General features: G+C 36.1%; 1 protein-coding gene across 1 annotated transcript; it reads left to right on the top strand.

Moving 5' to 3' along the window:
• Positions 1–43,071: 43,071 nt before the first annotated feature.
• On the top strand, positions 43,072–115,161 carry MARCHF1 (membrane associated ring-CH-type finger 1). Its single transcript, XM_054383203.1, has 6 exons — positions 43,072–43,173; positions 77,670–77,720; positions 86,490–86,569; positions 99,805–99,985; positions 111,713–111,860; positions 114,860–115,161. The coding sequence occupies exons 1-6, from the start codon at positions 43,072–43,074 to the stop codon at positions 115,159–115,161; spliced, it is 864 nt and encodes a 287-aa protein (XP_054239178.1).
• Positions 115,162–122,747: the final 7,586 nt, after the last annotated feature.

Below are 122,747 nucleotides of genomic sequence, written 5' to 3' on the forward strand. Positions count from 1 at the left end.
ATATATATACCTACTTACTAAACCTGATATTTTTGTGCATAGAAGAAGCAGGTTTTCCACACATTAGCTGGAGTTTGTGTAATATGATCTGGTAACTGCTCATAGTGTATGCTTCCAGATGGATACCACCGCTATGTTTTTGCCACACTGAGTGCCTTAATGTGGATAGTAAATCATATTTTAATCCTGAGAATAAAAACAGATCCTAAATTCAAACAGGAGATTGGCAAACCCAAACCTGGTTATTTAGGCTTTAAAAAAAAAAAAATGTATCTGAAAATATTTTTGGGAAGGATAACTTCAGAAAGTGTACTGGGGAGCTGCCTCAGATTTTTGGTGAAATTATAAACTTAATCTCTTTTTTTTTGGTCTGGTAGTTCAATAAGACTTCAAAATTCTCTTTAGCTGGAAAACATAAAGAGGGATGAAGAAGAAAAGGCTGGTGCAGGAGAATGCTGTATCACACAGTTCTAAACTTAATTATCTTTATTTAATCAGAAATGTATTCCATGTTTATTAAAGAAACAGCCTTTTCTGATTTTTATTAAGCTTCTCAGGCATGTAGAATTTGAGCCAGGGAATGTGCTTTGTTTTGAACTCAGTCAGCAACCCGTATAAAAATGTTTAATTAACTTTTTGCCAGTGCCAATATAGTTCCATTATACTCAGAAGGTGGGATGAGCTCCCTCTGGTGGCTCATTTACATTGAAGAGCTGTTCTTGAGTATCTGTTTACTCAAGTGAACAAAGATGCTGATCCCAGGTATCAGCCAGCCATCAGTTCCTTGTGGATTTGCGTTTTAATTGAAAAACATCAATAATTTTCTTACGGAGTGAAACATCAGCATTTAAATTCACAGCAGTTTCAACTGGTTAGCAAAATAAGGAAAGAGTTGCTGGGCGATAAATTAAGCAAATAAAACTGAATTACTTCCTTCTAAGTCTAAATTGCACAATAGCTGGGTGGTAGTAATTTAGATGAGGCACCCATTTACAATAGTGCTTACTCTTAAACTTAGGAAATATTTGGATATTAAAGAAAATTATTCCAGAATATGAAGTCTGTGGTTTTAAAATAATTTAATTCTGTAGCTAAACTACAGATTGAGTTTTAAGGAATCTTAGTATCAAAATTGATTTAAGCTATTCTGTAGCATTAAAGAGAAGCATAATACGTTTCACTTATAAATAGTCAGCTTAAAGCTATGAAGCCAGGAGACTTTGTGGGGCAAAACCACCATCAAGTTTAAAGTGAATTTGCTACCTCTGTACTGTTAGTTTCCACAGATCCTTTCAAACCCCATTGTAATTTAATGGGATTCTTATCATACTGGCAGTAAAGCATCTCTGAAGCAGTGAGAGAATTTTCAAAGCCGAACAACATGCAGACTGGACATAAAGGTAAAAAACTTGATTCAAAATAGAAGAGTTATTTTATTTAGCTGTTTTGAATAAAACTGATTACAGAATAGAATATGAAAAAAATTAGATTAATTATAGTTATTTGAATATGAATATTTGTTCAAAGATAGAATTCTGCCCTGTTGTTTCTGAAGGAAAAATCACAGCAGATAAGAATAGGAGGGAACAAGAGGACACAGTCTCAAGCTGGGCCAGGGGAGGTTTAGGCTGGAGGTGAGGAGAAAGTTCTTCACAGAGAGAGTGGTTGGCCATTGGAATGGGCTGCCCAGGGAGGTGGTGGAGTCACCATCCCTGGAGGTGTTCAAGAGGGGATTGGACATGGCACTTGGTACCATGGTTTAGGTAGTCATGAGGTGTAGGGTGACAGGTTGGACTCGATCTTTGAGGTCTCTTCCAACCTTCTTGATTCTATGATTCTATGAAATAGCAGCATTTAACACTTACAGAGATGTAAATAATTGGAGAAATGCAGCATAATCAGCAAGAGATACCTGTAGGACATCAAGAAGAAATACGTTACATAAAGTGTTTTTAATTAATAGCATCTGCATTTTGAATTAATATCTTGCATTTTTCATGTCCCTTAAACATGCTAGCAATTGAGATTCAGAAAGATGATAATGCTTATCAAACACAGCAAATGTCTAGAAGTAGACTTTCACAGATAGACCTGGTTGTATTTTTGGTCACAAACTGTGCATCTGTATTCAAGCATGTATTCACATGATTGGGAGCACAGTTCATAATACAGTCTCTAATATCCTGTGTGCCTGAATACCAGATTTAAACTCAACCAAACTTGGTTTTCCAGTCTAATTATATGTAGCCAATAACAGAAGCAGGTGAGTTAGCAAATAATAATTTCCTGTTGTGCACATTTTTAGAACAGTTTCCCACTGTGTCCAAATTGACCATTTGCTTGATGTTGGTGATCATAACTTTGAGAAGTGACAAGTCTAATTATTGAGGAAATTACTGGTATCGTTTTTTTCAGGAGTAAAAAGAATAGGAAATAACTTGCTCAGTGCACCCTGGGACTGTTTACAGTTTTTCAGCTGATGATAATTAGCATTTTCTAGTCATTCTTTGATTAAGAAACACACTGATCCTTTTAATCATTCTGTGCTTCTGGCTAATACCCAACCTCTTTTTCCTGCTTCACCAGCACTTTAACTGTGTTGGTTGTATGACTGAACTTCATCTTGATAACAATTCTTTCACCTATTTTTAGGTGAAAAATCTTCCAGCATTGTGGCCTGGCCACCCTCTCTGTTAACTGATAACTTTGAATTTTGGGCTAAGAACTTGAGTCTGTTCATATTGAATAATTCTGCAGTTCTTTAAGACTGTTGGATTCAAGTTAACCCCAAACTAAGTAGGTGCATTCCACTGCTGTCTGCATTTTGATATTTCTGTTGTAAATACTGTTTACTGCCTTTTGTTAGAGAACTGTTAAACTTACTTTGACATGTATGCCATTAAGAAATGGGAAATAATGGGGAAAATAGTTGTAAATAATACTTAAAGTAGTAATTTCTTTATTTACCCTCTGTTCTTTAATACTTTCAGTAAATATTTTTTTTTCTGTAGTAAACATTACCAAATAACTCAATAGATGTTTTCTGAATAACTAGATTTGTGTTTGTGCTCTGAAGCGGCCGTTGACAAGTGCATTTTAATTTTGTGTTTGTATGCTGGTGGACACGTGCAACAAGACAGTGTGGCATGCAGATTACTTCCATCAGTACAAATCCAGGGCCATAATTTCATACAGTGTAGTTTTAGGAAATGATACCACTTTTATGTTGCTGGAGGTCAGTAATGTTTGTAAGCAGAGTGTTGGTGGAGTGGTTAGTATTCATCAGGAAGGTACACCCACCTGACCTGGAGAGGTGATAGGATGACTTAGCACTTGTGGGCTTAGACATAAGTAGGGTACTGCAAATGTGGTAGGAACCCTGTCTGTGTAGTGGGCAGCTGAGTGTCACTGCAGGATAAGAAAGTGGTTTCTTGAGTTTGTGCTTTAACTGCTTAATTTAATTTCTTTTGTAATGTAATTTGATTGACTATGTAGTCTGCCCATTCTGCATAAAAGTTTTTTGGCTTTTTCTGTTTGTTTTTATAAAACATAGATACGTTTAAGCAAACATTCCAAATTTTCCCTCTGACTTGTGAGAGAAACTATGGGCCATTTGTAGAACTTGACAAGTCTTCCTTTGCCTGCTATTTCATGGGGACACGGTAGATAAAATTTAGACTTAAATAAAGTAAACTTAGTGCAAACTCTGTGTTGGAGGCACCCATGAAAGTTTTTGTGATAACAGTGGAAATCAGGAATTGCTTTTAATTTTCCTGTCTAGGAGATAATGGAAGTAATTTGTTTTAACAGCCAGGTACCACATTTTATCCAATTTGCCACTTTAACATCATTGCATATCTCAATTTCATCAGATCTAAATTTCAGCTAGGTAAAGTTTTATTTGTTGCACTAGGAATATTTTAATTGAGTCTCAGCTAGTATTTTTTAACTTTTTTTTTTTTTATTCCTATCCTTCCATGACCTTCGATTTTTAGTGTTCTAAAATTGCTTGGGCAGTGTATCTGCACTGACTATGCAAGTGGTGAATAGTATCTTCCATGTTTGCAGTGACTTCTGTTTTACCCTTTCCATGGGGGAAAAATGCTATGCGTAGTAATGCTGTTGATTGAAATATGTGTAGCAGCGTGCAACATCTGATGAATGGTAACACAGAAAAAATATCTGAAGACATTGATTTGAAACTTTTTAGTTGCTTACTTCCTCAATACCTTTAATACACACCTGTATTCATATTAAATCATGTGGTACTTCTCAGCACTCCAGTCAGTTGTGAAGTTCATGGTGGGTAAATGGCAAAGCTACCAAAACCTCCCTGAGGATCCAGTAACACGATAGCTACATTCAAGTCTATATCAACTATGTATAGCATTTTAAGTGACTTCTGATATGACATCTCACAGCCCTGTGTTCAAATTTGTGAAGAAGGCAAATTCTATTAATTCCTTTTAAACAACTTTTTAATTTTGCTTTTGATGAAGACTTACCCAAGAGTTCAGCCTAAAACTCTTTCATTCCTGTCCTCTCTTTGAAGCCATTCCACTTTGCAGAGTAGTACTTAAGATGTATTGATCCAGGTAGCAGAGAACAACAGATTTCCTCATGCAGCAAATCTAAAGGATTTTTTTATTTATCTAACAATTTCTTCTGGTTCTAGTGTCATGTAACTTAAGGATGATATGAAGCACAGGGAACTGGTTTACATCAGTGCTGTATGGCCTGCATTAGACAACTGCTAACTATATTTATAGTTTAAATGTTAGAATCTTCTGCTAGTTGAAGTGACAGTACATTGATTGTTTTGTAGTGCTGGTATCCGCTTCCACAGCTGCTGTAGCAATCACAGTTGCTTCTGTGTGCCTTAGATGCAAATATAAGAGAGGCTGAAAGTCACAACAGGTAGCGTGCATTACATTTCTTTCTGTTATCCTCTCAAAACTTCATGTAAGAGAGTAACTTATTTCAAGGGAAAGAAAAATTCATTAATTGTATGGGAATTAAAGTGAGCTCCTTTCTGACTTTTACTTCTTACTGGATTTTATACTGATTGTGCATGTGGAGAAATATTCTGCAGAAAAGGGAAAACTTCAGTTTAAAGGGCATTATTGGAAGTGTGTGTGTATATATACACACACGTATGTAATTTGTGTATGTGTAAATGAATAAAGGCTTCTGAATGCATGCTGATATGTAACCTTAATTTTTAGCCATATGCTATTAGTTTCAATAGCCTGGCAGCAAACTTAATTTAAAATCGCAAGAAGGATTCCTTTCTTTATGACTTGTAGAAATTATTTTGAAGTTCACTTCAACAATAATTATCTTCTTATTGTTTGCATTTGTTACAATTGCACATTAATTTGAAGTCTCCACATGGCAAAGAAATGTGATTAAGCAGTTAAGCAGATGCAGGCATGGATTTAATGCTAAACTATACCCCTTGTTGTCAAGTAGGGGTTATTTGTATTGTACTTTTTAATAACAGGTTCACTTTGCAGGGAAAAAAGGGCCACAAAACTTCATAATTTTAAAATAACTAAGATCATTACAGCCTTAGAGGTCTTTCTTCTGTCTAAAACTAACATAGATGGGATTAAAGAGATTACTGGTTAACCTAGAAATATCTGACTTGAATCTCGAGTTCAGACAATTTAGGATACAGAATTATTGGCACATTATCAAAAGGCAGGTTGACTTCTTGAAGCTTCACAAATCATGGAAACAGACTCTACAGGAAAGCTCTGTTTTAACATCCTAAGCCCACTAGTTTTCCATTAGTCTTTTTATCAAAGAGATAAGTGTTCATCATGATGAATCAGAACCAGGTTTAGGGATTCTTAATGCAGTTGTTCTCAGAGGAAGGAAAAGAGTTTGTCTATAGCTTTAAAACTTTCTGTTAAACTAAAAAGAAATTCCCTTTACTTTATAATATATCTTAAGATGAACAGTTAAACTTTACTAGTCTGGTGTATGACATCTCTTGTCTTTGAATACTGCCAGAATATTTTTTTGTTATATTACAGCTGGTTTGGTGAGCAGGCTTGGTCCCTTTTTTCTCCGCTGAATTATATTAAGAATTCAGAAAAATTTCCCTGTGTATACTGGAAGCTGTTTAATCTCACATTTGAATTAATATTGAAATATCAGAGACTAAAGGTGGAATAGGCATGTAAAATATAACTAAAAATGTGTAAAGGAGCTGTAGACTTCATTTTATTTTTATAATCTATTTCATGACTATGGGTATATGCATATAATATATATATGCATACACATATGTTTTGTAATGTGCACAAATACACATCTTGCAACATCTATAGGCTCCTAGTTCAGAATATGATTGTAAGCTCTGTTAAGTAAGACTGAGAAATAGTAATTAAAGTAGTGGAGTAGTGAATCAACAGTATTTTAAATCCTCCCTACATGGCTTTGTAAGAAAATCCTGGCTTGATATAATGCTATTATTTCTTGTTAGAATTCCAAGTGCAAGTGCATACATCTAGAAAATTATTTCTTTCAAGGCTTGGGTAATACTTTTAAAAAATATTTTTAATTGATATTAAAACATTTTTGGTATATTCTCTGGTTTTGTTTTCTTCCTGCTTTCAATTATTCTTTATATAGGACTAAGAATGTTATTTCTGATTTAATTACTTCTTTGATATTTTTGTTTAAAATAACCTTTGCATTCATAATATTTATCGAGAACAATACCTTTTTAAAGGTAGTATAACTGTTAAGTTTCCTTTCTTCATATCCATTTTTATAATATAGCATCTGGGACATTCTATGTTTTGCATTTCAGGTAGAGGGGAGACTGTGAAATGTTTTACTCCTGGGCATTTTGCTTCTTATAACTGAAAGAACAGACATGTAAATGACATTTTCAGAATGCATGTGACTACTGTGAAGACACGTGTGTGCCTGCCTTTGCCTTGTTATGCAGAGCTTTCTTCTGGTGATGTCTCATGAAACAATGAGTGCAGCAAAGGGTTAACTTTTTACTATCAACCTAGGAAAAGCAGATTTTCCATCCCTCCCAGTCTTGTCTTCCTTTTTTTACACCTCATTCGCTCACTGCTGCTCTTCACTTCAAGGCAGATCCTTTGACCTAAGCAGATTATTGTAGGCGCATGAAGGACACAGCAAGCTATCTGTGCGTTTAAAGGAGGAGATTTCGACTCCAAAATAGGACACTAAGCTTTTCAGCCTTATGCTGCTTTACCTAGTCAGCACGAGGCAGTGTCTCCAGGTCCTTAGGGGACTCCTGTGGAATCAGATGGGAAACAAAAGGAGAAGTAGCAGCCGCTGCAAATGTGGGAGCCTGTGCCATTAAAGGGAAGCAATTGCTAATAAGGTCCTGCGAGACCTGGGTTTCCTTGGTTTCCATGGAAGTTATTAGGTAACACAGAAACTGTGAATTGTCTCCCACCGTGCTCTTGGGGGATAGGGGGTTAAGGTAGCGCTCCAGGGACACAGCAGAGAGTTATGACTTGCAGCAACTCATCACTCGAAGCATGTGAAACTCTCTGGATTATTGTGCCTTACTTCTTTGTTTGCTGTTTCTTGTTTATGTTTGCAATTTGTTCTGCTTTTTTTGCCTTTAAAAAAAAATAATGGAAGACCCTGCCATATGCTAAATGGTTTCTCAAATAATATTTTCCCCTTTTTATTTAGAGCTGAGCTTGGCAAAGCAAGGATATGAACAATTATAAAGGTGGGCTACTCAGGGGGAGTGAAGATATAAGGCATCCAAACAGGTATTGGCAACCTGCAGCACTGTAAAAATGCCCCTCCAACAGATTTCTGTAGTTCCAGCACGGGAGACTGCCAGCAATGGGAGAAGTTCAATGGGCAGAAACAAAGAGAAGAGCAAGGAAGTCGAGGTAAGAGGAAGATTTCAATTTGCTATGGTAGGATGTCTTCCTTTGGTACCCAGTGGGTTTGGCTGCTCAGCAGCATGTGCTGTGCCATAGCATTGCACAGTACACATGGGTGCAGCATGCTTTGGCACACTGAAGCAAGCTCCTATCATAACACCTCATGATTATAGAATAAAAGGGGCATTACTGCAAAGAAAAAAAAAAAAAGAGGAAATTGCAAATTGAATTATTGAATTGGGGCAGGTTAACTTTTTTTTTTTTTAAATGCATGCAGTCTGGTAGTACTGACAAACAGTAATTCTTGTAAGCTGTGAAGCAGCAGTTTCTTTAGGTTAGATGACAAAGTAGTTTTAATAAGGTTCCTATAATTGTTTAAAAGCAGTAAAAATACATGCTAAAGACTCTTTCTAATGTGTGCTACTCATAGCAAATGTGGGCATGATCCTCTATAACTTAGTCTTTATTATAATTCAAAAGACATCAGTATTTGTTTTCTTTATCCCATGACCAACTTTTTGTGATTCATAAACATATAAAAGTATTGTTCCATCAGGAAATATCATATCCTGTTGTTTTCTAGTAAAACAGAAACTGTAAGTTCTTATTTTATTAATGATTAGAACATAAAATACAGAAAACGGGTGCAATTTTAATAGTATTTTTACCTGAGAAAACTCTTTTGCTATGTTTAGATTAAACATACATCATGCAAGACACTCCCCTTCTCCCTCCCCCAAAGCATCCCTTTCCATCCCCAAAACATGGAAACATAATTAGTCTGTTTATAGATGTAGCAGTAAATGTACATAACATAGAAATCTACATTTTACAGACCTGTTCCTTGTCTTCGTTTCTTTGTTCCCTATTGCTTGGAAAATAAGGAAGCACTGGGAAAACAATCATGATGTCTTTTAAGTATTATCTAAGAGATTATGTGACAAATTGCATTCCTGAAAGAAGTGATGCTTTAACTTTCTTCTTGTGGCTTATGGGAGGTAATTTTCAGAGAACAGTTAAAATGGTGAAGTTCAGCAGACGTTTGATACTCAAGGCATGTCTGTGTGATTCTGAAAAAGTATTGTTAGGCTTGCAGGCCTTTTAATTTTTTTTTTTTAACATACTTTTTTGTGCTTAGTATTTGGCTTTGACAAGTTCACTGAATATGATTATTCTGGTTTTGGTTTGAGCACTTGTGTATAAGCAGTATCTTTTCCTGGAAATAATCTCCGGTTGCTTACTGGTAGCACTGTCATCAGAGTTCATAGAGTCTAGAGGTTAGTGTTCTGAAATGGAAAACTCTTGCTTTGATTTGTTTTTATTTATTCATTAAGTGGTTGAAGACAAAGGTTCGGGTGGGAAGTATTAACCATTGAATGGCTGAGGTTGGAAGAGTTTGTTCTTTCTATTGAGACTCAAGAAGTGAAAATGAGAAATAAACAATGTTACCTATTTTAAAGTTGCTCTCTGGCATTCTTTTAATTTGAGGTTGCTCGGGCCTGTGTAGATGGTCTTCTGTCCCCAAAATTCCTACACAGCATGTTCCTCACTAACAGAAACTTCCTTGCTTGTACTCAGTGTTTCTGTCTGTGTTGGTGAGCAGCTTCTGGGTTCATGGTATCCATTGCAGTGATTATCTACGTATCTAATTTACATTAGCAATCATTTTGAGGTGAAAGCTAAATAAAGTAATTACGTGGGCTTCCTAAAGCAACAAGAGCCTCGAGCTGGTTCAGATTCAGGAAGATGTGAAAAAGTGAAATGTCTGAAATGTATTCCAATTGCTAGGATAGCAATTGTTAGGATTGTATGCCAAATTCTGTTCTTGCTAGAGAACTTTAGATGTAATTGCAACAGCATAAAAACTTATAAAGAGTTCCTCTTCTAACTGCCAAGTTTGTTACAGTAAACTATTTCTGAGTTCACAGTGAATTACATAAATCTGGCTGATTTAGGATCCTCAGTTCCATGTGATTCATGATGCAACTCATTCTGTAATCCATTTCTGTGATTCTAGATCCTCACAGTCATGTTTTACCTAAAGGTTTAATTATGTGTCTATGTGCACATGTTTATGATTGACAAATATTGGTCTGTTTTGAAGAATACTATTAAGTGCAGCGTTAATGATGAGCCACAAGTACCCATAATGGATATCTGACCAATGTTATGAGTAGAGGCACGATAACAATGACTAGAGGGAGCTTTTTAGGGCAGTCTTCCTATGCTGTATCCTGTTGTGTCGGTGTGAGCTGAAATTCCCCCCCCACCAACAATAACCAGGCTAGCTCAGTCTGGAAGCAAATGAAAAGCTGTATTTACAGGCAGAGTCTAAAATCTACAATGAAATGCAATGAATATGTACAAATATACAAAATACACAACATTCACAAATATATACAATCAACAGAAAAAGCACAATCGATCTCCCTTTGCTTCCCCCCAAGGGGACCCTCCCAAAGGGGCCTCTCTCTCCCAGGAGCTTCCCCCCCAGGCCCCCCTGGACAGAGAAGCAGAGTTAGTTAAGCAGAAAGTTGTTAACTTAGCTGCCAAGGTCAGTGTGTTATCTTCAGCCAGAAGAGAAGAAGAAACAGCAGCCAGACAGCCCAGCAACTGCCCCCACTGCCGAACGCAGAATGTGCCGAATGCCTACTTTGTTTTGGGTAATAGTTCTTAAACATTTCTATCTATCCAATGGAAGTGTTTAGAACAATCGTTATTTTGCTTTCTTACACCCAATAGTGACTTATTTACATTCTTTCACTTTCTCTGTTCTGAACTTTGCAAGGAAAAATTAAAAAGACAGTTCCAAACCATCACACCTGTGTGGGAGCAAAAGCTTTAGTGCAACCTGTCCCTGTAATTTTTGAGTGATATAACTCAATAATTAGCAGAAAATGGAGCTAACAATGGATTCTGCATCAAAATTAATTTTAGAACTTAGTTGAGTGTGGTCTTAAAGAGGAGGGTTTTTTTCCATAACAAATCAATGAAATTGATGAAGTGTCATGTAACCTGTTGCAGCAGCTCCGCATTAAATTTCCATATGCGGAGAGAATCTTCTGATAGTTTCACTGCTTTTAGTAAGGCTTAACAGTCATTATTGCTACTTGTTTTGCCAAAAAACATTTACATAAACAAGCTTTCTTTTAGTAATGCTGTTGCTAAAGATTATGGCAGAAATGAAGACCAAAGTACAGAGTGCAAGTCCAACATGATGTGGACTTTTTTGATATTAAGCAGTTAATTCATCTTCCTTCAATATCTGAGAAAAGACATAATTTTACAGTGTAATTGCATTTCTGTGATGGAGAGAAACACTTCGGTGTTTGTTTTCAGATGAGTTTTTTAATATAGCTATTACTCAAAGTGAATTAAGTCAGTAACCTAAAAATTAAGTCATGTCATCAGGACTCCAAAGCTGGTAGATTTTCTTTAATGTGATAAAAAAAGGATTGAAGAAATACATATATGGTTGCTGAAAAATACCTTTGATGAAATACCTCCTCTTGCTGTTAATTTTTTTATTTGTGAGCATAGACTGTGAAGATCTATTTACACTGTTTTGTGGTTGGACATGGATTAATATTCTGAAGTGAGTTATGTGGAGAAAGACATTTTTATACAGTGGAGAAAACTGGGCAAGGCAACTGTGTGAAGTTTAGGAAAATTGCTAACACTAACCATGCTTTTGCAAGGGTCACAGAATAAACTGCTGTGACTACAGTGGAAAAACAGACTAGAATGTTGTTTACTCAGAATGGTAGAAGTAAGTTCATAAATGCCAACAGGAAATATCAGGATATGGCAGAGAAGATAGGCCTTGCTGCCAAACTAACACTCAGCTGCCGAGGCGAGCAACTCCAGTGCCAGCATGATCTGCAGCAAAGCACTCTAGTCCCAAACTGAAGGAAATTCAAGGGGAGCAGAGAGAGCTGCCAGGAGCGCGCGGCTTGTGTGATGGTGAGTCCTGGAGTGCTGCAACAGATTACTATAAACTCTTCAGAAGGGATAGCCAAGGAAGGAGAAGTACTATGGTAGCCTGCTGTTTTAGGGAGTGTTTTGATTGATTGTCTTGAGCTTAATGATGGTGATGATAGGGTTGAGTGTTTGTTGGTAAGAATCAGAGAGAGGGCCAAGCAGGCAGAAATCATGGTGGAAGTATGTTATAGACTATCCAACCAGGATCAAGAGGCAGGCAAAATATTCTATAAGTACCTGGGAGAAGTCTCACAATCACTAGTCCTTGTTCTTGTGGGTGACTTCAACTTGCCAAATGTCTGTTGGAAGTCACAAAATGGTAAGGTTTGGAAGGGATCTCTGGAAGGTCATCTAGTCCAATACTTCTGAAAAAGCAGGTTCATATAGAGCAGTCTGAATATCATGTCCAAGTGGATACTGAATATCTCCAGAGAAGGAGACTGCACAACCTCTCTGGACAGCCTATTCCAGTTCTCTATCACCCTCAAAGTAAACAGTACGATACAGCAGAGAGACGTTCTTGGAGTATGTAAGAGAGAACTTCTTGACACAGATGATTATGATTGAGATAGCTTCCAGAATATGTGGTAGTGCCTAAACCTGGTAGCTGAATGGGGTTGATCTGGAACTGGAAACAATTCAGGAAGATGAAAAACTGAGTGTTTCTTCTAGGTACCTTTCACACTTCCATTAAGACCAGTCCTCTCTGAACCATTCTCTCAGTTGCAGATGCTTTTCTTCCAGAGAGTGACTTGCAAATACAGTTAAAATGAAATTATCTAAGGCAGAATTTTGTCAGCAGCAAAGCCTGTGTTTCTAGACTTGCTTTAGAGCAGTACTCTCAAATCCAGACTGTCATTAAAACAGCTTCCATAGTCACATGTTCCCACCAAGTCTTGGTCTGATTAAAGACACCTCTCAGACATTGAAATCTCATTGATTGCAACTCTTTGATTAGTAGAGGAACAGCATCATAGAGTCTCAATTGCTTGAATGTGTTGCATTAGAGCTGTATTTTACAGCACTGTCATGCTGAAACATTTTAACATCGTTATAATAATTAATTTTAAAGTGTTTGTCTTACTAGAAAGATTTGTTGTTTAGTGTCAGTCCACGTTAGAAAAACCAGACATGTCAACTAGGAAGGTTTCCCCAGTGGATCCCTTGTTCATGAATAGGGAAAGATCTGAGAAATTGCAGGTCTCTCAGTTTCAGCTTGGTGCCATGGAAGTTTATGGAGCAGATCATCTTCTGTGCTGTCATGTGCAGGACAACCAGGTGATAAGCCCCAGTCAGAATGGGTTTATGAGAGACAGGTCCTGCTTGGTGGATGAGGGAAAGAAAGGCTGTGGATGTTATCTGTGCAGACTTCAGTAAAGCCTTTGACACTGATTCCTCGCAACATTCTCCTGAAGAAACTGGCTGCTTATGGCTTAGGTGTACTCTTCCCTGAGTGAAAAACAAAACAAAAAACCACAAAAACCCCAGGACATGTCTGGATGGTAAGGCTTAAGGAGTTGTGGTGAATGGCGTTAAATCCAGTTGGTAGCTGGTCAGAAGCGGTGTTCCTTGGGGCTCAGTATTTGGGCCAGTTCTCTTTAATATCCTTATCATTGATCTGGACAAAAGAATTCAGTGAACCCTCAATAAGCTTGCAGATGGCACCAAGTTACATGGGAATATTGATCTGCTTGAGGGTAGAAAAGCTCTACAGTGGGATCTGGATAGCCTGGATGGATAGGTCAAAGCTAATGGTATGATAGGGCTAAGTGTCAGATTTCACACTTGAGTGACAGCAACCCCGTATCAGTGCTACAGGCTTGGGGAAGAGTGTCTGGAAACTACCCAGTGGAAAACAGTCAGGGGGTGTTGTTTGTCAGATGAGTGATTATGAGCCAGCAGTATGCCCAGGTGGCCAAGAAGGCCAACAGTATCCTTGATTGTATTAGAAATAGTGTGGCCAGCAAGACTAGGGAAGTGATTGTCCACCCATACTCAACACTGATGAGACTTCAGTTTTAGGCTCCTCATTACAAGGACATTGAGGTGCCAGAGCATGTCCAAAGAAAGATATGCTGCAAAGAAAGTAGTGCTTATAAATTTCAGTAAAATGATTTTCATGACACTTGTGCAGTACTTACAGAGATATTTGATACTTTAAACGTGTCTGTAATTAATAAAAAGAAGGTAAAAGGTTTTCTATTTCTGTTTGTTGGTTTATTGTCATACAACCTTACATCAAGCAATGCGTTGGGGTTTACTTTTTGGGTTTTGTTTGGGTTTTTGTTTTTTTGTTGTTGGGTTTTTTTTAGATAAATTTGTTAGTGGCTCTGACCACTTTACCAAAAGGTGAAATTAAAGTAACTTTATGTATGAATATTACTTGTACTACTGCTAATGAAATATTTCTTCTCTGGATGGCTTGAGGCATGTGATGCAGGAATAAAAGTCTTAGAATTTCAGGAAATTGATGAAATAATTCTTCAGCCAGTTAGGTGTTTGTGGTTTTGTTTCTGATTATCTTAAATTCTCATAAAGTTTCTTAGTTATAATTTAACAGATGAAAAAATATGCTTATTTATTACTGAACACACAAGTACTTCTTTTTTTTTTTTTTTTTTTACAAGCAGTGTAAGGATGTTTATTTTCAAGTACAGCTGCCTGAAAGGGTGATGTAATTGCAGTCTTTTTAGGAGATAAATAAAAAATTCTATCAAGATGTGGGAGTAGGAGAATGGTCAGGGGGAGCTCTAGCATATGAATCGGCTTACTCATGTACTTTGACACTGCTTTTCCTTCATACTGTGTCTTACTGTAATGCTCATGTCAGGCATGATGTTACATACAGTATATGACAAAATCTCTAATCCTCTCTATTGCCCATATTACTTGGTATTTCTCAAAGGATATGGGAGGTTATTTTTTCCAAAACATGGTAATGCCAAGAAATTCTGTGGTGTGTTTGCATGGAAATCCACCTCTATCTGCCTTTAGAAGACATTTAGTGCTTCCTTCTGAAGGTTTTCTGTAATTTTGCGGTGATTGATTGCTGTTGTGTTTAATGGTTGATGTGCTTCCAAAGTTTAGTGGTAAGTCAGTCTGTGGTATGCTTAGTTTTCTTACAGATGCTTTAGAAAGTTAAGTTCTTTATCAGTAAGTCTTCTGACTCCTGTTTGGGAGCTGTTATTATTTTAGTCTGCCATGTGATTCTTATGGCAGACTTCATGAGAGTGAGAGAAAGGGGAAGTGTTACCTAATACAGGCTGGGTTTGTTCTAATAACTTTGGCTCCTTGTTCCTTTTTCATATTCCTGTGAATAAAAAGCATTGTTTTGGTACCAGAAGGAAGATGAAGAGACTGCTTGCTGTGCTTTTATGAATATGTTGTGGGGTAATGCCAATTCTGTACAGGCTGCTTTTCCTGCTAAGATTATGTTAAGGTTACTGGCTGCATTGGGCATTTTATGGAAAGAAGACAGTAAAAGCATATCCCACCAATTTGAGTTGTTTTATATTGACTATGTGTCAAATACCAGTATTGGTTTTAAAAAAGACTTTTTGCTGATAAAGGACTTGGAACTTTCATATCTCAGTATCCTTCTTCCTCTATTTCTAGCCAATGCTTACAATCTTCTGGCATGCGTCTTCTAATTCTGCTGAAGTTTGACTACAAGTCTCATGAAGAAAACATTTATAATTCCTTTTATCTCTGGAATTACCAGTTCAATAAATTGATGGTTTGGGCTTGTGTGTGGATTTTACCCTCTCCTACTGTTTCTGATTTTAAAATAATAGTCTCCAGAATTAATTTCATTTTGATTTCGCTCTAATGTTAGTCAGATTTTACAGAGGAGGCATTGCCATATTAAAAATTATTGTTGTTTTTCGCTACTAAATTGTAATTAAAAAAAAAAAATGCACATCCCCAACAAACCCAAACCATACATTTGTTTGTTTTGTCCAGCTATAACCTTCTATGGCTTGCCTTTTTTAATGACTTATTAGGTCCTGAATTTAACTGGAACACTGACTGTAATTGAGATAGCTTCCAGAATATGTGGTAGTGCCTAAACCTGGTAGCTGAATGGGGTTGATCTGGAACTGGAAACAATTCAGGAAGATGAAAAACTGAGTGTTTCTTCTAGGTACCTTTCACACTTCCATTAAGACCAGTCCTCTCTGAACCATTCTTTCAGTTGCAGATGCTTTTCTTCCAGAGAGTGACTTGCAAATACAGTTAAAATGAAATTATCTAAGGCAGAATTTTGTCAGCAGCAAAGCCTGTGTTTCTAGACTTGCTTTAGAGCAGTACTCTCAAATCCAGACTGTCATTAAAACAGCTTCCGTAGTCACATGTTCCCACCAAGTCTTGGTCTGATTAAAGACACCTCTCAGACATTGAAATCTCATTGATTGCAACTCTTTGATTAGTAGAGGAACAGCATCATAGAGTCTCAATTGCTTGAATGTGTTGCATTAGAGCTGTATTTTACAGCACTGTCATGCTGAAACATTTTAACATCGTTATAATAATTAATTTTAAAGTGTTTGTCTTACTAGAAAGATTTGTTGTTTAGTGTCAGTCCACGTTAAAAAAACCAAACATGTTGCCCACTGTAATTTCTCTTAAAATAACCCTCTAGTGGAGGGTTAAAAGAAGATTTTTCTATTCTGTGCTCTACCAGTATCCTGTTGGTTTTGATGGTTTGCAGAGGATAAAGAGGATACAGCTCCTATTCAGCCTCCTATTATCCCTTATGGTTCTGGGCAAGAAGTTGGAAGCCTTCATTTCAGTATAGCATGTAAATGTCAAGTACTCTGGGCAAGACAAAATTAAGTGGGAAAAGGGGACAGACAGCAATACTGTGTCAGCATTTCTGAGTTTAAACTACTTTGAGTATATTACTTCCATTTATTTCAGAGATTCCTTTTCTTTGAGAGAAAAAATATATGCTTGGTAGCACTCCCAATCATTTGATTTCTCTAGTGGTTTGGCAAGACTAACACAATATAAATGGTTAACTGAACAAACCTTGTGAAAATAGTGCATTTTGTTGGTGAAATGCATTCTGTTCATGTCTTTGCCTTTTTGTGGTGAACTCTGTAGTCCTGGTACTCGAGTAGGCACCAAGATATCTGAGTCTATTATATCAGATGCTAGATGTAGTTAAAGACAATTGTGATTAGGCAGTGTACAAAGCCCACAGAATCGCTGGTTTGATAGCTGCAAAGACTGTACCTGGAAGGACACTTTATCTGTGGTGCTGGTTAAGAGAGTTAAAAGTGCTGGAGTTGCATGAGTGAGTGATTTCACAAGTGTTGTTGAAAGCATTACTGCTGCCTCTAAGTTTTCTAACCATTTACAGCATTTTTTTCTCTGAATATAAGAGATCAGACACAGGTGGGGATGTGATTTGGCTTTCCCAAACCCTCTGCCAGGGCTCCATCACTGTTATGTATAGGCAGTAACAAGAAGGCCTGTTAAAATCCTCTAATACTGCTGATGTCTCCTACAGTGAGGAAAAGAGGTCACAGCAGGCATAGGGGTAGTGCAGCTGTGAACTCAGCCTAACTGCATGCCTTGCATGAAATGTGTTTTAAGTCTCATTAATGAGGAATCTTCACTGTAAACTAGTGTCTGCAGGTAGTTGTGTTTGGCTTTCCTGAGCCACAGTGAATGTACTGAGTCATTGCTGGTTCTCTGATGGTCCTCTTTGTAGAACCCATGGGTGACCATTTAATCAAAAACAGTGTTAGTTTTGATGGTGGTTTTTCTGCTGTATTTCTTTCTCATCCCCTCCTCATCTATAATGCTGTTCCTCGAGTCACTATAATAACAAGGACTGAATTTGCTGAACACCTCACAGTGCTCTGATTTTGGTTCTAATTCTAAATGTGTTTTTCTATGCTTTCATTTTCCTGATATGAAATTAGTGTGACACTGCTGCTCTGCTGTCTTAGAACATTCCAAAATCCCCCAGTGAAGTCCATCCTGTAAGGGATATAGATGTGTTGTTTCCTGTGGATGGATCCTGTCGGTAAAAAGTTTCCATGGAAACACTAGACTCTTCAGCCTTTACAGTTGATGAATACAGTGCAGCTTGGCTCAACTTCTCATGTGAAGGCTCCTTGTTTTCTGCCATTTTAAGCTTTAGAATGCCAATGTGAATCAGTTAGCTCATGGGCATTTGTTGAGTGTGGCTGAGAATATGCACTACTGATGTCGTCCATTTCAAATTCTGAATGTTAACATATAAGAACTAAAATAATAAATTAGAAGAGATTTTAATTTTGATGTTATGAATATATATGACCATAGATCATGTTACCTGTCTTCTGTGTATTTAGCAGATATGTAGAAGGCCTGTTTATCATAGCTTAATAAATTATTTTAAGATGCTGCTATTTCAGTCAGGCTCACGGTGTTAATTTCTGATAAAATGAAAAATTTGTAGACTGATCGTGACAGTGCTGTAAATACCAACTGTTCAAGGAGGAACAAAGAATCACCATATGAAAAATGGGTAAGCTCAGAGACTGTTAATCTGGGTTGTTTTCTTCAAAACATTTCGTACCAAAAAAAAAAAAAAAAAAACAAACGAAAACCACACCAACCAACCACAAAGCATTGAGAATGTTTTTTGTATATTTTCAGACTTGTGTTACCACACTTTTGCTCTGCAATCATAATTGCTGGCTTTAAGACGAATTTGGGAAGAATGATCAATGCATTCCTTACATTCAGAGATTTCATACTTTCAGAATCTGCCGCCAGACAGCCTGGATGGAAAAGTTTGAGTTAATTCCAGATCTTAGTATAGAATTTTCTATTCTCCTGAAATGCTGCTGTCTGGGTGTTACAGGGGAAATATGACAGAATCAATTTTGTCTCTGAAGCTAAGGTAACCTTTATTATCAAATAGCTAAACTCAAATAAATGGATTATGACATAACTGGGAATAGCCATCCTGCTGTTGCTATTTGCAGTACAGTTCACAATGCTGCCATATACAAGCTGTGGCTCTGTTTTATAAGACTTGGAGATATCACTCTAGTGCCCCTTCTGAAAATAGTTAACCTACAGCATTTTGCTAAACATTTTTTTTTCTGACTTAAAAAATTAAACATGATGATTGGATCATTGATTCATACAATGCTTTTTGTTAAAATGGTTACCCTAAGTAATATATGTAGCTGTGTATGGTAACAATGTGGAGGTAAGTCAACTGCAGGTTAACTATGTCTGACTGAAGTTCAAATAAACCTTTTCTCTTCAGTGTGACATCATCTTGTTTGATTTTTCCCTTGGCAGACCTACATTAAGACTCAATGCTTTCTAGTATGCACAAGCATATTTTATATGGCATTTACTTTCTGGCAGAATATCATTTGGCACTGTGTAGAATCAGAAGAGTAGAACATTTAAGAAACAAATGCTCTACCTCTACTGGTAGTGAAGTATTACTCTGTTCAAAATAAAAACAAGCAAACCCTGCTGATGCTGTAGCTGTTCTATGAAGTAATTAGTCAAAGTATACTTATCTTTGAAATTGAACATTGTGACTGCAAAATAAATTTTATATCCTTACATTATTTATAATGAATATTTTGGTAACACTGGAAATAACAACATAATATTATCTCATGGAAATACAAGTGGCATTATGTGACATAATAGGATGTCAGAGTCCATGTCTGTACTGCAAATACCTATTCCAGATTTTATGCCACTTCAGCTTAATGAAGGAAAACCTAAACAGTATTTCTTTGGCCTTGCTCTGCCTGAATTGCTACAGTCAAAGATGTTTAATGCTGAACTACTGTTTCAGATGTTATTAATAGAAACAGATTCACATATTGTCTTTTTCATGATGAAGAAGAAATAATAAAAGTAAACTTCCATGGCAATTTTTTTTTTAATTTGCTTTGTGTTTTGGACTGTGTGCTGGGGGCTTCCTAGTTTTCAATTGTGCTGTGTTTTATGATCTATATTGCTGCAGCAATGTGCAATATACTGCCTGAGTAATTTATTTAATTTTATTTTTTAAATATAAGCTTTAAAAAATTAAAATGGTTATTTAATTTTAAAAAAAAGTGGAAAAATATACAATTTAGTATCTGCAGCTGACTAACTTCCTGAAAATTATTTCGCTCTGAATGAGGTTACAATTAACTGCCATCTGTGGGGGAAAAGTAAATTTTCCATTGCTCTGCAGGGGAGTTATGGAACAAAGCTTCTTCTGTTCTATCAGTGATCCTACTAATTTTTTCACCTTCCAAATTTCTGGTTAGGAGTATTGAAAGTCAGAATAAGGAAGAAAGTATCATGGAGAACTGATACTTTGAGGCATTGTAGCTCTGCCTACCAATTCTCAAACTGTGAGAATGTTCACATTCACAGTCTTCATGATTTGAGATTTGTGCTTTAAGACTGTTTATAGTCCATAAGGTTCTGCATGTGTGTCTGGAGGAATTACTGCAAGCCCTTTCATGTCAGACTCTGGGTGGTAGATTCAGGGTCTGCAGAACATCTCTGGCTACAGAACATGTTTAGCTTTTAGGACACTTACATTTACTGTCTGATTCCTGTGGACAGTAGAGCTTGAGCTAGGAAGGGATTGTGGGAACTTTATTTTTTCTAAGTTGATCTAAGTGCAATATAGATTGTCACTGTGAGAGATGAGTTTGTCAATAAACATTTACCAGAAGCAGGTGCTTCTGATGTTTAAAATCATTTTATTATGGAGAGATGGAAGAAGAATACGTAAATGCAAATCTCGGCAGGAAACAACTATGAGAATTCAATTGACTTTTTATTTTGCTAAAAGGTGTATGAGTAAAAATACAAAAATAAGGTATAAAAATTCCTACTTTTAAATTTTGCTGTTTCACAAACTGGCAGAACATTCATTTTTGCTGTCTTTTCTGAGACAAATTTCACTGTGTACTGAGTGCTTAAATGAGGTGCTAGATGCTTCATATGAGGAGATTTAAGAAATTCATGAGACATCAAGCATCTTTTTCTTTGCTAGATTCCAATCCCTACTGATATTTCATCTAAATCATAGACGAAGATTGGCTGATATTGTCTTTGTGACCTGGAAGGTGTTTGCATATGAAATAATAAGTTCTAAGTCTCTTGCATTTCCTAGGGTAATCTTTTGACTTACTGTTATCTAAAGTTAGAAAGGTGTGGTTGCTGTAGGTATTTTTAGGTTTGAGTTCAGTTATTTGGTTTGGTTTCTTTTGGGGTGGGGTGGGTTTTTTTGTTGGTTTGGTTGAGGTTTGTTTTTTCATCCTGATAGGCATTGGCTGTTTTACATCATTGGTATCTTTGCTTCATTTCATGGGACTGATCATTTCTGACTATTGAGTACCTTATGCAGGAACTGCTTTGACTGTAAAATTAGTTCTATAAGAAATGTTAAATCTATTCTTTTCTAGGGATATCTACATATGGCATGTGGATCACGTGTTCACTTTGTGGTAATCCCAAAGGGTGGGTGGGTTGTTTGTTTTTTTTTTTTTTTTTTTAATGCCTCATGCAGATATCTAATGTTAAAACTCCTCTAAAATTGTAACAAATTGAGACTGTTAGAGCTGGAATTAAAGTGGCTCCATAGTCATTGGTCTGTATGATGGTATTTACTTCTGAATGATGGAGAATCAAGTTTTGAAAAAACTTGAACCTTGTATGAAGTCTTGCCCAACTTTACTGCTTGTTTGATGTGAAAAAAAAAACCAGATTTTTGGATAAAATAGAGTAAGGGTGGCTGTTTCAGGGTAAAAAACATATTCTGTTCTATGCAAAAGCAACAAGGAACTTTTACCAGGTGTCCTCATAAATTCAGTTGCATTTAGTGTAATGTTAGGGCCACCAAGAACCAATTATGAAATGCTGTCCTTCACTTCTGCATCTGAAAATAATGTCTGAGTAGCAATTAGCCATCATGCATGTAAAATTGTGGATATAAAAACAACAGACCGTGTCACTATGAAAAACCAATTCTAAACACTTTGTGCACTAAGTATATGCTCCATAAAGTTCATCTTTAGCAAAAGGAAATAAATGCATGGTCCATAAAGAAGTGTGCAGCAGAAATGCCTTCAATTGTTAATTTGTGGGAGTTTTTTCTGTATAAGAACAAAACCTTTAAAGGACAGGGCTATCAAATATCCCCACTTTGGAGAGCTGAGCAGCTGGTAGAAAGTGCCCCTTGACAAAAGCAGCCATACCGAGCATGTTATTACATGAGTTTGTACAACTTTTATGACCACTAGAGAGCAAGAATCTGTAACTTGAGTTGAGTAAAACTTCTGTATGTCTGCAAGTCACCAGAGTGGGATTTTTGTATGCAGAAGTCTATGGTCAGAAAATATGGTTATTCTCTAATATAATTACTTTTTTCCTATTGTCACGGACATCTGGAGATGTGTTGCAGCATGCAGTGTTTGCAGCCTGTGGGCCTGAGTCCCGTTTTGCAGCTGGCTTTTTCGAGTAGCCAGCCGTTTCACCTCAGACTCCGCTTTCTGCGTGTTTTCAGGGCCCCGCAGATGGTTTCCCACTGACAGACACCTTTCTCCACATTTTACTGATTTTTGACTCAGGTGGTCAAGTAAAGCTGGCAGTTGCTTCATTGCTGCATCACCCCCAGCTAATCTTTTTTTCTGATGTATCTGAAGCCAATTAGTGGTGGTTACCTGGGTGATTATGACTGGCCTCACAGATTTTCTACAAGGACATGAAATTGTGTGACTGCTTTATTTTCTTTTCCATGCATGTTTAACACATGGAACGGGATTGATACTCTCATTTGAAAGGGATTTGGGTCAGCCTCCCCCATGCCAATTATCTGTTGTTGGTGACAATTATCTGGTTTTCCAACTTGCTGTGTAATTGGTGGGCAAGTGTAGTTCAGACCTCATTTTATCTAAGTGATGCTTTTAAGTCAATTTCACCTCATGGCATACATGCATACATATGTGTTTGTCTGTGTGTATGTACATATTTATTTTTAAAAAGCTTGCCATAGTTACTGTTGCTTAATACTTTCCATTATGAAGGTGTTTTTTAGTTGCTAACAGTGTTGCTGAATTTGTTTGGCTCAAATGCTTTTTACTGTTGCTCAGTTTAAAAGATTCAGATATGATATACAGATATGATATGCCCCTGAATAAAGTAAAGGAAACTGTGTGTTCTGATAGTGTTAAGGATTTAAAATAAGAATGTGCTTGGAGGCCTTTTGCCAATAGTATTTGCTAATTCAACCTGCTGTAAAACAAACCCATAAAAAAACAACCCCCCCAACATAACCAAAGAACCCCCACCCCAAAACCCCCAAAACAAACAAACCAAAATAAAAACAAACCTGCTTCCCCCACAACATTATGTTATTAAAAACTTCAAATATGTTCTGCTTCCAAAATGCAAAAGACCATGATGCCATTTAAAAGTGAACAATAAAAATGTTATTAGACAGGTAATCCAGCAAAATTTATGGCCATAATAAGCTGAGAAGAACACATTTGAGAGGCTGATGTAGATTTTATTGTATTGTACTAGGACTTTAATATTGTAATTCTTGCAGCAGTTCTTTACAATGAAACAGAATCACAATAAACAAAGACATAATACAGTTTTGGTAGTTTGGTGTGCCTTTAAATATCATTTGTTAAATATGCAACTTATAGTGTCTAGAAAGACAACAGATGCATAATGGTACATTCCTGTTATTAGAAAAAAAAAACAAAACACCATAGGGAGTCTAAAAAAGAGATACTAGAGAAAAAATTTTTGTGGATTAAAAATTAATGGAAGACTTTAAATCTTTAAACTAGATAGTAAAAAACTTTCTGATGGTTTTAAACCTCTACACAAAAAAGTACAGTTAAATCCCTAAGTCCTTCTTCCATGTATCCACTGACAAATATAATAATGTTGATGCTACTGTATTCCTTTATTTGTAATCACTGTACACAGTGACATAAAGATATACAAGCAGCTCTTCCTCAGAAACATAGGGAAAATAAACGGAGAATGAGAAAAAAAGCAATGCAACAATAGCAAAAGGGCAGTTGAGGGAAAGTGAATTATGACAGGCCACACAATTTTACATATCTTTGTTTTAACAGGATCCATTCTTTTTACATGTTAATGTATATTTGTCTGAAGACAAGCCAAAACATTTATACTGAGCATAGGCTTAGTCTTAGTAAATTTGCTGCTTATACCATTTCTTTATAAGGATTTTTCATTAATATCCTGTCTTCAGTAAACACTAATTACAATTAATATGTAGCAAATGCTAACTTGCTGTTAAGGTGAAATACAGCAAGTGTAACAGGTTTTTGTTGGTTGGTTGGTTTGGTTTGTGGTTTTTTTTTTTTTTTTTGTTAACTCTGTTATTGTGCCTTAAGCATTCTTGCTTATGAAGTACACTGTTATCCATGTTCCATCCTTCATGGATCTGTACTTATTTATTGTTGCTTCTAACGTAGCCGTCAAAGCAGCTCAATTTTCTACTCAAAACAAGGTATGTTCCTGTCTATGACTGCATGAACATGAAGTCAGTGGAGAATGAAGTAACAGAGCAGAAAACTGTTTACAGAGTTAATGCAGAATTCATCTTCTGCACCCTACCAAGAGCACCAAAGTTCAAACTTGGAGAGTTTGAAGTGTAGGCCATAGCTGAATTCTGAACTATGACTGCTATTTTGCCACCTTATATTCAGGATGTGATGTGACCCCAAAATCTAGACCCTAATTAAGATAACAGAAAAACAGAACAAGATGGATAAATAGGGCATACAATAGTGAAGATGAAAGAGTGTAATTTCACTTTGCATTGGTAAGTAACTATACCCCACTTTCAAGAACAGATGAGAGAGAGTCTCAGATAAGCCAAGTATTTTGTTGCCCAAATACCTTTAGGTGCTCTAGTAGACACCTAGGTACTTAATTTCTTCAGGAAATAAGAAGTTTGGGCATGGCAATAGTGATTTGGAGATGCTTATGTTTGTATGTAAAGACATACTTTTTTGGTGTTTTCTTTCCCTTTTTTGAAACTAATGAACTGAAGTCAGCAGAGACATTATCCAAGCCTAACAGTATTCTAGAAATACTTCATGTTTACTGGAATTTAAGAACTAGAAAGTGTCAACAGAATAAATAGTTAAGAAAGAGTAATGCTTATCAGGATACTAAGTTCTTAATTTCTAGGTTACTCTGATATATTTCCTTCTTAGTTGAAGCTGTAGTTCAGAATGTAGATTTTATATTAAAGGGGCAGGAAAATGAGTGAGAACCTACTCTAATTGGTCAGTGGTAGCATATTTCCCAGAAACTAGATTAGATATAATTATCTTGGGAGGTTAAGCCAACCCTCTTATCCACATTAGAGTACTTACATAATACACATTTTAATACCATCTCACAGTAAGGCTACAGGTAAATAGGAGATATGAGGATTCCTCATGTTGCCTTTTCTTTCTAGAAGGTTCAGAAGTGATATCCCTATTCTTGGAAATATGATTTTTTTTTTCCTTTTCTTCTTTTTCATGTAACTTATGGTCAGTTGTAATTTTCTCACTAGCTTGGTCTCAGGTGTTTGCTTGTTCTAAAGAAAGGGAAAGAGTGTTATGAACAGTTGAACGTTTTTCTTTCCCTTGGAAAGAAGGTTGTGCAGCTGATATCATCTTGTCAATTTGATGGTAGAAATCAGCAGTTAGAAAAGAAGAATAATTATTCTCCACCACGCCCCCCAGTAATACAGGCAAAATCTGGTACAACTGGGAGAGGTATTGCATGTGTAAAGGTGTTAGACAATTTAAGTAATATTTTTGAATAGTAATAAGATTAACTATTCATTTCTGGTGGACCACATTTTTAAAAGAGGAGAGATAGATATGTGAAAGACTAACAGGATCCAAAGACTTTAAATAACAAACTTGTGTTTTTTGAAGTTTTTGTTGCCACATGTTTTGCTTTGTGTTTGAAGAAAATGTATAGTAATAATGATTTTAATTTTTGTCATCTTTAATTCCCTTCCATTGATGTTCATGACTATGTGAAACCAACATGGAATTATCCTATCTTAAATGTAGAACATACAAAACAACATACAGAAATATCTGAAAATATTATTCCAAATAGTTAAAACCAGTGTAAAGACAGGAGCTCCTTTTCATAGCCTAGGCTGATTTGTCAGCATTTGCATGTGGAAAATGTACATAGTATTCTGCGTTTCATAGCAAACCTGTAAAATAAATGCTGAGTGTGCAGCACCATTTTTATTGTTACTGATCAGAAACAAATTGTAGTATAACTAAAATTTGTACTACTTAACTGTTTATTTAATGGAGCAACTTTGTCATCTGAATGCTTTAAGTAGCAGACTATCTCAAGAGAAGGAAGTAAGAGTTTCTTTTAAAAATGTCACTTTCTCTATGGGACTGGCTTGCTGCTGTCAGCATGCCAAGTTTGAAACCAGATTGCAAGTTGTGGAGTGTGTTACAGATCCTATTTTCAGCAATGTTCCTCTACTGCTTAGAAAGTATTAAATAAACCTTGTATGGAGAGTGATAAAGGAACACCATGGAAAGCATCCACTAAATGTGATTACTATGTGAAAATGCACATACCTCTTTATTTTTAGACTAGTCAGTTTTTCTGTCTTCCCTCCTCAGTTTCATATCTTCTCCGTTCCTTACAAAATGTTGAGTAAAACACATTCACCCAGAACATGCTGTAGATGTTATCAATCTATAAATCACTGAAGTATTAACCTACACTTACAACTGTAGTATTTACAAAAACCTTCCTTACAGAAGTGGATATGCTCTTGCTAGGAAAACAGGTTTCTCCTAAGCTCTGGTTATTGGGTTTCTCACTCCAGACAGTCATCTCACTGTGCACTAACAAAAATGTTGTATCTTTTTTCTCTTTGTCATTGTGCTTTGTCCACCCAGAAGTTTGGGATTCTTTTCTCCAAGGATATAAGTGGACATAGTTATGAGTGTAAGGAAGAACATAATCAGCATGTGTAAGGGAGCAATAGATCCGATCATGTATACTGTTCTTGACCATTCCTATTTCTTTTACAGCTGGGCTTCTTGGCAAAGTATTTGTTTTCCAGGACAGGCTTCAACTTGCTCTTCATTTCAAATCTAAGTTTTTATTCATCAAAGATGTGCTTTCCTGCTGAATCTCACCCTCCCTCTGTTGGCTTTGGATTTGTTCAAAAAATATGTCACAAGAAACTTCAACTTGAGTTAAAGGATTTCAAGAAAATGATGGTCGGAAACTGAGTATCAGCTCAGAAGGGAAATGTTTCAAATAACACTTCCTCAGACACTGAGACGTTTACAATTAAATGTTTTCTAAATTGTAGCTTTAGCTAAATTTTGTTACGATACTGCTGAAATCACCACAGGAGAGATGTTACGTTTTAGTGCATTGAAAGAGGAGTAGCTGGGTAAAATGTTGATTTCAATCGTTCATTTTTCAAAGTCTGTCAAACGATATTGCCACGCATAAGGTTAACATGATGCTTCTAATATTTAGAATGTTGGGTCAGTTCAATGCTTTCTGCTCTGCATTTGTTTCCATTCCTTTTATAATAAGAGAGGTTTATCATACTCAGGCAAACTAGGCTTGCTGAGCCTTGTGGTTCTAGTGGGGAGAATATGGAAGTCCTTGCTCAGAAGTTCACTCAGTCAAGAAATACAGTGTTGTCCTATTGTGATACAAGTTATTCTGAATTCTTCAGTATGAATTACATAAACATATTTTTTAAACTTTGTTAAAAATCTTGATTTTTTTTTTTGGAATGTTAGTCAAATGAGGCAATGAGCTAATGATTTACATTAAAAAAAATTACTTGGCCTCTCTCCTATAATCAGTGTTATCTGTTTTCAATATCTGAAATAAGAAAGGTAGGTCAAATAAGAAGCTATCAAGATGACCTTTCCTAACATGTTAACAGAAATGCTATTTCATACACAAAAAAATGAATATAATTGTTTCATCCTAGAAAATATTTTTGTTTAGAAAATAAGCTTAACATGAGTTGAAATCAAATGTAATGACAGAGGAAGGTACCTTCATAGAAGCATATTGGTCTATTTTGAGATAATTGATCCTCTCCTCATAAGATTGTAATATATGGCGTTATTTGGTCACTACCAAAAAACCCCCTGTGGATGTATTGTTTGAGAAATTAGTGTTTTTTTGATTTTCAGTGGGTTTTGGGACTAGTTTTATTTTTTGTTTGTTTCAGAATAGAACTGTAAACTTCCTTAAAGATTCTCTGATATTAAATGTCTTTAAAAGTTATCAAAGCTAGAGTAAGTTCACATTGGTTGCTGACTTTATTTTTCCTGTGAAGCTGAGAAATTTCTTGAGCAACATTTGGGGGGGGGGAGGTATGTTTCTTGTGTATTCCTTTGTTGAGCAGGTGTGGTTTTTGTTTGGTTTGGGATTTGTTTTGTGGAGTTTGGTGCTTTTTGTTTGGTTTTGGTTTTGTGCTTGGGTTTTTCTGTGTGTTTTTTTTTTTTTTTAATTTCTGGAGCAGATGTTTGTCTTCCATGTGAGACATAAATTGTAGAATATAATAGAGTGGATGAAGTTTACACTTTCTATAGCCTTCAAAAGTTGTAAAATTGCCATCTGTGTTTCCATGGGTTTATCATTCACATGCCCTATTCATATCATCCTTGAAATTCTGGAAATGACAGATTTCATTGTGGCAGTTCTTCAACCAAATAATACAGATTTGCTTAATTAGGTGAAACATAATCTTGAAATATGAGATTTCTATTTTTTCCAAACTCTTAGAAACCCTTCTTAAATGCCTAAGCCCATATGTTCCTCATGCTGTGCAAAACTGTTCAGAGGAAACAAAGCCAGTTAAAAAAATCAAAGACCTAGTGTAAATAAGTATCTGAGGAAGATGCATAATATTAAGGGCTTGCACCAAGAATTCAATCTAGAGTTAAGGATTAATGGGAATTTAAAGCTACAAAGCTTTAAATTTCTGTTAGTGACTGAAAGATTCCTTACGGCTTTGGTCAGATCTCTTCATGACATGCTGCAGTCTGGCAAGGACAAAACTGTTGGTCAAAATGAAATTGCAAGTCTCAGTCTCTGTCTCTTAAGCTTTGTAAATCATGTGCAGGACTGCTTTAGTATCCTGAATATAGTAGTAGCCCAAAGGTATGAATATTATTGTGAAGCAGTTTCTATTCTCCTTCCTTGCAGTATAAAATATGATGTGTTGTAGAGATGAAAAACCAAATAACATCACATATCTATGAAAGACCTCACAAATAAAGTTTATGGATGTCACAAGTTTAGAATGAAGGCTTTAACATTAATGGAAATGTCATTAAAGGGTAAATGTTAATACATTTTTTTCCAATAAAAGAGACAGAGTAAGAGAATACTTGAGGGAGGAAATTTTCCTTCCTAATTCTCACTCAATCCAGTCCCAGTAAAGGTCATCCATTGCATAAATCCTATAGAAGTACTCATTAGAAGCATTTTCCCTTTAAAGGTGTATAGGAGTCGAAGGAGGTAGGCACCTGTGGTTTACAAGAATCAGAAAAATATAAGAAGTCTAATTCTGAGCTGTTACCCAAACAATTTTTGTGAAGTTGTAAAACTAATTTTCATTAACTTTGGCAAGCAGCAGTCAGGGGTTTTGTTGCAGGTTTTTTGACCTGCAGAGAACTAGGAATCTCATTTTAACTCAAACTGAATCGTGTGGCTTTTCACAAATCAGTTTGCATGCAGACTTTCTTTATAACCATTTTACACCCAAACTTCTTCTAGGCCTGTAACTGCAGTTGTGTCATGCATGCATCAGCAAAACTGAGTATTCAGAGCCGGGCTATCTCTATACAAAGACTCTGTGACTGTGTCAGAGGCACAACTAATTTGTAACCTGTATGGTTAATGGCATGTAGATAATGGAGAGTTTTCAGTGTGTTTATTAATAGTATAACAAAACCTATGCAGAAATTAAAAATCATGTTTTGATGAATCTGGACGGCACAGTAAATATGGTTTCATGTTCTGATTGTTTGGTTTGTTTTCTCTCTTTTAAATGATTATTTTCCATTGTGTGTGTGAAGTAAGGAGAAGCAAAGAGAAGCAGTGTGTTACCCTAGGACTAATGAGGTTCTTCTCAAACTTATTGTTTGATTTGTCAGCTTCAGTGACTTCCTTCAAGAAACAATTTATAATTTTCAAAATGGAAAGACCTTAGTGTAAAACCTTGAAGCTGTCCAATTTGCAGAGCAGGAATAGCTCATTTATTCCTGCTTAGGGCTGCTCAAAGACATGTTCTTGTTTCACACAGAACTTTGTCTGCTGCCCATGGTTACTTACGTAAATATCTTTCCTAGGGACCTGTGACCTGAAGTGCTTTGAGAGTCCAGGTAAACTGTAATTTCTATTTGTTCATTACACTGTTTACTTCCCATCAAGAACTGTAAGGGGTCAAAGAAACAGGATTTACCTTACTAGAATTCTGTTCCTTCTTCCCTATTACCTCATAGTTATCTGTTTCATTTTAGATTTAGCTCATTCTTAAGATGTCTAGTTTAATAATGCTGAAGACTATTACTGGTGGTTTTTTCTAAAGATAATCATGGCCTGGGTTGCTTAAGAAGCCTTCAAGTTCTTATGTGAAGGTAAAGAGTCAAGGCCAGTTTTCATCACTGTGTGAGTACTAAGTGATCAAAACCATCCCATGCAATAGTCCAGAATAACTTAAAATTTATTTGCAGGTTTTGGCCATTGTGAATATAGTTATGCTTCACTATTAGTAAACAGTACTGTCAAACAAACCTGTTTCAAATGTTCAAAGCTAATTAAGCTATTTTTCTGTTAATTCAAGATTACCCATTGTAAAACAAACAGTAATCATTAGTTTATGGATATCTTAATTTATGCTTGTTGGAAATTAGATTTTGCAATATAAATATTTAGATATACTGGATCTTCAGAATTAGGCTACGACTATGTCTGAGATTTAGATTTGTGGCAACAGGTAACCCTGAAATGTTTTTTCTCATAATTGTTTTGTTAGCAATGTGTAGTTCATCAGTTCTGATATGAGAGTAGGGAAATGTAGTAGGGAAATTCTGAAATGTAGTAGGGAGGGTTTTGATGATAACTACGGGTTATTTCTGTAAGTAGCAGAAATATTAAAAGATCCTCATAAATTTCCCTCCAAAAGCTACCGTTCTTGACTAAACTGTCACAAGGATGGAGCAAGCAACAAAAAAGTCAGTGAGGTACAGCTTCTATAATTAAGAGTCTACCTATCTTGCTTCTCATCTACCAAGCAGTCTTGATTTGGTTCTGGCTGATGGACACAAATCAGAAGCCTGACCTGCTACTTCATTTTTTAGAAGAATATTTAGCATATTTATCTGCTGCTTGGTGAATGAAGGCAAGAAATGAGAGATTCTATACATATATAGACTGAATAGTGAGTCTAAACTCTTAGCAGGTAGTTTAAATTGATGTAATGCTGGGAATGATACTGATTGTTTCCTGTTAGTTCTTTATCTTGAATGAAAAAGATTTAAATTTTAGAACACAGAACTTCCACTATTGTGTTTGCATTACATTATGAGATAAAATTTATTTTGAGTATCTTTATTCCTAAGAGGAGGGTCAAAAGTCAGAGAGCATGAAATACTTAATATTTTGGACAGTAGTCCATTTAGTAGAACTATTTTGTCCTACTGCCGTATGTTTTACATTGTAAGCCTGTGGTAGTTTTCTACTGACCTGATAAATTTCCTGACCCAACAAGTGGTTGTTGATAAAGTATGTTCCTATAGTGCCATCTTTACATGTAGGAAAATTTGTGTAGTCAACTTCCCTTGACATTATTATAGTAACTGTACTGGGAAAAACACTCATTAGTAAACTCCTATAGTGTTTAAAGAGTGTGCTTGATATATTTTTTTCTGTACATTTTGATAATTTTACCAGTCTCTGAATATGAAAAATGTACATTCTAGTACTTTTTTTTCCCCCTCAGTGTGGGAGCAGTTAGTGACAAGCAAATAAAAATGTGCAATTTTCACACTTTTGATACCATGCCTCCTCTTACTTGAACAGAGCTTACATGAACCAAAGCATATTTTAATTTCAAGTGCTGTTTCTATTTAAGGACTTTGATACTCTTGTAACTTTAAGGACTATATGGTGCCTTCTGTAAAAAGTGCTCCTTCTGTTGGAGAGCTACTACTCCACTGAAAAGCAAATCTGAGCTGGCACCTTCATTCTACACTCATGTGGGCTTTTTACTTGGTGGGAAAAAAACTTTCTGGGATGAAATTTTGCGTATGTGGTACCAGAAAGATTGTAACTTTCTTTTAAATGTCATTTGAAAAAAAAATTAAAACTATGTCTGCTTTGCTTGATGATGTGATCTTAGGTAGAGGTATATTCTTATTTCAAATATATGGAAACGTGCAGGAAACATAACACATATAAAATGCCTAATATCTGTGTTAATAACAACTATTAACGCTCCAAGTGCACTGCAATCCTCTGAGTTGTCTGTCAGCAAAGACTTAAGTAAATGCATATGCAGGGATCAATACATTCTTTCTGAGAATAGTCTCTCCCTTCCTGAGGACTCCATGTCACAGCAGTTTGTTGGCACAGATAAATGGGTTGTCCTTCTAAACCTACCAGCACAACTCCTCTGTCAGCTTGAGGAGGTCCTGGTCCTGAAAAACGTGATACAGCTGCAGCACAGAGCCAAGAGTAACCCTTCACATAACTCAGCTGTGGATTAATGAGCCCTTAACATGCCCATGGAAGTTCAACTATAGGAAAGTGTCCAACACTGTCATGCAGGGCTGTAAGAGTTCTCTTCTTGCTGTTTTGCTTTATTAGATGCTCTGTACACACTTCGTTTCCCCATTTTTTTACATCACAGATGAATGTGTTTGACCTCAATGTTTGAGTATCGTGTTTCTGCTTTTGTATTTGTCTTTCACTTGCTCCTATCTACTTCTACCCCATTATCAAAGGTCAGATGTGGATTTGCTATAGCCCAGGTATTGCAAAAGATGAGGGAAAGACTGGGATCTTCATTTTGTGCTTGGAGTCTTTCAAAATAAGTATTTCAGAAGCCACAAAAAGTTAGCCTGTATGTAATTATTTTCACCAGCTTCTTTCTTTCTCCCCTCAAGACTGCTTGAAATACTCCATAGTTTTGTGGGTGGCTAGCCTGCGGCTAAATAAAACTTTAGTTTCTCTCTGTTTAGTATTCGAAATAAGTGTTAGAGTTGAATATAGGCCAACTACCTACATGTGCTTTTGCATCCATCTGTTTTCCATTATTTTCTGTTTCCTGTAGCAAACTCGTTTTCTGTGGAGCTGTATACAGAGAAAGGGTCCTAAATAAAATCTCACTTCTGAAGCACTCCTACATTCAAGGAATGTGAGTGGCATTGGGAAATAGTGTACTTAATTCAGTTAGCTCATGGAGACTTGTATCATGGCATGTATTTCAAAATTTTGAATAAGTCTTTTGATAATGTAGTGACAACTGGTTTGTGCTTTCAATATTGCTTACTTAATTTTGTAATGTATTGGTTCTAGCAGTTTGTGAGAATTTTCTTGGTGACATTATTATTTATTAACTCTTTCCTCAAACATTTCTAGTTTAATACATTTTCCTGAAGAGTATAAAAGCATTAGTGCTAGAATGGAAGTTTGCCTACTTGCTTCAAATGGGTAAAAGTACAGTGTTTAGAGATGTAGATATATATATCTATAGACAGATAGATAGATATGAATGTAAATGGCATAATAGCGAGCTAGAAATGTCAAAGTACTACAGACCTTAATTAAACCTCACAGAAGTGTAAAATATCTGAATTCAGTGTAAAATGTGAAAATATCTAAATGAATAAAATTTGAAGTTCACAGGACAGCTAAAGAAAGAAGACATAACCTATATAACAGCTCAAGAGAATGCTATTTATAGGAGAAAAGCTATATATTTTGATGGACCATAAAGGATATGTAAGTGATGTAGCTCAGTGCTGAAGGCAGGAGAAGACAGAATTGGTAAATGAAGAGGGAGACATTTTTCTGAAAACAGGAATTAAATAGTGCATTGGGAAGAGAAGGCGGAGAATAGCACATCCATCACACAGATTTTGAGAAAATGAATGTCAAAATGATGAGATGCACAGATATCACAGAGCAGGGACACTCTTAAAACTCAATAAAGGACACTGCAGAGCTGTGTCGTGTTAGCACTGAGCTTATCTGAGAAGCTGTGTGACTGCTTAAGAAGGTCTCACAGCACTGTGCAACAGTTCTCATGTGGGCAAGCTATGTGTCTTAGCCATGAAGCTGTTCCTCAGTACAGGGGACGGTACTTTTGTACAGGTCAGCCCTGTGTTACATAGCTGTGCCATGTCACACAGAGGCATCTTTGTGCCACGCTGTTCTGTGTACTGTTGTCTTGATTTCAGTGCTGGTGGTCAGTATAGACTAAAAGAAAGTAGTACGGATGGTAGCAAAGCAGAGAAAGTTGACAGAAATCAGATCTTCTGGGTGGAGCAGGATGAGACTTGGCTGCCTGAGCTGCTGCATCGTAGGTATGGCAGACTCATAAATCTTTCCGTGTTCGCACATTCACTAAAGAGAGCAAGGCAGCAATGCTGTGCCATCAAGCACTGTGCTTGTCTTCTGCTCTGCAGTTAAGATCTCAGTTTTAGAACGTTACATTTTGTCAGTGTTCTTGCTAATGTCATCTTTCCTTAAGATTATTTGGAAATACTTTCACGAGGGTGAATGCCTATTTTGTACTTTGTGTTATTTTGAAATGGAAAAGAGAAACTGATGCTGTGCCTAGTTTTATGTTTCAATTAGGCAAACACAATGGATACTATGTCTTACATTTATTTATTTTTAATAGTTTGTGAAGAATGACATATTATTTAGTGGTTTATGAAGAATGATATATTATAGATGTGATGTGCCTGTGATCTTCATGAATCTTAGCTTACTGACAGCCATCAGAGTTGTATTTATGATAATTGCATGTCCTGCATTGTTTTCATCTCACCAAGATGCAAACCCCAAAAATCTCTGTGGAAAATATTTATAAATCATTATGGTCTGGTATTATAATTTTTTATTTTTGCTTATCTGTCAGTACCATTAGCCATTTGCCCTCATATTTCATTAGATAATTTTATAAAACATTATTGTTGAATTTGTTTCTGGCTGCATTTAGCTTATTTATTCCAATAAATAGTGTTTGTAAGGAATTATCTCATGATTAGTGATCAATATGGTCATATCCACCAATATGAATTTGTAGGTGTTCTGTGACTGTTGAATAGTTTACCTGACTGCTACTTGACAGAAAATTCAGAGTTACCTCGGGAAAATGAGGTTACATCTATTTTGTTGTTATTAACTACAGACCTGAAATTAGTTAGAAGGTGCTGAAATTTTATATTCTGTTGGAAGGGACTTGTTAAAACACTTCTAAAAGTTGTTGTATGTATTATAACAAAATTTTCCTAAATGTTTTGAAGGCGGCTTATGTTGTCATCAAATATTAACTGGGTTTACTGACTGATGAATTGATATGAGCAGAATTATGCTTGATGAAAAACTTGTAACAGACCTACTGAAGGGAAAAAAAAAAGATACTTTTTAGACAAAGATTTTAAAGGGGTTTGTTAAATCTCTGTTAAAGTAATAGCTACTACTAAATTAAATGAAATATACTATTGCAAGTAATCATTTTCATGCCTCCCTTTCTGACATGTATTATGAAGATCATGTCTTAAAATCTGACCTCTGCTAGGAGGAAATCATGACAGATGGCCTATTCAGGGTTTTTCAGGATAAACGGATTCCAGATATTTAAGTTATAAATAAATTACTGGCCTACTGGCCTAATGCTGCAGTTACTGGTAACAGCTTAACTAACTAGTCCCTTACATAAGTATATGTTAACCTGAAGGCTAATAATTATGTGAATAAAATTTTGAATAATATTACTCCAATAATTTTCAACTGAAATTTTTGGAAAACAGATACAAAGTACACCTTAGAAGTGACTGCATAGCACAAAAGTATAATTCAAAAGAAGCTGAAACAAGTGCTTTATTTAAATGGGTTTCTCATTACACAATGGCAACTATGGTGACATAATTATTGGAAACAGTTATTCTTATCACTCTGGCTGCTGTCAAAAGTTAAATAGGGAGATACTTGGAGAAATTGAGAAGGTGAAAAAAAAATGAATGATTATGCAGCCCTTTAAGTTTTTGTTTGTAGTTAGTAACTTAGTGAAATAAACAGAAATGTTTTGACATCTAGATAATAAATCTGGAGAGGTGCCAGAAGACTGGGTAAATTTCAGCATGGCACTCTCTAAAATTAATAAGATTCTGAAGAGTTCCTGCAAATAGTTTCAAATTAACCCTGAACCTAATTTTAAACTTAAAAAAACAAAACAAAACAAAAAACTAAAAAAAAAAAAAACTTAAATAATATGAAAGAAAGTAAAATTTTAAGTGTTAATATACTACTCACCATTTGATGAGCATTTATTTCTTTGTAATACTTTTATACTATGATTCTTTTGGAAATAAATCAGAGTCAAAACCAATAATGAAATCTTTTACAGAAACCAGTTATTTGAGCACTGTGAATTAAAAAAAAAAAAATCAATGATAATATATAATGACATTCTCATCCTTAAAAGGTCAGAAGAGAACATTCTCATATGCAGAGAATAGGCTGAATCTATGTGACTTAACTATTACTTTAAAGTTTTATTAAAAAAAAAAATATTATTTCATCTTGTTTAAGTGACCATACTAGAAGAGTGAAGAATTTCACAGAAGTGTTTCTATTAATTTAGTTGGCTGTAGTGATTCCATTCCTGTCATTCTGATGTTACTCAACCTAAAAGAGATTCTGAAAGTTGTCTGAAAATAGATAAGACAAATTAGGACGCCGGGAATGATAAAGTAGCAGTGTCCTTCTGATATAGCCTGTCCAGCAACAGAGTTTTAGAGACAGCATCATCATTATTGTCTAAGCAACATTCTTTCCAGCAGTGATGAACAGCATCTAGTGTAGATGCTCTATGACTTACCTGTCACAAGAGCAATATCTGAACTACTCACAAGCACAAAGTTTCTGTGTTTGGAATGGTCAAAGGAGGATGGTTTATGACTTCCCAGGAGATTGTATCTGACAGAAGAACTTCTGTTAAAAATGCTTCTCTGACAGAGGGGAGATAACTTCTTCTGTTGGACCAAGCATGACCTTAACACACTTCGGGCATGCAATTCTGACACTTCAGTGACGTGGTTTAATGTGCTTTTCCCTTTGTTCTTAAAAAGTCATTAATTTCAATATTAATTATCCTTCCTTTAAAATGGGGATATTTAGTGGCTCGTTTACGTCTTTCAGGCATATGACCTTTATTGGATTAAAACAAAAAGAAGCTACTTCTGCCTTCATCTTCATATTTTACTTCAGTAACAAGCTCTGCCTGATTCAAAGTGAGTTTTATCTTAAACCATAAAAATACCCTACTTCTCTAAATAAACCACATGAGGAAAAGCTTTATGAAATAGACTTTTCCCTTCACATGTGCAGAACAAAGTCAGTTAAAGACTTACTTTAGCTTCTTATGCCTTGTGTATTTGGATAACCGCATGTATAATGATGTGAGTTAGTTAATGCTTTTACCTTCTTGTGGGTTTTTTGCCTATTACACTTTCTGCTATTTTTGTGACTTCCCTGAGGATTTGCTATCTGAGAGTTGCTCAGTATGGTTTTAACACATGCATTTACCAGTCATGCCTTGTGGAATAAGGCTTTGGTTTAAGCTGCTTGATAAGCACTTGTGGTTAAATATATGGAAACTCACAAAGTGAAACCATGTATTTTGTTCTTATTCTCAAATCTGTGTTTCAAGACCATTCTCCTTTCTACTTGGGAGTCTTATTCATGCAGAATTTACAAGAAGTCCTGAGGGGAAGAATTAAGCACCCTTTCATCACTTGCCTGTAGGCAGGAGCATGTCAGGGGCACATACTGTTGCATTGTTTTTGAATGTTCTGAGGACAATTCAATAGAGAAATCTAACCTTGCATGAATAAAGTATTCCCAAGAGGTGCAGTTGTGATATCAAGAACAATGTTTTAGAAAACAAAGTCATTTTTTATGGTGATATAGAGGTTGCTTATTAAAATAGTTTTTTTTTTTTGGGGGGGGGGGAAGGCAATTAAATTGTGAGCAGGCAAATACAAATTTAACAGTATCTACATGTGTAAAGATTTTAAAAAAAAATTAATTCAGTAGCCATAAATATACATGTCTCCTTCGAACTGTTCAATATCTTCTTCTTGCAGTCTTCACAAATGCAAAGAGGTAGAATTATATCGCTAAAAATATACTGGAGGAAAAAAAACAACAAAACAACTACCAAAAAAACCCCACAAACACAAAAACAAACAAACAAAAAAACCCAAAGCCCAAACCTTGCCATGATTTCCCAAGAGGGCCCTTAGTGATTTAAAATTGCTTTCTGCTGTACACAACAGACACTTTTCATCATGGGAAAATTAAATTAAAAAAAGAAGTATGATTATAAAGACAAACACACACACAATTTTTAATGTATTTAGTAACCCAAAAGACTATTTTCTTGGAAACTTCTTGTCAGTCTTTGGGTGTAGTGGTTCGCTAAAGCAATGTTAGATGCAGAAAATTTTGCATTAGTCATCTTAAATAGTTTTATTTCCCATGATTAAACTGTTTTAAATAATGAATAAAATTTGAGTCCTTAGTTATGAAAAAAGAGAATCAAATTCTTGGAAGACCTAAGGACAATTTTAAACACATGTTACGAATGTAACATAAAAGAACAAAATATAGGTTGACTTTATTTGGAAATAATGACATGGTTAATTATTGTACAGGAGCATCAAAATAGACACTTTGAAGCGTCTGAAAAAAAAGATTGGATAATATAGATATTAATTTAGCAAGACACTGTAGCTGATATTTTTCAAGCTTAAATAAATTGAAGCAAGTTCTAGAAAATAAGGTTACAATAAAAGTAATAATCCAAAGAGGTGACACATGTTGGTAAACTTAGTTAAATGGCAAATATAGTTCCCCTTTACAACTAGGGAAATAAATTTACTTTTGTATTATTTTATTTACTCTTCAAGTAGTACTGTAGAAGCAGTTCTGAAGTGAGCAATTAAGCAAGAGAACATGTTTGAGTTTGGATTCTTACATCCACTTAGTGCGGAGGAGTTTGATTTTATATATCCACAAGAAAACTACTATCATTAGAGTCTTTACTGATACCATCATTCTGGTTGTCAGTTGAGTAATTTGTGGGCATGTATGCTTGTTTTCTGTTGGGCTCTGCATTTTTTTAAACAAGGCAAATTAGATAAATGTTTTTGCTAATTGCTGCAAGTATCAGTCAGGAAGATGACATTTTAAGATCTTGGTGGCCTTTCAAGCTACTGGTATTGCAACCTATATTGATTAATAGCTGGACTCACAAAATTAATCCTCAGTTTGGAGGATTAATCCTACTTAGCACTTCAGATTAAAAAAAAAAAAGATTTTACAGATAGTTATTAGATTGGTATGTGGAAACTAATTTTTCCCCCCCTTGACTTTAAAGAATGATCCCTGAATCATACTAGACTTCTAACAGCTGTTGGCACAGTCACATACATTCTAATATGACTCCTTTTTTACAAAAAAAGGAAGTAATTTCCAGACTTCAGATTGAACTTCTTATTTTTAAAAATTCAGATTTAAAGCCATTTTGTTGTTATGCTCCAGTTACATTTGTGAAATACAGCTGTCATAGGTTGAGAGGCCTATGGTGCACTTGTGACACAAAAATGGCACAAGGTATCAGAGCTTTCAGTGCATCCAACCCATGAATTTATGTCTGTATTCAAATTAGAATAATTGCCTGGAAGTCACAGCTTGATAAAACTCAGACAGTAGATATACAAAGAACAACAGGAGCTGTATTTCTCTTGCCAGAGCTCAGCAACTGAAGGCTATTTGCATTTCAGTGTTGCTGCAACTCGCTCCTGGTATATTTTGATGATCTGCCAAATTATGCAGTGTGTTTAGTTGCTGGACAAATACCATCACTTTGATTGCTTTTGGGAAACTTGGAACACAGAAAACAAAACTATTTATCTTAGATAAAGATCAGTATGTTTTGTGTTCGGTTTCCTGCTGTTCTGTGGTAGCTGTTACATCCTGGTAAAGGACTGAAAAAGCACAACCATCTCACGTACTTCATCTTAACTCAGCCTTTGTTGAAGCCTTTGTTACCTGAATCTAATCATGTTCCTGAATTAAACTCACTGATTGTTTTCTCTTGCTAGATTAATTAACTTGATTTGGAGACATTATGCTTTTATTTCATGTAACTGGCTAATTTTTAATGCATCATCATTAAATAACCCCCTATTTGTTTAATATTATGCAACATATACTTGAATCTATAATTATGTATGTCCCCTTACTTGCCTAAATTATGTCAGAATTATTTCCCCTGAAAAAGTATGAATAAAGTAATTATTTTTTTTCAACAAATTTATAAGGGTTTACTTAAATTGTGGGCACTTTTTTCAGGCAGTTTGAGGTGGTGGTTCTTCAATTGTATGAGCAAGTATAAAGTACTTTTGAATTGTGATCCGTACAGCAATAGACATTGCTTTAATTCCTAAGAGAAAAAAAGAAAAAAAAAAAAAGAATAAAAAGTATTGCTGGTGTTCCAAAGTGGTTTTGCACCCCAAGAGGAACATACTAGGTCTGTAGCTGTAACCAGATGATTCCCTGTCTCTACAGGTACAGGCAGTACTTACTGAGGGGTGATGGTGGTGTCACTCTTTAGAATGGTTTCCTTGCAGATACTTGAAAGGCTGTTGCTGGAGGTAGATGGCACATACTGCTCTTAGGTATTCACTCCTCACTGTACCTGTGGATCTATGAACTAATGTGTTTTTTAAAGGTTGTAAACCTTTGAGAACCCAGACTTCTTGCCAGCTGACATTACAGATTATCTGCCGTGAATTGCTGAAATGCCATCTTGGCTCTGTAAAAACTTACAATGTAATGACTCCAAAGAGTTACCTTTGTCATACTGAACAACAGATGTTGCCTGAGGTTTGTGATTGTCAATTTTAAGTACCAGGAGTATCCAGCTGTGCAGAGTCCTTTTGTAGAATATTCCCTAGATGAAGTTCTATTTTTCACTCTGATCAAACTCAGATTGTGTACTGTAACTCATATGTGATGTGAAGAGTTATATTCTCAGTTTGAATTAGCTTATATGCACCCCAAATGTAGGGAGTATATGACTCTAGAGAGGGTGGAATTTGGCTCACTTCTATACACTAAGCACATCTTTGGAAGAATTCACTGTACACTGAAACATGCAGCAATATGAGTTCATTTCTGCTAAAAGTTTACTTGAAAAATTAGTAGACAATCATAAACAAAGACAGTAGCCTAATACATGTAGTTTAAAATACAAGCCTAGAATAATGATAAATTAATAATTCATCAGAAGTAAAAGAATATTAGAAAAGGTCCTCAGGTAAGACCTGAAGCTTTCATAATGAGTGATCAAGAGTGTGATGGTTCAAAGGAAGCTTCAGCTAGCTACTCATGTGAGCAGCTGCTCATTAGTGGATGCAGCAGATTTTCATTCTGACCTTTGAGTTTTAGGAATTTGGCAACCATGTGTTTTAATCCTCAGTTATCTTTTTAACAACTTCTCTTAAATATACTGGGTTAATTTTTCTGCCTTTGCAAAACCATGTTTGTGCATTTTATTTTTTTTTCTTACTAGTGGAAAGACTGAGTATTGTTCTTCAATATTGGGAAAATAGTCAGGATGTTTTCCATCTAAACAGCATTCTGGAAAGAAGTGTCTTTTAAATAATAATTGAAATATGTATTCAGAAAAAACCCAAAAAAACAAAGGAAAAAAACCAAAACACCAAAACCAAACAAAAAAACTCCCTACTTTACAAGTACACAATACTCAGTGACATTAAATACATCCTACTTTACCATGTAAGGTCTTTAGCATTGTCATATGCATGTTCCAGAGCTATTCAGTCTAGTGCTAACCTTATTTGGAGAGTTAGACATTTGATCTGGTAGGTTAATCTTTTTTCATCATGTTTCACGATGTTACAGAATAACATGCTTTAAATTAAAAAATGTTACCAATAAAACCCAAAGATTATAAATTGCTTCAGCTGTGGAGATAAAATTGCCAAGGCTATTTTTTCATTAGATAGCAAAGTTTTGCACTGAATACCTGTATTACTTATTTCAAATGGGAAAAGTAGATAGTGAATTTTTAAAAATACTTATGAAGATTGTTTACACTTAAAAACTCCCTTCCTAGTACCCGATTTCCAGAATATGCTGCAGCACTTAAAAAGATATTTTGATACTGTTACAAACTAAAAGTAAGTTTGCATGCAACTTCTAGTTGGCATGTGGCATTTCTTGCTGGTGTGTGTACATTGCGTTTTGCTCTTTACAATACGTGCTAGTGTAACACTTCAGGACAAGCCAGGTATTCTGGTGTGTGGAGACATAATACATATATGTTTGTGTGTTTTCACACTGATTTGTATTTAATATCTGCTACTGCTTTAAGGCTATTTCTAGTTGCTTCAGGGTGTAGGGTACTGCATCCAAAGGTAATAAATGGGTTTAGGAATGGTACTAGTCTCACAATTATTTTGTAATAAAATTCCATTAAAATAACACTTTTTAAATTAAAATGACAACTTGAGAAAGATTTAACATGGAGAGAAGGTATTGACATTTTTGATACTGAATCAGTATTAATGCATGTAAGGTGTGCTGAAAGTGCTTAGTTCTTTTCTAACCTGCATGGTGTAATCATTTGGAGTACTTTCAATAAACCTATTCTTCTAAAATATGTTTATTGTTTAGATATACAGTAAAAAGCTATTTTTGAAGACATGCATCCAGAGACATGCACACAATGCATTCAAAGTGTCACTGTTTCAGGGAATCTAAATTATTTTCAGAATTTCAGAAATTGAGAAGGGATAAGTGGAAGGAGAAAATGTTGGGCTGGTGCCAAGCGATAGCTCGTAACCCTCACAGACTTCCAATCAGCACAAGAACACCCGAGGTCTCAGGTGATACTTCACATAATTCTACTTTGGTGAGTGAAAAAGTTGAATTTCTTGATGGTGGCATGCTCAGATGAACTTCAGAGGTGTTAAATTTATTTTTAAATTATAGTGTTTGCCATTGATTGCATTGCCTCAGTGTGTGAAATTTGACCTTATCTATTTACTTTTCCCATTTGCTATTTTTTCATCTTTTCTGTTTTGCATGGTCCATTTTGACTTGCATGCTATGCCTATAAACCAGTATTGATGTTTGTGAATGGTAAAGATTTTAAGCAGGAAATGTTCAAATATGTATTACTTACGTTCTTTGTGATCCTAATCGATGCAATGGCATTTGATCCCTGATGAATACAGCTGGACATTATCTTAAGGTACTTCGTTTACTCTTTGCTCCTGCCTGTAAGAGGAACAACGTATGATATGTCTGCACTTGTGTTAGCTGGGTTTCAAAATTACCTTGATATTTTTACCATGATGCTGAAAGAGGTAGTTGACTTTCTGCATGCAAAGCCATTGATAGAAGATGTTCAGGCAAAGTAAAATCAATGATATACACAGTGCAGTTATCATGAATGTGAATAAAGTGATTCATTGACAAGAACTTTAATCCTACAGTTTTTGCTCATTGAAATAAATCCATTTAAATCAATAGACCTCAGGTGAGTAAGAACTGATCCTTAACGTACAGGCATCAGACTTCCCTACATGTAGGCACAAAATTTGCCTATGTATTTGTTTTTCTTCAACTATATTGACTTTTTCAGGTCTACAGCAAAATGGATTATTTAAAGCATTCAGTTAAATATGCCTGGTCCAATTTCATTGTGAAGTTTAAAATAATCACAACATTTTCCTATCTTCATAAAAAGGAAAAAAGAGAGAGATCAGAAAGTACTACCCTCTAGTTGTTGAAATATGCACGTGATAACATCGAAGCAGAAACGTGAATAATTGTTTATAACTTCTGATGAAATGTGGTATTGCAAAAATTGTGAAGGGGAGTATAAAAGAAGAGACAGTGTTTGAAAGTTGATGAAGTTCTGGTAGGAAAAGCAGCCCTATTTAATGTGCCAAAATTATATCGTTCAATGGTAGATGATGCAGATTGTACATTTCTGCTAATAATGAGAACACAAAAGGGCAGCACTAAAAGTTGCAAATTTTATAGTTTACTTAATACCCTAGATTATTATTGTAGCTTACTTTAATCCAGAATGCTTTTCTTTCAGAGAAATAAAAGGAAATTAAAAAGCAATGAGCCAGAAAGAAGAAATTTCAATTATGCTATTCCCATATTTAATTACTATAAGTATTAACATTGTATTTTACAATTTTTTAAAATTACTATTAATGTTTAGGTGTTGGTAATAGTAGGTGATAGCTATTAAGGAATTTACGTATGTAGAAATTTGCATGTTTTTGTTTCTGCTTGACTGTCAGCATTAAATTCAGTTTGATATTCCGGAAGTAAGCATTCCACTCAACCAGATGGGATTATAGAGATTATGAACTGGGAGTACAGTTCAGGACATTTGGATCAGTAGAGTTAGCATATTTTAGCCTTATTAATATTAAAATTTGTTCAAAAATGAACTTGCGTGAAACTCTGAGCTGCTGCTTAGTTGATGAAGTGTGTAATAAAGCCAGGCATATAAAGAGCTGGGGAAGGTACTACATGTCCTTTAATGTCATGATTTGCTATAGAATAATAATCTTCAAAACAGGAAATAACATCTCTTGAGGCCTCTTGGGCTTTCCTTTTAATTTTTGTCACTTCCTGCTCTCTGAGCTATTAGCCTTTCTGTCCCTCCTTTCTAAAGTAAAAGACATTCAGTATAAGCTTTTGCTGGCAGTGTCTTCCCAACTTGTGTGCTGTAAACTGGAGATTTTTGTTTTTCTTAACAAACATATTTTAAATGAAATTTTGTTTTGAATCAGTTCTGATTTTGCTTAGTAGTCTTAGCCTTTCAATGTTGAAAAATTGTCCATCTGGTCTTAAGTGAAGATACAGACTAGTATTGGAGAATAAAAAAATAAATGAAACAGCAGAAAGTAAAGAATATAATAAATTATTTATTGCAAGTGTACAAAGCCATTTCCAAGCGCTATTGAAGTCTCTATTTTTTTTCTGACTTAATCTTAATTTTTCAGAGCATTGTAGCTCCTCTGTGGACCTGTTCCCTTAGTAGGATTGGGAAGCAAGCTGAAAGAGCATCCAGTCCACCCCACCTGCCAGAGCAGGATGACCTAGAGTAGGTCACACAGGAATGCATCCAGGCAGGTTTTCAGTGTCTCCGGTGAAGGAGACTGCACAATCTCTCTGGGCAGCCTGTTGCAGTATTTTGTCACCCTCAAAGTGAATAAGTTTTTCCTTATGTTCTTATGGAACCTCCTATGCTCTAGCTTTCGTCCATTGCCCCTTGTCCTGTCACTGAATGTCTTCTGTTTTTCAGAACTTCAGCTAAGGCTTTTCAAAAGAAAAATCACTCCCCTGTGTTTTTGTTTCACAATGCCACTTTCCCACAGGAGGAAAAACCTGAAAATTATGTCTAATTTTAATGAAAACAAGTATTCTTTCTCTCTTACTGAAAGAAAGAAGGAAGGTTGTGGAGTAGGAAGTAGGTTATGATCATTAACAAATTGTTTTCTTTTCATTAAGCAAGTACATGGAAAATTGAATAGCAGTGCAGGAAAAGAAACTCACTCATGAAAACATTGAAATAAATGTAAATATTTTAATAAAATCAGTTCTCAAAAAGTATTACTATTGGAACTTGTTGCATTTTAGGGATTGTATTGATAATTTTAGATTCATAAGGACTAAACTTATTTTTCACACTCAAAACATTTTCATGTAGTCTGTTAACTTGGTGTAGTGGGACATAAAGCTGGAACTGACTTTGCTTCTCTGCTAGCTAAAAATGTCCTGATTGTCAAGCTGAATTTATTATCAATTGACATTGTTTCTAATCTTTCATCAAAAGATTTATTTTTAGAGACCTGTAGAAGGATAATGGATATAATTAAAACCATACAACTTTAAATTCTGTGTTTGAGTCACTTGTCTCTGTACTGACAGTATCTATTTATACTGTGATTCTGTAAGCATATGTATGTGAGATTAGTTCAAATGTTTTTTGATGGGAATACATAAATATGTATTAACATTGATTAAGCAATTTGACTTTGACTAGGAGCAGTTCTGTGTCTGCTTGTCTTTGCTGTATGTTTAATTGTTCTTGGGGTTCTGATTCAGAACTTGAGCATTTTCAGAGTCTATGCTTTTAATAGCTGTGTTCTTGTAGGATATGGACTGATGCTTGATTTGTTATGTCACATTCAACACATGAAGCCAATGGTACATCAGCACATAATTCTGAATTGTAGTCAGTAGTACATACTACTTTCCCCTCTTGTATTACCTGTTAAAATTAAGGGTGATTGTTCGTGGAAATATAGTCACGTGAGTAACTAGATAATTTATGCTTGTATATCCAAATGAACTTGGGAAGTCATGACAAACGATCAAGCATCTAATTTAACTCTAAGAAAGGTACTTTTTTTGTGTGCAAGCAAACGATATGTATGTTTTTAAAAGAGAACATAAAATATAGTTCTGAAATATCTCTTTGACATAGGCAGATCCTAAGTTTCCACATCTGATCTACAGATGTTGATCAAGCAATTTTATATAATTATACAAAACCCAGAAAATGGTTTTGTTGTAGTTGAATGCTAGCAGACCATTCCACACCTCCCAGTCAGTCACCCACTCCCCGTCTGTGAGATGCATGAGAGAAGTGGAAAAATCATGGGTTGAAATAAAGACAGTTTAATAGGGAAAGCAAAAGCTGCTCATGCAAGCAAAAAACCCCAAGGAACTAATTCATCACTTCCCTTTGGCAGACAGGTGTTAAGCCATTTCTGGGAATGCAGGGCTCCATCATGTGTAACAGTGACTTGGAAAGACAAATGGCATCATTCTGCGCATTTCTACTTTATCCCAGCTTTTACTGTTGATCATGACATCATGGTGTGGGATACCCCTTTGGCCAGTTAGGGTCAGCTGTCCCAGCTGTGTCATCTCCTAACTTCTTATACATCCCCAACCCACTCACTGCTGAGGCAGCATGAGAAGCAGAAAGGACCTTGATATACTCTGGCTTAGCAGTAACTGAAATATCCTTTTGTTATCAACATTGTTTTCATCATAAATCCAAAACGTAGCACCACAAAAGGCTTGACAAGGTTTAAGGGGGATGTTCAATGTCTGCTTATTTTTGTAAGAAAATTGTGTAGCTTAATACTCAAAAAAATGGATGTGAAAAAAAAGTAATTTTATAAAAATATGGAGTTGGTTTCATCTTAATTATCTTCTTATTTGCATAACTATTAAGTAGACTATTGATTAGGCTGCAGAACCAGCCAGGAAATCCACAATACTATACCTACAAAATCCTCTGTAGACACTGCTTTTGGAAATTGGGTAACTTCACTATAGTAGCCAAACAATGCTTATATGTGAATCAAACTGTGGGGAAAAAAAAAAAGAGATGGAAGAGAGCTATTTAAACCTTCTCTTAATATATACTTCTAGAAGAAGAAAAGTATAGCTGGGTGCAGCACCTTTGTTTACATCTTGGAAAAAAAGGAACTGTTGAGAAAATAACCTTTTGTGGTTCAGATGTACTGCTCCTGGCTTTTGTAAGAAATTATTTTCTGTAGATCAATTTACTGGGAGAAGACACTGACAATAGTTATTGAAATAGCTGTGTAACTATTTGAATAGATTGTGTTCAGTCCTTTATTCTTTCCCCAAAATACTTCATGTGCTGTTTCTCATACCAGCATGTGTTCGCAAGTTTGTTTCAAATCTATTTCATATATGTTATTAATATTTTAAGTTTTATTATTAATTAGAATGCTACATTTATTTTGCTGATGTGAGAGAGAAGAGATTTTCATCTTATGCAAGTGTCTGGATTTTTTTCGTTCAGACTCATAGAATCATTTAGGTTGGAAAAGTTCTTAAGACCATTGAGTTCAACCATAAACCCAACACTGCCAAAAGAGAAAATTTCCCCAAACAATTAAATTTGCTGTCAGCTTCAGAATTCTTCTCTTCTAATGTTTACTATGATGCTAAAGTACTTAAAGTACTCCTGTTTGGTGTTTTGTTTTTTTTTTTTTTATTTAAGACTAGGATTCAAAAATGTTTGTGGAAAAAAGCACATGAAAAATGTTTTGTTGAAAATGTAGTTTGCTATAGAACATTTGAGCTAAAATTGACTAATAATCACATCATTTTTATAATAACTTTTTTTCTTCCACAGAAATGTATTAGGTATCTTATAGAAATTTTCCTTCCCCTTTCCTCCCATGTTAAAGAAAATAAGGTCAGAAGCAATGAGGGAACAAATACCGAAAATAAATAAATTTAAAAAATGGAGGACATGGAAGATTTTATTAATTCAGTGCAATCAGATTATACTTTTTCTGGGTCTAATTTGGCTCCTCACAGTATTTTGAGTTCTCAGTACTCTATTGTGGGACTGTCCTTACTATCAATCAGTCCATAATTGGCATTTTCAGTATAACCATTGGAAAAAATATATAAGGGAAATGTGTAAATAAGGGGAAAAGGTGTATTGTGGAAGAAAAAGTGATTGTAAAAAAAAAAAAAAAACTCATTTGCAGATTCGGCTATTAATTTAAACTTGTGGCTTCACTAGGCAAGAAACGTTCCAAAACAAACAATCCAAAAAATAATCTCCAAACCTGAAGTAGGTTTAGATTTGCTGCTCCTTGCATGTCACAGAGAAGCTGTTGAGTACAGGCTCTGCCTAGTGTAAGCTTGAGAGCAGGCAGAATAAATCATTGAACCAGGAGGCACGTTGATATTGGCCCATCCAATGGTCTCAAACTCACTGTGGATGAGGAGCACAGAGGCTTCTGAGGGCTCTCAAAGTGCTCTGTTGGTAATCTGATACATCAAAACCATGTACTGACACTTGGTGTTTAGAGGGGAAATACTTCACCTTTTCAGTTCTAGTGTCACTTTCCTTGGTAAGTGACACTAATTTAGACTACAATGTTTCCTGATGCCGAAATAATTGAATTAATTGTTTTTATTATGGGAACTTGAGTTTATTTAATCATGTTTGATGTTTGTTTTCTCTGGGTAATATTATTTTAGAATGTGCTAATTGCTTCTTGTAATCTTTGTAATCTATAAATATTAATGCTCATGAAACATTAATAGCAGCTGATATAAATGAAATGCAGAAAAAATGAGCAATTCAGTCAATCAATTTAAATTGTTTTATAACTGCATAGATAATTACTAAATTGTGAAAACATCAATAATGATGCCTGTTGAACAACAGTAGCATGAGATTGAATATTTTATACAAAATTAGTATGATTTCCTTTTAGTTTCTCTGCTCTTATGAGTCAAGGCCATTTTTTAAAACAACTGAAATTACAAAATCTTGAAGGTCTCCTCTTGTGGACAGCCGGTTCAAGATACGTAATTTTTAAAGGAGTACTAATCTCCCAGTAACTTCAAATGAGTAATGATGCTCCTTGTCTGAAAATCCTATTCTGTAGTTCTAGGATTTCAATAAAAACAGGCTGCCTTTTGGAAAAAAATATTGAAATTATATGCTTAGAGTATCTGAAGTGATGTGTCTCAGAGTCTTGTGATTTACTGAAGTGTGATTTTTTTGTTGTTGTTGTTTGTTTGTTTTAGGTGCAAGGTCTAATTCGGATACCATCAGAAAATTTCCCATTATTGAAATCTTGCAATAATCAAGCTTCTGCACAGTGGTGGGTTGAAAATTCCCCCCAACATAAAATTAGAATCATAGAATCATAGATTTTTGCCAGACCAGCTCAGCTGGAAGCAAATAACACTGTATTTACAAGCACAACTACAATCTAAAATGAAATGCAATGCATATGTACAAAATATACAATATTTACAGGTGTTTACAATTTATAAACAGCACAAGAACCCCCCTGGACAAGCTAGGGGGCTAATAATAGCCTTCCCACTCCCTGCGCCTTCCATACCCCCTGAGCACAATAGAGGAGAAAGAAGAGCAGAGAGTTGTTAGTATTTAGCCACAACAAAGCAATGCAGACGAGGTCAGCAAAAACCATCTGAAGTACCAGCCAGATCAGAGGAAGCAAAAAGAAAGGTAGTTTATAGATCTAAGTTTTATGTCTGTTACCTGTCCAATGGGATTATTTAGAGATTAGCATTATTTTTCTTTTTACACCCAATATTTATTTATTTACATTCTACTACTTTCTGTTCAAGATCTTTGGAACAGCCTGAAACTACCACACACAGGAACTGTTTGAAATAGTGGGAGGGTGAGGGGAGAGAAAATCAAATGAAGTGTATGGAGAAAAAAAATAAGAAAAAAGTGTATCCTGTATATATGCAATGCCAACTTGACTTTTTTTTTTTAGTGTCTTGTATGGCTATGAGTTCACTTATTCTCAAGAAAAAGTTCACTTTCTTCCAAATACTTCTATCACTTCGTATTCACAGCTCACCTTGGCTTATGTATTGAGTAATACTGGTGGGTGATAACATCTGCAAGGCTGAGTATTTACTATGTTGACACCAAATGAACGCATTTAAGTGTTTGGTGCCTAGCCTTTTATCATGCACATATGTTTAAAATGCATTGTAAAAAAAAAATCGAAGGCATGCATCATTATCCTGCTGGTTTTGAAGACTTGTTCTGAGAAAGCTGAGTTTTCACGTGTGCCATTATTGACAGGAATCAAAAACAGATGTCTTGCTGTGGGGGGTTTGGAGGCATAGCCCTAAAACCAGTACACTTGCTTCTGATTTCTGTACTTCAGTCATGGAACCATTCATTTTTCCTGCTTGATCTTGGACGTTGATCATATTTTCTATCAAGAGATAGGGAATATGCAATATAACCTAATTAGTGATGACATAATTAATGTAAATGTATTCCTTGAAAAACATTTTTCCTCAGGCTCTGAAATGATTAAAAGTCAAAGAATTCTGCAAAGTGGAAAAATAAAATTCTGGTTTAATGCTACAAGTGAACCAAAAGCTTTTTTTTTTTTTTTAACATGTACAAAAAACTTTCAAGTAATATGTGTCTACTACTACTAAGTCTAGTACCAGTCTTGAAAGTATGGTTTATTTTTGTTTAACAAAAATTCCATTTATAGGAGCTTTCTTACTGCATTCAGATATGAAAGTATTTCAGCATGTTTAAGAAGTCCCCTCCTGTGACATACTGAGTTTAATGCCTTCCCCAGACACCTTGTTCAGGTGTTTTTGGTTTTGTTTTAGAAGGAGGAAACAAGGTGAAGCACTAAGTTCTTAAACATTACTGCTCCACAATATGCATTCTGTCACTGAACTGTGGAATATATCATGGCTTCAAGTTATGTGGAGATACAGCAGGGAAAAAAACATTGCATGGCTATTTCTGTGTATTGGCAGGAATACATTGACCTGAATTTTAACTGCCACAAAGCTTCTGTCTGACACTCACAATTTCTTTGGAATTAATTAATCAGATAGAGGTTAAGTGTAAGTAGGCTTTTTCTCAACTTGAGGTTTAGTGTTTGAATTACCAGAGAAACTTTTTTGTATCATGTGTGTTACAGAAACATGAGTTAATGCTTTCGTTAGCTGGTGCCTGCCATGGAAAATGCATTGCTTAGGAGGTTCTCAGATGCATGTGATATACAAAATTGCTAAGCTAATTGCACATTATTCTCAATTCAATGTGTTTAGTAAAGCAATTGGTTTCTTGCAGATAAAAGAAAATAATTAAAAGCAATTTATTTTTGTACAGGACAAGCTTCTATATACTTTGCTTATCTACATATTTAGTTTATTTTGGGGATGTAATTAGGCCAATTGCAGTGGAATCTCTTAGAGTCTATTTATCAGTGCATCCAGAAATGGCTATCAAATTGTCTACAGAAAAAAACCCACATATATATATATAGATATATATATATATATATATATTGGGGTCCAGAATGTATTTTAATTAAAAAAAGGAAAAAAAAAAAAGGAAAAAAGCCAACCCTCCCCCCCCCCAAAATCAAACCCAAAACCAAAACAACAACAAAAAAACCTAGAAGCAAAGACGCTCTTGTTTTTCAGAAATTCTAGTCTTCTGGAGGTGGTCTTATTAGGAATTTTGTTTCTAAGAGCTGTTGTCTGGGAGTTTTGTGTTCCATTTTTCGTTTTATTATTGCATGGTACAAGCAAACTCCTTCTTTACCAAGGTATGTCTAAGGATGGAAGAATATCTGAGAATACTGTTTTCTGTTCACTCACAGGGGATCAGACCAAGTTCACTAGTGATTTTTTCATATTTTGAGCAGTATAGTAGGATGAAAGTGACTTTACATGTATACTTTTTATTCTTAATTCAGGGACTAGAAACCCACTATTTGAATTTTCTGGTCAATGAACTTGTATTTTGCTTTAGTACACATTGCCTTCTTCACATTGCCTTACTATGTCCAGTTCTGGGTCCTTCAGTTTAGGAAAGATGTTGAATTGCTGGAGCATGTCCAGAGAAGGGCAACGAGGCTGGGGAGAGGCCTTGAGCACAAGCCCTATGAGGAGAGGCTGAGGGAGCTGGGACTGTTTAGCCTGGAGAAGAGAAGGCTCAGGGGTGACCTCATTGCTGTCTACAACTACCTGAAGGGAGGTTGTAGCCAGGAGGGGTTTGGTCTCTTCTCCCAGGCAACCAGCACCAGAACAAGAGGACACAGTCTCAAGCTGTGCCAGGGGAGGTTTAGGCTGGAGGTGAGGAGAAAATTCTTCACAGAGAGAGTGGTTGGCCATTGGAATGGGCTGCCCAGGGAGGTGGTGGAGTCACCATCCCTGGAGGTGTTCAAGAGGGGACTGGACGTGGCACTTGGTGCCATGGTTTAGATAGTCATAAGGTTTAGGGTGACAGGTTGGACTCTATGATCTTTGAGGTCTCTTCCAGCCTTCTTGATTCACAGAAATAAACTAAAACGTATTTTGGCAAGCTTGCAGGCATGCAGCATAACTTTTTCAGGAAGTCTGTTAGAGATTCTTCAGAAGGTTTATGCATTCATTTTGTTTTAAGTAATGTACTTTTAAGCATTTTAATGCACTTTTTAATGTGATGCAGTTTAAAACAAAACACAAATGAAATAGACTGCAAAGGGTAAACTCCTATAGTGGCTTTAATGAAAATAGTAAGTAAAACGTATTTGCTTTTATTTGTTATTCCTAAGAATGTAGCAAGACAGTTCAGTAATACAGTTTAGTGGGTTCTGTTTTTCTCTGCAGGCAGAATAGTGTATAATTTGATTAATAGCATTTTATGTTTTTTCAAAATAACTACGTTGTTTGCAAGGGTAGAAAAGAACAGCTTTTCCTTGGGCTGCTAATTTGATAGTTGAGAGTTTTGAGGATGTGATTAGAAACTGAGTGGAAATAAAAATTACTAACTTTAGTATAGCTATAAAAAAGATTTTTTTTTTTTTAATTACTATTGTGAAAGTACTGAATGTGTTTGGTTTCAGATTAAATTCAACCAAGGTTTTATTTATCAAAGGTGCTTTGGCAGAAATGTTCTTGGAATCAGGGCAGAGTCTCTGGAGGAATGGATTGTTCTTGAGTATCACTTTGTGAAAAGCTTTCTCTGAATAGACACAGTTTATATGCAGATTAGTTCTTTAGGTACTTGGCAGTAGGGTTTCTCTCATTATAAGCAAAGGTGAAATCAAAAGATTAATGTTTCTACTTGGAGATAGATCTTCTGTGGTTTCCAGACATGGAGCTATATTTGTATGAAAAGTATTGCTAAGATAGGTGCTCTCTGCTTATTTATGTAAATTCATCAGTGTGGAATTGTCATACATGTTTCAAAAGTAATTGATGTGCCTTACATAACCTGATTTTGGGATGCCTCAGCATTATATAACTTTTACAGTATACTAGATTCTTTGTCATTGCATAGTACACTTAGATGAAAGTCAGATTTCAGTTTTGGTATGGGACAGAATTTGGCCCTTAATTTATACAGACCATCTGTGATATCTAAGCACAGTAATGCTTGCTAGGAATTGGGCTCTCTGCTTTAACTCCCAAAGTCTGATCCAAATCTTATCCTCAGCATAATTTCAAAGTAGTTCTCTTTCTTCCTGTTTACATGGGAAGTAGTCTTTCATCTCTTTGCATGAATTATGCAGGCAGCTAAATTATCATACAAAGGTGGAGCAGGCTTTGTGTTCAAAGGCTTTATGGAATCACATACCATCATTGGAAGCTATCTCACTGGAAAATAATAGTTAAAAAATTTTAATGTGATTTTAGTGTGATGACAAGCAAAAAGATGTGCAGCTGTGCAGGCATATAGGACTGAATGCAGGCTGTATGTGAAAGCAGCAGAGAGTATTGTTGAGTAGTCCTGAAGCTAGGACTGCAGGTGCCCTGTTTAATTTGCAGTCTTTAACTTCTTTATCCTTTACTTGGAGGCATGATGGGGGGTTTTGTGTGTGTGTGTGTGTTTGTTTTTTGTTTTCTAGAAGGGTATAAACAAGGAATATACTGCCACAGGGCAGAATTTTTATATGATTCCATATTTTATGCAGTTTGGGTTGTTTGGTATGTGTGTGTTGTCCTTTAATATACTTGCATTAGAAGGATTTTTTAATATATTTATGCTTTCTATCAGTCATGCAAGTATTTAATTGTATCATTTTGTTTGCTTATAACAGCAGCCTCAGAGTATTGTAAAGTAAGATGTTTGAGTTTTGTCATGGAATCTTCAAGTGTTTTCGAAACATTCAGCCTGTTTTAGAAGTAGCTTTATATATTAGGAGGAGTGTTAAATGTTCTTTTGTTCTTTTTGCTGTTCTTTGTCACACAGGCATGTATAGGATGTATAAATGCAGTATTTGCAACCAGTTATCTAGTTAATAATGTACAGTTGGCAATAGCTGTATGGCTTTTTATAATTCTATATTTTTATAATTAATGCATACTATACAGACTTATGTTAGGTTTCATCAGTTCCAAGTTAAGATGTCAAGGTTCTTGTTAACCATAATACTAATTTTATCAGGTATGTGGTAACAGATTAGATTATAACAAATTATTAATTCTAGTAATTTAGTGACAAAAATAGAGAAAAGAAAAAAAGACATTTAGTCCCCATTAAATTGCTAAATACAAACATACACTGTGTAGTTTGTGTGTATGAAAATATCAACACTGCAGTACAAGTAAAACTACTTATAGTTGTATGATGAAATAACTTCTAATCATGAAATCCTTTAGTGCTTTAAAAAATAGCTCTGTAACTAAACTACTCAGAAGTATATTATTTTATGTTTTCCCATTACTAATACACAAATGTTTGGAAGTAAACTGAGATACAAATTTACATTGCTTACAAGTAATGGAAAATTTGCAAGTCTCCTATGGCACCAGCAAGAGCATGTGTATTCCCAAATTTACCTATAAAAATAATGAATAATGATGCCATATTATACCCTACTCTTTTAAGCTTGGTTAGTACAGAAATTTGCAGTGATTCCAAATACATGGAATTTCTGAAGAAGTGTGTTGGTGTGAGCTGAAATTCCGCCCCCCCCGCCACCGACAATAACCAGGCTAGCTCAGTCTGGAAGCAAATGAAAGCTGTATTTACAAGCAGAGTCTACAATCTACGATGAAATGCGATGAATATGTACAAATATACAAAATTCACAACATTCACAAATATATACAATCAACAGAAAAGCACAACCGATCTCCCTTTGCTTCCCCCCAAGGGGACTCTCCGAAAGGGGCCTCTCTCTCCCAGGAGCTTCCCCCCAGACCCCCCTGGACAGAGAAGCAGAGTTAGTTAAGCAGAAAGTTGTTAGCTTAGCTGCCAAGGTCAGTGTGTTATCTTCAGCCAGAAGAGAAGAAGAAACAGCAGCCAGACAGCCCAGCAACTGCCCCCACTGCCGAACGCAGAATGTGCAGAGTGCCTACTTTGTTTTGGGTAATAGTTCTTAAACATTTCTATCTATCCAATGGAAGTGTTTAGAACAATCGTTATTTTGCTTTCTTACACCCAATAGTGACTTATTTACACTCTTTCACTTTCTCTGTTTTGAACTTTGCAAGGAAAAAATTAAAAAGACAGTTTCAAACCATCACAAGAAGCAAATTGGGCTTTATACAATAAAGGTAAACTAATATTAAAAATCAGCTTTTAAATTCATTACTCTTGTTTTAATAGGTCTATGCACATCCAGACTGTTTGGCTAGGGATTGGATAGGCTGACACAGGACTCATAATAGATGGTGGTGGTAGCATTGACTGGGAGCATAAGCATATCATCAGGGACTGTGTATTAGTTCGTGTATTTCTGGTATTGTAATGGCTTCATTACACTTTTGTGGCTATGTAGCCAGGCCCACATAGCAGGATTCAATTTACTAGGGCAATAAATGAAACTGAAATGATAGGCAAGTCTGGTCATTCAAGCTGAGGCTTTACACTGAACGCGTAGATTTGTATCAAAGCTTTTGATGTTCTTACCAAAATTGAATGTGACTTTTAGATGTTAGTTTCTCTATTGTAAATCAATGAATGAACCACCAGTGGCACCGTTTCATTTGCTTGATAACAGTAAGCAGAATGCAAAGCACAGAGAGGAGATAATACATCAATTCGCAAATCTGCACGTGTCCTGCATTGCAATCTGAATCACAAGAAACTACATAGCAGCAAAGCCAGCCCTAGTGATGCAGATATGTAACCAAGATTGTTTTACAATAGGTGAAAAGGGATTTTTCCCCTTCCTGTCTGGTAACTGAGGGAAGACATATGGGAAGTCCAAGAGCATGTTCCTTTGAGGTGCTGGCTCTTCTCAGCACCCTTGCCAGGTTTCCTTCATTTAGGGAAGATCTAATTGTATGCTGCAAAGCTGTCACGATCTCATGTCAGCAGCAAGTAGCTGAAACCATGCAATTAGCCAAACGATTATTTGTCAGAGACTACAGTTTTGGTATTCGACTAGGTTAAAGGACTGTCGTGATGCACAGGCCACTGGGCATGGTTTGATTTGGAAGGTAAATTTTATTTTGCTGATTATAACATTGTCCTGCTGTCAGAAGCATGTAACTCACTTCATTTCTAGTTTAGATTGGGTGAATCAGAGTTCTAACGCTATGGCAGAGTTCACTTTTGTTTTTAATTGGGTGCTCATCACTGCACTCAAATCAAACAAGAGAACCTAGTGCTATTACCAAAGCTGAAGAGAATAAAGAGAGAACAGTGTTTGGATATGCACCAGTACCCTAAGATACAGGCTTCATGGTATAGCTTGTAACTTAGATATGTTTTACAATAACATACTAGAAAAATGCATAATGCTACAAAATGGAAGCAGATGTATATTGGTGTTTGCAACATTTTAGAAATTTGAGTAAAAATTAATCTTAGGAAATATGATTATGAACGTGGTACAGATTATTGAATAGTGTGTGTTTGATTTTTTCATGTGCACTGAACTGATGTTTGTGTAGTATAGCAAAGTTGTGGGGAAGCGAAGAAAACATTTTCCCATAACTAAAATACATATTCTCATTAATGGATGAATGTTGTCTAGTGAATTCTTCCTCATAGGCTTTTTACTGCCTCGTTTCTACTATAGGTTGAACTGAAAAAGCTCTTTCAAAGTTTTATAGTAATACCAAGATGTAGAATTCACTGCAAACAATGGAGAATCTGTCTAGTTTGGGATATACCTTTCAATTTCACAGAATCACAGAATTATCAGGGTTGGAAGGGACCTCAAAGGTCATGCAGTTCCAACCCTGCTGCCATGGGCAGGGACAGCTCACACTAGATCAGGTTACTCAGAGCTCGTCCAGCCTGGCCTTAAAAACTTCTAGGAATTTGAACTTTGTAGAGTAAGATTTGAATAACAGAATGAACTGCCACTTTCAGAAGAGCATGAAGGATTTGCAGTGTTATAAAATTTTATTGGAAACATCTTACAAGGTGCATTACCCCTAGTGGTTTGCTGTCACAGGAAACATTTTGAGTATAAATATTTATATGTATAAAAATAGTTTTACGGACAGTTATTCTCAAGAAAACTTGAAAAATATGTATCTATCACAAATACTAGTAACTAGATTTAAAATTTAATAGAAAATCACTTTGCAAGGCAATAAATATCAAATTAATTTAATTTACACATGCCAACAGTATAATGTAATTAAATATTATTTGAGAACCTGATAAATGTCCTCTGGATCCACTCTAGAGACATATGTTTAGAGACCAGAAGCAGCGATATGTAACCTTTGATTTGCTTGTGAAATGGTGAGCACAAGCAAACTGAAGTGCACTGAAACTTTAGTTGTGTCAGAATCGTAGCTGGATGAAGCCGTGAGCAACCTGGTCTAGTGAAAGGTGTACCTACCCATTGGGGGGCTGCCCATGGTGGGGGGATTGGAACTAGATGATCTATAAGGTCACTTCCAACCCAAACCATTCTGTGAAATGCTAAAACACAGTGACCAGTCCTTGGCTCAGGGCCTATGTGCTATTCTGGTATAAAAAAAATGCTTCATGCATTTTGACCTTGTCTCATTTACTACAGCTCTGTGGGTTCTCCTGCTGTGGTACCTGTGATCCTAGCATCAATGAGATGGCATGGTTGAGATACTGTGGTTCTGTGTTGCATCTCAAGTGTGTTTGTCTAGCAGGACACCAAATAATTTCTGTGACTAATAAAGCCCATGACTGGTTTTGAAAATATTGAGAAGATATGGAATTGAGAATTAGGCAAATTACCTCTTTATTAATAATTTTGAAATTGTGTCAGTAAGTAAAGGGATAACTTCTGCTGATGCCAAGGGATTATTCAGTGTAGTGGAAATAAATTATTTTTCAACTGACTATTAATCTCAGGCTTGATTTAATACTAGATTTATATCTAGGATAGAGTGTGTAATTTTATATCACGTTTCTGAAGGTTGTTCTTGTCAAAGTATCTGGTGTTAAAAAAATACAATTTTCTTGCTGAAAACTGAGTTCCTTTTCCCAATACTCAGTTGAAAGTTGAGCTTTTGCGTTTGAAAGAGCGGAGTCTCAAGCCAGGTTTTTGATATTCATGTTAGTCATTATGATTGCCTTACTTATACTGGGTTCTGCATGTTACATTGTATAAAATCTTTCATAAACTGTCTGAGGTCTGGGATGGCATACTTTATCAGAGCGGATGGCAATAAAATACTTTCTTTTTTTTTTTTAAATGCCATTTAATGCTTCATAGGATTTTCAAAATCTGAAGATTTGGATTCTTTTTTCATTGGAAATAGTCCTCAGCCAGTTCATTATTGTAGGTATTGACCAAGTCCGAAGCAAAATTTTTCATTTTGTTGGCATTAAGGCTTTGAAATTTTTTGTAAAAACAACATATTTTCAATAGAAGACAGACTGAAGAAAAATATCATTCCTACTAAGTAACAATTTTGGTGAAAATTAGTTCATTTAATGAAAATTACAAAACATTCTTTCAAAAATTAGGTGTCTAGAAGGACTTTTCCATTGAGGCTTGTCACGTGCTGCCATAATCTTCATGTTATTCTTAACTTACTACTGTCAAACTGTTACTTTTTTTTTTTCTTTTACTGTTTTTCTAGGAATTAAAACTCTTCTATGTCTAAATTTACTCTGTGGATATTTTATACCAATCTATTTTGTGCAAATTGTAGGTTATCTTAAAATTTCTTATCTGTAGTTATTTCTTGTGGAAGTATTTATACATAGCATGCTACTTTTCAGAAAGGATTACTCATTCTTATTTAAGAAAATTATTATAAAGATATCTTTTATTAAAGATCTTGGTTTAAAAGTTGATATATCCAAACTATTGTGCTAAAACAAATGTACCATTTGATATGAACAGCAATTACCATTTTAATCTTGAAAAGAAGGAAGAATTTAGGCAAGTAAATTAGTTAAATTTTTAAGGAGAAATTATTTCCTTTGCTTAGAAGAAATTGAAGCTCTGTAAGCAGCTTCTTTCTGTGTTACATGATAAAAAAAGTAAAAATGATGGTGAAAACCCAGCTGATTTTTCTTTTGTTTGTTTTTTACCAGTGAAAATGCTGGAAGTTAGAATTGAAATTTAAAATAATGTTTACAGCATCCAAAATTAAGTCTTTCAGGAAAGTGGTTAATTTGCAGTTATGAACTCCTTGGTATTTTCCTCAGGGTTAAAAACTATACTTAGTGAAGCTGTAAGGGTGAGAATAAATATATGTGAGAATAAACACTGCTGATACTGTTATGAGACCATGCAAAACAGTAGCAAGCTATAGACAACATTTCTAGAATACTTTATATATTTTGAATTCAGTTCAAAAATTGTGATGCAGAAAGATTTAGATTAAATCTTGAGGCTTGAGCCTCAGAAGGGGCAAGTTGACTAAGAGGCTGTGATTCAGTTCCCAGAACAAGAGATGTGATGCACTATGTGGAGTGCATGATTTTATTTTATGGTTGGCCTAAATTATCCTTTTGCCAATAACAAAATGTGAAGGTCTTTATTTCCCTCATGTGGAATAAGTCTTCTTCCCTTTTCACCAAACAAAACCAAACTTGAGGGCAAGAGACTGTTAAGAGATAAGTAATATCCATCCATATTTATGAGGTTTCTCTCATTCTCAAAGCCACTGAGCTTGTGTATCCATCTTGAAATATTTCCTTTGAAGTCTCTTTTCATCTTAGAGGCTTGTCAGGCTATGAATTAAGATCTTTAAATCTGTACAATACAGATCAGCTTTTTTTTTTTATTTTATTGTATCTTGTTTTTATTTCTTGCTTGTTCATTTAGTTCCTTCAAGCTTCATGCATAATAGTGTAGTGTCTAATGACCTTTAATAGCACTGATCTACTCATTTGCAGTTTTTAGAATTATTATTCTCAGGAGTCATAGAACATGAAAATTATATTCTCACAGCACTATTTACCATATTTTCATTTCTCAAATGTATCTGGCAAACTATTTTTTTACTAGATTTTTGCTTATTTGTCTGATAATGCTTCATCAAAGGTCTTTATAAAAAATTGAAATATTTAAATAAATTTGGCTGGAACTTTTGATAGATTTGTTAAGTGCATTGTGAAAGGAAGGAGTTATGCGTGTGCTATACACTAGTTCCCATATGCAGATATTTAGATATTCCTTACAGAGTGGCTTGCATAATAAGTCTTGCTGCTGTAAATATCTTTAGCTACATGGGCACACTGTGAATTTAGAATTACACTGGGGGATTTAGTTTCTGTTTGGCACCTCAGAGGGGAAGAGACTATTGTCTGCCACTTTACACAGCTGGTAATTTTAAGTTCACAGTGTAAGCAGCAAGAATATGTTGTGTCAAGTGGTACCTTAAGAAGAATGTGTGGAGATACTAGCTTTGAAACTGCTGATAAAAATATTATTACAAGGATGCTTAGATGCTGCCATACTTTTCTTGGTACTAGTCTAATATAGGTATGCTGACATGAAGCTTTTTTTTTAATTAAGAAACGTCATTCTAACCAAATATCATCTATCAGCATTCTTGAAAACCTGTATGGCCTTGTGGCTTTGTTTTCTAAGAAATCGAGCATTCTGTAGATTTTTCTTACCAGTTTAAGGAAGCAGTAGGTTAAACAGGGATGTGTGGATATTCAAGTATCCATCTCAGTCAGAATGCCTGGAGTATTATTTTACAAGAGCCTTTGAGTTATTTACGGATTCTCAAATTTCTTATGACTTGCTGTGTATTCCCTTCTACTAATTGATAATTGAAATATATCTTATTATCAAGTGCTAAGTTTTGGGATTATACTGTCAAAGGTGAAGCATCTTGTGTAAGAATATGCTTGATGCTTTAAAAGAAAAAAATTAAACTTCTGAAAGCCATTTTTTTTTGTAAATGGAAGGCTAATTTAAATGACAAAAGTTGAACAAGTCTGTTACTAAAGCTGATCTCTAGCTCTATTGTTTCCAATAAGGACAAATGGGCCAACTAACTTCATACTAAAACCAGAATCAAATATAATCTAAGTTATCTAAGTTACTTTATTTGTTGTTTCTAGCCCTTCATACAGGATATGGCAGTTTTGCACAGCTGTTTTAAGTTACTGAATTTAAATTCCTTATAAATGGTAATAATTTTTTAAAATGCGGTTCAGCAGAGATAATAATTTAGAGTTTAATTTACCTTGAACTTACTGTGTGAAGAAAAAGTGTGGACAAAGCTATAGACAAAGAACTACAGTTCAAGTTCTTTTAGTTTATTCATTTTTATACATAGATTTTATTACTCAACAGGAGTTTTTCCAAATACAGATGAATTAACAGTCTAGGATTCAGATCACATATGACTTCATCTTACCTTTACAAAATACTTCCCAGCACTGAATTAGCAAAATACTGTCTTACATAGTATTATACAAGAGTTCCATGGAGTTGTGTGAAATGTTTGTGATTTTTTTCATCTTCATCTTGAAATGACAAATTTCAGTCACATTATTATCCAGTTTATGTCTGTTAACATAATAAGGTCCACATGAAGACAAAATAAAAGCCCATATAGCCTGGTATGCTATCTCAGACAATGGCTAGCTATGAATTCTACAGGCAGGGTAAGGTGAGATTGTGAGCTGTTAGCATGACTCCTCAGAATATTTTCTCAGCATCTAGTAAATCATAGTTCAGGGAATTCCTAACACCTAACATGTTCCCATTGAATAAACCTTTCTTCTACAAGTATATTTGGTCACTTCTTGATCTTCTCTAAGATTTAAAAAATGATATGCTTTTTAAACATTAGCCACTTATGGTGTTTTCTTTGTTATAAAGCTATTGCCAGCTGGTTTAATTTGGTGTTCTCTTGTTCTTGTACTGGTGGATTGGAAAGTAATTTATTTGCCATGCCTCTTAGGATTATTTTATGGCTCTTCATCGTATTTCAACTCAGTTGACTCTCTTCTAGGTTGAATAGTTACAGTTTATTTTATTGTTTCTTGTGCAGAGGCCATTCCATTTATTGACCATATACATTTCCCAGCAGACTTCTCACTCTTCATGTGTGTGAGGGAAGGAAGAGGATTACTGTGACTGCTTATGCTTTTGGCAAATTGTTGATGTTTGTCCTTTTTTTTTTTTTTCTTGGCCCATATCTTTTTTTACATAGAATCACCCAGAGCGTGTATTTGTTCATAGTTTCATCACAAGACATAAATGCAATTTTTCATAGGATTCCTTCATAGCTGTACATTCAACACTAAAACATACTGACTACAATGTGAACATTTATCCAAGAGTCTCAACTTTTTGAAGTCTGGAACAATAGAAAGCAAGAAAAAAGGTTTTAACTGCTTCATGAGCCAAGATGCAAAATTGCACCTTGAAGAAGGTGAGCTCCAAAGGAGTGCAGCTGAATCTCAGACATTTTCATAGTACTTAATATTAGTTATTTTCTATGCAGTTTTGAATAGATACATGTGCAGTCTAGACTGATAGTACTTTGTTACTTCTGAGTTTGATTTGTCAGTGCTAAGCAGAGTATGAAGTGCTGCAGAGACATAGACCTGGGTATGTCACCTATTACTCCATTATTTTACCAAATACAGAGAAAGGCCTCAAAAAATAATTTTTGCTTGTCTTGTTTAGCTTAATTGATAAATAGTCTCATAGGAAGCTTAGGGCCATAACAGAGGAAAAGACAGATAGTCAATGGTTAGTAAGAAAATTATTTTTCGTGGTGGACAAAATGAATTTGCAAAGGTGTGACAAAGGCAAAGGACCTTTGGGAGGCAAATGTGTGTGTTTGGTTTGTTGGGGAGAGGGTTGTTTGTTTCCTTTTGACTAAGTGTATAATGAACTGTATGGTGTATTTTCTATGCAGTGGTTGCTGTAACAGAGGTGACAGCTTACAATACATTGCAAATGCATACTTAATGAGCTAGCAATTCACAAGCTAACTTACATTTGACAGGTATGATTCATGTCATAATTAATTAATTGAAATACCTCCTAAAAATGATGCTTTTTTATATGGTCGTTCTGGTTTGTGTTATTTTCATCATGAAAAATAGCATGAGATGTTTATTATATTTCTCTCTTTTTTTTTTTTTTTTCCTTTTAATGCTTTTTTAAAGTGCCTGAGAGTAAGAGGAGAGGAAATTACCCTCAATTTACCTGTTGGTTTTCTTTCGTTGCCAAGTATACAAAATTGTTGCCATGGAGATCAGTGCACAACTCGATGCCTGACACACTGCTGGTAAAAGGAGCACCTTCATGGATTGTTGGGTGAATCTTTGACTGTGTTAAATAACTAAACAAGTTACAGGGGCTAGGACACATTTATTTTAGGATGCAAGGGATGTTTCTGATATTCCAACATCTAATCTTAGATTCCACTAAGTATTTCTGAAAGAGATACAGCTTTTCATTCTCTGCTCCTGTTTCATGCCATGTTTTGTACCATGAAAGAACATGTACCAATTATAGCCCCTGGAGAAGTGCACCATAAAACTGAACTGAAAAACTAGTATAAATAGGAGCTCAAAGCTGCAGGTACCGTGGCACTTAAAGAATGGGAATTTAGATTGGAGTGCAGTGCAGAAGGGATAAAGTGGTGTAAAGAGATTTCTTTTTATGTTTAAAGTGAAACAATAGATTCTTGCTACCTACTGAACATTTCAGAGGCAGCATAGGAATTTCTACCCTGCATCTTTCAGAGTCAGGGCTCCTCATGATGACTTGCACTGTGAGAACTGAGAGGCTGACAGCAAGGCTCTTTTAAGTTTTCTTTAACTGGAATTGTCCCTTAACGTTTCTGCAATTATGACCTAAGCTCTCCTTACTTTGTGGAGATTCTAACTGAGCAGCTCTTTCCTGAGAAGGAAAGAAAATCCAGCTGTGCTTCTTTTTCCTTCCAGTTAATTGCAGAGGCAAATTGCACCCTGAGAAAATACCCCAGTGAGGGAGCAGTCCAGGGATACAATGCTGTCTCTTCTGTGAGGGAGAGCTGAGACAATTACCTTATGCACATTTCCTTCTGTAAAGTGTTACTTTATTTTACCTTATAGATACTTTACATCAGACAGGCTTACACTTAATCTTTGTTTCTTATCTGGGCCCTCTAAGCATATTTTAATCCAATTTCCCTGGGAAGCATAATGTAGGGAAGGCAGTGTTCTCAATTCATGTTATCTAAGAGGAGTGCAAGCTGAGAGAATTAGAACTGCTTGCAGTTGTGACTGTCTTTGGCTTACGCTAGGAAAGGGAGGGGACTTTTGCTATCCTTTCCAGTTAGACTATGTGTGCACTGATTTTAAAAGAGGAAACTGTATCAAAGTTGTTGTTATTGGGCATTACAGTTTCATCTTTTATTGCCAGTAAAATTTCTCCATCTAATCCCAGTATGAGGTCATATTCTTCATTCTGCTAATTCACACTGTCTTCAGAAGTTCTGTCAGTTTGCCCTTATCTTAGTGTCCTTAGTTTGTCTCCAATGTAGATGAGTAAGCTGAGTTGTGGGCTGTAGTGCTTGTATGTATCACAGGTCAGTAGTTTTAGCACATGTATTTTCTTTGAATGCAAAAGGTTAATTTCATTTCAGTTTAGATTCAATCTGGATACTGACCTTTACAGCTGGAAAAACTGATAGAATCATAGTTAATTAACCTCCCTACAGGAATACATATTTGAAACACACTCAAAGAAAATATATTTGAAATACTACTGGGAACCACATAGGAATAGTTGATCATTGATTCCAGAAACATTAGATTTGTCCAGAACTATACAAAAGGAAAAGTTTATTCCTGAAGGGAGAAAGCATATACTTGAAAAGATCTGAGATAAACCGAAATTGGAATATTGAAATTATGTCTTCATACTTTGTCTTTATTGTGAAATGGGAGCAGCAAGGAACATACTTAAATCACCTATTTCTCTAATGACATTTTCCCTGACCTGTCCTCTTTTCCAGCTCTGTAGCCTTCTATGGCCCTTCCATGCTAAAAGACAAATTTTGTGGATTAGACTGTGTGCTGTTTTAAGAGAAACTAAACTCTGGAATCAAGTAAAGAAAAATATATTTAATCCTTTTACATTGGCTCAGCATTTGTAATCAGTTAAATGCTTAATAAAAAAGTCAGGACTGAAAATTGAATCCTTAATCCTTTCTCTGAGGCTTTTCTCTGGAATAATTTCTCCTCCAGCATCTCAGATTGTGAAAACCCTGTTTTCCTTGTTTTATAGCAATAATTGGCAGGGGAAAAACAATAATTTATGAGGGGAAAAACTTCAGTTTGAGCTAAAGGTATACATTTTTTAACCTTAAAGAGAATCACGTAAATACCATCTGCATTTTTTTATAACTGTATGAGCCAGTGTTTGCCAAGGTTGTGAGAGGTTCTTGGTTCCTAGAAATCTGAATGTTAATATATTGCTGAGGAGCATCATACTGCAAAGTGTGAACCACTGCCTGAGATGAATAAGCCGTATCTTTAGTGGACCTGGCTCCAGTTGACACTGCATAAATCATCATTAAATACATGCCTCAGATACAAGTGGTATAATATTGTTTATTTTCTTAAAATAGTATAACTGTACTTGAAGTCCTTTCCAGCATGGACTGCTGGAAATCTGGAAGTGTGCCAAAGACTAAAAATCTAGAGTGTTTATAGCACTGAAGACCTACTGTAGTGCAATGAGAGGAGGTGTGGTATCTCTTTAGAAAATGGCAACAGTGATTTGTGTGCAATGTTATTTCACATTACACACCATGAGTAAGAAAAGTGGGATTCCTTAGTGAGAAAGCACAGAAAAGAATAGTATGGGATCACACATCCTTCATTGTGGCCTGAAGTACTGGAAAAAAACCCTGAAGCATAAGGTATTAACTGGTATCTAAGACAATCATTGAAATGATTCATGAATAAGAGACTAGATAATTTTAGTGGTGTTTTTAACAGCTAGAGGCTTTGCAAACAGATACACATAAATGCATAGAATATTGTGTGCAAATACTTGAGTCAATTACAGTATCAGGATATTACTCTCAACAAGTTAGTCTAAATTCTGTTCAATAATTAACAGATATGAATAAAATAACTATATTCTATATCCTGGTAAGTAGATATTTATAGCAACTCTGGGAAAGTTTGAATTATTGTCTGTTCTAATTATGCCAAGGACTTTATTAGGCATGAAGGTCTGACTGGGAGGAATTAAGAACTGCCTACAATGTTGTTGTGTTGCAGCTAATCAGATATCTTGGCAGATTCGATTCTTGTATTTTGATTTTATTTTTCTGTTCATTCATTTATTGGTCACAAATAAAATTATAAATTGTGCTGTCAATGGTAAAATCTTCGCTTACCTAAGCTAGGGTAGCTTTTTTGTCTTCCCCAAGGCAGACTCCTCTATATCTCTTTTCCCCAAACTTCCTCTACTTTTACCCTTGATGTACCCCTTTCTTTATGAAAGATTTCTGTTATTAGCACAAAATTGGCTAAGAAGGAGTAGTCAGTAAAAGGTATGTTCATAGAACCATAGAATGAATCATAGAATGGTTTGGATTGGAAGAAACCTCCAAAGGTCTAGTCCAGCCCCCTCTGCAGTAAGCAGGGGTGTTGTACATGGTGACCTCAACAAATCTTTGCTACTGAATGGGAAGGTCATGTCTGGGAGTAAAAGACCCATAGAAGGCCTCTGCATGAATATGTATGTCTTGCTGGGCAAGTCTGCCAGGAAATAAGTGTATAGTGTGTTCCAAACTTCTTTTTACTTATTTTAAGTGGAAAAATAAGATCCAGATCTAACCTTTTCAATTAAACCCTAGGGTGACTAGTGAGGAAAAAAAAGACTAGGTGAGGAAGGAAAAAAAAAAATACACACATAAAAAAAACCCCACACCAAACAAAAGAAAAACCCAACCAAAGACCCCTCCTTTTGTGTAATAGTTTACCCATCCCCTGAATGAACGAATGAATATATAGCAATCAACAGGCTTGCAAGTTCTAAGAATAACCCTTATTTAATTGTAATTTCTACGTCATCCTTACTCTAATGAGTATGCTATAAATTTCAGAAAGCAGAGAGAAAAATACACAACTATGGCCTAGATCATGAACCTTGATAATACAGATATCAGTCGCTGAAGAGTCTTATGTAAAAACAAAGTTTCACGCTGTACTGAGAGCTTTAGAAAACAATTATACTGGCTAGTGTACTAAAGTTGTATCATGCTGTGCAAGAGAGAATGAAAAAACAGATCTTTATTTTTCAAGGATAGAAATGCTTAAATACATTATCTGTAAATGACAGTAATGTGTAAATGATAGAACCATTTGATTTAAGAGTGTCGCAGTGAACACTATTTTGTTGCATTTCTACTCATCATAAGAGACAGACAAAATGATAATTTGACGTCATAATGAGGAGGATTCTGTTTCCCGTTCTTGCTCCGTGTGTCAAAGCCATTTAAGGAGGGTAACACAGTGTAAAAATAAGTGATAATTAATTAGTTGGTTTATTCCTTACTTGAAACCAAGTGATGTACAGTGATGTATTTGTCAACATCTATGAGAAGTAATAAAACAAAGCTGAACTGTCAGTCAAAACAGATTGACAAAGTAAGGCATGTAGACTGTTGCATTCATTTTATTTAGTAAATAAATAAATAAATGGCGCTTGTCTTTTTGTTCTAAAGCTGCATAATGTCAAGAAAAAAGGTATAAAAATAGTATGTGCCATTTTCCGAGGTAAGGTATCTTTATAAACAACACCCAAACACAAAATCTCCCATAACATGTCTCCAGTAATAAATAAATGTAAATCAAGTGTTAGTGAAATTGTGCAGGTTGTTTATAATTACCAGGTAATTTAGACATTAGCAACCAAGGAGCAGAAGGTGGTTTTGACATGTTGAAATCTATCATAAATTATATTGCTCCCTGTTATAACTAAAGTGCTCTGATTAATGTAGTGAGATGTTAAAAGACAAAAAAAAAAAAAAGGCAGGCTGTAGTTAGGCATTGATACAATAATTAACAGCTCTTTACTTTTGCTGAAGAGAAGTATCTTGGCAAATAGAAGTGGAAAACAAAAATATTAATAAGGTGTTTGGAGTCCAAGATTTGTTTCTAAGTGTAAGAAGTAAATCTGTGTGTCAGAAAAGATAGAGCCTTATATTGAGTGTCAGTATGTGCACAGTTCTCTGGTGAAAAACTCTCTGTAGGTTACTCTATTGACTCTAAAGAAATAGCTCTTTTAAATGCTTATAGGCATGGGAACAATTTTGAGTTTTATGTGGTTGCATATTATGACACAACAGCATTTTCCCAGGTTCATTTTTTATTCCATCTTTTTTCCTTTGTATTTACCTTCCCCCCTATTTTTTTTTTTATTTTCTGGTTTTACATATTTATTTTTTGTCTGTATTTTCTTCAGTTGTCATGAATAATTATCCCTCTGTATTGTTTCCTGTAATTTCATTTTTTAATAGTATTCCATTCATCTTGGTCCTATCAATCTATGTCATTAGACTACAGACTAGGAACTTACTGAGCTTTAAATTATAGTATTCCTATGCTTTTCCCAGTGACATTTTAATAATCCCTGAGATCCCTGGAGCTATTTATTCTTGAGTAGAGAAGACTGAAAGGAGAGATCTCATTAATGTCTATAAATATCTGAGGGGTGGGTGTCAAGTGGAGGGGGCCAGGCTCTTCTCAGTGGTTCACAGTGATAAGACAAGGAACAATGGGTTCAAACTAGAATATAGAAGATTTCACCTCAACATGAGGAAAAACTTCTTTACAGTGAGGGTGATGGAGCACTGGAACAGGCTTCCCACGGGGATTGTGGAGTCTTCTCCTCTGGAGACTTTCAAATACCTGGATGCATTCCTGTGTGGACTACCCTAAGTGATCCTGCTCTGGCAGGGGCGGTGGACCTGATGATCTCTTGAGGTCCCTTCCAACCTCTGATATACTGTGAGATTGTGATAATAACAAGGTAAAGACAACTTTCATTTGACCAATATTTACCTTTGAAGCTTTTAATTTGCAACTCTATGGTCAGCTTTGGATAAAGACAGGCATCACTTTTATCTTGTTAGAAAAGTACTGCTAGGAACTAACATTTTGGTAGTCTGGGGATTTTTGTTGTTTGGTTTGGGGTTTTGTTGTTGCTTGTTTGTGTTTTGTTTGGTTGGTTTTTTGGTGGTGATGAGTTTTTTGGGTTTGTTTTAGGTCCCCATGGTATAAATCAAAGAGCAAAGTCAGCTAATTACAGTAGATTTTTCATGCAGGGCATTCACCAAGCACTTCCTGAGTCGACAAGGACAGATTACTATTTTTGATGTGTATTTTTGCATACTAGGAGTGATTTAGAATACCTAATCATAGAGAACAACCTTGGATTAAATGCTTATAGTTTTTCTTAAGGGTAAAGCAAGCAAAGGGATAAATTAAACCTTTAGGTTGAAAAAGTAATCCTGACATTGTCAGTCAGATAATTAGTTCCTTGGGTGAAACGAGGAGTGTACAGAAATTTCACATCTATTTAAAATATGAAACCACTCGTGAAACTCTTGTTTTGTTAAAGTAGGTTATGCTAGAGTCTGGTAGTGGTATTCATTGCTTCTGATGGGTAACACCATTTGAAAACTACCTGGATTATAAAAAAAAATAGTTATTGAAAACAAAAGTACCATAGACCTCTGCCAGTAGTTGCAGTCTGCTGTTTTGCCCAAGATCAAGGAGGCAGAAAGACCCACTGGTACCTGGCTGTTGCCACACAACAGTGTATTGCTTATTGCCCAAGTCTATCCTGAACAGCATGTGTTTGGTGTATCTTAAATGCAGGAGAAACAAGTTCACTTTGCTCCTAGAAAGCAGTAGGTACTCATCAGCAAGACCCTTTGACTGTTGTGTGTGGCTTCTTTGTTGTAAAACTCTGTCACTCTTGTATATTGATTTTCTGAAATCCTGGTCTGTTTTATTTTCAGATTCGTTCTTGTAAGTGCGTTCTCATTAGTATTGGACATTACCAGAAATAATTTTCTAATCAAAGCTTCTGGCTAGCTTCTTATCTCATGATCAGTCAAATGCAGCTATGTAACACGTTGTCTGCCTACTGATTTGTTTTCAGTTTATTTTCAATTTCATGGCTGTTTTCTTTGTATTGTTTTGGCTATTTTTTTGGCAAAGATTTCAAGTAACTTTTGTGCTAACGTGCTAAGTATGGCACAACAAAGTAAAATCTGGATCTTTATGTCAGTTGTTAAATGAATTGCACCTATGTCAGGTTGGTGTTTAGTAGTCACTATTTTCTGACAATGTTCTGTGCACAGTTGTGCTATGTGCTTCAAAGCTGATTCAGTGCTGCTTTGTTGGTTTGGTTGATTTGTGTGTTTTGAGACTGCGGTTTGTTTTTTTTTTAATGTAATGGTCTATTTGTTCCTGGTTTAAAAAAAAAATAAAAATTAAAATCTGACCTTGCACAGCTGTGAAATACAGAGAAAGTAACCAAATACTGTAAAATGGAAGTTGTCCATGTAATTGCATGTAGAAGCATCACTGTGAAACCTTTACTGTAACAGCAAGCATGCTGTTGACTCATCCTGGTACATGATGGAAATTACCCTGAGCCTCATTAAATTGTAATTAGCATTTTCAACTTGAAAGGATGGTGGATCAGATTCTGATATATACATCATGCTTATTAGCAGCTTACACTGAAAAAAAAAAAAAAAAAGCTATACTGAGCCTAGTGAGACTGATACAGATAAGACAATATGAGATACAGAAGGAATATAGCCCTCTAGAGATACCAGTGCAGAAAGCAGCTCTAAGTAGCATAGTAATGTCTTTGCCATGCAGTTTGTGGTATTGTAGGTTTCTGCTCAGAAGGTAATAACTTTCTGAAATGTGTAATACCGAACCTTATTGCAGTGAAAGTACCAATGTGTGATTTTTGTGGTCTTGTGTGCTGCAAACCTGTCCACAAAAGACATCGTAGTTGCAAAACAAGTAACAAGGTGTATGACAAGTCACCTCTACATTATTCTCACACAAGGTTAGTCAACAGCTCACTAATTAGGAGATTCCTTGCTCATTTCTGTGTACTCTTCTGCACACATGAAAATATGGAAAATGCCACCTCTAAGATGATAAAACTTTTTCATTTCAGACTGGTCATGTAGTCTGTTTCAGTCAAAATGGTGTGTTTGAAGTACTTCAGCATCTTCAGAAACTTTCAAAATGCTTCAGCATCCTCAGCAGCTTTGTTTTTGATAATCATCTGGCTTAGCATAGCTGTGCTTTACAACAGAGACCTTTAGCCTATTTAGATTTACTTTCTCCACAGGCTTTTTGCCTAGTGACCATAGGATTGACAGGAATGTTGAACTTCCTAGTAAAGCTTAAATTTATTAGAAAGGCAATTTGTTTACAAAGAAGGGAGATAAATTTTCATACATTTTGAAGACAGACTTGGCTACCAATAATTTTCTATTTTGTGATTCAGTGTTATGAGTGGTATTGACTGGTATAAGAGGAATTGTATAGCTAAATGCTGAATATTTGAAAGTATGAAGAAAATAAGTGACATATGTAACAGCACATAAAATAATTCCATGAATAATAAAAGGTAGCTGTCAGTTCATGATATGCTGCTTTCTCTGTATTATTTTAGGGCTAAACTCTGCTTTGAGTTCCTTCCAGGACTCAACTTCCTCACATTAAAGCTGCTTAGAAATAACCAGTCAGTCTGAAATTTCTTAGGATGCTAACATCAGCAACTAATTTCCCTCTGTCCCTCTTCCCCATAGAGAAATTCCAAGCTGGCCAAGAGGCACATTGTATGATCTGTCAGTAATAACACTGTCATTATCTTCTTTGTATAAAGAGTCATAAATAAATATGTATGTACTTGTAGTTGTTTTAGTAATTGACAGCCCAACACAAGAAACTGTGAAATAGTCTTTGAATAAAGTAACAATAACCACACTGTGGGAGACAGTGTTATCTTGGCTCTGTCCATGCTCAGCAGCAGATAACTAGGAATAGATAGATACATAGTCATGTCAATTTGAATGTTTTATATTTATGTGTGTATATATGTGTGTGGTACAGTATATATGAATAATATAAACAGTATATTACTTTACATGTATTTTGTGGATATTTTATTTTTATTATTTATATTTTATTACTATTTTGATTAAGAGTTGCATCTGCATCACAGTGTTTATTTCCAGCAGACTTTTCTTCTGTGTGTTGGCAATTTAAATCCGGCTTTTCTTTGGTATTGGAAATACTCCATGTTTTCTCAGTAAAATTATGATGCCCAGTAGTTACATTCTGCGTGTATATCTTAGTTAGTTATGGTCATTGGAGGTTTTGTCCATCAGTTAGAAAAACTTGTGGGTTTCCTTCTCCATTTTCATATTTGGGTGTTGAAATAAGAATATTGAGGCCACATATCAGTTTTAATAATATTAATTCCTCCTCTTTATATTTCCAGTGACTGACATTGCTATTTGAGATCATCTACATATCTGATACCTCAGGCTGTAAAGTGAAAGCCATTTCTGCTTCTATTCGAAATTCTAGAAGTGAAAAGGTGCTGAAAAGAGGCTCCCATGAAGATGCAATGAGAGGGTACTGGGTGTAATGGGGTCTTTAGGCAGACAAAACTACATTTGTTTGGCTTGCGTTGTGTTAACATTTAGGAGAATTTTTATTGTGATAAAAATTTCAGCCTGAGGACTGTGTGCAGATATGTGAAGCAGCACATTGCACTGCTGGGATGCAAAGATTAGAACCCATAGAAAAGAAAACAGAGGTGGAATTATTTTGTGCAAAGCTTTGGGTTTGTTTGGAGGGTGGATTGAGTGCTTATGCATGACAGAAGTTGTGTCTTAAGATTCTCCTGTGAGTTGAGATACTGTCATTAGTTCGTGATGCTGTTGTGCTCTCTTTAGAGAGATGAAGTGTGATCCATTAGCAAGCTGTCTGGGTCAGCCCAAGTGATGGTCAGAGCTAGAGCACAGTAAGAGACAGCTGAAGGAAAGAAACCACACAAATGGATTAGTTAGTTTAAAATGCGCTTTGCTACTCACTAAGACTCAAAATCATTTACTGTGCTTATGGATATTTAGTGGAGATCAGAAAGCAAACAGCTTATCTATCACCTTCCTCTTTAGAGTGAAAGCCTCACTGGTTCACAGCATTATTTGAGTAATTTCTTATCACTACCCTGTTTGTAGCAATTTTTCCAGTATTCCTGATTTTTCTTGACATTCCAGGAATATTTACAAGAAACTATTTCTGTGTCATCAGAGTTTTGAAAAGATACCTGATGAGTGTTTGTGGGATATAAAACAAGATAGAGGAGGTGAGATATTGGTGGTACAGGATATTTGGAAATGAGAGGCATTTCAATGTGGACTGCATAACACAACATACAACTTGAAAAGCTTCTACTTGTGGCTAGAATGAGTCTTGGAATGAGTAGTCTTACTGTTTTGTGGACTGAGTTTGAGAATTTTGACAAGATTTCTCTGAGTATTTTGTTTTGACTTTGCTCAAGGGCTAGAACTCTGTGTGTGTGAATTTAGAAAACCCATTCAGGGAGATCAAGAAAACTAGTTACTGACATTAAATAATTCCTTCTGAGAAGAGTTAAATCTAAAAGGTGAATGCTACTATCTTTGAAATAATCTAACTGGAAAGACATGATAAGACATGTCCCTAATGCACAAAAATATGTATAAATCTTTGAAGAAATATTTCTTTGGATGTAACCTTTCAAATGTAAATTAGTATTGAATGTGTGAGGAAAATATTTGTCATTAATGTTTAGCAAACTTGTAGAAAAAACATTCTTCAATAAAGGTAGTTCCTCTTCACTTACAGTAAGGAAAGGAATCAATTATTATTAACAATGTGAATACTTTGTAAACATAAACCTTTAAAATAGAAGCATACAGACATTCTTTAAGGATACATTTCAAAAGAGATTTTGCCGTAGCTTTTCTACTCTCTTCTTTCTTTGCATGAATGATGATGCAAGTTCAATGTGAACTTGATTGAAGAGCCCTACCTTCAATTTATGTAAGGTGTTTTATTTATATTGTTCATAGGATATATCACTATGCAATACCTGGAATTGGAAATTACGATTAAATGTATTTATCTGTTTAATTTTCCAAAGCTATAGAGGCATCACTCTTTCACCTTAGACCATTCAGTGTATGAGCTGGTACTCTTCAGAGCGTGGGTGCTAGGAGTTTTAACAAGAGAGTTGGCAGCTTATTGTATGTAAAAAGCCTAGAGAGCTCTAGGCAGGAAACAGATTTTGAAAATGAATCTTGGATGACAGGTAGTTAAAAGAAAGGCAGTTAGAGTTCCAGAGTTCACTACACTGTCAGAAAATACAAAATATTTCTTTAGTCCAAGTGATGGAGAATAAAGGTTGCATGCTTTTAGCTCAAGATTTCTAGCCACAAAAGTGGAATTAATTTCATGGGTCCATAACTTCTATTATTTTGAGGTCAAAACAGAGCATCTTTGAATGTTGACCCTGAATAGCTAAAGTATATTTTCTATGGATTTAAATTAAGACATGTGAAACTATATATTTAATGTTGTCTAGAATGGATAACCAATTATTAATTTATTACCAAAGCTACAGTGGATAATATATCACAGAAAAAAAATTTGAATCATAAAATACTTCAGATCTGAAGAAATAATCTGGTTCACTTTCCTGTTCAAAGTGGGGCCAACTTCAAGGACAAGACATAATAAAGGAGTGGATAACTTAGAGGTTGGTTGGTTGTTTTTTTTTTTTTAATTCCTCCTTAAAAAAACCCAACCAACCAAACAAAAAAACCTGAAGGTGATTAAGTTCTGACAATTAGCCAGTATGGTAGAATAAAATGTAGAATGATGTATGCTCAGGCAGTTCAGTGATGTTGGGGTGTTTTTGAGGGCAAGAATCTGTTACGCTACTTAGTGATAGTGAAAACAAAGTAAAATAGAAATAATTCCGTATATTAATATTTGTAGTGCAAAAAAATTGATGAAGTGCTGGAGCATGGAAGAAAAATGTAAGCTACCTACAGTCTGAAGAAAGAGAGAAACAGCAGACATACGGAACAAAAAGATGATTTGAAATTATTCGTCATATGGGTTAATTTCAAAGCAGCTCTTTAAATATAAAAATGGTCAAGTGATTTTTCCTAAATGTTTGTTGACAAATTGCCTCATAGTTTTTAGGGTTGTTTTTGCCATTGTGAAACTGTTCTGTGCTACAAATCATTGGGAAACACTAATTTCTAGACTAGGCATGTGCATTAATGGAGTAGGAAATTCAGCCTTTTTTAACTGGCAGCTTCGGTTTTTTTTTTGTTTGTTTGTTTTTGTTTTGTAGCTCATTAAATGAAATGAGGAGAGATGGGTTGTAATCAAGTTGAAAGCCTTTTATGGACATGTATGTGTCTGTCTGTCACAGAGATGCATACATTGCAAATTAAGCTGCACAGGTGAAAGGTCTGCTTTGGATTTTGTCTTCATGTTCCCCCAAGTCTACAAACTTTCACAAATGGTAACTAGTTCAGCCCTCTTCTAGGTAAGAATCAGTCTTATTTACATGAGTATTTCACTTGTCTGAAATACTCTCAGTGCTGAGAAAGATCTTTCCATGACCTCCTTCAGATACATTCATTTACCAAGGGGATGACCAGTTTCTGATTTTCCTTTTTTTCACCTTTTCAGTGTGACTGAAGCCAAATCTGTTGCTGGGGAAGTGTAAATGATAAACAAATTCTTGAACTACTGCTTCACTTCCTACTTTGGATTACCAGAAAAAAAAACAAACCACCACACACTATGCTATAGAAATGTAACTATTCAACATGCATTTTATTAATGGATTTCAGCCTATGGTGTAGGTCTGTGTGCATGTGTGTTTTGCAAGAGCAAGAGGGGTTTGTGCTAAATTGAAATACATCTACGACTTGTTACAAATTATTGTCCTCAGAATATGTCTGGCCAGGAAATTATCTAGTCCTGTTTTAATTTTCCTGAAAGGATTACTTCAACTTTTTTAGCAGGGACATGTCCAGTGAAGAATGAAACATTCCTCTTCATACAAGAGTACAAGTATTCATAAGAAGCTACATACTCATTCAAAATGTTAAAAAACCCTGCAATATAAGCCCACAGTAATTAAGTGCTTACATTATTTTCTTAAAGAATGTTTTTTTTTAAACTTTTACTGATGTAATTCACTTGCATATTGTATTGGTTTATTTGTTGACCTGTCTTCCATTGTACAGTCAGTAGACAAACTGAAGAATAGGGAAGAAACTCTGTACACTCATAACTGAGAAAAGAGTGCACCTTTTTCATCTTCTAATTTTGTTTTACAGAATGACAAATCCCCAGGGCGCTCCACAAGTCGATCAAGTAACATTTCAAAGGTATGTGAAAGTTATTTCTTTGTATAGAATTTAAAGAAAACTAAGTTTATCTAATAGTACTTTATATAGTACTTTATTCTGTTTAACAACATACTCTTTATATGCTTTCTTTATAAACACCAGATTTTAGGGTTTTCCTGCCTAACATTATGTTAAAGTGTAACTATACAATTACTCATTACTGTAACCTGTTATAGTAAGTTAATAACAGTTGCAATTTTTTTTTCTCCTGCTATCTGAAACTGCTTAATGTTACATTGAAGATTTGGCTTAAGATAGACATATGACTTGATTTTTCTCCCTCTGCCCTACCCAAATAATAACAGCTGCAATGTGAAAATCTTTGAAAGTGTCATCAGTTTGGACTGAACTCATTTAACAGAAATTTATGATTCACCGAAGCCAAGATTTCTTATCTAGATGCTTTTCAGTTTCTAGGAAACGGAGAAGGGAAAAGCAAAATGCGATTTGTACTGGATTTCTTTGGGTTTAATTCCCTTTTTTCTGTATTTTTGGCTCAGATGTGGCTGAAATCTATACCAAAAAAAAAAAAAAAAAGAGAATGATATACAGAAGGTAAAAGATATAAACTCAATAATTGTTTGAATCCCATCCTAAAGCTCTGCCATATATTATGTTTGTAGCTAAAGATTAAGCACCTTGCATCCAATGCATGCACAGTATACTTAAGCTCCTGCCTCACAGTATTATTGTGTGGGATACAAACTGTAAAACTTCTTTTCTGAGAGCCATTAAAACAAACAAACAAACAAAATCTAGTGATCTTTTTCATAGAAGAAATTAAATATATGTTAGATTCTGCCTTCTGACATTAAAAAGGGGAGAAAAAAGTGCAGGGAAAAATGTGTAATACATTCAGCCTGTTACAGATATGGATAAATCTCTTCCAGATTTGCTGCCAATTTTACGTTTGTGTGTGTGTGCATATATATATGTATAAATATATATATACACTTATAAGCTTGATCACAGTGAATTGTATATTATTATTTTCACTAAGTTTTAAGTGCATCTCTACAATTACAATTACTTTAAGTCTATTTTGATTTTATATTACTTTTTCTGCCTTTCTCTTTTTAACTGTGTGGGTTACATTGTGACAAAGCATAAATGTATTGGCATTAACATGGCAGTGACTAACATTTATTTTGAATTAATTTCTGAAGAAATTACTCTAATTGCTTATTACAAAGGGCTATTTGCACCTCTTTAAGTAGTAAATTAAAAAGCAAAGTTTTCAAGCATGTGCTCAGTCTTTTCCTGATGTACAGTATCATTCTCTTGGATCATTTTTTCCATGTGAAGCTACATGCCAGTGAAGATTTTTCAAATGCTGAAAGCCATTTAGTTTGAAATCAAATATAGATTACAATAATCAAAGCATTGTCTTTTACTGCTTTCCTTTGCCTGTGTGAACAAGCTAAAAATGGTCAATGGAGAGTTGCATTTTAATAGTTACTGTGTATTGTGTATGACACCTTTTGGTGGCTTCTCGAGATCCTGCCCCAGAGCAAAGTAGATGTTGCCTGCTATCATTGGATTTTTATACCACTGTATTTGTGAAATGGAATATAGAAAAGATTCTGCAAACATCAATTCATATTTCATAATGTTTATTCAGAGAGGACACTTAAGGTTTGCAGTATATGCTCAAGCAATGTTGCATACTAGGTACAATAATTCTGAATTACATTGGTTCTGTACACTGTAGAATTTTTCAGTATATTTGTTATGTCTTCCTAACTGTGTGTATAATTTAAGATGAAAACTGGTCTGAGAAAGATATGGTGGATTCATTTCTTTCTGTTTTGGTGAACCCATGGAACAAATCTTGTGTTTGAATCACAGTTCATAGAGGTTATGCTTGTATGTGTTTCTAAGACCACCTGGTTATGTTAAAATGCTTTCTGAAAGAAATGTTTCTAACACATTGTAATTATCTTTCTGCATGTTAATTGTGAGTCAAGAGCTCCTTAGAGAAGGCTGCTCTCTTAGCAATAATATTTGAAATTCTCTGATGGGAACTTTGGGCTTATTTTTCAGCGCAGAGAAACTTGGGCTTGAAGCAAATTGCCTGTTTTTTCTTTTGGCTCAATTGCTTCTCAAAAGCCTGGAGCAGGTGTTAGAACATTTTTTATTTACAAGTCTCTGAAGCATCCATCTAATAAAACTTGGCTGAGTTACATCAAGAAGAAGTGAGGTGTTCACTTCAGAATATTCTCTGCTGGAGTATTCATTGGTCTAATTTGAATATGGAGGAAAAACAATACAAAACCACAAATCAAACCAAACAACAACAACAAAACAGAGAAAAGAAAGAAGGAATTTATTTTGCTATATATTTATGCAGTTTCTAGCATTTTTTATGTCAGGTTGGGCTCCTCTTACTAAGATACAAATTAAAACCAAAAAGCATCAGCATGTCAAAGTATTGCCCACTGAAGTTTTAGATGAAAAAACTATTGTTGACAGTTTATTGGTTGTCCATTTCAGCTACTTGGTTTGTGATTTTGAAATATATTTCACAAATTTAGTATCAATTGATATAACATGTTATGTAGTATTTTATCCTTTTGAATGATAAATTTCCATTCAATCTCTTCAATTAAAATTGAATGTTCTTTCATATGGGTTTGTTGTTGTCTAATTTTTCATCCTCTCTCAGTAGGAGGTGAATTTATGAGGAGTCCTCTATCCCAGTTGGAGCAGAACTCACACTTTTTTTTTTTTTGTTTGTTTGGTAATGGGTAAGCATGCCACCATGTCTTTGGCAGTGATACCAACAAAGGATGTATAATACCTTCTGTCTGAATTATTGAAGCACAAGTGATAGTGTTTATGGTGGAAAAGGCATAAAGGAACTTAAATGTTCTTTTTAAAGAAGTTCATATCATGGATTTCAACAATCTGAAAGGATTGCAGCATCTCCATGATACCTCTTGCATGCCTGAATCCTAAAGAGCAAAGTGTAACCCTTTGCATTTTGCTACAGGGGACTGCACTCAACAAGTTGATCCATATTTGTTATTCTCATTGTTCTTTGCAAATTTCACATGAATCATGAATGACTGTTCTTTTCCAGGTTGGTGGGGTTGTTTTGGTTTTTTTGTTTGTTTTTTTTTTTTTTTCAAGGAACCATGTAGCTCCATCCTTTCCAAGCATAACTTTGAGACTACTGTACTAAGCAACTGAGAAAATGTAGAACTTTCAAATAAGAAAATAAACCAAAAAAAAAAAAAAGTCCCTGCTTTTGAAAAGTGTGAAATGTCAGCCTTTGAAAATGCTGTTACGGTGAATAATACCATGTAAACAAAACCAGCGTTAAAATATGAGTGTAAATGTTATGTTAGTCACCTAAATGATTCTTCTTACTCATACAAAGGTGAAGACTCACCTGGCACTTAACTCTCATTGCTTGTGGAAAACAGCACAAAGTAAACAAGTTAGTGAAAAGTGTTTTGTTCATCAAAACATAAAATAAAGAAAGGCAAAATATAGAACTAGATACCATGACATAATTATTGCTGTACTTTTTTTTTCCTCCTCTCATATCTAAATGCTTGGGTCATTTCCACCATGTTTTTAGACCTGAGGCCTTATTAAAATAAAAGCTTATAAAGATGGGTTTTATCCATCAGAAGTTGCATTGTTTACAAAGCAGTAATTTTCAGATGAAAATGCACAGACTGTGTCTCCTGCTGAGCTTATTGCATGCAAACTGCTCTAATATTCTAACGTAGCTATTCTTCCAAGGTACACCATTATTTTAACTGCTTTTAAAGTATATTGGCTGGTGAAATCTGAAGGATTCTGTGATGCATCACTGCTATAAAGCACACCTAGTAGGAGAATAAAAGCGTTAAGTCACGTTCCCTGTCTGCCATACCATCCCTCAATTTTCTGCAACTTTTACTTAAGCAGTGTTGCAAACTGAGTAGCTTTTGGCAATTCCTCTGGTCTTCCTTATTCAGAACAGAGGCACTAGAAGACTCATTAGCCTTCTTGGTGATACATGTGAGATCATTTTATATCAGCTGCTCATTACATCTAGTTTGTTGGTTCAAAGCTTAACTCCATATGAATGCTGTGCACTTGTTGAACATGTTTTTACTCAGAGTTTCTGTTAGGTCAAAACAGAGATCTTCTCTCTTCTTATGAAGATCACAGCTTGATTTGAGTTCTTGGACTAGTTTAAAATTTCAGCGTTAAGTAATAGATGATCAGTGAAGACTCATTTTTTGCTATCATCAGTGAAATTCTGACAAATCTTAAACACCAAAGCAAAAGCAGTCTTGATTTGAAATTATTTTTTTCATTAGTTGAACTTCATTCTGTTTCCCTTTTCTGTCTTTACTAAAGTCTTCTAACACAGACACATGATATTTAAGTCCTCTTGTGACAGATGATTATCATCTGTCCTGAAAGCTCCATATTTACCAATGTTCTTTTTGAAAGGTGCACTATCAACTACTGTGGAATATATCCAGTCATGTCTATTAATTGAATTGCATATCCTTAACAAGAGGGTTCATCTGAACTGGCCAAGACAGCAGAATGTGGTGACTAGGGAATATCTCTCTAGTAACCAATGTTTTGAAATGCCAGACCTAATCAGCTAGAATTGGTATTGTCCTTCAAACATCTCCCTTGTACTGATGGCACAGAGAAATGAGCTGACTTGCTTATAAATTGATTCTCATACAACTGTATTTTGAATTACCACATTCTGCTGCTGATACAAGTTGCTATAATAAAATTAGTACAGTGCTTGTTTAATTTTCCCATTCCAGTGACCTGTACAATATAGCTGTCTGAAGCAGACATTCATTTGAGAAACACTATTTTTAAAAAAAGTAAATTATTCTGCCTACCAAGTCAAATTAAAATTCATAGCATCAGTCTGATCCTTCTATTCAAAAAATACAGTAGCTCAAAATATTCTATGTGCTAAACAGCAATACAGCAATGGGATAGCAATTATAGCAATAAGATCCATGTGCTTGAAACCGTTTCTAACGTGTTCCATGTACATTTGCATAAGAGCCTGATCGATATGATGCGAGCAGAATATTCTCAAATGATCATGTTTCAGTTGGCCAAATATGCCTTTAAAATAAACTTGATGCTACTTAAAAGATTTTTTTTTTTATTTTATTGCTAAAGCTGGCAGTAAGGATGATTAAAAAAAAAAAACCACCCAAACATCTGTTATGAGCAGAGATGATGGACTTATTCAATGCTGTGTTTTATAGAAGCACAGTATTGCAAGGTAGTGTCAACTGAACAAATGTAGAGCTTGTGAAAGGTACAACATGTTTGGGTTCATCAACCCTCTCTGCCACTCAAAGGAAGCAAAATGCTGTACCCTCCTAGGATCTAACTTGCAACTTCCATGTGGCTCTGTGCTGTGCTCTGTGAATACACCACCTGACTGAATGCTGGGAGCCTGGATTTAAGAATCTACTTCTTTTTTTAAAAAGTGTTTGGGATTTATAGCTTATAGAGGAGATGTCTAAGAGGAACTATTACCCTAAGAAATGAGGTTAGCCCTGAGGCAGTGTTGGCAACAGAAAGCAGATGCAGTTTATGCTGTCAGATCATGGCTAGGGTGAAGAAGCAAAGGAGTTTGGGGAAAAAGGTCTGGAATTAAGCTTTCAGCAGACTTGGAATTTACTAGTTTAAAAAAAAAAAAACCACCTTGACTAGCTATTGGTGATTATATTCATGTGATCTGTGGTAGCAGAGACAGACCTAACATGAACAGATTCTTCCACTCCTATTTAATTTGCACAGATAAGAATGGAATTGTTTACAAAGTAAGGTTTTCTAGTACCTGTGAGATTCATAACTAAACATCAGATATCAAAACCACTCTTTTTCTGGGTTTTAGACATCACTCCATCATCTTCATTTCCTCAACACTGGACATTTTTAAAGTTAGATTGGACAGTGTTCAACCATCTAGTCTATGCTTTTGCCAGGAAAGAGACCACCGAGGCCCATTCCAACATGGTATTCTATGATTATACCATTAAAAGGTATTTTAAAGTATATAAAAATAAATTTGTATTTAAAAATCATAGAATCCTATTAAACGAAATTTACTCACAGACAAGACTAAATTATCTTGTGCATAACATATTGGACTTTTCTTGCTTTGTATTTGAAGACTTAAGGAGTGCACTGCTTTTTTGGTGTTTTTTTTTTTTTTTTTTTTTTGTTTTGGTTTGGTTTGGTTTGGTTTGGTTTTTTTGCCTTCCTGGATGACATTTGCTCCAATAGGGATTAGACAAACAAGCAAAAGGTATTTGTGAGGTTTTTTTAAAATATTTTGATGTAAATTGTTTTAGAAGGAAATAAGCCTTCCTCTGAATTATGTGCAACTAAGTGTAACATCATTATGCCAGTGCAGAGGAACTAGAAAGTAAATTTGACTGAGCAGGACTGAAACAGTCCAGATGTCTTTATAGCTGAGAGTGAAATGTAAGATTTAAGCAATCAAACTGGTAATGTAATTTTTATCTTAAAATAATTAGATTTCCACCTGTCTCCAGTCCAAAAATAAATGTAAAAGCTTTTCAAGGCATTTATTTGAATTGTTGGCTTGACTCCAGCCCTCTTAAGAGCAGTCTAGCTGACTTCCTGCTTTAATAGCTGCTGAAAGTTTCTTTAACTTGTGCAGACCTCCTGTACAGCTACTGGGCCAGCTTAACCATTCTCCTCTAAAAGGTAATGCCTGTGGCAAGGTGATATTTGACTCTATGGATGCATTTTCTTAGCAGTCCTTCACCTGGGGTATATACTGGAGGGATGTATTGTTTTGGATTTCTTTCACACAGCAGCAGCATGTAGCTCAACAACATGACTCTGGTGCTGATGTCTATATTTTTCCTCATAAGTATCTCGAGGTATGCCTATTCACTTAAAACCAATCACAGAAACCAACCATACATATAGCATCTGTTTCTAATATGTCTGTAAGAAAAATTCATATTCCTTCACAATGTGTAGTTGAAGTGTTGCTTTTGTAGAAAAAGAGATATGAAACAAAACCAATTTATCTCACTGATACTTGCGCTTTTTTCCAGCAGTAGATTGCACATAGACACACCAATGTTCACAGAATTACAGAATGGTAAGGGTTGGAAGGATAGTAAGGGCTGGAGGTCATCTAGTCCAACCCACCTAAAGCAGGTTTGCCTAAAGCAGTTTGCACAGGAGCACATCCAGTCTTCAGTCTTCAGTGTTCTTCCTCTGCCTGGCAGACCCAGGCACTGAAAAACAACGTTTGAACATAAGGACTGTGCCTAAATGTTTTATTATTGAATTTCTCAAGTTGGCTTATTTTTCATATTTCTGAGTTTCATTTCATGGAACTAGTAGTAAAGAAAGAATCATGTCTTTGGTGTTGTGATATTAATTAAGAATTTAAAAGTGTTACTTGAATTCTGAAAGCTAGAAGTTTAGTTTAGTGCAAAAGTACCATTCTGAAGTCTCAGCTGGTATCTCATTAAAAGCAAAAATGCACATAGTGGTGTTTGATAGTTCTAAAAGGTCTATGCATGAAATATACTGGATATTAAGAACCATGGGTAACACTGATGTGTTAGCAGATACTTGCTGTATTTATTTATTTTTACTTTCACTATTAATTTTCGAACTGACATCACAAAAATGTCTGTGAAAGGTGAGCCAGAAATAATTTCAATTATGGACTGTGTATGTGACTGAATTTGATTTGCTAGTACAAAAGCTTGGAGTGATAGCCTTTACATCTTTGTATTATTTGTACTCTGTAATCTTAGTCATTCTTCTCTTGCATCTGGTGCATGGTCTTAGGGTTATAGCATTTTGTCTCCATTAGGTAGTGGTGCTCAATGGGATATGCATACTAAAAGCTGATGCCTTTATCAGCTAAAGGAAGATCATAGCTTTAAGAATTATTTGCATTGAACCCTTTTCCCACAATAGTGTACCTTGTGAGTGATCCTGAAGAATTGTAAAGCCTTGGATTTAAATTTGGAATCCATACAGTATGCTGCCTGTAGACTGTGAGGCAAATTGAAATGGCTTGCTGTTAACACCATCAAAATACGTTTTCATTGGAAGTATTGAGTTACCAAATCTACAATTCGTAGCAACGACCTTATGAGAAAAATGTCGCATACTAAATGTGTTTTACAACTCTCCTGCTGTCTGAGAATGTGATCAACCCTGTCCAAATGCAGCCTGCAATTTTGTTCTTCTCAGGCTTATCAGGTTTACATCTTTTCATCTCTTTCAGAAGAACTGATTGGCATGAAAGTCTTTTAAAACATATTTTAATTTTCTTGCTGTTCTGTCAGTCCACTTAACATAAATTAGCTTTGTGCTCTTCTTCACTCAGCATAATGTAAATGCACTTCACTCCATGTTTGATTGCTTGAAATAAAAACAACACCATTTCTTTTAGACATTTACAGTAGATCAAAACCAAAATGAAAATTCAGATGTTGAAAGCTACTTCCTTAAACAGTGACAAAAAGTAGTCATGAGTGAATGAGAGCTGAAACACTTCAGTCTTAGTTCCACAAATAGGTTTTGCTTTTGGTCAGGCTTCCTGTATTTTTTGAGCTTGCATATGTTCAGAAGTATGCTATGAACAGCAGCAACAGTTGCTTTAATTTTGTAATCATGTGGCAAAGCAGTAAAATATCTGCAATGTATTTTATGGACAAAGATTCCAAACTGTCTAACTTATTTCAACAGGCAAGCAGTCCTACTACAGGAACAGCTCCCAGGAGTCAGTCACGGTTGTCTGTCTGCCCTTCCACTCAAGACATTTGTAGGTATGTGCTGAGAAAAATATGCTCTAATCTGGCTGATAATTGTTAGTTGTTTTTATTAAATAATACGTAGCTGTTGCTTCTGCTTAACACTATTCATAATTTACATAGACTTTAGTTTTCTTTTGATCTCATATTGTTTTGGATCTGGTCTTGCATTTCAGTCTTGTGTTTTTCGATTAAAATTCATGTTCTCATTTTCATCCTTTTTCTGTTATTTCTCTCCTTCCACCCACCCTTACCATTTCCATCCCTTTCCTTTGCTTACTGCTTTGTCTAGATCTACTGCTTTGCATGATTTGTCAGAAGATGAGCTTGAACATGCAACCCCTGTCATGGTGCTGACCCCTTCTAATAGGGAGTCTGGTAAGAAACAAGTAAAACGAAGGTTTAGGCGGAAAAGAGAGACTGGAGACAATGGTGAGCATACAGAAAAACAAGGAAAGGGGAAAGACTGTAAATTGCATCCTGAGCCTGCAAGATCCAGCTGGAATGCATCTGATACGTCGTCATCTTCAGATGAGAGTCACTGGGCTCAGGCTAGAAGGAGAGCAAGAGAAAAAGCCAGAATGACCAGGAGAGGGAGAAGGACCAATAGATCATGCAGTAACCAGGATGGGTCCTCAAACAATAATGCATTTGAACTTGTCAGCTTGGGAGCACTGGGGAAAAAGAAGCAAGAAGTGTCAGACCCTGAGAATCCTACTTTAAATCACCGCCAAAGGAGGGTTCCAAGGCTTAAGGAATCACAGTCTTCAGCATCGTCACAGGAAGCAAGGATTTCCTCAAGAAAATGTGGGAAAAGCAAAGGAAAAAGCTGCTATGGAGAGCGGCAGCCTGAATCTTTCCTTAGATACAAGAAAGATTCGAAGGACTGCTTTGCAGAGGCAGGTTCTGGCAGTGATGCTCTGTCAGCCCCAGATAAAGGAGTACCTGCTGGGGCAGGGCCCAGTATGGCTGATGCTGTTCAGAAGCCTCCAGTGTTGTGTGATGACTGGTCTGATGATTTAGAAGTATGCAGGTTAGTCCCGAATAAGAAAGGTATAATGTTCTTAAGAGCAATTTCTCACCACAATGGGCTGAGTGCACTTCTCTTGACTACTTTCCATCACGGTTTCTCAGTGACACTGAGTTCCTGTCACACTGAGTTTCTGACTAGTCTTATGCCTGCTCTTCTGACTAGACAAGCCATAAGAAATAACACAAAAAGCTTTGTTACAGAGAAATTAGCATACGTAATTCTGAAGGCATGCTCCTCTTATTTTAAAACAGTAAGCCCACAAAGGTATCCAATTTTTTTTTCTTTGCTTTGTTTTTTCTTCATGAGGACAGATACAGTGTGTTCTCTGGCAGAGTATTGCTGTGATTTAAAGCTCCAGCCATAGGCAGAGAATGAGGCAGACTGCCAGATAGCTCAGTTCAATGGGATATGGAGTTTTCCCTCCATTTAATCCTTTTTTGTTATTTTTTATTAACTTACATGAAATTAATGATCTTGATTCAGTGTTCAGCTACCACTACCACAGCAATAAGATGGATGGTATCAGCAAAACACCCTTTCCAGTCAGGCATAGGTTGTACATGAATTTGCACTGCTGAACACCTCTAGACTGTGAATGTGTAGAGCTTGTTTGGTACCCATTGTGAGGCTTAGAATGGTACAAAGGATGACTGGACAGAATAAGCATTAAAATAAACTTTGGGAAAGATACCTGTGGTGTGAAATGAAGTCAGGTGTGAGCATTTTCCCTTGAATATCAGAGTTAGCTGGCCACTGCTGAGCTGAAGTTGTAGTAGACAACTGGATGGACTTGAGTTACTCAATTTAGTGGCAAAAGAAAATGCACCATCCTGTAAGTTTAACAGAACTGAAACAAGGGGGTTGGGTTGCTTTTATTAATATTCTTTCTCCTCAAACTGGTGAGCCAGCATTTACTCTCCTCTACAAAGTGCAAATGAGGACCAGGCTGTTTCTTGCTATGGTAACCCAAAACTTCTCACTTTTCTCTTCTGGGAAGAAATTTGCATGGAAATGTAAACACAGTCAGAATGAGGAAGTTCGTGATGCCACATCATGCAGTTTCACAGTATACTTCAACCTAGTAAAATGCTACAAAGATCCTAGTTTTAAAAAGAAAAAAAGTTTATATACAGGCATTGTGCTTTTTCACAGCACATACTGTGCACTCCTTGTTACGTTTACTGAGAAAGAGCAGACTTTTCAGTTGTCCAACTGTTGTCTGTCATGATAATTTAGGATTTTTCAGAGCAATGGCCAGTTGGCACCATGTCCAAGTCCATGGACCAAGTCCATGACTTGGCACCTCTTCACCTTACAGAACTGCAAAGAGAGAGTAGCAGTAGTAACCGGGTTGCACATTTTTTAAGTATGCCTGCACGATACGATGCAGAAATGTGTGCAGATGACAACTTGTTATGATAACAACTTGAGTTGTCTTAAATTTCTGAACCACCAAGCCTGAATGTGTTGAAGATCCAATGTAGCAGGCACAGTACATATATAATAGAGACATTCAATAATTATTAAAATGAGCTACCCAGAAAATCAAATAAATTATTTCAGCGTGAGTCTTTAAAAGGGTTTAACTATACCATGTTAAAAGATAATAGAAATTAAAGCCTAAGTTGTATAATTGTCTCATGAAGATAAATCCTAACTCTCGCCTTAGTCCCCAGGCTTAGACTTTGTTTTCAGATGGAAATTGGAGTCTACTTCTTTATCTATCTTTTTGACTCATTCAATTTTATTATAATTATTGGGCACTTTTTATAAGACTTGGAACTTGGTTCAAGGATTGACTTTTTGGATGTGCATGCAAACTTTTCAAGAAAGCTCTTCTTTAGTAGAGAAAGGTTGAAAAGTTTTGCTAAGTGTGTGTCCCTAGGCTCACTATCGGTGGAGGTGCTCTTTGAACAACTGATGCAGCTGATAACTTGGGCTGTTGTGCAAACTTTGTCATGAGAGTTGTAATTGCATTTTTCTTCATGTCAGGGATAATGATATTTTGTTGTTGTCATTACTAGGTGTATCATAGTGATGGCAATACATCTAGGAAAGGTTTTATAAAATCAAAAGCATGCTAATTTTTCATGGCCAGTAAATTGTCTTAGTTCGCAGACAGCTGAAGAAAAAGGAAGACATGTCTTTAGTGCCTTATCAGTGGAGACTGCAGTTTCTGTTCCTCAGGGTAGGTCTGTGCACATAGTCAACTCATGATCTGTGATACATTTTTCTGCAGATTCACCTGGAAAAAAAAAAGTTTAGGTTTCAGTGCACACGTGCACAATTACAGTAACCATTTTTCTGCATGAGAAATAGAAAAAGAAGGGGTTTGTGACGTTTAATCTAAGAGCAGAATTAACATGTGATGTGGGAAAATTTGCTTTCTGGAGCTGTTTCTTCAAGTTTTTCCTTCTAGGTATTTATATCTTCTAGTTGATGTGACAAGACCTAGATGGGATTGTGTGGAAATAGCAGAAAACTGAGGATATCAAACATTTCAAGGTGCTGGTTATTTTGTCTTTGTTTGGGTAGGCCATTTTTTTATTTACTTCCTTATGAATTACTGTCAGTAGGGCTCGTTTATATATGCATATAAGACAGTTTCCTCAGTGTGCATTTAGCTGCATGAGCAGGAATGTGATCGAACCTACTCAATTCTAGCATAAGCACATTAGTCAGATAAAGTATTATAGGACTGTAGTGGTGCAATATATACATCAGATAGTTAAATCTTGGTCACTTCAAGTGAAGACATGAATCCTTCTAGTGTAACTGTTACTGTTTCCAAAATGGTAAAAAAATGTCATGGCATCAATTATGATCTTTATAATTTCTTCCTTGAGCATACCCCTTTTTTCTGATACCTGTTGGAAGGCAAGGTTTTTGCATCTGGGATTAGGAGCAACTGTATAGTTTCTGACTATACTGAATTGTTTGGGCACTTTTTTTTTTTTTTTTTTTTTAATTCCCAGATTTTCTAAATCATACAGCTGGATTTGTCTTCTCTAAAGCTGCCCAGTGTCTGAGATTTTCTTCACATGTACTTTATTCTAAAATTTGACATAATGCTTGAGGCACAACCTCTAAAACAGATTTTTTTGAAATAGCATGAGGGTAAACTCCCTAAAGGAAAAGCTGTTTGTGGGACACAATGAAGTGAGTGGATTGTGAGGATTTATTCTCATGAATTTTCACATGGGAATCCCTATGGAAAGAAAATTGGTTGGCTGATATTGCCACTAGTGTCTCAGAAGTGCTTTGTGTATTGACTCTGAATTAATCTTGTGGTATTTTCATTGTTTATGATGGGAGAACTGAAAGATATTTTCTGTTTGACTAGTTATGGTTTTGATGTAAAATTGCTTTGTGGTACTACTGCAGTCATTTCAGCATAACACTGAACTGTAATTAGCTAAGAGAAACCACAAGGTGGAGTTTCTCCCAATGAAAAAAGTCCTTTCCTGAAATAGAATTTTGATTGTGTTAAATTCCATGAATGACTCTGTACAGAGTCAGGTAATGACAGACTCTCATTTGAGGAGTAAATAGAGGAGTAAGACATGCTTGAAGACTGGTAGGAGTGGGGAGAACTAGTAAGTGAGATGATGAAGCTGATTCATGAAATCTACAGCATCTACTTAAAATACCATTTTTTTTAAAATCAAGTTTTAAAATTTAGTGTAGGACATAAAAGGCCATTACAAACTTAGGAAAAGACTAATATGGGTATTTTTATGTTAATACAATCATAGATAGGAAGAAGTAGTATACATAGCATTTGACAAGAAGCAGTAAGATTGCGTAGTTTTTCTGAAATAAAGTATTGTAACAGAGATTTATTTCATTATATGATTTAGTAAGACCTGCAAAAGTAGTATCTTGCATGAAAATGCTTGCAAACTAAAATATTAATGTAATGGAATGCTCACACAATCAATAGACAGCCTCTTGGGAGGAAACAAATCCTCATGGACTTTGGGGAAAAAAGAGAAAGGTGGACAGAAGATAGAAATATAGGTTCAAATCCTACCATTGAAATGTAACACTCATTTAAAATATTTATACTGAAATCATGAGGTTGAATCCAGTAAATAATTATACTGTAGTGCAGAATGCATAGACCTGAGAGACCATCCAGAATCCTCAAAAAATCACCAAAAAATGGAGGATGCTGAACTGCTATACAGTAGCGTTTGGCTGAAGAGACATCTCTGTTTCTCTCAGGGATCTTACTATCTTGGGGCCTCAGGATGATACGTTCCTCCATCGGGAGCCAGACATCTGAATCTTGTCCTTCGTTTTGGTTTCTCATCCCTTGCTTTTATAGAACTAATGATTACTTTCCTTTTCAAAGCCTTCTTTTTGCAAGGTAAATTTCTTCTAGGAATCTCTTGTGTTTTGAGGAATCTCCTCCTCTGTGTGATGGTCTAGTGGTTCATCAGTCTTTGAATCAATATGAAATCCTGGTTAATTCTATTCTGTACCTGATGGTTCAAAGCCCATCTGTCACTTCTTTAGCCACCTGGTTATTCAAACTCTTTTGGAAACTCCATGATTCAGAAGGATGCAAGGTGTACAAAAAGAAAAGGCAAGCATCTCTTTGTTGTAGTTAGGGTCACTTAACTAGGGAAGGATTCCTAGTTTCTGCTATTGTCTCTCAAAACCTGTTCTTATTTTTGATGCAAATAGGTGAAATGGCACTACTTCCTGCTAAAAGATTTGAGCAAAACACTTGGTTTCAAGAGTCCCATTATTAAATACTTAAAGCTTATGCGTATGTTCTTTAAGGAGTTTCATTATTTAAAGCTTTGACTTTCACTAGGCAGGTGAGAGGAAAACTAAGTCCTTTTTTAAGGACTAAATAAAAGATTTAGTGTACTTTTGCTAATGTTATTTGCTCTTGGGTCTCTGATTCTGATCATGTTTGAAGAAATCAAGAGAAAGCTGCATCAAGACCATTATGAAATTCCATTGATGTGGTGCAACATTTTGAATTTGTTTTTTTTTCTAGTCAGGTAATGACTGTACAGCATAATGGAAGGGCAACAGTGGCATGGAAAAAGCATACCTATTGATTACAGTTGGTATGAAGAATTAATGTGCTTCGTTCACACTGTTCAAATGGAGAGTAAGACCAATTTGTCATTTAGATTACATAATGATTAAATCATTGTTGTGATTTAACAATGGAAAGAATAGAAACAAGATGAAGAAACCACAAAACCCTGACAAATGAAAACAAGGGAAATGTGGCATTCTGTAGCTTATTGCAGGTTGAACGTGTTTAGTGAATTTAACTTTTTTTCTCCAAGTGGTAAATTATGGCAGAGCAAAGTTGATAACTCTGATTGTTTTTTTGGTTTCTTTTTTCCTGCAAATTGCTCATAAAGCTTTAATTTTAGGTTCTATTTAAAAGCACTGTAAGTGCTTTGTAAATTGCCAGAAAGAATATTGACAGGAGAACAGTTTTCTTGGGGTTATCAGAGAGTAGCAACAGCAATTTCCTGTACACTTTTGCAAAACTGTGGAATGGGTTTATTTTCGTTCAATCAGGAGCCTAATCCTCACAGCCAAAAGTCAAAGCCAGGGCTTCATTTGGTCCAACATGTTCCAGCTATGCTTTTTCTCCTCAACCAAGGTTCCTTTAGAAATAGTGAGATAATAGCAAGGAGATGTACCCACTGAACAGGGCTATTAGAGAACAATATGTAATATTACAATATGTAATTATTGTGTGTAACTATGTCATTTATAGTCCTTAAACATTATCATACATCTTTGTCAGTATGCCCATGCCTCCATATACAATAAATATACTATATATATAATAATATATAATAAATAAATATAATAAATAAATAATATATAATAATAAATAAATAATATATAATAATAAATATACTATATATATAATAATATATAATAAATATATTAATGCTAAAAAGAGGGGCAAGAGGAGGCTCCACTCTTTATTGGACGTGGAGGGTAACATTGTAACTAAGGATGAGGAGAAGGCTGAGATTCTAAATACCTTCTTTGCCTCTATTTTCAACAGTAAGGCAGGAGGACTTCAGGATAACTGGCCTCCTGAGCTGGTTGATGGGGTCAAGGAGCAGTGTTGTACTCCTGAAATCCATGTGGAATTAGTTCGAGACTTGTTGAGTCACTTGGATATTCACAAGTCCATGGGACCTGATGGGATTCATCCTAGGGTGCTGAAGGAGCTGGCAGATGAGCTGGCCAAGCCTCTCTCCATCATTTTCCACCAGTCCTGGCTCACTGGAGAGGTCCCAGAAGACTGGAAACTGGCCAATGTGACGCCCATCCACAAGAAGGGACGAACAGAAGAACCTGGGAACTACAGGCCTGTCAGCCTGACCTCAGTGCCAGGGAAAATCATGGAGCAGATTGTCTTGGGGGCAATCACTGCGCACCTGAAGGATAGCCAAGGAATCAGGCCCAGCCAACATGGATTTAGGAAGGGCAGGTCCTGCCTCACCAACCTGATCAGCCAACATGGATTTAGGAAGGGCAGGTCCTGCCTCACCAACCTGATCTCCTTCTATGATCAGGTGACCCGCCTGGTGGACGTGGGAAAGGCTGGGGATGTAGTCTACGTGGACTTCAGCAAGGCCTTTGACACTGTCCCCCACAGCAAACTCTTGGCCAAGCTGTCAGCCTGTGGCTTGGACTGCAGCACTCTGCGCTGGGTTAGGAACTGGCTGGAGGGCCGAGCCCAGAGAGTGGTGGTGAATGGTGCCACGTCCAGCTGGCAGCCTGTCACTAGTGGTGTCCCCCAGGGATCAGTGCTGGGCCCCATCCTGTTCAATATCTTTATTGATGATCTGGATGAGGGGATTGAGTCCATCATCAGTAAATTTGCAGATGACACCAAGCTGGGAGCAGGTGTTGATCTGTTAGAAGGTAGAAGGGCTCTGCAGAGGGACCTTGACAGATGGGCAGAGTCCAACATGATGGCATTCAACAAATCCAAGTGCTGGGTGCTCCACTTTGGCCACAACAACCCCATGCAGAGCTACAGGCTGGGGTCAGAGTGGCTGGAGAGCAGCCAGGTGGAAAGGGACCTGGGGGTACTGGTTGACAGCAGCTGAACATGAGCCAGCAGTGTGCCCAGGTGGCCAAGAGAGCCAATGGCATCCTGGCCTGCATCAGGCATAGTGTGGCCAGCAGGAGCAGGGAGGTCATTGTACCCCTGTACACAGCACTGGTTAGGCCACACCTTGAGTACTGTGTCCAGTTCTGGGCCCCTCAGTTTAGGAAAGATGTTGAATTGCTGGGGCATGTCCAGAGAAGGGCAACGAGGCTGGGGAGAGGCCTTGAGCACAAGCCCTATGAGGAGAGGCTGAGGGAGCTGGGACTGTTTAGCCTGGAGAAGAGGAGGCTCAGGGGAGACCTCATTGCTGTCTACAACTACCTGAAGGGAGGTTGTAGCCAGGAGGGGGTTGGTCTCTTCTCCCAGGCAACCAGCACCAGAACAAGAGGACACAGTCTCAAGCTGGGCCAGGGGAGGTTTAGGCTGGAGGTGAGGAGAAAGTTCTTCACAGAGAGAGTGGTTGGCCATTGGAATGTGCTGCCCAGGGAGGTGGTGGAGTCACCATCCCTGGAGGTGTTCAAGAGGGGATTGGACGTGGCACTTGGTGCCATGGTTTAGATAGGCATGAGGTGTAGGGTGACAGGTTGGACTCGATGATCCTTGAGGTCTCTTCCAACCTTCTTGATTCTATTTTTGAAAGCCTCAGAGGCATCCCATAGGTTGCAACAATTAACAATTTGTTAATGAGGGTAAAATTTGACCTGGTATGTTTCTAAGGAAATAGTTATCTGCACTTCTTTACTGTAGCTAAAACTTTTGTCTATATGTAACAGCCAAAAATCCCTGAAAATTTTATTAGGTACCATGATGCAGTGCCAATTTGAATACAAGATCCACTGAAAAGATTTCTGGCAGTGCAGAATTACTGCAGCTTTTCCACCTGCACTGGTCCCAGTGACAAGGCTCTTGCATGGCTTGAACCACAAACAAGGACATGCTGATTCATTCTTATCCTTAATTCCTTCGTCAATAGTCATCTATGGAAATCAACTGTACACATACTGTCAGAGCAGCACTTGTCAGCTGGGTAGGGGTAGAGCTCTACGTTTCACGGTGTGCACAGGACTCCTACCAAATAAATGTATTTTCTACTTCACTACAGCAGCGTAGATTGGCCTATTTTCTTTTAATTACTGAAGAGTAAAGTGGATTAGTGAAAGACAGGTCAAGATGACAGTTGTTTTTCCACTGAGGGTAGAGATTAGCAGCTATTCTCTTTTATGGGAGTAAAATTGCTACCTTGCATGTGAAGGAAAAGCAACAAACCTGTTGGAATCTACCTGTATCTCTTTCAATCAGCAGCTCAGATGGTGACTAACCATCTAGATCATAATTTCAGTTGCTATAATTTTTCCAAACTAGGCTACTGTCAGCAAAACCTGAAAGTTTTCCATTTATAAATGTTCTCTGATCTCCATGTGTAGGGATATGTCTATAGTTATGTATTAGACACACACATAAAAATTTTGTATACCTGAATCATAAGATCATCCAGTAGCTTGTGTATGCTGTGTTGCCTGGTGTACATGTGATGTGTAGAGCAAAACCTCCTTTGGAATCTTCTACTCATCTTTTCCCCTAGACAAGCAAGGTCCTGTTCATAGGCAGGAATCTTTAAAGCACTAAAATTATGCAGGATCAATTTGTGAACATAAAGAGGTTTCTAACAAAGGATTCTGTGAAATAGGTGACTCCCCTTGCCCTCCCCTCTGTTTCCAGGTAGTCAAATGTATTACTCCACTAAAGGACCAGAAAGTTGATAAAAGCTGTGTATATAAATTCTATAGGTGTGTCTGAGCAGCTGATACTGCAGCTACTGCCTGTGCCCATCATGCCTATGCTGCAACTTGTAAATAATTCAGTATAGATGTAACAGTGTTTGGTGTTTTTTTTTTTTTTTTTTTTTTTATAGTGGAGAGTGTGTTTTTTTCATTCAACTCATGTATTTGGTGTGTAATCAAATTTTACTCTTAGGGTAAGCTCAGCCATGTAAATAGTAAATCTGATGGGTGAAAATATTGAACAGTTGTGGTGATGTGAAAACAGGAAACTAGAATAGAAGTTTGCTGCCCCTGACTTGATTTAGATATGGTTTGTGTAAGTCTGTGCTTTGTATCCCTGCCTCAGTTCTGGTTGCACAACATATTTTTCATAACCGCTATTTGCAATCTGTTTTCTATAATTTGTGATAATTATGAGGTACATAATAGATAAATACAACAAAGGGCAACTAGTGGCTGAGAAAGATGTTACAAATTACCTGCCCCAAGTCTTTAAAAGGTATTTAAGCATCCACAGTCTGTTTCAATAGCTGTCAGGCATCAATGGATCTTTAAAGACTGTTATTGTGAGTTTAGGTAGCACAAATTTCGTTTAAGCTAATTTATTCTGGCTAAGCAAATAATGGAGATCTAAATTGCAGCAAAGAGCTTTCAGGCTAATTAAAGCCATGCCTTTGGTTATTTTCTCTGGACTTTAATTTCATGTGAAGTTTGGTTTTATTCTCATTACATGTTTCACAGTTATAAAGCTAGAAGGGGCCATTAGTTTTATTTTGATCTTCGGTATGATCACAGGATGTCAGGGGTTGGAAGGGACCTCCAAAGATCATTGAGTCCAACCCCTCTGCCAGAGCAGGACCATAGACTCTAGCACAGGTCACACAGGAACACATACAGATGGATTTTGAAAGTCTCCAGAGAAGGAGACTCCACAACCTCCCTGGGCAGCCTGTTCCAGTGCTCTGTGACCCTCACAGGTAATAAGTTCTTAATGTCACCCCATTATTTACACATTTAGCTTGTAAATTCTGTACAGTGAAAGCACAAATAGAATGTCTAATCCATATAGTGTTCTTCTGTAAAAGTATTTTTACTAAATAATACTTCCATTAATTTCATATTTGCACTGCCACTTTATTTGAAGATCCCAGTGAAGTTTTAGACTTGTATTTCAGCATTTAAAATAATTTTAAGCAATTCTCGCAGTAGTAGGAAAAAGGCTCTTGGGTACATAGCTTAGTTGTCTAATTTCTAAATAGTTTAAATGCTAAGTCTGTAAAATAAATTATGTATATCTTGAATTTAAATGAGCAAAGAATACTATTTTTCCTTTGGGAAATGGCTTTAATTTAAAAAGAAAATTATAGTTTTTCTGTAAGTCTCAGCTGGGAATGCGTTTGTTAGCAAAACAGCTATTCAGTGTTCTGAAAATTTAATTCTGCTTAAGCTACAGGCTCAATAAGAAATCAGCATACAGCCATTTTTCATTTGAGAACTAATCCACTGATGCACCTAGCTTGGCTGGGTTAGTAAAGAAAAGACTGTAAATTGAGCTCTTGTAAAATGTGTCTCAAAAATGAATGTGTGCAGTATGTGGATATTTTCTTCCCCCCTCCACTCCCAGGGGCAATAAGATGCTTTACAGGCACCAGCACAGACACTGAAACCAGGCTTGTATGTACTAGGTTTCCAAAACTTTTTTTTTTTTTGGGTCTTTCTTCCTATATATCCAGCAAAACAGCTCTGTTCTGCTTTTGCGTTATTGTAGATTCCTTTTCCTGTGGCTTACATGGAAGAATTGTGAAGATGCTGGGTTTGAACCATTGGTCTTTCTCTTAGATGCTGGAATTTCCTCCTCCTCCTGCTTGTATACTTGGCAGCCTCAGTGCTGCGCTGTAGCCAGTCTTTCATAGAGTGTCTTTGCCAGGCTGCCTTCTGACATATACCAGGTGCTCCTGTGCCATGAACAAGGTCACCCTTCTTCCTAACCTGGCCAGCAGAAAGACAACCTCACCACAGGGCCCTCCCTAGCCCTTTTCCTACACCAGGAACAGTGTGGCCAGAGCTTTCTGCGTAAAGGGGTGAGTTATTCCTCAGACATGTTCAGACTCTTCTGTGTGCACATATCTGAGGGTGGCTTTCCTAAGTACCAAGTTTCTAAGCTCTAAGATTTTTTTGTGTGACACTAGACACTAGGATCTGTGCTGCAGTTGCTACTTCTCTATTTCAAAATAATTTCTCAGGCTTCAGCTTTTTTGTTGTTGTTGTGGTGGTGGGGGGGTTGTCTTGTTTTGGGTTTTTTCCTTACATGTCTGTCTGATGCTTGGGATGTTCATTAGGGCTTGGATGCTTTGTTGTGTCGTCTGGGGTAGGGGATGTGAGAAAGTTTGTCTTCATTGAGGTGAACCTCCTTAACTTCAAGTTAAGCCTGCTCACTGTAGAGCTTTCTCCACCTTTGCTGAGAGGCTTGACAATAAAACTGTCATTGATTCAATGGGCGAATGTTTTCCTGACATGATCAGGAGTCTGTTTGGAACAGAAGATCACCAAGACATTTGGACATGTGTCACAGAAGAAAAAAATTATCAGATCGTGATGCTAGGACACTGATCACTCTATGCAAAACTGCAATGAGAAAAACTCTGTATCCCATTTCAAGGTAACAACAGTTCTGAGTCCAACCTCTATCTTAGAGTCTGCTTACAGTTGTAGTGGTTTTTTGTTTTCCTGCAGATAATGCAGCTATCTGTTTCAAAGGGACAGTGAAGAATGCAAAAGAGGAAGGACTATAACATTTTAACTCCTGCCTCCTAAAAACGTGTGTGTACACTGTGCTATATACAGGAGTCCAGAGTACTCAAAAGCGTTTTCTAATATTTTAACTGTGTAATTCTGAAGGGATATCCCAGGAACTTTTTGTACTTTTCTTACTGGATATTTTTTGCATGGGTTAGATTCTGCTAACTTTGACTATTTTATTGGTATTACTTACAGACCAAGAACTGTTCGTCTCTTAGAAAGAGCAGTGGTATTTGTCTTAAAGGTTTTGCCATGCATAAAAGGAAAAAACAGCGTTGTTTGTGTTGATTCACCTTCAGACCACGTAGCAAATTCAAAAAGAAACAACTAAGTGAAGGGAAATTACTAAGTGGCAGTCAGGAACAAGGAATATGTTCCTGGGCCTCAATCTGAAAGGTCATATACCTGGCATCTTATGAATGTCAAGTCTGAAAATGAAAAAAGCAGTGTAAATAAACCAGTGCCTTTGCATTGCTGGTTGGCAAGCTCCCTCACTAGCTCTTGCTGTCCTTCCTGTCAGGATCTGTCACTGTGAGGGAGATGATGAAAGTCCCCTCATCACACCATGTCGCTGCACAGGGACCCTGCGCTTTGTTCATCAGGCCTGCCTGCACCAGTGGATCAAGAGCTCCGACACGCGCTGCTGTGAACTCTGCAAGTACGACTTTATAATGGAGACCAAGCTCAAGCCTCTTCGGAAGGTACAGTGCTTTTGAATTTAATTATCCTCAAATGTCAAATGGCCAAATGGCTGCGCAAAGTACTGGCACAATTAAAGAAATATCTGCCCATCCAAAATGGCTTTCTATTTTACATTGTTACATCAGCCCCAGTGATTTTTGTTTCAGCACTTAAGTTAGTTAATTAGGGGGTTTTGACTGAAGACTCTTTTTCTGCACATGTCCCATATAATAGGTTTTCTGTACTTAGAATTTTTGTCTTCAGCTTTTTGTAATTGCCTCATCTACCTATTTTTAAGCCTAGGAAATCTTATTCATCATGATTTGCTCCTGTGTAACACAGTTCAGTTCAACCAGTAATTTTATGTTAAGCTCATAACTTCTGGTTGAGAATGATGCTTATACAAGTTTGGAGACAGCAATTATAAAGTAACACAGTCAATCAGTTCAGCTGCATCTGTTCTAACTGTTACACCCCTGAGCAAATTAATCACTCGTACATTAAGCTCAGTTAATGGAATCTAAACTACAGGGCAACCTTCATCCTGAAATGCAAATGTGTGTTATCTGCATTCATCTGTTTTCCAGGATAAATCAATTTAATGGTACACTGGTTGTCAGCATAAGGAAGGTGAAGAGTTGGTTAAACATATGTAGGGATTGTTTTCCTTGGAGTGAATCATTTGTCCTCTAATTTTAACTCTGAAAATGCTATCATCCGTTTTTGGGGGTTTGGGGCATCTTTGAAGTTTGAGTGAATCTGGAACAGAGCAAGTTTTGATTTAAAATAAATTTCAATGTGGGAGCCCTTGAAAAAACCTGTAGAAGTAATTTGCTTGTAACTAGTAAATGCATACACAGGAGTGTTTCTATGGCAAAAGACGTTTTGTCAACCTTGAACAGGTAGCAGCAAATGGAATTCCTTCTCGTTTCCCATCCAGAGGAATTGTCTAGCAAGTCCCTCATGATAAACTGCTGCTGAAGAGAGAATTTGGAGTGATTGACGGGTAAAGCTTATGACAGGCAAAGACATAGTTCTCAGGTGCCAGGTAGAATGGAAATTGAAACAGATAAAAATCAAACCTGATGGCTAAAAACTTAATTACATTGGCTTAGGTTTTAATAATTTTAATGTGACAGGAAGGAGATGATTGTATAAAATCCCCTGCCTGTGGCATATTGTCTGAGGATTTTTTTATGTATGTATGTTTCTATTTTCAACACAAATTGCTTTAACCTTCCATCTAACAAGAACCTTTGCAACAGCATTTTCCCCCAGGAGACTATACAAGCAGTATTTTTAACAAAACCCTTTTCCTGAGGGAAATTATCTCTTGTGCTTGATAACAGAACATCCTTTAAAAAACGGAAACAAAATTTACAGCATCCAAGGAGAAAAGGAATGAAAAATGTGCATCACTGCTGATATCAAAAGTAGACACTTTTGACTGTGAAAGACATTAATGCAATACTGACAGATCTATAGTGGTAATGCACTTCCTGGAAGTCCATCATTTCACCCATTTCAGAAACCAAACACAAAGTTTCAAAGATTTCAAAGTTAAAAGTCATTTTCCTCATAGTATTCAACTGTGACAACCTTCATTTATTAAAATAAATATATTGTCCCAAATAATTGTTATGCACTGTCATGACCACCATTCACAAATTTATAAAACACCATTTTATGAGACACTGTTCTGGACACCAAGCATTTTGACAGCGATAGCAAAGACGAGGTAATGGAGGAAAGGGTGATCATCAAAACACTTGCCAAGTACAGCTGGCTGGTAACTTCCCCCCAAACACCTTTTACAAAAATCACTGGAGGTGCTGTTTTGTCAAAACCTGTATATTTGGCAAAGCTGGAAAGTTCTAATGAAATACTGTCAAAATTCTTGCAAGCTTGTATAGAGCTCAGAACTTCAGCTGTGGGGCATTACCAAGGAGTCCCAGTTTTCAGAAGATGGCATGGAGACTAGTTTCCAGAGACAAAAGTGCTGTGGGACAGGCAGCTCCTGAAGCTGATGCTATCCACAATCCTGTCTCTTCAGTGCAGTACCCAAAAAGCACTGTAAACTCTATGGTTTCCAGGCCTTTTTGAGAGCTTTAGGTTTTGCTAAGACTTGACTATGAACTAGACCCAGAGATCCTTCAGTCTTCAGCACTGCTCCACCCTGGCAGCAGTGAATTAATTTTCCTAAATCTCTGTAATTTTCTGGTTGCAATGGCAAGGACCTAAAAAGGCAGTAGCACTTGTCTGAAAATGATGCAATTCTTGTCAGCTTTGCCATGTGCTGAGTAGTAACAGTAAAATTGCCAAAAAAACCCAGTAAGATTTATTTTGCTGATAAACTTCAGGAGTTCTGAAACCAAATTTTGTTTCAGTATTTCCTAAACAAAAGACCACATATTTAGTTCCAACAGAAGAGTACCTATTTAGTTCCAGTAGAAACTCATTTTATTTTTAAAAAGAGGAAACTATTTACCCTAAAGTGAAAATCTCTGGCCAGCACCAGGAGAAGCCATTAGACCTAGATTTGGAGTATCATTCTTACAAGTGAAAGGGTCACATCTCCCAAACAGTTGTGATTTTTAATTATAATTTACTCATGATGTGAGAGTCTTAAATTTTGTTTCCTGGCTGTGCATTGCTTCATTATGTTGAATTTTATCATAATACCTTGTAACATTCCAACCACTGGTCTCCTGAAGGAAAAAAAACTACAGAGAACTTAATAATAGATATCTGTACAATTTGATTCAACTGTTGAATTACCATCTTTATTCATGCCTCAGCCTTTCATGCACCCTTGATGTTTCCTAACAGTTTTTGATCAAAGTCTAGGGTTTTATAGTAAAAATCATGGTTGTATATTATGTCATACAGGTGTTAGCACCCATAAGTGAGAATGTGAAGCATACTTAATTAACGTAAATCAAGATACATCTATTAAATCAATACCCTTGTGCCAATATGCAACAGTTATTTAATTACAGAATCCCTGAAAGTACCAGACATCAAATAAAAATTAGCTTAATCATTTTAGTGAGTCTTTGCATTGAAGTAATCCTTTTAAGCATTGATCAACAGTCATTGCAAGTGTTTCCTATATTTGAGTAGATCTAATTACTTGGCTAAATGTAGATTTAGAGATTAAATATTAAGCACTGCTTAGTGTGTCTGGGATTTTTTCTTTTTTTTTTGGTGTTTTTTTTTTTTTCCCTCGTGGTCTTTGTTATTTCTATCTATGGTTATAAATTGTACAACATAGTGCAAAAAGCTCTACCTTTGAAATACAACATTTGAAACACAACATTTGAAATCCATAATGCAGAATTTCTCATTTTTAAAGTCACTATCATGGAAGGAATTAGAAAGTGGCAAGAAGCTTGTGTTAAGTTTCTTATTGAGCTCTCTCAGGTAATAGCTTCATCCTGAGAAAAACCTCTTCTTTAAAAAAGGATATAATCCTGGTAAAGGAATAACTTCATTTCATATTTCTTGAATTTGGTGTTTGAAGTGTGGTAAAAACAAGAGCTGACTGAAAACATTGTGAGCATGAAATGGATGTCAAAATAGAAGGTGCTTAAAATGCAGAAATGTCTTCAAACGGAGATTTATTCATAGTGTCTTGCTATACTTCAAAATACTTTTCATATTTAAATTTTGCTGTCCATTTAAGATGTCTGGTATCTGGTGAGATGTTTTACTTTGATGCATTATCCCAACAGACTATTCTGTGGTGTCAGATATGTCTGGTTTCTCTCCTAATTTTGTTTTATCTTTGAAATGATTTACAAGTCATGTCTTATTAATGTGAAACATAAGGAATGTTGCACACTGTTACCAGGTAGTTACTTTTGGTCATTAAGGAAGAGCTGGTGAATTTTTTTTTGTTTAAGGAAGCATTATGTACCAGTTGGGGTTGATTTCTTTGTAAGAAAGTGTGTTTAAATTCATCACTTTTGAAAACAGAGCTTTGGGAGTATTCTTTTAGAACTGACTTATAAGTTTCTGTTAAGCATAAGTAAAGCCAGTCTTAAAATACCACATAATGAAAGAAACTTGATTTCTTGTTTATTTTGAATGTGTACATATATATCTTCTAAGAGTTTACTCCTCTTGTATCCTGTATTTACTTATATAATGATAAATAACATTTCTAATGTGATACAGGATGCCTGTCTTTGGCTTTTACACCAATTGGCCTTTGAGCAAAATTATGATCTGTACTTTGTGGCCTGGTAGTTGATTGGTTTTAATTAGATTTTAATTTTTGTTTAATGTTTTGGCACCTTTTTTCTTTTTTAATTTAAGTTATTGTTATTTGAGAGATGGACTGTGATTTAAAAGCATTTGCTGCTTAGTTACTGGAGGAAAATGCCTTAAATTAGGCGTGTTGCACTTTTGGAAAAACAGAGTAGATGGTGGCAGGAGACAACTGTCTGCAAAGAGAGTAAAAGTGATAGGAAAACTTAGATTCAATATAATAATTGTAGAAATACTGCAGAAAGAGCAGGTAACAGTTACATCTGTTTCTGTTCTTGACTAACTGTGATAAAAGTTAGTGGAAACAGATTTTTTTTACCTTTTTCTCTTGCTTCTTTATGGGTTGCCCACACATAGCCTGATTTTTGCCTTTTTGAGTAATAAAGGCATGTGCACAGGCATTTAAAGTACATTTTTTTCTAGAGTTCTAGATGTGTGGTCGTTTTCCTGTAGTTTTGCATTATGGTTATAGTTCTTCTGACCGGTAGTTTAATGTTTCAGCTGTTTATATGTCTGTTTATATGTCAGTGTTATCTTTTTAGATAAAGTGCTGATGTGTACTGTGCTAGAAGATAATAAGGTAAGAGAAGAAGAGCAATTGTAAACCAAAAGCTGATTACGTGGACCTGTATTGAGCTAAGACTTGGCTGATGTTCTTTCAACCTTAAACGAATATGCTTGGAAAAGTAAACACTTTATAGAGTACTTTTTCACTCTATATATTGATACAGAATAATTTCTAACAGATGGAAGCTAAGAAGCAGCTCCCAATATGGAGAGATTATGCTAATATTACTTGCCGTGGGGTTTTTTCAGTATCTCTGTGAAGCATCTGGTGTTAGCCTTTGTCTGAGACAGAGCATTGGATGAGAGGATATGGGATCTGGCTAGTCCTGTATTTCCAGAGCGTAGCATTTTTTTCACTTAATCTGTGTTTGGATGATTAGGATGCAGGTACTGAAGTTCTGGTTGGTAAATGACAAATATTCTCAATAGCACTTCCAGATTGCAAAGCCAGCTACTTTGTTTTAGAAATTATCTTCTCAAATTACTTAATATCCCTATTTTGCACTTTTTAAGGGTCTGCTAATTGATGGCATACAGAGCTAAAAACTCTGTAAGTTTGTGAAGACTGCATACTGATTATATCACTCAAATCCAGCTCTTTTAACTAACCCTTGAAAAAAGAAATATAACACTGTCTTGATTTTGATAAAACTGAATTATTCTTTGCAGGTGATAATCTTAAGGTGTTTATCAAAGTGAGATCTTTTCATTATGTAGTTCTTTTATTACTCTAGGTGGGCATATCACACATAGAAGTAAATTAAAGTGTACATTTCAAATGAAGCCATTGCTATTTTAAACTTTTAATAGGTGTTTTAAATATACCACAGACATGCTTCTGAATTCCAGCCACAGTTTCTTAGTGTCACCCAGGGACAGAAATAGAATTTAGAGTAAATTTCAGGCAAGTTTGTCAGAGAAGTATTTGTGCTAGCTCATCTAATGAGCTAACTAGATCAAGTTAAGGATGTGTATAGATATCGTTGTATGATGTACAATACAGCACAAGATTTTTAAAAATTGATTTTATTTTTGTGTTGAGTGGCAAACGTAGCAGTGATCCAATTCTGGTCTTCTCTCCTTGATCTTTTACAAGAGTTTCTTCTCTGGGATGTATCTTTTGACAAAAGGCAGTAACAAATATATTTTCTGTGTCTCTTGTGACCCTGCTCAGTTCTTCCTCTCTAAATGTGCCCTGGATGTCTTTGGGGAAAAGAAGCTGGAGGGGCTGTATTAATGGCCCAGACCCCTGTCTTTTCAGCCATCAAACCTGGCACATTCTGTTGGACTTCATGAAGGGCACTTCTCATCTTGGAACAGGATGCAGTAAGGCATCCCTTGTCCTTCTTTAAGATGCAGTTTCTCAGGCACAGGCTGTAACCACATTTAAATTGCACAGAGTGGCTCAAAATGCTTTAATTCAAATCTAAAGGTCCCATCTTTCATCAGCACTGCACAAGGCTATTTTGTTCTCCTGATACATGTGAAGCCCTGTTGTCCTTTATTACTATTACATCTTCCTCCTTCACCCACCTCACAAGTTCCATTCCAGCAAACTACTGTTACAGCTGCTTTCCTCCAGCTGGTAGGTTGCTAGCAGTGAGCAGTTTGCTGTGGAGCCTGAGCCAATTAGTGGTGCAACGAGTGACCAGAAAACCCCTGCTAAATCACATAAGAGAAATAACCCTGAGCTATGTGTTCAGACTACTAATACATCTTCTCATCTCAGCTCACTTTATTATACACTGCTCTAGTTCTTCAGAGCTTTCATCAAAAGTGCTGACTAGATCCTTCAGGCATGGTTTGAGGTAAGAAAGATATTTTTCTGTGTATTCTTGGTGTGTGTGTAGAGTATGGTTTCTACAGCAGCCCCTAGTAAATAATTTTAACCTTCATTTTGCAGGAATGATTGTTTCAAGATAGAGATTCTTTAGATTGTAGAAAGAATTCAGAAAACATTACATGATGATTTTAGCTCTAGATGAGAGCAGAAAGAAGTCTTTCCATCTCTGGGTGCTGTTTACATTACATTTGTTGTAATCTTTTTGCTAAATGATGTACAGGGAGAAAAATATTAGAACAAGCAATTTTTAAAAATAAAATTCCTGAAAACATCCAGGAGTTACAAGTCCAGGCATTCATAGCATGTTGCAAAGCAGCCCATTAATTTCACTTTCAATTTGACATCCTCAGTGTTGAGCCCCTCCAGGAGAGAAACCTTCAGTAGTAGTGTGAAAGGAAAGTGTGAATGTGCAGACCTGAAGCGTATATTGAGTTGCTTCAGGAAATCTATGTAGACAAAACTTTGTGGCCAATGTGACAAAAGATTGCCACTAGCAGGAGGCAACACAAAGACACAAAATGGCAGATGGGGGCAAGCAGATAGTAAATCTACAATCTGAAAGTGGGGATAAGGAACACAAGCAGCAGAGTGTGTGGCAATGGCTTCTGCATGATCAGTACAAAGCTTGGTTCTACTACTTTGCAGAAAACTTAATGGGAGGGAATTAAAATTGCAGATTTATTCCTGTCTCTAAGAAGAGAGGCTGTATCGGGATCTCTTGAATGTGAAGCAGCATCTCCGCATCCACAGAAAATCTGTTTTCATAGGATATTTTAAAATATGGATATTTATTTGTTGCATATTAAGCCAGCTTTTATTAGACGTGATATGCAGAGAGGCAAATTTTGCTACCTTAAAATAAATACCAGGGATTTTCTCAGACTGTTACAGGAAAGTGGTTGACTACATATGAATTAGATGTTCCCTGTAAGTAAGCATTTTTTTTTCTTTTTATTTGTTCTTCTTTCCTCAGAAGCTCAGGAATATATTTTGTAATTGCAAGAGTGACTTGCAAAATCAGTAACCACTCCCTTTAAGTTTCGGAGTGAGATAGTCTTTAAGAAAAAACCTAGAAGGGGGTAGTTTTACAGGTGCCACAGTAAGGCATAGGAATGCAGGCTGAGGTGCATGTGGTGTTTCAGAAGTAGCAGTAAATAATAGTTGGGGGTGGAAGGAGCGCTTCTGATCACATTTACCAATCTGGCTTTCCTTTGACGGTTTGTTCTGGCTTCTTGGTGGGAACCTCTGAAACAGTCTCCTACTACCCTCCAGTGGTTCGCAGGGCATAGTGCAAGTGTAATACTGAGAAAGCTTATTCAGAAAACAAAAAGGGGGCAAGCGATTTTTCTTCTCAGGATATATATTGTTGTATTGTGTGTCTGTTTGGTGACTTGTATAAAATGTTTTGTGGTTGCTAGATATTATGAAGTGTTTTAGCACACCTGTTTGGTGGAGCATGGTATTCATGCAATTGCTTGCAAGACATTAAACCATCTGGTGGTTTCCAGTCTGTTTGTATTACTGCCAGGGCTCAGGACTCTGTGGGTGATGACAGTTGGATATACAACAGTGAAGGGGTGCTTTGGAGGAGGCTGTGCAAAAATTGCAGTGTTTGTCTATCCGTTTCAGTGACTTAATTTGCAAGTTATTATAAATGTCTCCTCTGGCTGTTAGTCTTCTGTTTCTTTCTCTCTTTCCAGATGCATGTTTTAGTGTTATTTTTCTGTTCTTTGTGACAGTGTTCATGGCATGTCACAGTGTCATCAGCCTGATGGTTATACATTTTTTCTAGATCACCAATGAAGATATTAAAATGTGATACAATTTATTTTTATCTTGCCATCATGAATGTAGGGAGCCATGAGAACTGCAGAAACTTTAAAATACAACGTGGGGTGAATTAATCAGTGGTTGAGGAGGCATTAATGTGCTGTGTGTGACATGGTAGCACCCGTCAAACTTAGCCATCCCAATTTTAGGTTATATTGTGTCCTGGACTATAAATCAGAAGTAATAGGTGGCTGGTGCTTTCAAAGCTCAATATATTCTTTTCTTATAGCCTTCATTATGGATTTTCAAGCAATTTTTATTTCACATAACTGTGCTTTTATCTAATCAAGTCATCTCTAACATTAACAGAAAAATCCTAAAATAGGATTACACTTTTCTGCTATGGGGCAACTTAAATTGTTGGCTTATCTACTAACATCAGTCATCTAGTAGAGAGTGACACCAGTTACATGGTACTCTGTTTGGCCAAGCTAAAACACGAGTAGGGCCCGAAAGTTACTTCAGTTGCCACAGGGATCACTGGGAGTGGAGCAAAATGTTTATTTGAATTTCCCCTTCTGAGCTCAACCCATCCTGACTGAGGTGAATGAGAATTGGGACTGCACCTAGGACAGGGCAAAACAGAAGTGCAGCTTTGGGAGACATTAAGACCTGTGAAATGCTCCCAAGTAATCTGATGTCCTTGCTCCTTTCCTGTATCCCAACTTGGCAGTATAAGGCACTCTGCACAGTTTTCCAGTTCCATATCCACCCATGCCCTGGTGGTCTCTCTAGGTCTCCTGCCAGACAGCTTATTTCTGGTGTGGTAAGGTGCATGTGGATAGAGCAGATGCAGACACGCTGTCTTGTGGGAGAAGAAAAGGGGCCAGAGAAAGGAAGCAGAGTCCCCAGTAGGCTTCGACTTGCTTTTTGGCTGCATTTGACCATGGGATGTCAGCTCTCTCTCTCTCTCCTAATAGCTACATCTTTCTTGTAAATCTCAGCAGAAGTTTATGAGCTTTATTTACCTATTCTGCCTGTTGGTCATTTTTCTTTTTCACCTACAAAATGTTTATGTTTAGTGTAATGGAACCATCTTTCTTCTTTGACTTCAAAATTCCATATGAAAAACCTCTATTTAAGTGGACATTCAGATCAACACTTTAAGTAATTTCTATGTGTTTCAGGGAGCAAAATGGCTACAATGAGACTGCAGGTATATTTAACAATGAAAATTTAACATAGGATCTTTTCTCTAGTAGACAAAAATATGTAGCATCAGAGTTGAGATGACAGAAAAATTCTGTTTATAAAACACAATTCATTTTCATGTTCAATGCTAATCTCTTACAAAGCATCCAAAGGTAACTGAAGGGTTACAGTAAAAATCCTTTCTTCCATTTGGACAAAGATAACTTTTTGTTTGGAAAGAAAGCCTGTTACAAGGCTTGAATTGAATTTTCACTACAAAAAGGATAAAAGTCTCCAGGTCACATGCTGTGTAACCTCGTGACTGTGATGATATGATAACTGTGATGATAATGCCACAGTCTGTCTGGGCCGACCACTGAATATTACCTACCTGAGCTACAAATAATATAAGGTTGTCATAGTACTGTTTTGTTTGTTTTTCCAAGCCTCTCAGGCTGCCATACAAAACCCAGCAAACTTAGTTTTCACTCCTAAATAGATGCATCAAAAACTAAAATGAGGTGTCAACCGGTAAATAAACTTCTAGCTCTGTCTCTTTCTGTATCACTCAGGAAATATCTCAGTTCTTCTGAACAGTTATTTAAGTCTTGTGTTTGTAAAATTCTGGCAAGGGTTAGAAAATGCTCCAGAGATTGTGTTTTGAGCTTTGAAGTGTGCAAGCTTTAACTGCCATTAAAAACAGAAATTGTTTGGACCAGTATGTACTGCTCTAAACTTAACGGCAGAAAGAAGCATTTCTGAGAGTTAGCCCTCTTGGTGACATTGCATTGACATCCCTCAGTTTTTTTTTCTGCAGTTGTGCTCCCTCAAACGTGAACAGACAGCAAATAGTGTGCAGACTAGAACGGCCATATTGGTTCAGATTAAACTCTAAGCATGCTGCATAGATGCCATCTCCAACATTAGCTATAAGCAATTTAGGGAAATTTGCTAGTTTCCAAAACCAAACCAATTTTTTTTATTAAATACAACAAAACAGCCAACCAAAGAAACCCAAACAAGGAAAACAAAGCCAAACTCATACTTGCAAAGTACATTTATACCACCTGGGTGCTCTGAAGTGCCCAGGGTTTTTGATAGAGCCTTTGCACCTGGAAACTCTTAGGAGCTGCAGCCCAAGTGTACAGAAGACCTGTGGAAGCAGGGGAGCAGCTCTGCTCTCCCGGTAGTCGGTGCAGAGGGTGGGTGCTGCAGCACAGTTCAGTCCTGCCCTGGAACAACTGCACAGAGGTGTCACTGCTGCACTGCAGGTTGTGCTCGTGTAGATTATCAGAGGCTGGCAACCCACTCTCAGATTAATCATTGGAAAGGAGGCATTTTGCTTTTAAATGCCTTAGTCTATGAGCTTTTCCCAAAGGAGCAGGGCTTTATTTTAAAGAAGTGCTGATAAAAATTATGTCTTCATAGGAAAGATTAAGGAAAAAAAAAATCTCCTCAAGACCTGCAGTGTTCAAATGCAGAGAATAGCCTATTTCATCTTAAAACAGCCTTAAACTAGGATTAATGTCATAATTCACTAACATGTGCCTGGAAGATCCTTCTTGTGTTACTGAGGCTGTTTGAATGCTATCCTATATCATTTCCATGTAACCATCTTTTCAAGTTTATTGATTGAATTTAATCCTTACTACAGTTGCATTTCTTTTGCTTTTATTTTATGGGAAGACTATTCCACAACTCCTCTCCTCTAATTTGAAGCAACTGAAAATAGCTGAGAATAGTCAAAGTATTATAACCTAATGTTTGGGTGGGTTTCTTCTTCCAACATCAGAAGTGTGCATCAGGTAATCTTAAAATAAATATTCAACTTTTTACCTATTAAAAATTATGGCTGTGCTGCAATGAAATTACTTTAGATGTCACTCTCAAGGAAGCAGAAACAGGACTCTGGAATTGTGAAAGTAATATCATTACAAATTTTACAGTGACAATGTACATCCCAAAGTGAAAGATTTATTAATTTTATTACAGCTTGGGTATTTTTGATAGAAAGAGCCAGAATGGCCTAATGAATTTACTGTAAAATTTTATGCCTCATTTTTTTAATTACTCTTTTGTTTTGTTTTGTTTTTATTAATTACAGTGGGAGAAACTACAGATGACAACAAGTGAGAGGAGGAAAATAGTTTGTTCAGTGACATTCCACGTAATTGCAATTACCTGTGTTGTTTGGTCATTGTATGTTTTAATTGATAGAACAGCTGAGGAAATTAAACAAGGCAATGATAATGGTAAGTATATTTTACCTTCTTCAGTCTTACCAATCAGTCTGTTTTTAAGTAACAGCTCACTGATACAAGGGTACATCAAATGCTTTAATGCAATAATGAATGCATCACTGTTAAAAGCTTATGTTATGCCCCTGCAGAGACCTCTACTTAGTGTAATCATTACAACAGCTTAACTAGGCTGCTGGTTCTTCCTAGGTTAATCGCCTATTATCTAGATATTTCTAAAGCGCAGGGAAAAAAAAAAAGATGGGTCAAATTCAAATTCAGCAGTGCAAGCTCAGGTCTTAGAATAGCGATTTATTTTTATTACCCACTTCAACCTGGGTATCTTGTAAAACATGGCAGAGTCCTTTCATCAACAAGCTTCCTAACAGGAACTCCCCAAGAGACCATGTTTCAGTTGTCTCAGTCCTCCATGTGAGACTTAAATAGCATGCAAATCCATTCCTGCATCCTTTCATATAGAATTCCACAGTGAACATCCACATTCCAGTTGCATTTATTGTGAGGGTGGTTAAACAGTGGAAGAGAGATTGTGGAGTCTCCATGTGTGGGGATACTGAAAATTCATGGGCACGTGTAACAAAATGCATGTTTTAGCATAAGTAGGTTTCTTTTCGGACTAGACTAACTGTATTTCAAACAGAACTACTGTTTTCCATATAAAATCTAAGAACTATTCAATCTTTAGTCTTTAACAGGAAGAGGATAAAAAGCCTTTGAATTTTGATGGGACAAAGGTCTCTAGCTCTGTGCTATACTCTAAAGTTAAAACTAAAGGCAAAGGAGGTGGAGTTTTGTGCCTTGGTAGTTAAATATTTCATGATTCTCCTGATGCTTGCCTTTCTTGCCTATGAGAGGAAAATATGTAACAAGCCTTGGTAAAGTCGCAGACAAATGTATACTACATTTGTCCTTTTTCATCTCAAAAATGCTGGCCCTGAGGAAAGGATTAGGAGTGGTTTTGAACTTGAGTTTAAAAATCCCTTTAAATGTATCTTTGAAAATATTTAAAGGGATTTTCTTTTTCCTTCTTACAAATACATATAATGCAAATAAATGTGTAAACCTACCACTAGTCTGTAGAAAGGACAATTTTAAAAATATTTAAAATATTCTAGAATTTATATGGTATCGGTGATGGAGAATCAAGTTTCATGTAAATTCACTCTGCTTGAAGAAACAAGGTTTTGTCTCTCCTAATAAAGCACAAGTCTGTGAAAATACAGCAATGCTTAAATATACTGAAAGGTACAAAATTCACTGTGCTATTCCAGTGAAGCAAAAAATTATGCTTCCTGTATTACTATAAAAGGCAACAACACATCTTTACTGCTAAGGAGTGGAAGAAACTCCAAAGGAAAGCTGAGCTACTTACTCAGCCTCTTTGTTCTGAGGTCAGCACTCCAGCTGTGACTTGCTGCTTCTAAGTGTCATTACCCACCAACAGGGCTTAGTCAGAAGCAAATCATACTGCTGTCATAATTAAGAGCAAGAAAGAGACAGTGATTTTAAAAAACATTTATTAAAGGGGAAAATAAAAAGAAGAAAGCCACATTACCAGAAATGCCATCTTAGCAAAGTATTCTTTGTTATTTCCTTTCATCCCTGGAACAGGGAATTGAAGAAAGGCATGACAAATGTTTTGTGAACAAATTTAACAAGTATTTTGTAACAAGGGTTTGTCCCTGACAACTTCAACTAACCAGAGCAACGGTGGTTAGGGAGATACAAGTGATTTACATGACCTTTCTATGCTTTCATTTTGCTGCAAATTAAACAACAACATCATTATTGGCTAGCACCATCAATTAGCATATTATCATTTCAAAGTACTACTAAACAGTTACCATGACAGGAAAAACTACAGTGCTTCAAGCATTTTGTATGCTTTTGCAATAATTATTATTCCTTTGGTTGCCATTTATTTAATTATAAACCTACTTTGTACTTAACTGTACAGGGAATACTTAGGATTGGTAAGACTCACACGGTGGCTAAAGACTTGCAAACGAGTCCACGTCACCGCATCTAGAACTCAAAACTGTTTCCTACTGACTCTTCTGCATAGTCCCAAAGGAGATGCAGACTGCTTTCCTGTCTGTGGCAAAAATTTGTGTAAAACTTACAAATACCACTAACTTGTTGTGAGGGTGAGAGAGCACGGGAGCAGGCTGCCCAAAGAGGTTGTGGAGTCTCCTTCTCTGGAGACTTTCACAACCCACCTGGATGTGTTGCTGTGTGACCTGCCCTAGATGATCCTGCTTTGTCGGGGTGGTTGACTTGATGATCTCTGGAGGTCCCTTCCAATCCCTAAGATTCTGTCATTCTGTGATCACCAATAGTTGAATACAGCATCTGCAAGGCACCTTGAATACTACACACAGTGAGTGAAGTTATTCAAAGGCCTTCTTTATAGGACCAACAAACCTATTCAGATTGTTCTGTGATGCAGGAGATAGGCAAGACCCCTTTCCTTACCTTTTTTTACAGTATACGCAGACATCGGGATGAAGCTAGGACTAGCTAATGATATTGTAAATATATAGCTGTTCCAGGTAAACTAAACAGTGTCATGCTTCTAAGATGATTTAACAATCCAGCTGTTGTTGAAAATGTGCATAATGTCTCTAGGTTGGTATTTGTATTTTTGCCTAAGCATGCTACTGCATACGGGGATATTATTGAAGAACAACAAAATGTTTTGATTTTGAATGTTATCAAGCACTATACTTGCTCTGAGACAGTGAACTTGCATTTCTTATCTGACCAAACTGTGCTGAAGTCAGTTAAAAGGGGGAGGCAGATGCAGTTTCTTGGTTGGCCTATGGGATAGAAAACGGCAGCTGTGTTTTGCTTGGGCCCCAACTGCCCCCATAGTGTGTACATAGCTGGGAATTCTTCAGCAAGTGGCTTCTTTTCTAGATATTTTACTGAAACTCAGTACTTGATATTCAATGTATAACAACAATAATAAATATAAATGCTTTATTTTAAAGGTGTCCTTGAATGGCCATTTTGGACAAAACTCGTTGTGGTGGCCATTGGATTCACAGGGGGCCTGGTCTTCATGTATGTGCAGTGTAAGGTTTATGTTCAGCTGTGGCGCAGGTTGAAAGCCTACAACAGAGTGATCTTTGTTCAGAACTGCCCAGACACTGCCAAAAAATTGGAGGAGAAGAATTCATCCTGCACCCAGACTTCAGACATGAAGGACACAGTGATGGTGCCAGTAGCACAGACAAGTACAAACTCTCAGCTGGCAGCTGAAGAAACAACATCTGAAGTCATGCCAGTTTGACAGAGACGGCATTGTTTCTTCCTTGCAGAGTAAGGTATAGTGTTTTCTACACTACAAATGCTAAAAGAGTAGAAATGACTGTACGTCTTTTCAGTTATAAAAACAAAAAACCACACAAAGAAAATGGGTACAGCAAAGTAACTTGTTACTGTATGAAATGTGACTGTTTGTGAAGTAGTTGATCAACTAGTCAGCAAGTATAGTGAAAGTGGGAATGTAGAAAGTGCAATAGAGAACAAGTTTAAACATACAATGCCAAACCAATTGTGACAAGAGTAATTTTTTTTTAATTGGATTGCTGGGAAAGTAAAAACAGACCTGATATAATCCATTTTGTTTACAGAAAACAAAATCCTTTCATCTGTTTACTAGTAAAAGTTCTATTTGGTACTTACCTTCTTAAAGATACCCTTGCAAAGGGTACCAATCAAGTTACAAGCATTAACTGAACCGAAGTATAAAGAGCTGTACCACAGCCCTCGCTCTCTAAGCTTCAGCCAGTGCACACCTTCATGTGACTGCAGTGGAGCCTGAATGTTTGGGCAACTGTGTCAACCAAGGATATCTAAAACATCTGAAGGGTAGTGTTGTTTTTAAATATGCCTCAATTTTTGACAGGTAAGCAATTCCAACCAGTATAGACTCATGTCTCCATAATCTACAGCTACTGTGTTTAGCTGCCAGCAACATAAGGAAGGAGAGTATGTAGACAGGTATTTAGAAGAGCAGCTCACCTGTTTTACTTTGTAAGAGTGAGAGAGATAAATCGGATACATCAAATTTTGAGTTCACTGCAGGTCACCGAAAATTAAGCTGCATTATTATCAAAGGTCTGCAAAACGCTGATGCACACAGAAGATGGAAGCCATTGTTGGTTTTATTTTTTAAGATTCATGATACAGAAAGGTAGGTTAAGAGAATATACCTACATTTCTTAAGAGAACATTAGTTATCACCTCATTCTGAATAGTCTTTATCTTCCTGACTGAAAAATAAATCAATGGTTTCCCTCTGTACAGGTAAACTTGAGGTGTTAGAGATTCAACAGTTCAGTTGTTAACTCTGTGTTTTGAGCATTCTCACATAAAAATGAAGTGTGAATAGCACTAAAGGGTGCAATAGATAAATGAATGTAGATATAATTCTGTGTCCAACAGGGTGAATTATACATTAAGAACCAATTTTGTGATTTATTTCTCATACGTGTTATGTTTACCATCAGGACACAACAGAAGTGTTGTCTTGGAGTAGCCAGGTACTGGCATGGACAGGTCTGGAGCCTGAACGTTATGTATATTTAAAAAAAAAAAGTTATAAGTTCTTTTTACGATCTTGGATTTAGGCAAAGGAGGAAAAGCAAACAAGCAAATAATGAACCAAGGTTAAGAGGATAGCAGAGCATAGGTTCATCCAAAGGGGGAAATCTGCCACATGTACAGGTGATCTAGTTTGTAATGGCCAATTTCCTCTTTAAACGCTCAAATATCTACAATTGCATAATGGAATCATCCCATTCTTGCAATATCCAGGCTGCTGAGCTGAACATGTATTGAAGTTTATATATATTGCATTCCTTTGTGAATGTGTTTACCAGCTTACAGCTCAGGGAATACTGGAAGTAGCAGTATTAGCACGAAATGTCTTTTTATCAGACTAACACACTCTTTTGTGTTGAAATTGCTCATGTAATGTGGCTGTGACTAAGTGATTGTCAGTGGGCTAGACAGAACACAATCTCAATGCCTGAACAGGTCCTAAATCCCTATTAGTAATTTCCTCTAACTTACTCCAGGTGAGGCAATGCTTGCATTTTTTCATATGATGACATGCACTTTTCAGATAAAGCAACTTTCTGGTTATACAATTGCAAATTGGAATTGTATCTTCTCATTTGAAATGACAGGCAAGAAGAATCAAATAATTTCCCTGTTTATAATTGTGGAGGAGATATCAGAAGGTCTTCAGAAAGCAATGACAGTACCGAGGAATGGGCATGCTTTGTAACTGCACATATTTAAGGAAGTCTGCAAAAGCATGGCTTTCAAAAAGTGTAAATTTCTTGCTGGAAAGTAAACCCACGATCTGAAGTTAGACACAAAATTACTAGCTTCATCTAAATGTTTGAAATTATGTTTATGACAAAACCTGATGAATCATAGCAAAACTGACTGACAAGGAACATTATTATGGAAGATAATTAAGAGCTTTTTGAATTAGTCAGAAAGTTCCTTTTTAAGTGGCAGTAGCCCTGCTTCTTTAGCTATCTTTTTCCTTGACCTGCTGTAGCATCATGACCCTACTGAAAGTACTGGAGACCAAATCCCATTTCTTTCTTGAACAAATATAAAAGTCAACTAAAAAAAAACCACAAAAAAAAAATCCCTGAGGCTTCTGAAAGCAGATTTGTCACATTGATCAAAATTATAGTTGGCAACAGAGCAGACAACTGCAAAAATTCTATACTAGCAACTTCTACTTCAAAACACTGTTTTAGCACTCAACTACATGTATGCATCTGAGCTTACAGTTAGTTATCAGAATGGAGCAAGACTTCAGTTGAAATTCGTCCTCTCCCTCTGAAATACTAATTTGGACAGCAGGAAAAGGAGACAGACAATGGACAATTTAACAGCAAGAGATTACAGCAGGCTTGAAACAATCTTTAACCTTTTAAAGCATTACAGTATTCACCTGTGCATCCCTTTCCTCTTTTTAAGTGCACTGGATATTTTACAGCTTTCTGGAATTTCATGTAGGATTGGAATTTCTGTCTGAAGCAGGGTGCAACCTCTTTGAGACAGCAAGGAGCTATTCACACCACCATGCCTTGGATACAGCGTGCACAAATAAGGAAAGTGCACGAATACAGACACTAGGCAGCTGTTTATCAATCAATGGTTTTTTCATTCCCATACAAAGCACAATTTTCTGTATTGGTTTAATAACTACAGGATTCTATCCTGCAAAAACAGTGTACTGATAGTTTTAAGGTATATTCAAAGACTTTTAAGTAAAAAATGATGTATCCAATAAAGATCTGTATCAAACTCCTTGTGTAGCCACAGTGCATCTCAGGCATATGCTCATGGTGGAATTTAGCCTGGCTAAAACCACAAGAGCAGAACCTTGCTATGGGCTGCATTACCAAGAAGAGTTTCATCTGTATTCTTGTTTAAGCGAAGTTTTAATGAAGGTAGGTAGAACTAAATTGATGCCAGATCAGATCTAGAATTTTAAATAAGGTACTCTTAATCTGTGAAGATGCACATTTCTTTTCCTGTCTTAAGTTATAAGCATTATAAAGTTTACTTTGAACTGGTACAACCATACCACTTTTGACTATGATTAGCATTATGAAGATACTCAACTAGCCCCAGCTGTGCCATTCACACATGCTGCTTTATCTAAAGGCAGTGTTTGTATTTGTTGTGTAGAAAAAAAACAAACCAACCAGTAATTCCCCATCACTAATACTTTTTAATAATGCAGCTTACTCTAGGATGAAAATATTTACTGTGTATAGTATTTGGAACTACAAGTTCGTGTTACTTGTTTAACTCCCTCTCTTTTGCAAAAGAAAATTGTATGTTATTGTGGGTGAATGTGTACTGAAAAGACAGAAGGTAAGGGGAAAAAAAAAAGTAATATATCTGCTTATTGTTGTGGAAAAAATGTATTTGTATTAAACAAATGATCCAAACTACTGTAGTATTCTACAGCTGTCACTTTGTTATATAGAGCATCACATGCTGAACATGAATTGGGATGACCAATGTCCTCAGCTGCGTAATTAATATTGCTAAACCTGCTGGCTCAGAGGGGCTAGTTTGGGGGACCACATCTTGGCAGAATGCTCAAGAAAACACCCCACAATACAAAAGCACCTAAAAAGAGCTAGGATTCAAGACCATAAAGAACTCTGAGAAGGCAATGTATTTTACATCCACAGTGAAACAGACAACCAGTGCTGTGTCTCAACTACAGGAGATTATGAGGAAGAAAACTTCCTAAAGAAAGCAAACAGTGTTTTGGAATTAACTGTTAGTTATATGTGATTGTGGAACATCCAACACTAAAAAGCATTAAAGATGAGTTGGATAAACTCACTGTTTAAAGTAGTCTCACCTTAGAATATCTTATTCCCTTTTATTGCTTCAGACTTCTACTTAGTGAGATTTTCTCTTTTTCTAAAGCCCATAAGCATAAATGCTTTTTTAAAGAAAATAAATATTACATGTTTGCATTATAAAAGAATCTACCTACATCAAGTGTAAAACCAAAGAAGTATCCTATACTGACAAACACAGCAGTCCAACTAAACTGCAAGTTTAGTTATCTAAACAGAGTTGTATCCACTTACCCTGTATCTTCTTCCTAGCTTGTCATCTTTGGAGAGAGTGGCTGTTTCAAAACCGCACAATTCGAGCTGAAATAAGTCAGAATATGGTTGGTGAATGTTAAAGATTATAGTTCGAAACACAGGAGAACTGTTCTAACAAATTACCTTGCCTATATCCAAGCCCAACACATCGTTCATTTTGTTACAGCTGCCCTAAGCCGTTCACCATGTAAGTCAAAGATGGATTCGTAAATCCCCACAGAATATAACACAGAAGAAACATCATAGCCACAGAAATTCCAGTAATAAAGATATATTCATTTCCATTTACTAGTATCTTGAGAAATAGAACCAAATTTGGGGTTGTATTTAAGAGAATAGAGGTGTAGGTCATTATGCCTTTTGACTTTGCACATAAGAGTTTGAATCTCTTGATGAAGAGTACCATTAAAACAAAACCCATTTCTGTTCAGTGTTCACTTTGCTCTCTCTATATACATGAACACAGAAACATGGTGTATGGTATTTACACACACCCTTCCCCACAATAAAATATTGAGGCTGTTATGCATGAGTGAAAAAATTTAAGTGAAAAAAAATTGTCAAAGACTGAACCAAAAGTCCTTTGAATGGTGCACACCATTTCCACTGTCTATGACATGAAGCTCAGAAGATAACCTTGGATAAATTTTACATGGTTGATAACACACTTATTCCAGTCTGCTGTGGAGTATGGGCCCTGGACAAACTTACTTGCAAAAACTTATGACTGATACTAACTCAATCACAGATATTTTTTTTTCCTGTAACGAATGTGAACGAGACAGTGTTTGCAATACAAGCAGTTAAAGCTTAGAGAAGTGGTAAAACTTCCTTCTTTGGGGGAAAACAAAGTATGGAAGTCAATTAAAAGGAATTTTTACTCTTGAAAGACACAGAATATAGGAATATGAGACTGACCAAAAAAGCCAAGCAGACATCTGTAGTGCAGGCACTTCTTTGCCCTTTACTACAAAAATAAGTCTAGAGGATTCCTTAAGTGGAGAACTTTTCCTACTGAGAAGAAACAATCATGTCCTTTTTTACTACTCTTTCCTACCTGCCAGGTGTCTAGCAAAAAATGCTGGACTCCAAAACACACATTTTTGGATCCTCAACTCTGTCCTCACATATGGCAATGTCATTAAAGACATGAGTAAATATGCTACTGCAATTAAAGACAAAAAAAAGCTAAAAGTTCACACTTAAGATACTCTTCAAGTATATTCCTTGAACTTCTTAAGAATGGCTCAGAAAACAGTATATGTTGCCTTTTTGACTTGTGGCATGCATCCCACTGCATGTACTGGAATTCCATAACCTTTGACAGAATTCTGCAATTCCATAATTTTTGGTAGAGGAAAAAAGAAAAAGTACAATACTGAAGCCAAGTGCTTCACTGTATACTTGTTTATCCACATCTCAAATGTCAGAAGTCTCATCCCTTTAGAACCAAGTTTGTGCATTAGACTGGAAAGCCATAATGAACAATTCCATTAGTCACATTTGTTTCCAGTGCTAAGGAACTGTAAATAATCCACTGCATACAAACAACCTTGAGGTGTTTTCTGAGCCTTTTTTGTTGATTTAAAACAAAAAATAAATTAAAAAAAAAAAATCAACATTTGCTTTGTTTACATGGAAAAAAAAATTCGTACTGCTACTAGAAATAAAGTAAGCTGGTTCCTTCCAGCTAAGAATCAATAAACTAAGTTCCAGAATCAGAGCACAAATAACAACTGAGCTCGAAGTTTGAATGTAATTCAAACTGTTCCTTAGAGAAGTCTTACCTCTACAAGACTGGCTGGAGTAGAAGTGTACCTTGGTAATTGCATTGCAAAGCACAGTATAACAAATTAGAAAGTACCTCAAAAAAAAAAAAACCCTAAGTGGCTTTCCATGTTAAAATATTACCTTTTTCTTTGAAATTTTGTATGTTTGAGATGAGCCCTGATAATTAAAGAAACTTGAGTTTTAACTATTACAACTGTGCAGTTCAAAACTAAAAACAGGGACATAGTGAAACGATATCTGACAAGTTGAGAATGAAAAATATCTTCCATGACCTTAATCTTTTAACCAGAAAAGGCTTCATCAGTTACAAAGAATTATAATAGGAGGATTCAACATTACAGTCAAGGTATGCCCTACAGGAAGTTTGTAAGAAAAGAGAGCATCACATAAATATCTCCCTTTCCTGCTGTTAACAGCAGCTGCTTGCTACATCTTAATTTTAAAGAAACAGAGTAACAATTCAGAATTCCTGAGAGCATTTGTTTTTTGTGTTTGGTTTTGGGGTTTTTTTTTTTGTCCACACCACAGGGAAGAAACTCATCCAACATACAAAACCCTAGGAGCTGGCTTTAAAGCGTGATTGGATTACAAAACTAATAGAAAAGATTCCACTATCATGTCTCAGTTATAAATGTGAGGCAAAAGACTCCATCTACATCCACTCTAGGCCTCTCAGCACAAAAACTCTGAGCACAGAAATGAAAAATACATAAATAAACAAAAAGCTTTGAGGTTTTTTTGTTGTTGTTGTTCTTTCCCATTGCCATAATAGTACCCTGCAATAAAATTCACTCAGGGAATCAGTCTTGCACATCATCAACTTAAGCTTATAGATTGTTTTTCTATTAAAATATGAATACTTAACTTTTCCTGATAATTCAGTGTAAAAAGTTCACATGCATAAACTGTCCTTCTTTCATTATTTGCTCAGTAGGTCAACAAGACAGTTTAAAAGCCAGCTAAGCAAGCAGTGAATACATGGACTTCATGGGAGAAAATCCACAAAGTCAACAGTCTAAATAGTAAACATGTTTTTGAACTGTAAATAAAAAATGTTTAAATAAAGAAAAAACTTCAAATATTTGATTATGACATCAAACACACAAGTCATAATTCTATATATTGCCTTATTACTGAATTGTTTCAAGGAACACAGAACATCTCATTCTTCGTAACTTTGTGCTGGAATCATTTTTTAAAGCATTCACCAGAATGTCAACCTTATATATTGTTGTTACTGCGACACCTTCCAGTTACCTTACTACTTTCCTCTGGTATTTTATCTGATGTGATGGGGAAGTGACATTTTCTTCAGTGTTTCTACTTAAAATTTCAAAGCACATCTGCAAAGTGAACATTTAAGATTAATCTTCTGAAAGGTAAAATCTGTCAAAGCACTGAACACATACAGAGG

The sequence above is a fragment of the Indicator indicator genome, chromosome 8 (genome assembly GCF_027791375.1).
Source record: "Indicator indicator isolate 239-I01 chromosome 8, UM_Iind_1.1, whole genome shotgun sequence".
NCBI lineage: Eukaryota > Metazoa > Chordata > Aves > Piciformes > Indicatoridae > Indicator > Indicator indicator.

Bases quoted from the DNA above. Each gene is read 5' to 3' on its own strand.
- MARCHF1 (XM_054383203.1), top strand. From the start codon at position 43,072: ATGTTGGGCTGGTGCCAAGCGATAGCTCGTAACCCTCACAGACTTCCA. The intron at 43,174-77,669 runs GTGAGTGAAAAA...TTTGTTTTACAG, and splicing joins CTTCACATAATTCTACTTTG to AATGACAAATCCCCAGGGCG. The intron at 86,570-99,804 runs GTATGTGCTGAG...CCTTCCTGTCAG, and splicing joins TCCACTCAAGACATTTGTAG to GATCTGTCACTGTGAGGGAG.